Raw genomic sequence first — 142,136 nt, 5'->3', positions numbered from 1 at the left:
ATTTCACTAAGAAAACATGCTGTTTAAAAATGGATGTACCGTGCTATATTAGAAGCAAAAAAAAAGTTGTTTTGATGAATTGGAAGAGCTGCAAAAAGATTCCATGGAGCACATGGATTGATAATATGGACAGATTAGCTACATACGAACAAATTGCATGTCGACACAAATTAAGAATGGATAAATATGAGGAAATCTGGAAGGAATATTTAAGCGATAAGGCGGATAGTGGTGGGAAGTAGGGGGAAGAGAGAGAGGTGGGGAAATATTGTTAAAAAGGTGTAGTCATAGGTATATCAGTGTATTCAAATCTGAATTGTCAAATTGTGTTATTAGTGTCATTATGGTTTTTGTTGTATGTGTCTTTTGCGGTTGTTGTTTGTATTGAAAAAATGATTAAATAAATTGGAAAAGAAAGAAAAGAAAACATGCTGTTTTGCGAATACAAAAGTAGTCCCCTCTTTTCTGTGCCCTCCCCCTTAGAGCTGATGAGGGGGCTGGATGCTCTGGTACGGAAGCCCTCCCCCAACCTCCGGCCCAAATGTTTTCTAGGCACCATTGTGCTGCTGAAAGGACAGGCTCTGGGCATCCGTGAGCCACGGGTGTTTTTCTCTGAAGGGTCTGACATCAGCGGCTACGTCTTGGTTTCTCCTGATTTGGAAGATGCGATCTCACATTCTAACTACTCCCAGACCCAAACAATGCCACTTTTAGCGTATCAATGGCTGTGTGATCCATTGCTTGGCGTCCTGAACCTCCACTTCCCTCCACAAGACGTGGCAAGGAAACACCTAGAGGCAGACTTCTTTGGGAGCCAGAGGGGGCTGCAGTCAGCTTCTCCCTCCCAGCAGGCTGAACCACCTTAGGCACCTTCCTCTGTGTTGCAAAAACCAGAAGTATTCATCATTTATGCCTATTAGAATGAATTCACCAGGCTTAATTTGCTTTTGTACTCGTTGCTTGTCCATTTCTCAAGGGCAGTCAGAGAGGGTCTGCAATGCAGGCTCTGTGTAAGCCCCCAAAATCAAGGATGGAGCTCGCAGAACAGGGTTTGGCAGGCAGAGATGGCATTGCAGAAACGATAACGTGGCAAATTCTCCTTTGTTCAACACTGTATCTCTGGAATGAATGCACTCTGACGTATAAAATACTGTGATTTCCTTCTGTACCTTCAGAGACTACCGACTTGGAAGTCAGGAGTCTGTTTCTCTCTCTTTTATTCAGCTGAATAAACCTGAGTTCTCCCTCTCAGAAGTTCTGACTCCCTTTCCTTTGGCTGGGGGGTGGGATCTGGAAGGAAGGGGGTGGGATCTGGAACCCAGGGGAAGAGCAGCATAGATTTATGCAATATGTGCTCCGACATGGCCTAGATCTAGCACAAACAAACCTCAGGAAGGTGGCTGACTCCCCTTGCTTGGAGGTCTTTAAACAGGGGTGGGGGCATATGTTGGAGATTCCTGCATTGCAGGGGGTGAGACTAGACCCTGGGGGTGCCTCCAAGCCCTACAATTCTATGCTTCTAAGGTACTACTTAGTGAATACACATTCAGCTCAAGATTCTGCCCGCAACCCTCCTTCACAAATACCTATTCCTGCTTCCCAACCCCTTTCCCCAAATTTCTCTTAGGGTGTACCCACACTTTGCCCCACACTTTATAGGCACAGGTCTGTATTATAAGAGTCAGTGTCTGAATGCTTCGCCCCTCTTGAGCTGCTTTCCTTGCTTAAAACCCGCTCTTTAATGCTGAATTGTAATAAACAGCAATTTGGGTTTCCCGTGGATTGCTGTTTGCTCTGATACAGCGGTAAAGAGCGGGTTTTTGGAAGAAAAGTTACAGGGTGAGGTGGGTGGGTGGGGAAAGAAGGGCTTGGACCCAGCACTTTAAAACATGGTCCTGTGCCCAGACACATAGCACAAAAGGTAGTCTGGATGAGCCCTTAGTTTAAGGAACCTTAGCAGAGGGGCTGGAAGCTTCTCTGATGTCCCCATCTGTGTGTTTTTTTTTAAGGGGGTCCTCAGAAACCATTGCCGTTTCCAGTCCAGTGAGCCAGATATCTTCCAGCAGGGCTTTTCTCAATATCACCCACCCTAAACAGACTCCCCAATGCCAGGCATTCCCAGTTCTTAAAACTGTCGAATGGGAAGGGACCCCAAGAGTCACTCTAGCCCTTCACCCCTCCAAGCAACCCCCAAACATACATAGCAGACCTGCCCGCTCACACTGGGCAGGCACAGTTGGCAGCAGTGCCCAGAGGATGAGCGAGGGACCCATCGCAAAGAAGAAGCAGAACCTGGTGGACCTCAGGCTGGGAGGCAGCCATATATACTCCTCCTTCCTCCTTCCTCCTCCCTCCCTCTCCCCCTCCTCTCCTGGGTTGGGCTGGGACAGAAGCCAAGCGGATTTGAGTGTGTGGGTCCAGCTGGCTCCTGGTTCAGATAATTTCCCCATGACAGCCAATCAAAAAGAATTTAAGAAGCACCTGCTGGATCTAGCCAATGGCCGTCCAGTCCAGCGTCCTCTTCTCAAAGTGGCCAACCGGGATCTGGGCAGAAGAGCAATACTCTCCATTCTGAAGGAAATCAGCCCTGAGTGCTCACTGGAAGGACAGATCCTGAAGCTGAGGCTCCAATATTTTGGCCACCTCATGAGAAGAGAAGACTCCCTGGAAAAGACCCTGATGTTGGGAAAAAGGGAGAACACAAGGAGAAGGGGACGACAGAGGACGAGGTGGTGGGACAGTGTTCTCGAAGCTACCAGCATGAGTTTGACCAAACTGCGGGAGGCAGTGGAAGACAGGAGGGCCTGGCATGCTCTGGTCCAGGGGGTCACGAAGAGGCGGACATGACTAAATGACTAAACAACAACAACAAGTACTGTAGTAGAAACTTTTCTAATAGTAGGGCTCTGTAACTTGCGATTGGGTCAGTCTATGAATATGTAGTGCCTTAAAGGTAAAGGGACCCCTGACCGTTAGGTCCAGTTGCAGACAACTCTGGGGTTGTGGCGTTCATCTCGCTCTATAGGCTGAGGGAGCTGGCATTTGACAGCTTCTGGGTCATGTGGCCAGCATGACTAAGCCGCTTCTGGCAAACCAGAGCAGCGCACCGAAACGCCGTTTACCTTCCCGCTGGTACCTATTTATCTACTTGCACTGATGTGCTTCCGAACTGCTAGGTGGGCAGGAGCTGGGACTGAGCAAAGGTAGCTTCGAACCGCCGACCTTCCTATCAGCAAGCCCTAGGCTCTGTGGTGTAGACCACATTGCCACTCACGTTCCCCAATGTAGTGCCTTAAGAGATAACAATTATGTATATTCCTCTGTGCCTGTTTGGCTGGCTTGCAAAATAAAACCCTTTGTTTTCCTCATTTGCTGCATGAGTTTTCATTCAGCCCCAAATGTTGATTTTTGCAACACTACGCTCTGGAGCAGGAGAAAACAAGCTTGCTCCATTCTCCATCTGATAGCTCTTGAGATATTTGAAGATGGGCGTCATATCTCCTTTCAGTCTCCTCTTCTCCATATCCAAGTGTCCAGAACTTGACACTGGACTCCAGGTGGTCTGACCAAAGCAGAGTAGAGCAGCACAATTACTTCTCTTCATCTGTTGATGCAGCCCAGAATATCATTAGTTTGTTTTGCTGATGTATCACACTGTTGACCCAGGCTAAGAACTGTACGTACTTTTCAAATGTCAGGTCGGATTATTAATATTATTTTTAGAAAAACCTGTTTAGTCTTAAAGTAAGCATCTTGGAATTGTTTTAACTTTTAGCATCCTGTTTGCATCTTGATTTAGTTATGCAATTCATCAGTCAGATTGTGTTTTATGTGGGTTATTATTTGGGCCTATAATTATGTATCCAGAAGGTGTTTCAGTTGCAGTGAATGGTTTATCATTGCGGTGTATTGTGATGTCATTGTTGCAGAGCAGAGTTTTAAAAAACGAACCATAAATCCATCCATATTGTTTTTCAGGGTGGTGATGGTATCTTTTGCTTCCTCTTCTTATCTTCCTCTTCTTATGCCTTAAGGAGTTGCAAATTCTTACTTTTGTCACGGATGTATTTGCAAATATTTGATCTGCCTCTGTGACAGCTGGATGTTGTGATGAATGTTGAAATTGTCTTGCAGTTTCAGATTCAGACATTGCTGTTTTATCAGTATATTTGATGGATGTCTTTTAGCTAAACTAGCAATAATATGGATGGTTTGTTGGCAGAGTCAAACCATCATTGTCTAGCTTTTTTTTTTGTATAAGAACTAGTATGAAAGAGGCCTCCCAGCCCATATTAGATCAGCATAAACAGTTGGGCCTGATGAACATTTACTGTTCCCAAGCCTAATCCTGCGGAAAGCCATCTAATTAGATTTTAATTTGACCCTGACCTGGTTTTAGGAGGTCATTTAATTATTGTTTGATTTTATACCAACGTTATATATTTGATGTTAGCCACCCTGAGCTTGGCTTTGGCCGGGGAGGGCGGAATATGAATAAAAGTTGTTTTATTATTATTATTATTATTATTATTAGTTAAGGCATGACTGCAGGGAGGGAGGGGTGAGGGAGGATTGTGACATCATGGGGTGTGCCGTGTGCTGATTGGCTGAGGGTGGGGTGTGGCACCTAGAACACCCAAACCTCTTCACACACCTTGTGCCCGTAATCTTGGCCATAGGGGTGGGACACCTGCAGCCCACCTAATGCTGCCCCTCCCTCATGTTGACTGGGTCCTGCCTGGCAGTTTTTCTAAGATAGAACCAGAGAGGAAGAGAGCAGCTGAACAAATTTGCTCTTCTAACACAGTACGCTGTGTGGGCTACTTATTTAGACATTCATCAAAGTGCCCTTACCGAAACGTCCGTGTGTGTCAACTTTGCATTTAAAAATCTTGCTCAAGCATTCTCTGTGTGCTAAGCTCAACTTCTGCTTTTGTCGCAAATTCCTAACTGCTATTCGCCACGATTATGTATTAATCTTGCGGTTCTGTGTCCGCATAGTCTTGCGTTCCTCCTTGATTTCCTCTATATTTAATCAGAAAATGCTTTATATGCTATGTAAATACGTGCAGGGACACGGGTGGCGCTGTGGTTAAATCCTCAGTGCCTAGGACTTGCCAGTCGCATGGTCGGCGGTTCGAATCCCTGTGACGGGGTGAGCTCCCGTTGCTCGGTCCCAGCTCCTGCCCACCTAGCAGTTCAAAAGCGCCCCTAAGTGCAAGTAGATAAATAGGTACCGCTTTATAGCGGGAAGGTAAATGGTGTTTCTGTTTGCTGCGCTGGTGCCGGCTCGCCAGAGCAGCTTTGTCACGCTGGCCACGTGATCTGGAAGTGTCGCCGGACAGCGCTGGCCCCCGGCCTCTTAAGTGAGATGGGTGCACAACCCTAGAGTCGGACACGACTGGCCCGTACGGGCAGGGGTACCTTTACCTTTAAATATGTGCATATTATTCTGGTCCTACAATAACTGCCGCAGATTGGGTCAATATCTTCATCAAACCAAGGTCTAGTTCCTGATCCTCCACCACCAGTCCAGACCCCATGAATTCCTGTATGACTCCTGGTCCTCTGAAGGTCAGGGAGACGGGATTGGGGGCAGCATCTGCATGGGTGACAAAGCCCATCTAAGGGGCTGGGCTTGTTTTGCAGTCTCCCCTCTTTTCCCCACACCAGTTAGGCATTTAAAAGAAACATGTTGATAACAACAACGACAACAACAACAACAACAACAATTTATTTATTTATACCCCACCCATCTGGCTGGGTTTCCCCAGCCACTCTGGGCAGCTTCCAACAAAATATTAAAATATAATAATCCATCAAATATTAAAAGCTTCCCTAAACAGGGCTGCCTTCAGATGTCTTCTAAAAGTCTGGTAGTTATTCTTCTCTTTAACATCTGGTGGGAGGGTGTTCCACAGGGCAGGCGCCACCACCGAGAAGGCCCTCTGCCTGGTTCCCTGTAACTTGGCTTCTCGCAGGGAGGGAACCGCCAGAAGGCCCTTGGTGCTGGACCTCAGTGTCCGGGCAGAACGATGGGGGTGGAGACGTTCCTTCAGGTATACTGGACTGAGGCCGTTTAGGGCTTTAAAGGCCAGCACCAACACTTTGAATTGTGCTCGGAAATGTACTGGGAGCCAATGAAGGTCTTTCAGAACCGGTGTTATATGGTCTCGGCGGCTGCTCCCAGTCACCAGTCTAGCTGCCGCATTCTGGATTAGTTGTAGTTTCCGGATCACTTTCAAAGGTAGCCCCACGTAGAGCACATTGCAGTAGTCCAAGCGGGAGATAACCAGAGCATGCACCACTCTGGCCAGACAGTCCATGGGCAGGGAGGATCTCAGCCTGCGTACCAGATGGAGCTGGTAAACAGCTGCCCTGGACACAGAATGGACCTGCGTCTCCATGGACGGTTGTGAGTCCAAAATGACTGCCAGGCTGCACATCTGGTCCTTCAGGGGCACAGTTGCCCCATTCAGGACCTGGAAGTCCTCCATATCTGCCCACCTCCTGTCCCCACAAAACAGTACTTCTGTCTTGTCAGGATTCAACCTCAGTCTGTTAGCTGCCATTCATCCTCCAGACACTCACAGGACCTTCGCCGCCTTCACTGGTTCTGATTTAAAAAAGAGGTAGAGCTGTTGCAACCCACTTTGGAGGCCACTCACCTACAAAAGGACAGAGTTCCTGCTCAGCAAGGAGCCTTTGGGTGCAATGAAGGAGAAGTGACTCATTTATCCTTGCAGTTTATTAGCTTAACATCGGGTTTTAGGAAAAACTCTTTATCCTTGCAAGAGGAGATGCTCACTTGCTGCTACTCTGAGAATTGCATCCTGCACACCTCTGGGCAAATTTGGGGAGGGCGTGGGGTGCACACATAGGGGGAAGCAGTTCTCTTGCACAAGTGTAACTCTTATGCCATCCCGGTGATGAAAGCCAACTGTCACCTTTGTTGCTGAAGTTCCTCTTGCCCAACCAAGGGCTGTGCTCACCTCTCTCTCTAACCGAGGGTTTAAATCTTGGCCCAGACCAGCCACAGCATCCAGACTCTTCTGCTAGCTGCATCAGGAACAGCACCATGAAAGCCAGGCTCTTCCTCGTCTTCTTCCTCATGGGCCTCCTCACCATCTGTGTTGAGCTGCTGTCTGCAGCTGGACAACAAGGTAAGGGCAGAATCCCAGGCCAGCCAGGCTTCCTTCTCCTCTGGTGGTGTTGACCATCTGCACAGCCTTCCTCTGAACCTGCTCCAACCTGTCTCCACCCTTCTTCGAGTCCACCACCTTCTGGGGAAGTCTTTTCCATTGTTGAATAACTCTTAACATCAGAAAGCTCTTCCTATGCCTTGGCCAAAGTCCTGGTGGAACAGCTCTGTCTTGCAGGCCCTGCGGAAAGATGTCAAGTCCCGCAGGGCCCTAGTCTCTTGTGACAGAGCGTTCCACCAGATCGGGGCCACAGCTGAAAAAGCCCTGGCTCTGTTTGAGGCCACCCTAACCTCCCTGTGGCCCGGGACCTCCTAGATGTTTTTGTTTGAAGACTGTAAGGTCCTCTGTGGGACATACTAGGAAAGGTGGTCCCGTAGGTATGAGGGTCCTAGGCCGTATAGGGCTTTAAAGGTTAAAACCAGCACCTTAAACCTGACCCTGTACTCCACTGGGAGCTAGTGCAGCTGGTAGAGCACCGGGTGAATGTGATCCCATGGCGAGGACCCCGTAAGGAGTGAGAATCTCATTTCTTGTCATTTGAATCTGGAGCAGCAGCAGCAGCAAACCAGCTTCCTTCAACTTCCATGTGACGGCCCTCCAGATATTTGAGAATGGTCCACATGTCACCCCTCAGTCTTCTCTTCTCCAGGCGAAACCTACCCAGCTCCCTCAACGGTTTCTCACAAGGCTTGGTTTCCAGCCCCTGGGTATGTTTAGCCTGGGGAAGAGAAGCCCCACAGTTGACCTGATAGCCATCTTCTGATATCCAAAGAAGATGGAGCAAGCTTGTTTGCTGCTGCTCCAGAGGTGGAGACCTGAAGCAATGGATTCAAATGGCCAGAAAGGAGATTCCGACTCAATATTAGGGAGAACTTTTTGGTGGTCAGAGCTGTTTGACATTTTAGGGGTGCCAGGACATCTCTTAGGCTGGCCACTGAGGACTGTGTTGGTGTCTTTGTGATAGATAGTTTCATCTTCCCATAGGAGCTGGTTGAGCAGAAGGTGGAAGGGCTCACAGCATTAGCCTTCCAGTAGATACTGAACCGGGGAATGCGGGTGGCTCTGTGGTCTAAACCACAGAGCCTTGGGCTTGCTGATCAAAAGGTCGGTGGTTTGAATCCCCACAACGGGGTGAGCTCCCGTTACTCGGTCCCAGCTCCTGCCAACCTAGCAGTTCAAAAGCACGTCAAAGTGCAATTAGATAAATAGGTACCGCTCCAGCGGGAAGGTAAATGGTGTTTCCTTGCGCTGCTCTGGTTTGCCAGAAGCGGCTTAGTCATGCTGGCCACATGACCCAGAAGCTGTACGCCAGCTCCCTCGGTCAGTAAAGCAAGATGAGCTCCGCAACCCCAGAGTTGTTCGCGACTTGACATGACTGTCAGGGGTCCTTTCTCTCTAGATACTGAACCCCCATGAGGTCTTGGGATGGGGGCTGAGTGGGGCTGTCCTGGATTCTCACAGAGGCTTGTGCTTGTTCTGGCCTGAGATCTGTATTCCGGTGGATGGACGCTCAGCTCACGGGCTTCATTGCTTGTGGAAAAGAAAACTTCCACAGCATTGTGGTGTGGGAGTCATCTTTCTCTCCTGCAGTGCGTCCTGGACAGTGTCCTCTGATTAAAGGCCCTGGCACATGTGCAATCTCCTGTCAGAGTGATGAGTCTTGCGGCCCTGGGAGCAAGTGTTGTAGTACTGGCTGTGGATTTGCATGCAAAAGAGTCGTTGAAGGTGAGAGAAGCCAGCAGGTGCCAAGCCCATCGCTCTCTCCAGGAGAGCAGTAGCAGGAAGACACTCAGGGCCAGCAGCTTGGCGTGTTGGAAGGGAGCAGTGAGTCCTCTCATTGGCCATGGGTGATGGAAGGCGGGAGGTTTGTTTCTCACCAAATGATTGGCTGGTATAGCAGCGGCGTATTTGGCCTCCTATCACGGGTTCTCCATGGTCTAGAAAGTTCCTTTTCAAAAAAAGGTCAGAGAACCTTTTGGCCACAGGGCCAGGTATTTCTGTCTCCATGATCCCAAGGGCCAACGGTGACTTGTGTGTGGAAGAAACCGCCTGCTCAATCATCCCACTGTCATAGTGACCTCAGGCAGATTGGGGCCTCGTGTCAATCATGCAGCACGTCCACGGCAACCGGCTGGGAAAGGTCTGCTTCCACCTGCCCTGCACCTCCCGTTAGATTTGGCATCAAGGGCAGGGCAGGTGGGCAGGAAAAATGGGGAGGCCGAGGTGCCTGGAGGCCCCCCACTCCTGTTTTAAATGAGAGCCAGGGTTACAGGAGAACGTAGGCCCCAGTGGGCATTCTTAGAACCAGGATAGAATCCGGCCCACCGGGGAACAGAGCCCCCTGAGCAAAATGCAGGCCAGGCTTGTATTTCTGTCCACAACCACTTGCGTCGAGGCCCCCACCCCCATACCACTCAATCTTCTTGCGGTTCCTGCATTGCTCACTTTTGGATTAGATGACCTTTGGAGTCCCTTCTAACTCTACAATTTTATCGTACCTTATTACACCAATAAATTATAGAAACATTCCATTTCTCCACAAAGATTATCCCTTGTCTGCCCTCTTTATTTATTTTAAGATATTTATTGCAATTTTTAAACACAAAATCACCAAACATATAAAATACCATCACCACAATATAACAAACAAAAGAAAGCAAAGAAAAACAAGAAAATAGACATAAAATAGAAAAAGGAAAAATACAACAAAAACAGCAATCCATAAATCGTATTTCCATAAACCTTTGGACTTCCTCGCATCTCCCTTTCCTGCGTTCTCAGTAATAAAATTATAAGCAGCAATTTATTACCTTATTTCAATTCTTATTTTGTAATTCTCAAATATTATGTCCCAAACTTTAAATGTTTTTATCAGAATACTGAACTGCTTAGTTTAAACATAATATTACTTCAAATTTCAACATTTTCTTAAACATCACTTATTCTCATATATCTTTCAACTAGATTACTGATGCCATGGTTTTCTGTCGTGCATTTTCTCAACATTCATACAGCTTATAATGCTTTTGTAAGTAGTCTTTAAACTTTTTCCAGTCCTCTTCCACTGTCTCTTCTCCCAGGTCTCGGATTCTGCCAGTCATTTCAGCCAACTCCATGTAGTCTATCAGTTGCGTCTGCCATTCTTCCAGTGTGGGCAAATCTTGGGTCTTCCAATGTTTTGCGATGAGTATTCTTGCTGCTGTTGTTGCATACATAAAAAAGGTTCGATCCTTCTTTAACACCTTCTGGCCAACGATGCCTAAAAGGAAGGCCTCTGGTTTCTTAGGGAAAAAATACCTTTTTTAACTCATTATAGATCATTTCTCAAAAGGCCTTAACCCTTGGGCAAGTCCACCAAAGGTGAAAGAATGTTCCTTCAGTCTCCTTACATTTCCAACATTTATTGTCATGCAAATGGTATATTTTTGCAAGCTTGACTGGGGTCATGTACCACCTGTATATCATTTTCATAATATTTTCTTTCAGGGCATTACATGCCATGAACCTCATGTCCATAACCTTTCCCAGTCAGCAAACATAATATTATACCCAATGTCCTGTGCCCATTTTATCATAGCTGATTTAACCGTTTCATCTTGAGTGTTCCATTTTAACAGCAAGTTGTACACTTTTGAGAGTACCTTAGTCTTAGATTCTAACAATTCTGTTTCTAGTTTCGATTTTTCCACCTGGAAACCTGTTTTTTTATCCAACTTAAAGATCTCCCTAATCTGAGCGTAGTGTAACCAATCTCGCACTTTGTCCTTTAACTTCTCAAAACTCTGCAATCTCCAAGTATCTCCAACCTTTTCTAATATTTCCCAATATTTCGGCTATTTGGCCTCCATATTGAGTCTTTTCCGAGCCTTAGCTTCCATTGGTGACAACCACCTTGGGGTCTTGTTTTCTAATAAGTCTTTGTATTTTATCCAGACATTAAATATTGCTTTCCTGACAATATGGCTCTTGAAAGCCTTATGGATTTTTACCTTGTCGTACCACAAATAAGCATGCCATCCAAAAGCATTGTTGAACCCTTCCAGATCCAGGACATCAGTGTTCTGAAGAAGAAACCAATCTTTCAGCCAGCAGAAAGCTGCAGATTCATAATACAGCCTTAAATCTGGCAGGGCAAACCCCCCTCTCTCCTTAGCATTGGTTAAAATTTTAAATTTTATTCTGGGCTTTTTGCCCTGCCACACAAATTTAGAAATGTCTCTCTGCCACTTTCTAAAACATTCCACCTTGTCCACAATCTGTAGGGTCTGAAACAAAAACAGCATTTTTGGCAATACATTCATCTTTATAGCAGCGATTCGGCCCAACAAGGAAAGTTTCAATCTTGACCAACTTTCTAAATCCTTTTTGATTTCTGACCAGCATTTTTCATAATTGTCCTTAAATAAATTCAGGTTTTTGGCAGTCATATTAACCCCTAGGTATTTCACCTTTTTAACCACATTTAAATCTGTCTCTTTCTGAAACCTTTCTGATTCCAAAGATGTCAATTTTTTTCCCAAAACCTTAGTTTTTTGCTTGTTTAATTTGTTAGGATATTTCCGTTCCACCTTAAAAGGGAGCAGGCTTTGTGAGTAACAGAGTCTGCGCATGTCCTGTTCACAGGATGTTTATGTTCTGATGTTTCCGTTCGTTTTCTCAGTTGGCCGAAGATGCTGACACAGAACGGTCATGTTTTTCTTTGTTCTGTTCCACGCTAAATAAAGTCTGTAAATAATGCTCTTCTGCGGTGCGAGCTTTTGGCTGTGTTTCTGCTGATAAACAGTGTACACAAGCCTGGAATGTGGCAATCTATTTCTAAGGCTTCGTGTTGCTAACTGCTGGATCTGCCTGTCTCCGGGAGATTGATGGACGTCCGGCAGCTGGCTTGGGGCCATGATGGACAATATCTCCCTGGCAGTTTCCCAACAACAAGGTTATGGGCCCAGATACACAGCACCTACAGAAGAGTAAAAGCTGCAACAGACTGCGTCAGAGAGGTATGTTGTGGGGAAAGCGAAAGGAAGGGACGCTTTTCTGTTTTACCTCAGCAAGCAGCCTTTGATCTCCGGCAAGGCTTAATTGGCCTGGGAGCTGCGCCAAAGAGGCTTCGTGATTAATGGCTGCCAAGATAACGAGTCTCTGAAGTTTAAAAAAAGACTCACGGCTAAAGCAAAAGCTGGAAATGGAGTTTTTCCAAGCTTATGGAGATACTCAGTGTCCTAAGTTGGATGGGCAGAATTATAAAACCTGGGCAAAATGGTGTGAGAGTTTGCTGCGTCAGTTTGGGGTATGGCATACTGTATTTGAGCCCCCCCCCCCGTTCCTCTGACAGAGAGATGGAAAGCCCATGATTCGAAAGCGATAGACGTAATAGTCTTATCCGTATCTCTTGAGGAAATTAAGACGCTGGCTGGCAACACCACTGGACGTGGAATGTGGAATGCTTTGAAAAAAGCTCATTTGCCAATAATCCCAGCCCAGAGTTTGACTGCATCGGAGGTCCTAGCTGTTTCCCAGAATGCGAGTGAATGCAGGGATGCTGAGGGCACCGGTTGCAAGCTGCAGGGGGAGCTGACTGTCACGTCATCCCAGGCAGCATTCCAGCCTCCAGGGGGAGCCAAGGAGTCGGCAGCTGAGAGCTCTGGTTCTCGTGAGAACCAAGGTCATCGCCTTTGCAGAGGCCGGAAAGGCAAAGGTAAACAGACGCAGCCGCCTGCAGATGGCCAGGAGCAGAGGGAGGGTGAAGAGCCCACACCAGTGGAAAGCAAGGTTTTGCTTGCTGGCACAGCTTCACCAACGGCTAAAGACACGTCTGCTGGCCAGGAGCAGGGGGGCAAGCTGCAAAAGCCCACACCGCTGGAAAAAAAGGGTTTGCTTGCTGTAAGGACTGCTCCAACAGCCAAAGGCAGCTTTGTTGTTGATTCAGGCTGTACGCGCCACATTTCGAAGGATCGCCATCTCTTTATCTCCTTCAAGCCTCAGGAAGGTGAGATCCACCTGGCTGATGGGAGGACGTTGCAAATTGCAGGAGAAGGGACTGTGAAACTTGCAAGTTTGCACACAACCATCAGCGGTGTACTTTATGTTCCAGGGGCTGCAAGCAATTTGCTGAGCGTCCCACAGCTTACTGGGCGTGGTTTTCAGATTTCCTTCAAGAGTAGCGTCTGTGTCATCAGTAAAGGCAAAGAGGACTATTTGCATGCAAAGTTTATGGATGGTTTGTTCCATATAACTTATGAGGACACTGCTGTTGTGTCAAATGCTGATTCTTGTTGTGTTGCACAAACTAACAAAGTTCTTCATGCAGGTTGCATTCACGATGCGCATCGAAGGTTTTGTCACCTCTCTTGGAAGGCACTGGCCAAGATGCCAGAGGTGGTTGAGGGTTTGAACATCAAACCCTGTAAATTTCACATGAAATGTGTATCTTGTGCAGAGAACAAGGTGAAGGTTGCTCCAAAAGGCAAAGAGTCTAGCAGGCAGGCTTCCAAACCCTACCAGCTAGTGCATGCGGACCTGGTTGGTCCACTTGCGCCCTCTTTAGGGGGAGCAAGGTACTTCATGATTCTGATTGATTCTTTTTCCAGGTACATTCATGTGTATTTGCTCGAACAGAAATCGCAAGCGTTTCCGAAGTTTAAGGCATTCTGTGCTTGGTTGGAGAATGTGCACGGTAAACGTATTTCCTGTTTGTTTACCGATCGGGGTGGGGAGTTTACTTCTCAGCAGTTTGAAGCTTTCCTGACTGAGAAGGGAATCCAGCATGACATGTCAACGCCCAGATCGCCATGGATGAATGGACTTGCGGAGAGAGCAAATCAAACATTGCTGCAAGGAATCAAAACCTTGTTGCATGATGCCAATCTCCCTGATAAGTTTTGGGGGGAAGCTTTGGGGAATTTGGTTTACAGTTTTAATTGCAGATTGTCATCACCCATTGGCTGTACCCCCTATGAGAAGATGTTTGGCAAGAAACCCAACACCAAACACATGAAAATCTTTGGTTCGGACATGTGGGTACGCACACAACAAACCAACAAGCTTGGGAAGCGTGGGGCACATGGTTTGTTCATGGGGTATGAAAAAGGTGCATACAGGGTATGGATGACTAACTCTAAGTCCATTAAGTTCACAAGGAGTGTTGAGTACAATCCTAAGTGGGGGGGAAATGTGGGAATTTTCCAGAGTTACCCAGAGGAGGATGAAGGTGATGTCAAGCAAGCAGCTAAAGCTGAGGAAGCTGCTGAGGATGATGATGAGGATGAGGATGATGATGATGATGATGATGATGATGATCAGAGTTCGGATTCCAGTTCAGTGGGCGGCGCTGCTGCTGCTGCTGCTGCTGCTGATGTCAGTGACAGTGATGACACAGCAGACTACGAGAGCGCAAAGGCCTCGGTCAGACCATCTGATGCGTCTGACAATGAACTGGAAAAACCACTGTTCACCATTGGTCATTTTTCTCCTAAGAAAGAGGAGATGAGTCCAGAAGACTTGCGTCTAGTACGCAGATCTGAAAGGGCGACCAAAGGCAGACCTCCAAAGAGGTATGCTGATGAGTTTGCTAAGACAGCAACTGCTGTTCTTAGTAGCTCAAAGAAGGTATGGGAACCTTCAAGCTTCAAAGAGGTTCAGGAGTTAACCTCTAAAGATGCTGAGCCTTGGCTTAATGCCATGAAGGCTGAAGTTGATTCCTTGAACAGGAACCAAACTTGGGAACTGGTACCGGTAGTCCCAGGAATGAGACTGGTTGGCAGCAAATGGGTCTTCAAGGCCAAGACAGACCAGAATGTCAAGGTAGTCAGACACAAAGCCAGATTGGTTGCCAGAGGTTTTTCACAGGTACCAGGACAGGATTACCCCGAGACCTACTCATCCACAGTCAAATATGAGAGCATTCGGCTGATGCTCAAGATCGCTGCGGAGGAGAAACTGCATGTTTCCCACCATGACATTAATACAGCTTTTTTGTACGGGATTTTGACTGAGGAGCTGTTCATGCTTCCACCTGATGGGATGGAGATACAGAAGGGAATGGTCTGTAAACTGCGGAAATCCTTATATGGTCTCAAGCAGAGTGCCAGGTGTTGGAACACAAAACTCACTGAGACATTGCTTTCTCTAGGTTTTCACCAGGGCAAAGCTGATCCATGTGTGTTTGTCAAGGAGGAGGGGCAAAACAAACTGTATTGTATATGTTTGGTTGATGATCTTCTGATGTTTTGGAAGAATCAGGCTTTTTACCAAAGCACCCTAGCTCAGCTGAAGGAGCACTTTGACATGAAGGATCTTGGTGAGGTATCCAACTATCTTTCTCTGCAGGTGGAGAAGGACCAAGCAGGTAATTTTCTGGTACACCAAACACAGAAAATTGCTGATGTGTTAACCAGGTTGAATTTGGTTGATGCAAACCCAGCAGACACACCGATGGTGACAGGTTACCAGGTAGACAGTACTGCTGAAGCGTTTTCTGACACAGCGCTGTACAGATGCATTCTAGGCAAACTGAATTTCATTGCCAGATGTTCAAGACCTGACATAGCTGTAAGCTGTAATCTGCTTAGCAGACATGCCAACAATCCTACGGTTCAGGATTGGAAAGCTCTGAAGCGCATAGCCCGCTATTTGAAAGGGACTATGCACTACAGGCTAAGGTTCACCAGTCAGAAGACTGGAGGTCTTGAAATCTTTGCAGATGCAAGTTTTGGAAGTGACACCACGGATGGTACAAGCACTTCTGGAGTATGCTACATGTACAACCACTGCCTGTTTGACTGGTTGTGCAAGAAGCAGACGACAGTGAGCCTAAGTTCCTGTGAAGCAGAACTCAATGCTCTGTCATTTTCACTCATGGATTGTGAATGGTTGATGCAACTGTTTAAGGACATCAGGGTGTCTGTGAAATGTCCTGTACAAGTGTATCAAGACAATAGATCGTGTTTGGCTTTGCTGAACTCCGAGAGTTGCAAGCAGAGAACCAAGTACTTGCAGATTAAGTTACATCGTGCAAGAGAGTGTATCCACAAAGGACTGATTCAGGTGTCCTACATGGCAGGAAATGAAATTCCTGCTGATCTGTTGTCTAAGGTTGTTAACAGAGAACAACTTAAGGTTTACACACAAAGGTTGCAATTGGGTTGAACCACAGGTACTACAGGTTACACGGAAAGGGGGAGGATGTTAGGATATTTCCGTTCCACCTTAAAGGGAGCAGGCTTTGGGAGTTACAGAGTCTGCGCATGTCCTATTCACAGGATGTTTATGTTCTGATATTCCTTTCGTTTTCAGATGGTCAGAGACGCTGACTGAGAATGGACGTGTTTTCTTTTGTTCTGTTCATGTTCTAAATAAAGTCTGTAAATATGCTCTTCTGCTCTTCTGCGGTGCAAGCTTTTGACTGTGCTTTCTGCTGAAAGAGGGTGCACCAGCCTAGGAATGTGGCTAGGAATTTCCAAAGGCTTTGTGCCCCTAACTGTTGGATCTGCGTGACTACGGGAGGCCGATGGACGTCCAGAACTCCGGCTTGGGGGCTCAGATGGGCGTTATCTCCCTGGCAGTTTCCCAACATTGCTGGAGGTCGGATTAGATGAGCCTTGGGGTTACCTTCAAGCTCTACTTTTCTATGATGCTATCCTATTGTCAAGGAGTTGTCAGGTGAGCTCAGGTCATCCACAGGGCCGGAAAGAACATGAGGCATGAAATGCAATTAGCTTTTATTCACAGAAAGCAACAACACAACCGAGTCACACTGGCTCGACTTAGCTTGAGCATAGCTGTCAACGTTTCCCCTTTTTAAAGGAAAATTCCTGTTTTCCGAATAGGATTCTTTGCAAGAAAAGGGAAAAGTTGACAGCTATGAGCTTGAGACGTTGCTGGAAATGTTTTCTTCTAGCCTCTCACACTGGATCCCTCCTATTCCATGGAGGAGGAGAGCCAGTAGCAGAGGCAACCTCTGATTCCTCTCTGTCCAGGTCCTCTTCTTCCATGTCCTCCTGGACTGGTAGCAGCACCACTCTTCCTCATCCAGCCAGTCCCTGACACCTACCACGCAGCTCCGCTGAAGGTCCTATGTTTGCAGTATGCATTTTCCCCTATGGACATGAACATGAGAATCTTTCTTTCCTGCTGAAAAGGACTCTGTGTAGAGAGTAGGAGCCGCGGCTGCAGCCCAGCACCAGAGCAGAAGGGGTAACATGCAGGGGGAGGAGGAGGTCTCTGAAGGACAGGCCTCAGTTGGGAAAAGCCCAGCATCAAGCCAAAGGCGGGGGCCTTGCAGAAAAAAGGAGCCAGCCTCAGCCTTCTCCCCTTCCACCCCTTTCCCTTGAAATGCCATTCCTCTGCAAAAGGATAAAACAGAAAATACTTACAGATATAAAAGACAGAGGCAATTTTGCCCTCCCAGACCTAAAATTATATTATGAAGCCGCATGTCTGGTATGGATTGGGGACTGGATAAAGTTGGAAAAGCAAGAAGCATTAGAATTGGAAGGACATGACAATAGATTTGGATGGCACACATATCTATGGGATGGGAAAAGGAAAGTACACAAAAGTTTCTATAACCACATAATTAGGAAATCATTAATGAGAGTATGGGAGAGATATAAAGATTTACTAGAACAGAAGACTCCTTGGTGGCTTTCACCACATGAAGCTTTACGGCTCAAACCACTTGGAAAGAAAGGAAAGTGGCTAACGTAGACTGACTTGTTAAAGGACCAAGAAGTAAAATGGAAATTAAGAGATTATGAGGAAATAAAAGACCATTTGCAGAGTTGGTTACCGGCAATTACACGAGATACATAAAGAAGACAATAAGAAAGGATTCAGTTATACGACATCTAGATTTCAAAAGGAAGTTGTGGAAGGGAAAGTAAAGTTGCTGAAAGGTGCATATAGTATCCTGCTAGAATGGAAAACAAAAGATGAGGAGGTGAAATCAGTCATGATTAAATGGGCACAAGACATAGGACGTGACTAGAGGTGGCCGTGGCCTCACCTGCGAGGGAACGACAAAAAGCACAGGGCAGGGCAGCCATCTCTCTCTGTGTGACTACTTTCATCGAAGAAGCAACATCTGCTTAGCCAAAGATGCTCTCTTGGCCTCCAATCAATAATAGCCTCATTATAACAATACCAATTTATAATACAATTATTAATACCAATCGTTCAAATACCAAATTATATAATTTAGATAAAGTGGCCTCCCACGTGCTAGATTTAATGAATTGATTATTTGCTTTATTTCTGCTTCCCAAAATCTTATTAATGTCCATTACATTGACATCATAATAATAATCCCTTATACAATAACTGCAATATTAACAACTTCTATCTGTGTTTGACACATTAAATGATTTATAAAGCTACAAGTGAGGATCTCAAACTATATCCTTGTTCTTCCTGTGTGTGGCCTTTATTCCGTCCATGGCCCTGTCCTTGTAAGTTATTTAGTCTTTCTTTCCCCTGGTTGTTGCTGTTGTCCGTCATGCCTTGGGCAGAGCTAATATCCCATTGTGGTTCCAGAAATTTGTTTTGCAACTCTAACAACAGCTGCAAAAGTCGCTCAGTCCCAATAAATAACCTGTTTTCACCATTTTCCCTCTCAGCCTGGGAGGAAGAACGGTCTGTCAAACTGCAGATAACTCAATAATGAACCTTATCTGTTCCTTGACAGTTCACAGATTCCTTTCATCCTTCCTTCCAGCTGAAGATAAATGAGCAATTATACTTCCAATTAAATAAAATTTCAAGTCCTCTTAGCATTTTTCAGTGCACTCCATATATAATAAAGGATGGGGAAGAGTCTTAGAGCTGACTCTAAAGTTCCATCGTAAACCTTTTGCAAAATAGAGCTTACCTCTCTTTTTCTTTTTCTTTTTACACACATATTCCATATTTATAATCCATTTTTTTAAAATAAAATTTTTATTAGATTTTAACAATAAGAAGATGTAGGAAAGGAAAATCCAAAAACAAAAACACATAAAATACAAAGTCACAAAATACATGCAAAAAAGACCAACATTAAACACACAAAATACAAAAATACATACATTACAAGTTAAAGATAAAAAAGAAAAAGCACATATAGGAAAAACACAAAAATTCCCTCTTTCTTAATTTTATATCTTAAAATCACATATTTTCTTGACTTCCTCACATCTCCCGTTCTTGTATCCCTTTTAGAAATTAATTCAGCAAATTCATATCCCCTTAGTTTATCTGTTGTTGGTCTAATCTTACATTTTACCTTGTTGCTAGAGCCCCAGCAATTCATTTCAGATGTCATCAACATTCAAAAATTTTACAATATTTCTGTAGATAGGTTTTAAATTTCCCCCAATCTTCTTCCACCGACTCTTCTCCCTGGTCTCGGATTCTGCCAGTCATTTCCGCCATCTCCATATAGTCTATTAGTTGCATCTGCCAGTCTTCCAAGGTGGGTAGATCTTGGGTCTTCCAATGCTTTGCAATGAGGATTCTTGCTGCTGCTGTAGCATACATATTTATAATCCAATTTATTCCACCCTCACTTCTACAAATATACTTTGAACTAATATTCAGAGGAGGGTGTCCGAATCATAAATGTAGTCTTATCTCAAGTTCAAACCTTAAAGTCTTGACAGTTGGTTTTGTTCCACAGTTTGTGATCTCATCTCTTCTAGCACGTGCCTGTACTTTAGTCCAATTTAGCTCTAATTAACAAGAGAACCTCTGCTTCTTAATGGCGGCGTTGGAGGGCTTTCAACAGGCAAAGTGCTTTTGCAATCAGTGCCTCTCTGCCCCCCAAATTTCATTCTCTGGGGGGAATTTGGAAGGACTGATGCCCAAACCAGATAAAATGACAATAGTAATTTTAACAATCACTGTTTTTGCAATGTACCGCAGCAAGAAAGAGCATTATAGGGGCTAAAACGTAAGCACTGATGCACTTAAGGCTCTGTTTGTACAAAGACAAAATCTCTCCGGCACAATTCCTTATTGTTCCTTTATTCCTTTGTTCCAGATGCTCAGACTGGCAGCCGCCCCAATAAAAAATGACTTCCAAGAATCCTGAATGTGCCTATCCGCCAAAGGTGTGCACAGACCCTGGGGGTCTCTGGCGGAGCTAGCTGCTCGGGGGCCGGAGCGTTGGGGGTGGAGTGAGCCGCCCATGGCGGACATTTGGTGTGCCCCCCAACTCCCAAGCCTCCCCCGAGCTGTCAAAATGAAGGGGAAAGTTTAGTGACTGGATGAGCAGTAGGAAAACGGCATCTAGAGCAGTGGTTCCCAACCTCTTTTTTGGCCATGCCCCACCTAAGCATCTTTAAAATCTTGATGCCCCCACCCCCGACATATACCGGTAATTCTTATTATTCAAAAAGTGAACTCTATTCAAGTGGAGGAAGCCTAAAAGGCCATTAACTTGGTCTAACTCATCTTCGAATTGCGCCCCCCCCAAAAAAAATTCAAATTACCCCTCATTGGGAACCACAGATCCAGAATAACATTGTGAGGAAGCAATTAGCTGGGACATGAAAAGATATGGAAGGGACTAGCTTTCGCAGATTGCATTGCAAGAAAAACACAATGGGCAACATATTCCATTCTACTCCTCCTCCCCCTCCCCCAATTCACCAATACACACAAAGATGGAGTATCCCTTGAGGACTTCCTTCCTAGGCAGCCTTGCCTTTGGGCTCAATCTGGGTCCTGTTTGACTCCACTTTGAACGTGTCCTGCTCACCTTCCTCTCTGTCAGACACTTCTGACTCTTTAATAAGCTTCTCTGTCACTGTTATGGCTGACATCATCATGCTATTGGGCTGCTTGGCTTAACTGGAAAGGGGGTGGGGGCTGGAAGATGGAAGGCCATGACAGGATCCCTGGCCAGCCAACTTTGGCTTAAAAACCTCCAGTGAAGGAGAGTCTACCATATTCGGAGAGAGTCTGTTCTATTGTCAAACAACTCTTACTATCAGAAAGTCCTTCCTAATGCTTAGTTGAAACCCCCTTTCTTTTGACTTCATCCCATTGGTGTGGGTCCTCCCCTCTCCTTTTTCGTGACGCAGAAAGAGGGTTTGGGATGACTTTGTATATTTGACTTGGCTGGGAATCTGAGTCTCTGTGAAATGGGTGTCTTTGCTCTGGGGTGGCATGAAGAGGACGCCTCGCTACCCTATGGAAATGGGGTCCAGCCCAGGATGCTGCCTCCAAGGAACAGGACTCCCAGTCTGAAAGGCCAGGCTCCATGTGGTTAAAAAGGTAAAGGGACCTCTGACCATTAGGTCCAGTCGTGACTGACTCTGGGGTTGCGGCGCTCATCTCGCTTTATTGGCCGAGGGAGCCGGCGTTCAGCTTCTGGGTCATGTTGCCAGCATGACTAAGCCGCTTCTGGTGAACCAGAGCAGTGCATGGAAATGCCGTTTACTTTCCTGCCGGAGCGGTACCTATTTATTTACTTGCACTGCGTGCTTTCGAACTGCTAGGTGGGCAGAAGGTGGGACCAAGCAACAGGAGCTCACCCCATGGCGGGAATTCGAACCTTCTGATCGGCAAGTCCTGGGCTCTGTGGTTTAACCCACAGCGCCACCCGCGTCCGTCCATGTGGTTAGGACTCCTCATATTCACACTGCTCCCACCTGAGTCTTCCACCTGAGGGCCCCACAATGCTGCCACGTTGGACTCTGTGTGGAACAGGAATCAGCTCTTGGCTGCTGAATAATCAGAGGAAGAGGCCCCAGGAGTTCTGGTCGCCCTCCCTGCCCATCACTGCAGGAGGGTCCTGTGCACACAGCTACTGCAGTCCTGTATCCAGTTGATTTCAGATGAGGAAGGTGGGCACAAAAGCAGCAATGCACTCCAGGAGAGAGACCACAAAGGACCTGGGTCCCAGAGGCAAGACACAGCAAGCCCTGCTTCGTTAGTCAAATGTTTGGGAACTAGGGATGGAAGTCAAGAGAGGGGTGCATTATTCGACTTACAAGATCACATCACACCCAGCCTGCTTTAAATCAATGGCCTTAGTTCTCCTGCTTCTACCCCCCAACGGACAGTGACCCTTCGCCCTTCACCCAGTGCATTTCCCCTCCTAACTCTGCCCCATTGCGAAGCTGCCCTTCCCTGGCTGTATGTGTGATCCGTTGGGTCTCAGCCAAGGGCTCTTCCTCCCTCCCTCCTGCCAACACCCTTTTGGAAAGATATAAGCAAGCAAGACTCAAGAACAAGACACTCTGGTATGCAGGCACAGGGATCATTTTATTGCAGGCAGGGAAGGAAGCTGGATCGGGCCCATTGGGTCAAGAGGGAGTTGGGTTTATCGTTGCCTTCACTCCTTGGGTGCTGGGTTCACCTCTCCAAAACTGTAGAAGTTGCAGGGATTTCAGGCTGTGCATCACTGTCATCACTTTGCTGCGGGAATAAAAGAGTGTTCAGGCACCCATGGAAATGTGGGATGTGAAACACAAGAGCAGTCAAGTTCAACATTCCTAGAGTGAACATGTTTACACATGGGGATGAATGTTTGTCCAGCTAGCAGGTAAACTTCCTGTTTCCTTCTGGGCTGGGACAGACTTCCTTTGCATGTGACTAGAGGTGGGCGTGGCCTCACCTGTGCAGGTAACAACAAAAGCACAGGGCAGGGCAGCCATCTCTCTCTTTTTGACTACATGCATCGAAGAAGCAACATCTGCTTAGCCAAAGATGCTCTCTGGGCTTCCAGAGAGGACAAAGGGACTGTCCCCTTATGAGATAGTTTCCAGGTATATATTACTTTTCTAAGCTAAGTCTGCCTTCTGGGATCCTATTGTGAACAGAATGATGTGTGAGTAAACCTTTTTATACTTTTATAGAAGACTGTGTCTTATCTTTTATGGGGAATAAGGGGGAAATAGTTATTATAGAGGCTTTAGCAAGCCTTAGCAACGCATCCGCTGTGAGTTTAAAAAGGGGAATGTTACTCTGCTAAATTGTGAACTTGTTAAGACAAGTTGGAAAGGCTATAATCAGACAATATATCCTCTCCTGCATCCCTGAACATTCCCACAGCACACACTTCCAGCAGGCAGATTTTTTGTGATTGGTGCAGTCGTTGTCATGAAAATATGCCCGCTGATCATGCAACATTCCCACAAGAATCAGAGAACTGCTAAGTGGGAAGGGCCCCCCACAAGGTCATCTAGGCCACTCTTTGCAATGCAGATTCCCACACCTCGATTCGGGGGGCATCGTCCAGGCTTCCCTGCAAAAGAACAAAGCCCTCACTGACTCTTGGGCTCCCTTTCCAACCTGAAAGTTCTAGTCAACTGATGGTCTGGGCAGCAGACAAAGCCTGTCCATCATGCGTTGTGGTGGCCTTCTCCTCCTTGTGGGGCTCCTTGCCTCAACTGCCTCCTGCCTCCAGCCATAATACAGGTAAGCACTTCTGAGTATAGAGATTCTTCAATTCTTCATAAGTCACAATGGCTTTGGTTCATGAAGAAGAGGAGCTTCCTATCCCACCCCACCCTCCACAGAATAAATGGTCTCACCTCTGACAGGATTGACACAAGCTCGTCGGCAACTCCCGCAGCACTTCTGAGCTCTAGGGCATGACCAGTCATCCTCACATTTCACCACGCAGGGTCTGGCCATACCTCGCTGAGCCCCAGGACATTGCCCAGGCTTCTCTGCAACAGAGCAGAATTCCAAGGTTGAGAGATGTCTTTGGCCAGAGAGGCTCTCTTTCTTCATGTGGGATGGGGCTCCTTTGCACCCAGTAGCCAGAGGAGCCCAGGATTCCTAAGGTGGCCTCTGTTCTGCTCAGGGGTCTGAGGTGTCACATAAAACTAGACTTCCCAGTGGCACCCCACCCCTGCTGTAGGGTGGTCCCTGCACTCTCAGCAGCTCAGGAGCAGAACAAGTCCTGTCTTTCGGAGCAGCAGGAAAGAAAATTGCTCCATCTTCCATGTGGTGGCCCTTCAAGTATTCAAACATAGCTCTTCTACTTACTCGTAGTCGTCTCTTGTCCAGGCTAAGCAGACTCAATAAAAAACAATAAATCAGCAGCAGCAGCAGCAGCTTCCGGGTCATGTGGCCAGCAGGACTAATCCGCTTCTGGCGAACCTGAGCAGCACACGGAAACGCCGTTTACCTTCCCACCGGAGCGGTACCTATTGATCTACTTGCACTTTGACGTGCTTTTGAACTACTAGGTGGGCAGGAGCAGGGACCGAGCAACGGGAGCTCACCCCATCGTGGGGATTTGAACCACCGACCTTCTGATCGGCAAGTCCTAGACTCTGTGGTTTAACCCACAGTGCCACCCGTGTCTCATGGATGGGGTAGCTGCTTGCTGAAGGGGACACAGGTGTTGGAAGCCTCCATCCAACCTTGATGCCTGTTTCCTCTCATTTCAAGAGAGTTCTATGGTTTGTTGCAGCTGATGTCAATCAAAACAAGAGCCATAAAGTGTGGGGGGTCCATGGTAGAGCCCCCTTAAACGGTCCCAGACAGATGGCCCTCCATGGCTCAGAAATTCCTGCTCCTCTGGAGGATCTGAACTCTGCACACAGAGCAGCAGCAGAAGAAGAAAAGACGTGTAGAGAGAGCATTGCTCAGGTAGAAAGGGCTCCATTTTTCAGGCAGGGTCCAAAAGGGGTCACATACCTTGGCCAGAGGCAGAGGGCACCACGGCACAGAGAGAGAGGAGCCCCGCGAGGAGGAAGATGAGAGCACCAGGCCTCATGGCTAGGCAGGTCACTGTGCCCTCCAGCCTCCAGCCAATTGGTTTTTATAATTCCCCAATGCAGCAGGAGCCCCACCCAGACCAGAGAGGAGACAATGAGGAAAGGTGGTGCTGGCAAATGTTCCCGCATTGCACAAGAAACTATGAGGAGAATGTAAAGGTCGCTGTCCCTTGGCAAGCTAAGATCAAAGGGGCCACTTCACATTGCGTTCTCCATTTGCAATCCAATTTCCAAGAAAGTGTCTCAGGGGTCAATGCTCCTTTTACAAAACAAATGTCATTGTGCAGAAGAAGTGGGAAGATGTTGGGGAAATGGGAGAGGGCTTTTGCACGCCCTGGGTATGGCTCCATCTGGGCTCTGTTATTATAAACCAGCGGCTGAGAGGCTGGGGGGCGCTCCATCCTGCCTAACCATGAAGTCTGGTGGCCTCCTCATTTCCCTCCTCCTTGGGCTCTTCACTCTCTGTGCCTTGATTCCCTCTGCCAAGATAGGTCATCCCTTTTGCACCCTTCCCTTTCCTCCAAGGGCAAGACTATCTGGACAGTTCTAGTTGCCACATGGATGCTGGTTCTTCTGGACCTTTTCGTGCTCCAACGCCTCTGAGATGTTCAGGAGAGAGAAGAACAGAGGGTTTCTGTCATGGAGGTCTGGCAAGTGACTTTCCCAAGAGTGTTTAAACAATGGCTTTAGCGGTGATTCCTGCATTGCTGTAGGTCGGATTAGATGAGCCTTGGGGTTACCTTCAAGCTCTACTTTTCTATGATGCTATCCTATTGTCAAGGAGTTGTCAGGCGAGTTCAGGTCATCCACAGGGCCGGAAAGAACGTGAGGCATGAAATGCAATTAGCTTTTATTCACAGAAAGCAACAACACAACCGAGTCACACTGGCTCGACTTAGCTTGAGCATAGCTGTCAACGTTTCCCTTTTTTAAAGGGAAATTCCTGTTTTCTGAATAGGATTCTTTGCAAGAAAAGGGAAAAGTTGACAGCTATGAGCTTGAGACGTTGCTGGAAATGTTTTCTTCTAGCCTCTCACACTGGATCCCTCCTATTCCATGGAGGAGGAGAGCCAGTAGCAGAGGCAACCTCTGATTCCTCTCTGTCCAGGTCTTCTTCTTCCATGTCCTCCTGGACTGGTAGCAGCACCACTCTTCCTCATCCAGGGGAAGAGTGATACTTAAATGACGAAGAGAGAGCGCAGTTAAATAAGAGGATTACAACGGCCGAGATAAAAGAAGCTATCAAGAGGATGAAACCTGGCAAAGCTCCCGGTCCAAACGGACTATCCTCAAAGTATTATAAAATCTTGGGGGACTGTCTTGCTCCGGTACTCAGTGAGGTTATCAATGATATTTGGCAAGGAGGGAAGATCCCTGAGTCATGGCAAGAGGCACACATTACTTTAATACCAAAAGCAGATACTGACAAAATGGATATAAGAAATTATAGGCCGATATCATTGCTTAATAGTGACTACAAAATATTCGCAGACATTCTGGCGAATAGACTCAGGAAGTACTTAGCGAAATTAATTCATAAAGATCAAGCGGGATTCCTCCCTAATAGGCGATTAAATGATAATGTTTGGCATTTACTAAACATCATTGAGTACCTAGACCTTAAGATAGACATCCCTTCGGTGCTTATTTTTATAGACGCCGAAAAGGCTTTTGATAATGTCTCTTGGAAGTTTTTATTACAATGTATGAAAACAGTAGGAATGGAAGGACCCTTCTGGGAAGGTATCAAAGCAATATATTCAGACCAAAAGGCTAGGTTGATTATTAATAATAACCTCTCCAGCTCTTTCTCAATTGCGAAAGGCACAAGACAGGGATGTCCATTATCTCCCCTTCTGTTTATTATGGTTTTGGAAACAATTGCTAACAAAATAAGAGAAACATCCAAAATAAGAGGTATACGAATTGGAGTAAAAGAATTTAAACTAAAGGCCTATGCCGATGACTTGGTACTGTCATTAGAGGATCCAATAGAAAGCACCAATAATGCCTTAGAGTTGTTAGAGGAATTCGGTAAATTGTCAGGGTTCAAGCTAAACAAACAAAAAACAAAAATTTTAACAAAAAATCTGACCGAAGATGTTAAAAATCAGTTAGAATTAAAAACCGGTATTAAAGTGGTGAAAAGGGTAAAATACCTGGGAATATTGATCTCCCCGAAAAACATAAACTTAGTAGAAGACAACTATACTAAGGTCTGGAAAGAAATTAAGAAAGACCTGGACACGTGGAATAGGCTGAAATTATCTTGGACTGGAAGGATGGCCGCGATTAAGATGAGTATCCTTCCAAGACTGCTATTTCTTTTCCAGAACATCCCGGTAATCAGAGGCACAGCGTGTTTTAAGAACTGGCAAAAAATCCTGGCTAAATTTATATGGCAAGGGAAAAGGGCAAGGATTAAATTTAAACTTCTTACGGATTTAAGAGAAAGAGGACGATTTGCAGTTCCGAACCTAAAGCTCTATTATGAAGCTGCCTGCCTTTGTTGGATAAAGGAATGGGCTATTTTAAAAAATACAGATCTGTTAGACTTAGAGGGTTTCAACATCAGATTCGGTTGGCATGCCTATTTGTGGCATGATAAAGGAAAAATCCACAAAGGCTTTTCTAATCATATTATTAGAGGTTCGCTACTGGAAGTCTGGAATAGGAATAAAAAGTGTATTGAAAAAGATACCCCCTGGTGGCTATCACCAATAGATATCTTAGTAATTAAAAAATTAAATTTGGAAGGTGAAAGATGGACATATGAGGATCTCCTAGTTAAATCAGAAAGGGGGTGGAAAATTAGACCTTACAAAGAGCTGAAGGACAAACTAACCAGTTGGATACAATATCATCAAATCAATGCGCTGTGGAATGATCATAAAAAGACAGGGATGAGTGAAAAAAAGTCTAGATACCAGGTGGAAATCTTAGACAGTAATAACAAACTTCTATCTAAAATGTATAACCAATTGCTGGATTGGGAAACTAAAGATGAAGAGGTGAAGGGAGTTATGATTAAATGGGCCAAAGACCTTGGATATAACCTGGAATATGATAGATGGGTACAACTTTGGAAGAGAGGTATGAGGTTCACAGCATGCGCTGTTCTCCGAGAAAACATGGAGAAGATGATGTATCATTGGTACATCACCCCGGCAAGACTGGGGAAGATGTACAAAACCGGAGACAGCTCATGCTGGAAATGTAAAGCCAAAGAGGGTAATTTCCTCCACATGTGGTGGACCTGTGGCGAGGTGAAAAGATTTTGGGGACAAATTTATGATGAATTAAAAAAAATACTGAAATACACATTCCCGAAAAACCCCGAAGCGTTCCTCTTAGGCATGATTGGAGAGGAGATTAAAAATGAAGACAAAACCTTTTTTCAATACGCGACGGTGGCGGCTAGAATTCTATTAGCGCAAAACTGGAAAACATCTTATATCCCCACCGTGAGAGAATGGCAAATGAAACTATTCGAGTACATTGAGTTAGCGAGAATGACACAAAGAATCAGGCATCAAAAAAACACAAAGCTAAAGAATGACTGGAATAAATTCCTTACCTATATTGAAGTTAATTTAGGAACGATCAAAATCACAGTGGATGATATTTAAAACCTACAATGTATAGAATGTATAGAGCTGTTACATAACAACTGCAGAAAGGTTACAAATTATCTAAGGGAGCTGGGCATGTTTAGCCTGGAGAAGAGGAGGTTAAGGGGTGATATGATAGCCATGTTCAAATATATCAAAGGATGTCAGATAGAGGAGGGAGAAAGGTTGTTTTCTGATGCTCCAGAGAAGCGGACACGGAGCAATGGATCCAAACTACAAGAAAGAAGATTCCACCTAAACATTAGGAAGAACTTCCTGACAGTAAGAGCTGTTCGACAGTGGAATTTGCTGCCAAGGAGTGTGGTGGAGTCTCCTACTTTGGAGGTCTTTAAGCAGAGGCTTGACAACCATATGTCAGGAGTGCTCTGATGGTGTTTCCATATGTCAGGAGTGCTCTGATGGTGCTTCCAACTCTATGATTCTATGATTCTATCTAAGCCAAACCGTGATGGATGGAAGCCAATTGTTTGTAATTTAGTCAATTTTATGTTGATATGTGTTAAATATGTGACTTTTTTCTCCACTTTTCCTTCCCCCCCCTCTTTTTTTCTTGTTTTTCCCCTCTCTCTCTTTTATTCTTGTCGTGTTATTATTACCTTGTTAATGTTTGTATGTAATGTTTGTATGTATTTTTCAAGAATTCAATAAAAATTTATAAAATAAATAAATAAATAAATTTCTGTGATGTAGGGGGATGTATCTGAGGGGTGGTCTTAGGTTACACCCCTTCTGTGATGTATGCATAATGTTTCTGGGGGTGGTCTTGATCTAGAGGATGGGAATTTCAAAAGTCTTTATAAGCCATTGCACAGCAATTTTGTGGGTCCTCTTCCTCTCCTGCGTGTGAGGGGAGTACCCTGTTGCAACAGATCAATAAAGATCAAGCTTACTAGCTGCTTTGCTTCTCAATATTCTCTGGTTGGCCTCTGTTATTTTCTCCTACCAATAGGGAACCTATGTAAGGACTCTATATGGGCTCTTGGATACCCCATAAGGGAAAAGGGCATATTTTTATTTACAACAGCCCAAACCAGATAAAATGACGATAATAATTTTAACAATCACTGTTTTTGCAAAGTACCGCAGCAAGAAAGAGCATTATTAGGGCTAAAACGTAAGCGCTGAGGCACTTAAGGCTCTGTTTGTACAAAGACAAAATCTCTCTGGCACAATTCCTTATTGTTCCTTTATTCCTTTGTTCCAGATGCTCAGACTGGCAGCCGCCCCAATAACAAATGACTTCCAAGAATCCTGAATGTGCCCATCCGCCAAAGGTGTGCACAGACCCTGGGGGTCTCTGGCGGAGCTAGCTGCTCGGGGGCGGAGCGAGCCACCCATGGCGGACATTTGGTGCGCCCCCCAACTCCCAAGCCTCCCCCGAGCTGTCAAAATGAAGGGGAAAGTTTAGTGACCTTATGCTGCTTTCAACCTACTCTTATCCTATGAGCATTTGTCAGTAGATGTCTTTATTTGCTTACTGGATCTAAAATTAATTGGGGGGGGGGTGATATTGGATGAGCAGTAGGAAAACGGCATCTAGAGCAGTGGTTCCCAACCTTTTTTTTGGCCATGCCCCACCTAAGCATCTTTAAAATCTTGATGCCCCCACCCCTGACATATACCAGTAATTCTTATTATTCAAAAAGTGAACTCTATTCAAGTGGAGGAAGCCTAAAAGGCCATTAACTTCGTCTAACTGATCATCGAATTGCGCCCCCCCCCCAAAAAAAATAAATTACCCCACATTGGGAACCACAGATCCAGAATAACGAACGTTGTGAGGAAGCAATTAGCTGGGACATGAAAAGATATGGAAGGGACTAGCTTTCGCAGATTGCATTGCAAGAAAAACACAATGGGCAACATATTCCATTCTACTCCTCTTCCCCCCCCCCCCCATTCACCAATACACACAAAGATGGAGTATCCCTTGAGGACTTCCTTCCTAGGCATCCTTGCCTTTGGGCTCAATCTGGGTCCTGTTTGACTCCAATTTGAACGTGTCCTGCTCACCTTCCTCTCTGTCAGACACTTCTGACTCTTTAATAAGCTGGGATGTTTCTCTGTCACTGTTATGTACTGAGTTGAATAGGATCCAAACTGCAGCAGTCTGATTGGTCCTAGAACAATAGGATCCAAAATGCAGCAGTCTGATTGGTCCTAGAACAATGCAGCAGTATGATTGGTTGGCAGGAACCACCCAATCCTGCTCCAGATAGAAGTGAATCCACAACCTGATTGGCTTACAGTAGAATTCCGGAATTAGCCAATCATGTGCAGCCCATTGTGTAAATAATGTATATAAAGCAGATACTGTGAGGGGACTTTCATTCATTCCTCCTCACCACTATGAGCTGAATAAAGAGCATGAAATCACTTTGCGACTCTGAGTATATTTCACTGGCAACGAAGGTGGGATCCCGCTGAGCTGACTGCCACACACAGCATCGCAGCACCGCAACCTGCCACACCGCTGCCTCGCACCGTGTATCCAGGCTTCAGCTCCGGGACACAAGGAACTCAGAATGGCAGCCAACAGCAGCATCTCGCCATTCAACCCAGCATCTGGAGACTGGGAAGCGTACACCTCCCGTTTCACCTTCCTCCTAGAAGCCAAAGGGGTCACCGACGAAGAAGACGCCAAGAAGAGGACAATATTCTTCAGCATCTGCGGAGAGGAGACGTTTGAAATCGCCCGGGCTCTCCTTGCACCTGAAGACGTCGCTACTGTTCCATACAAAACAATAATGGAACAGCTGAAGGGGCGCTTTCCGCCGCAGCCCTCAGTGGTGGCTCGTCAAAATGCCTTCTACGCAAAGCGGCAAGCCCCTGGGGAAACCGTAACTGGGTTTGTGACCTATCTCCGCCAAGCCGCCCGGTTCTGCAACTTCTCAGAGCTGGAGAACATGCTTCGTGACCGCCTCGTCGGTGGCCTGAAGGATGAGAAGCTGCAACGACGCCTCTACGCCAAGAAGGACCTAACGTTCCAGGTCGCTCTGGAGGAGGCCCTGGCAACGGAAGCTGCCGAGAGGTCGACGCAAGAGGCACGGCCGAGCCTGCCATCCCAACCGAGGGTCCACCACGAAGACCTCACCGACGACTCAGGATCCGACAGGGAGGAGGTGCACCGAGTACAGCAGCGCACTCAAGCAGCCCACATACCACAGCTGCCTCGACGAGAAGGAGGAAACTGCGCAAACTGCGGGGAGAGTCACGAGAGGAGGAACTGCCGTTTCCGCAACGCAGAGTGCAGGCAGTGCAGAAAATCGGGACACATTGCCTGGGTGTGTCGGGCTCGGCCCACCCGACACCAGGCATCAGATGACCAATCCAAGAGCCCCAGGTCCCGGGGCCCAACGCACCAAGGCAACTCGACGGAGCTCACGGACTGCCAGGTATACCAGTTGCCCCACCCCAACATAGAGAAAATTTATGTAGAGGTACAGATAGAGGGGGCCCCATGCCGCATGGAGCTTGACACGGGTTCAACTCTATCCATAATCTCGGCAAGGACCTTAAGGAAACTGTGTCCTACTGGGGGTCCCAAACTCAGGCCGGCCCCATTCACCCTACGCGACTTCCAGAAACGTAAGGTCCCCACAATGGGGGTGGGGACCTTCAGGGTGCAATACCGAGGGCGGACGCGGCAACTGGACTTGCTTGTGGTCAAGGGCCCCTACACTAGCTTACTGGGATTGGCATGGTTTGGACCACTGGGGCGAGCTGTCACCGGGGTGAACCACACTAGCTTACAAGTGGACATGGACGCCATATGCAAGGAATTTCCAGGGGTTTTTGATGGGAAATTGGGACAGTATACGGCCCCCCCCCATTGCGCTACAGCTTGACTCCGCAGTATGACCAGTCAGGCTCAAGGCCCGCCGGGTCCCGTTCGCCTTGAAACCCCGTATAGACGAGGAATTGGACTCATGGAGCAAGGAGTGCTGGAGCCGGTGCCTAATGCCCCCTGGGAAACCCCAATCGTCACACCCGTCAAGCCTAATTGTTTGGTCCGCATCTGCGCAGACTACAAATGTACCATAAACAAGGACCTCACGGCCTACACATACCCAGTGCCAGTGGTCAGCCATGTCCTTGCCACTCTGGCTGGGTCAAATTTTTTTGGCAAGCTGGACTTGGCCCAAGCATATCAACAGCTGCCAGTAGATGAGGCCACAGCAGAGGCACAGACGATTGTGACGCACAGAGGAGCGTTCAGGGTAAAGCGGCTGCAATTCGGTGTCAGCGTGGCACCAGGCATATTCCAGAATCTAATGGACTCTCTCCTTAAAGGGATTCATGGCGTCACCCCCTTCTGCGATGATGTGTTGATTGCCGGGCCCACACCAGAGGAGTTTGAGGACTGCCTCCGCACCGTTCTGCACCATTTCCAGACGGCGGGTCTCAAGGTGAAGCGGGAAAAATGTCTACTAGGAGTGCCTCAGGTGGGCTTTCTGGGATTTATGGTGGATGCAGAAGGGGTCCACCCGACTGGGGACAAGGTACGGGCCATTTGTGATGTCCCAGCGCCCAAGAGCAAGACTGAACTTCAGGCCTTCTTGGGACTACTGAACTTTTACCATTCCTTCCTTCCCCACAAGGCGGCGGTAGCGGAGCCCCTACACAGACTCCTGAACAAGCGGGCCCCTTGGGTGTGGGGCCAGCGCCAGGAGGCCGCATTCCAGGCAGTCAAGGACTTGCTTGTCTCAAACTCGGTCTTGGCACACTTCGACGAGAGGCTGCCGGTGGTGCTAGCATGCAACGCCTCACCCTATGGCATTGCCACTGTCCTGGGGCACCAACTCCCAGATGGAAGAGAGGTACCGGTGGTGTACTTTTCCCAGACACTCAACGCAACCGAGCGGAACTACTCGCAAATCGACAAGGAGGATCTGGCAATCGTGAAGGGAGTAAAAAAAATCCATGATTTCTTGTATGGGCGGCCCTTCACCGTGGTGACTGACCACAAGCCGTTGCTTGGCTTGTTTGCCCCCGAAAAGCAGCCCCCCCCAAGTGCTGTCTCCTCGCGTCCTCAGGTGGTCAATTTTCCTTGCCAGCTGCCAGTATGCACTGATTCACCGACCTGGGAAGGCGATGGGCCATGCGGACGCCCTCAGCAGGCTACCACTACAGGAAACAGGCCCCGACCCAGCACCTGCACAAGAGGTTATGAGCCTGGAGCTGCTTCCCGACCGCCCCATTCAGGCACAAGAAGTTGCACACCATTCCAAGAAAGATAGGGTCATCTCCCGGGTCCTGGACTGGGTGTGGAGGGGATGGCCCAGCAGCAGCCCCGGGCCAGAATTCGCCGGCTACACAACCCGCAAACATGAACTGTCGGCCCACAAGGGGTGCCTGTTATGGGGAAGCAGAGTTGTTGTTCCCCAGCCCCTCCGCAAAAGGGTCCTCACAGCCCTACATGAGACACATCCAGGGGTAGTAAGAATGAAGGCCCTTGCCAGGAGTTATGTGTGGTGGCCGAGGATCGATGGAGAGATAGAGGCCTGGGTCAAACACTGCCAGGCCTGCCAAGAATCCCACCCAGATCCCCCAAGGGCCCCAGTCCAGTCCTGGGAGTCCGCCCGAGCACCATGGTCACACCTGCATGTGGACTTCGCTGGCCCCTTTCAGGGGAAAACATTCTTCATAGTGGTGGACTCCTACACCAAATGGCTGGAAGTCGCACTGGTACCGTCCACTTCCACGTCCGCAGCCATCCGGGTACTACGCAGGCTGTTTGCAACCCACAGGCTCCCTGACACTCTCGTCTCAGACAACGGGACTGCATTTACGTCAGGAGAATTCCAAACCTTCACAGCGCAGAACGCCATCCGCCACGTCCGTTCAGCGCCATTCCACCGTGCCACCAATGGCCAAGCAGAATGCATGGTGCAGCCCACCAAGGACACCCTTCGCCGCATGACGCAAGGGGACTGGGAGTACCGCCTTGCCACATTCCTTCTAGCACAACACAGCACCCCCAGTTCAACGACTGGCCGGAGCCCCGCTGAACTACTAATGGGTCGGCGCCTTGCAATCAGATTGGACCGCCTTCACCCCAATAGAGCTCAGGATGAGGTAGTGGTGGGGGAAGGCAGGAACCCCCGGACCTTCGAGGCCCAGGACCCAGTGTACGGAAAGAATTTTGGAGCAGGCCCAGCATGGGTACCCGCCACAGTCACCAGGGTCACTGGCCCCGTGTCGTACGAGGTGCTAACGGATGGAGGGCAATGCTGTTGCCACCACTGCAACCAGATACGACGATGAGAAAACCAGGAGGAGGACAGGTCAGAGGCGTCCCAAGGGAACAGCGGGGCAGTGAGGCCCATAGAGCAGGAGGGGCCAGCAGGAGAGGCAGAATCAGTAAATACAGAGAGGACCCGCGAGGCCGAAAAGACACTGGAACCAGAACCACGACTGAGCGAGCTGCTTGCGCCAGACCAAACAGCCCCATCACAGCCAGCATCCTTGGAACACGAGCCAGAACCTGGAGCCCGGACCAGGGAACACCCCAGGCCGCAACGCACACGTAGGCCGCCGGCATACCTTGAGGACTATGAATGCGACCTCCTGGGCAGGACTGGAACATAGAGGGGAGGGGTGTTATGTACTGAGTTGAATAGGATCCAAACTGTAGCAGTCTGATTGTTCCTAGAACAATAGGATCCAAAATGCAGCAGTCTGATTGGTCCTAGAACAATGCAGCAGTATGATTGGTTGGCAGGAACCACCCAATCCTGCTCCAGATAGAAGTGAATCCACAACCTGATTGGCTTACAGTAGAATTCCGGAATTAGGCAATCATGTACAGCCCACTGTGTAAATAATGTATATAAAGCAGATACTGTGAGGGGACTACTATTCATTCCTCCTCACCACTATGAGCTGAATAAAGAGCATGAAATCACTTTGCGACTCTGAGTATATTTCAGTCACTGTTATGGCTGACATCATCATGCTATTAGGCTGCTTCGCTTAACTGGAAAGGGGATGGGGGCTGGAAGATGGAAGGCAATGACAGCATCCCAGGCCAGCAAACTTTGGCTTAAAAACCTCCAGTGAAGGAGAGTCCACCATATTCCGAGAGAGTCTGTTCTACTGTCAAACAACTTTTACTGTCAGAAAGTCCTTCCTAATGCTTAGTTGAAACCCCCTTTCTTTTGACTTCATCCCATTGGTGTGGGTCCTCCCCTCTCCTTTTTTGTGACGCATAAAGAGGGCTTGGGATGACTTTGTATATTTGACTTGGCTGGGAATCTGACTCTCTGTGAAATGGGTGTCTTTGCTCTGGGGTGGCATGAAGAGGACGCCTCGCTACCCTATGGAAATGGGGTCCAGTCCAGGATGCTGCCTCCAAGGAACAGGACTCCCAGTCTGAAAGGCCAGGCTCCATGTGGTTAAAAAGGTAAAGGGACCTCTGACCATTAGGTCCAGTCGTGACTGACTCTGGGGTTGCGGCGCTCATCTTGCTTTATTGGCCGAGGCAGCCGGCGTACAGCTTCCGGGTCATGTTGCCAGCATGACTAAGCCGCTTCTGGTGAACCAGAGCAGTGCATGGAAACGATGTTTAATTTCCCGATGGAGGGGTACCTATTTATTTACTTGCACTGGTCACCCTCCCTGCCCATCACTGCAGGAGGGTCCTGCACATTCAGCTGTGTCCTGTTCCTTTCAAAAGAGGAAGGTGGGCACAAAAGCAGCAACGCACTCCAGGAGAGAGACCACAAAGGACCTGGGTCCCAGAGGCAACACTTAAGACACAGCAAGCCCTGCTTCGTTAATCAAATATTTGGGAACTAGGGATGGAAGACAAGAGAGGGGTGCATTATTCAACCTACAAGATCCTGTTACACCCAGCCTGCTTTAAATCAATGGCCTTAGTTCTCCTGCTTCTACCCCCAACGGACAGTGACCCTTTGCCCTTCACCCAGTGCACTTTCCCTCCTAACTCTGCCCCATTGCGAAGCTGTCCTTCCCTGGCTGTATGTGTGCTCTGTTGGGTTTCCACAGCCCTCAGCCAGAGGCTCTTCCTCCCTCCCTCCTGCCAACACCCTTTTGGAAAGATATAAGCAAGCAAGACTCAAGAACAAGACACTCTGGTATGCAGGCACAGGGATCATTTTATTGCAGGCAGGGAAGGATGCTGGATTGGGCCCATTGGGTCAAGAGGGAGCTGGGTTTATCGTTGCCTTCACTCCTTGGGTGCTGGGTTCACCTCTCCAAAACTGTAGAAGTTGCAGGGATTTCAGGCTGTGCATCACTGTCATCACTTTGCTGTGGGAGGAAGAGAGTGTTGAGGCATCCAAGAACCCTAGAGAGATGGTGCTCATCACCCTAGCTAAGCAGACGACAAGGGTTTCCCTTACCTGGAGATGCCCAGATGGAGCCTGGGACCAAGGTGCTCATTGACAGAGCCTTGGCCCCATCCCCCTCTTCCCATGTCATGATTATGGACCATCTCTTAGCTGTCAGTTCAGAGGCAACAGACAGACTTCCTCTGCATGCGACTTCAGGCAGTGCAGGGACACGCTCCAAGAGAGAGACTTCAAAGGACCTGGATCCGAAAAGTAACACATGAGACACACACATTTTGCCCACCAAACCCTGCTTGGTGAGGTGGTCAGATATTTGGGAAGTAGGGACCATAGAACTCAAGAGGGGTGGATTTGCCCTTCACCCAGTGCATTTCCCCTCCTAACTCTGCCCCATTGCGAAGCTGCCCTTCCCTGGCTGTATGTGTGATCCGTTGGGTCTCAGCCAGAGGCTCTTCCTCCCTCCCTCCTGCCAACACCCTTTTGGAAAGATATAAGCAAGCAAGACTCAAGAACAAGACACTCTGGTATGCAGGCACAGGAATCATTTTATTGCAGGCAGGGAAGGAAGCTGGATCAGGCCCATTGGGTCAAGAGGGAGCTGGGTTTATCGTTGCCTTCACTCCTTGGGTGCTGGGTTCACCTCTTCAAAACTGTAGAAGTTGCAGGGATTTCAGGCTGTGCATCACTGCCATCACTTTGCTGCAGGAGTAAAAGAGTGTTCAGGCACCCATGGAAATGTGGGATGTGAAACACAAGAGCAGTCAAGTACAACATTCCTAGAGTGAACATGTTTACACATGGGGAGGAATGTTTGTCCAGCTAGCAGGTAAACTTCATGCTTCCTTCTGGGTTGGGACAGACTTCCTCTGCATGTGACTAGAGGTGGGCGTGGCCTCACCTGTGCAGGTAACAACAAAAGCACAGGGCAGGGCTGCCATCTCTCTCTTTTTGACTACATGCATCGAAGAAGCAACATCTGCTTAGCCAAAGATGCTCTCGTCCAGCCAAGAGAGGGCAAAGGGACTGTCTTCTTATGAGATAGTTTCCAGGTATAGGTTACTTTTCTAAGCTAAGTCTGCCTTCTGGGATCCGATTGTGAACAGAATGATGTGTGAGTAAACCTTTTTATAATTTTATAGAAGACTGTGTCTTATCTTTTATGGGGAATAAGGGGGAAATACCAGAACAGTTATTATAGAGGCTTTAGTGAGCCTGAGCAAACGCATCCGCTGCAAGTTTAAAAAGGGGAATGTTACTCTGCTAAATTGTGAACTTGTTAACACAAGTTGGAAAGGCTATAATCAGACAATATATCCTCTCCTGCATCCCTGAACATTCCCACAGGAAATGCAGGACAAAGAACCCTAGAGAGATCGGTGCTCATCACCCTAGCTAAGGAGACGACAAGGGTTTCCCTTACCTGGAGATGCCCCAGATGGAGCCTGGGACCAAGGTGCTCATTGACAGAGCCTTGGCCCTATCTCCCTGTTCCCATGTCATGATTACGGAACATCTCTTAGCTGTCAGTTCAGAGGCAACAGGCATCCCTCCTCGAGCAAAACTGCACTTGAGCAATGTAAGTAAATCCCGTTTTTCATTCATCTTGCTAAAAATGCTTGGTTCATTCTCACAACAGGGATGAAGAGGTATTTCTGCTTCTCTTTCTCTTTCTCTTTCTCTTTCTTTCTCCTTCTTTCTCTCCAGATACATAAAGGCTACCAGATATTTTGATCTATGAGACTCCAAAATCTTCCACAAACCACAGTCAGTCAGTCTCTATCCCACTGCACCCCACCCTCCACCAAATTCAAAATCATCTCACCTTAGACAGGATTACGGCAATCTCGTGGGCATCCACCACAGCACTTCTGAATACCGGGGCAGGACCAGTCATCTCTACACTTTGCAATGCAGATTCCCACACCTGGATCCCGGGGGCATCGTCCAGGCTTCTCTGCAAAAGAGCAAAGCCCTCAGTGACCCTTGGGCTCCTTTCCAACCTGACAGTTCTAGGGATCTGTGGCTGAGAGATGCCTTTTGGCCAGAGAGATCCTCCCTGTGCAGCTGCAATGGAGTTCACTTTTGTCTGGAACCCAGAGGATCCCAGAAATCCTCAAGTGGGCTCCAGAAATCCACACTTTGCAATGCAGATTCCCACACCTCGATTCGGAGGGCATGGTTCAGGCTTCTCTTCAAAAGAGCAAAGCCCTCAGTGACTCTTGGGCTCCCTTTCCAACCTGAAAGTTCTAGTCAACTGATGGTCTAGGCAGCAGACAAAGCCTGTCCATCATGTGTTGTGGTGGCCTTCTCCTCCTTGTGGGGCTCCTTGCCTCAACTGCCTCCTGCCTCCAGCCAGAATCCAGGTAGGCACTTCTGAGTATAGAGATTCTGCAATTCTTCATAAGTCACAATGGCCTTGATTCACGAAGAAGAGGAGCTTCCTATCCCACCCCACCCTCCACAGAATAAATGGTCTCACCTCTGACAGGATTAGCACAAGCTCGTGGGCAACTCCCGCAGCACTTCTGAGCTCCAGGGCATGACCAGTCATTCTCACACCAAACCACGCAGGGTCCGGCCATACCTGGCTGTTCCCTAGGACATTGCCCAGGTTTCTCTGCAACAGAGCAGAATTCCAAGGTTGAGAGATGTCTTTGGCCAGAGAGGCTCTCTTTCTTCATGTGGGATAGGGCTCCTTTGCAACCAGTATTCAGAGGAGCCCAGGATTCCTAAGGTGGCCTCTGTTCTGCTCAGGGGTCCGAGGAGTCACACTAAACTAGACTTCCCAATGACACCCCAACCCTGCTGTAGGGTGGTCCCTGCACTCTCAGCAGCTCAGGAGCAGAACAAGTCCTGTCTTTCGGAGCAGCAGGAAAGAAAATTGCTCCATCTTCTATGTGGTGGCCCTTCAAGTATTCAAAGATAGCTCTCCTACTTACTCTTAGTCGTTTCTTGTCCAGGCTAAGCAGACCCAATAAAAAAACAATAAATCATCATCAGCAGCAGCAGCAGCAGCAGCATCTGCCTAATCGTGCTGTGTCCTCACACCAGGGGCTCAGCCTCTTACCTGGATCTATGCAGACCATGGAGCACATGCTTGAGCAGCATTTCTTGGGAAAAGGACAATTATAATCTTTAAGACATTCCTTTATGCAAGGTGGCTTCACTACTGCGGGAAAGAAAGGGCAGCTTCCAGGCCTTTCTGCAAGACAGAACAATATTATGGCTCAGAGACATCTTTTCACAGGAGGGCAACAGTGGTGTAGAATTAGTTGTGGCTTTTCGCATCCCAGCAACCAAAGATTGTGTATTTCTAGGAGGAGCAAAGCTCAGATGAAGAGTCTCCAGGTTTTACCCTCCCTCCCTCCCAGCAGAGGGATGGACATCTGGGCTGAAGCTGGAACAGCCTTTGCTGGGGCTGGCCAAGTTTCCCCACTGTGGCCACTCCTATCCCTTGGTGTTCTTTCCAGCTATGAAGTGGGCATCAGAGATTTCCTTCCTGCATCTGCTTCACCTTTAAAGCCCTATGCAGACTAGAACCCACGTACCTACGGGATCGCCTCTCCTGGTCTGCCCCGCAGAGGACCTTAAGGTCCACAAATAAGAACACTTTGGAGGTCCCAAGCCTCAAGGAGGTTAGATTGGTTTCAACTAGGGCCAGGGCCTTTTCAGTACTGGCCCCGACATGGTGGAACGCTCTGTCACAAGAGACCAGGGCCCTGCAGGACTTGACATCTTTCCGCAGGGCCTGCAAGACAGAGCTGTTCCGCCTGGCCTTTGGTTTGGACTCAGTCTGACCCTTATGTTTCCCTCACCTTATGGCCTTGATTTATCAGCTACTTTAAAATGAGGCTGCATTTTAAATTGCATTTTAACCTGTATTTTAAATTGGGTCCCCCCCCCCTCTATTCCCCCTATTATGTTTTTATTGTGATTTTACTGGTGTTAGCCGCCCTGAGCCTGGCTCTGGCCAGGGAGGGAGGGGTATAAATAAAATTTATTATTATTATTATTATTTATTACTCTGCTTCTGAGGGGAAAGGACTTCCTCCCGTTGTTTGGTGGGGAGTTTTCTCAGAGATGAGGGCTACACTTGTCCCTTTGGGTATTTCTCAGGAGCGCTTGAAAGCCTTTGTGCCAGAAGCACAGTGAAGTCCTGGGGAACTGATAAAGCTAAGAATCTTAACAGCTGCTGAAAGGCTGGATTCTGACCTCTCAGTTCTTGCTGAGCTCCTTGGTAAAGAGCGGACAAACTCACAGGTCCCAGCTCTTTCCCATACACCCCACCACCCTCTGATATAGGTGACATCCTACTGAAGGTTGCACCCCAAGACCCTAGTCTGCTTCTGAGGGGAAATGACTTCTTACCTTTTAGTGGAGTTTGGCAAGTGTGGCCACAGTTGTTGATGCAGCACTTCTTGTCCCCAGGACATGAATCATCTCCAGAACATTCCTCCACACATATTCCATCGCCTTCTTGTGGGAGGCAGTATCCTGGCTTCCCTGGAACAGAACAACCACATGACTGCCCGGCAGTGGAGTGGGGGGTCTTTTAAGTCAGCCCACTCTGGGCTCCAGGCTCCCTTATAGATTGGAATTGGAAGACATCCCCAAGTCCAAGCCTTGGCAATGTAGGAACCACACCTCAAGAACCTCTTGGAGACATCTGCTTTACTCTTGGGCTGCAGCTTAAGGGCTGTGGGTGGGTATTGGAGAGGCATCTCCATCCCTTCCCCCTCCTCCCCAGCTGTCATTCACAGAATCCTAGAACTGTAGATGTGATGGCCTGGGATTCAGACTCGGGTGCTGAACCTGAGGGATCCCAGCCTGCACAGGATTCCCCGCCTCCAGAACCAGCTGAGCAGGGGCTGGGCCATTTGCCTGAAGGGTCCTCACCTGTGCTGGATCCTCAAGTGCAGGCGTCAGCTGAATCTGCTCTGGCTCCTGAGGTGATGGAGGACCCATTGCTCCACTCTCAGCCCCGTCAGAGGAAGCCGAGGTTGCCTCTGGGTCTGGTAACCCTCCAGCCTCTCCTGAGCTGCAGAGGCTCAAGGCAGAGAGGCGGAGGGAACTAAGTTCCCACAGGAGGAGTGCTCACCTCCAGGTCAGGAGAGGTGAGTCACCAGAGGATCGGGGCTGCCCTATGCCTTGGGACAGATAAAAGCTGGCCAGCCCCAGTCCCAGGTTGTGGGAGCAACATTGTTGGTTGCTAGTTCCTGCCTGAACCCTGTCCTGCTTTCCTGTCTGAGCGCCTGACCCGCCCTGGCTCCCTGCTTGCATGCCTGTTCCTGACTTCCCCCGACTCCCTGCCCTGCACCCAACTTCAGCTACTACGGACTGCCTCCACGTTGCACCTTTGACCACGGACTGGAATTGGACCTCGCCTCTTGGGTAACCCATGGGACCAGCACAGTAGAGTTGGAAGGGACCCCCAAGGGGCATCTAGTCCAACTGCCTCCAGTGCAGAAATCAGAACTAACGTATCCCTGAAAGATGTCTTCTGCTAAAAAGCCTCCAATTTCGAAGATAAATTTTGGAAGAGTTCCCTGCACAATTTAGTGCTAGCCTACAAAAGCAAGCCCAGCTGTGGGATTGTAAAGCCACTGGTGAAGGAGAAGGCAGAGGATTGAGAAAGGACTTTGAGTGGAAAGTGTCCTTTCCCCAACATGGGCACCCCTTGAGGAGCTTGCCAAAGCTGCCACACCAGAAATTGGGTGTGGAGGGGGTAAAAGGTACAGGTAAAGGGGGCCCCTGACTATTAGGTCCAGTTGTGGCCGACTCTGGGGTTGCGGTGCTCATCTCGCTTTCTTGGCCAAGGGAGCCGGCGTACAGCTTCCGGGTCATGTGGCCAGCAGGACTAAGCTGCTTCTGGCGAACCAGAGCAGCACACGGAAACGCCGTTTACCTTCCTACCTCTTTATCTATTTGCACTTTGACGTGCTTTCAAACTGCTAGGTTGGCAGGAGTAGGGACCGAGCAATGGGAGCTCACCCTGTTGCGAGGATTTGAACTGCCGACCTTCTGATCGGCAAGTCCTAGGCTCTGTGGTTTAACCCACAGCGCCACCCATGTCTCATGGAGGGGGTAGCTGCCTTCTGAATGGGACACAGGTGTTGGAAGCCTCTGTCCAACCCTGATGCCTGCTTCCTCTCATTTCAAGAGAGCTCTATGGTTTGTTGCAGCTGATGTCAATCAAAACAAGAGCCATAAAGTGGGGGGTCCATGATAGAGCACCCTTAAACGGTCCCAGACAGATGGCCCTCCATGGCTCAGAAATGCCTGCTCCTCTGGAGGATCTGAACTCTGCACACAGAGGAGCAGCAGCAGCAGAAGAGCAGATGTGTAGAGAGAGCCTTGCTCAGGTAGAAAGGGCTCCATCTTTCAGGCAGGGTCCAAAGGGGGTCACATACCTTGGCCAAAGGCAGAGGACACCACGGCACAGAGAGAGAGGAGCCCCGCGAGGAGGGAGATGAGAGCACCAGGCCTCATGGCTAGGCAGGTCACTGTGCCCTCCAGCCTCCAGCCAGGTGGCTTTTATAATTCCCCAATGCAGCAGGAGCCCCACCCAGACCAGAGAGGAGACAATGAGGAAAGGTGGTGCTGGCAAATGTTCCCGCATTGCACAAGAAACTATGAGGAGAATGTAAAGGTCACTGTCCCTTGGCAAGCTAAGATCAAAGGGGCCACTTCACATTGCGTTTTCCATTTGCAATCCAATTTCCAAGAAAGTGTCTCAGGGGTCAATGCTCCTTTTGCAAAACAAATGTCTTCCTTCTTGTTGGGCTCTTCTCTCTCTGTGCCTTGATTCCCTCTGCCAAGATAGGTCATCCCTTTTGCACCCTTCCCTTTCCTCCAAGGGCAAGACTATCTGGACAGTTCTAGTTGCCACATGGGCGGTGGTTCTTCTGGACCTTTTCGTGCTCCAACGCCTCTGAGATGTTCAGGAGAGAGAAGAACAGAGGGTTTCTGTCATGGAGGTCTGGCAAGTGACTTTCCCAAGAGTGTTTAAACAATGGCTTTAGCGGTGATTCCAGCATTGGTGGAGGTTGGATTAGATGAGCCTTGGGGTTACCTTCAAGCTCTACTTTTCTATGATGCTATCCTATTGTCAAGGAGTTGTCAGGCGAGTTCAGGTCATCCACAGGGCCGGAAAGAACGTGAGGCATGAAATGCAATTAGCTTTTATTCACAGAAAGCAACAACACAACCAAGTCACACTGGCTCAACTAAGCTTGAGACGTTGCTGGAAACCTTGCCTTTTAGCCTCTCACACTGGATCCCTCCCATTCCATGGAGAAGGAGAGCCAGTAGCAGAGGCAACCTCTGATTCCTCTCTGTCCAGGTCCTCTTCTTCCATGTCCTCCTGGACTGGTAGCAGCACCACTCTTCCTCATTCAGCCAGTCCCTGACACCTACCACGCAGCTCCGCTGAAGGTCCTATGTTTGCAGCATGCATTTTCCCCTATAGACATGAACATGAGAATCTCTCTTTCCTGCTGAAGCAATCTAGAGGACTCTGTGTTGAGTGTGATGGCCTGGGATTCCAATTCTGAGAGTGAACCGGAGGAATCCCAGCCGGCACAGGAGTCCCCGCCTCCAGGGCCGGCTGAACTGGGGCAAGGCCTGGATTCTGAGGAGCCTGCACCTGTGCCAGATCCTCAGGAGCAGGCACCAGGTGAATCCATTCTGGCCCCAGAGGTGGTTGAGGACTCAGTGTCTACAGGTGAGTCTCCCCCGGGGCCCAGTAACCCTTCAGCCTCTCCTGAACTGCAGAGGCTTAGGGCAGAGAGGCGAAGGGAACTGGTTTCTCCCAGGAGGAGTGCTCGCCTTAAGGCCAGGAGAGGCGGGGCTCCTGGGGGCCAGGACCGCCCCTGGCCTTAGAGAAGATAAAGGCCAGTCAGCCCGGTCCCAGGTTGCGGGAGCAACGTCGTCATTGAAGAGCTGTTTCGGCCAGCATCCAGTCCTGTTCCTCCAGTGTTCCTGTTCCCCGCCCGGCTTCCTGCTTCTGATCTTCGAGTGCTCCTGTCCCCGCCCGGCTCCCTGTTTCGGACCTCACCTCGCAATTTGTGGACTATCTCCAGGCTAGTGACTCAGGCTGAACTTTGACTACTGTATCAGTAACCTTTCCCCCGGGACCAGCACAGTTGAGAGTAGGAGCTGTGGCTGCAGCCCAGCACCAGGGCAGAAGGGGTAACATGCAGGGGGAGGAGGTCTCTGAGGGACAGGCCTCAGTTGGGGAAAGCCCAGCATCAAGCCAAAGGCGGGGGCCTTGTAGAAAAAAGGAGCCAGCCTCAGCCTTCTCCCATTCCACCCCTTTCCCCTTGAAATGTCATTCCTTTGCAAAAGGATAAAACATAAAATACTTACAGATATAAAAGACAGAGGCAATTTTGCCCTCCCAGACCTTAAATTATATTATGAAGCCGCATTTCTGGTATGGATTAGGGACTGGATAAAGTTGGAAAAGCAAGAAGCATTAGAATTGGAAGGACATGACAATAGATTTGGATGGCACACATATCTATGGTATGGGAAAGGAAAAGTACACAAAAGTTTCTATAACCACATAATTAGGAAATCATTAATGAGAGTATGGGAGAGATATAAAGATTTACTAGAACAGAAGACTTCTTGGTGGCTTTCACCACATGAAGCTTTACAGCTCAAACCACTTGGAAAGAAAGGAAAGTGGCTCACGTAGACTGACTTGTTAAAGGACCAAGTAGTAAAATGGAAATTAAGAGATTATGAGGAAATAAAAGACCATTTGCAGAGTTGGTTACCGGCAATTACACGAGAGATATAAAGAAGACAATAAGAAAGGATTCAGTTATACGACATCTAGATTTCAAAAGGAAGTTGTGGAAGGGAAAGTAAAGTTGCTGAAAGGTGCGTGTAGTATTCTGCTAGAATGGGAAACAAAAGATGAGGAGGTGAAATCAGTCATGATTAAATGGGCACAAGACATAGGTCATAATATAATGTTTGAAGATTGGGAAAGATTGTGGAAAACTGATTTAAAATTCACAGACTGTTCTTTACTGAAAGAAAACGACATGAAAATGATGTATAGATGGTACATAACACCAGTACAGATAACCCATTCCTCTGGAAAGGGAAAGGGGGAAAACAAGGCTTCTACCACTCTTCCCCATCCAGCTACAGGGTGCCAACTTGAATAAAATATTGGAGGAGCCTAGGTAAGCCCCACCCTGCATAATCAATCACAAGACATGGTGCGCCAACACACCATTTGAATGGCAATCCCCATCAACTGGGTGGGGGGCTGGTCCACTGATATATTTTTTTGGGGGGGGGCGAAGGGACCTTGGCCCCTAGGAGTTGGCTCCTATGCCTCCATCTCACACATTGTGTCCACCCCACGAATGAAGATTCACAGAATTGTGGGATGTGAAACACAAGAGCAGTCAAGTACAACTTTCCTAGAGTGAACATGTTTACACATGGGGAGGAATGTTTGTCCAGCCAGCAGGTAAGCTTCCTGTTTCCTTCTGGGCTGGGACAGACTTCCTCTGCATGTGACTAGAGGTGGGCGTGGCCTCACCTGTGCAGGTAACAACAAAAGCACAGGGCAGGGCAGCCATCTCTCTCTCTTTGACTACATGCATCGAAGAAGCAACATCTGCTCAGCCAAAGATGCTCTCTTGGCCTCCAGCCAAGAGAGGACAAGGGGACTGTCTTCTTATGAGATAGTTTCTAGGTATATGTTACTTTTCTAAGCTAAGTCTGCCTTCTGGCATCCTATTGTGAACAGAATGATGTGTGAGTAAACCTTTTTATACTTTTATAGAAGACTGTGTCGTGTCTTATCTTTTATGAGGGAAAAAGGGGAAAATACCAGAACAGTTATTATAGAGGCTTTAGTGAGCCTGAGCAAATGAATCCGCTGAGTTTTTAAAAAGGGGAATGTTACTCTGCTAAATTGTGAACTTGTTAACACAAGTTGGAAAGGCTATAATCAGACAATATATCCTCTCCTGCATCCTTGAACATTCCCACAGCACACACCTCCAGCAGGCAGATTTTTTGTGATTGGTGCGGTCGTTGTCATGAAAATATGCCCGCTGATCACGCAACATTCCCACAAGAATCAGAGAACTGCTGAGTGGGAAGGGCCCCCCCCCCAGGTCATCTAGGCCACTCCCCTACGATGCAGGGATTGCTGCTGAAGAATCCCTGGCAGGAGGCCATCCAACCCCTGTTTAAAAGCCTTCCATGAAGGAGACACCACCATCTTCCAAGTGAGTCCGCTCCGCTGTTCAAGAGCTCTTACTGCCGGAAAGACGTTTTGGTTCTCTGGCTTCTGGAACACGCCAGAGATGTGCCCCACTATCTTGGGAGGGAGTCAGAGCCTTGGGGTTGTCTTGGGTTGCAGAGAGACCTCAAAGACGCTCCATCCTTCCTTCCAGGTATCATCACAACCATTACTTCATTCATTGGTTTCCAGCCAATTTTCCTTGGGATTTCTTTAACTATACAAAGACACAGAATTCTTTTTGAAATTTTGTAACTTGGTGATGCAAGATTACATACAGGTATAAATTCAAAAATAAATCCAAGGCAGGGAACACAATGAAATGCAAAATGAATTTATTTTTAATAATATTTTTTATTAGTTTTCAATTACAATCCAGTAATAGCCTCATTGTAACAATATCAGTTTATAATACAATTATTAATACCAATCGTTCAAATACCTAATTATATAATTTGATGAATTGGTTATTTGCTTTATTTCTGCGTTCCAAAATCTTATTAATTTCCATTACATTGATTTCATAATAATAATCCTATATACAGCAACTGCAATATTAATAACTTCTGTGTTGACACATTAAATGATTTATAAATCTACAAGTGAGGAACTCAAACTATATCCTTGTTCTTCCTGTGTGTGGCATTTATTCCATCCATGGTGTTTCTTCCTGTCCTTGTAAGATATTTTGTCTTTCTTTCCCCTGGTTGTTGCTGTTATCCATCATGCCTTGGGCAGAGCTGATATCCCATTGTGGCTCCAGAAATTTCTCCCTCACTCTGTCCCATGCTTCGTTGTTTTGCAACTCTAACAACAGCTGCAAAAGTCGCTCTGTCCCAATAAATAACCTGTTTTCACCATTTTTCCTCTCAGCCTGGGAGGAAGAGCTGTCTGTCAAACTGCAGATAACTCAATAATGAACCTTATCAGTTTCTTGGCAGTTCACAAATTCCCTTAATCCTTCCTTCCAGCTGAAGACAAACGAGCAATTATACTTCCAATTAAATTAAATTTCAAGTCCTCTTAGCATTTTTCAGTTCACTCCATATATAATAAAGGATGGGGAAGAGTCAGCTCTAAGTTTCCATCGTAAACCTTTTGCAAAACAGAGCTTACCTCTCTTTTTCTTTTTCTTTTTACACACAGAGTTCTGTTTGATGTTCTATCCCATATTTATAATCCCATTTATTCCACCCTCACTTGTACAAATATACTTTGAACTAATATTCAGGAGGGTGGCCGAATCATAAATGTAGAGAAGAAAACTTTTAATATAGAAACTTTAGGCTCCTCCCCCTTCTTTTGCAACGAATGAGGTCTATCTCAAGTTCAAACCTTAAAGTCTTGACAGTTGGTTTTGTTCCACAGTTTGTGATCTCATCTCTTCTAGCACGTGCCTGTACTTTAGCCCAATTAAGCTCTAATTAAGAAGAGAACCTCTGCTTCTTAATGGCGGCGTTGGATGGCTTTCAACAGGCAAAGTGCTTTTGCACTCAGTGCCTCTCTGCCCCCCAAATTCCATTCTCTGGGGGGAATTTGGAAGGACTGATGCCCAAACCAGATAAAATGACGACAGTAATTTTAACAATCACTGTTTTTGCAATGTACTGCAGCGAGAAAGAGCATTATAGGGGCTAAAACGTAAGCGCTGATGCACTTAAGGCTCTGTTTGTACAAAGAAAAAATCTCTCCGGCACAATTCCTTATTGTTCCTTTATTCCTTTGTTCCAGATGCTCAGACTGGCAGCCGCCCCAATAACAAATGACTTCCAAGAATCCTGAATGTGCCTATCAGCCAAAGGTGTGCACAGACCCTGGGGGTCTCTGGCGGAGCTAGCTGCTCGGGGGCGGAGCGAGCCGCCCATGGCGGACATTTGGTGCGCCCCCCAACTCCCAAGCCTCCCCCGAGCTGTCAAAATGAAGGGGAAAGTTTAGTGACTGGATGAGCAGTAGGAAAACGGCATCTAGAGCAGTGGTTCCCAACCTCTTTTTTGGCCATGCCCCACCTAAGCATCTTTAAAATCTTGATGCCCCCACCCCCGACATATACCGGTAATTCTTATTATTCAAAAAGTGAACTCTATTCAAGTGGAGGAAGCTTAAAAGGCCATTAACTTGGTCTAACTCATCTTCGAATTGCGCCCCCCCCAAAAAATTCAAATTACCCCACATTGGGAACCACAGATCCAGAATAACGTTGTGAGGAAGCAATTAGCTGGGACATGAAAAGATATGGAAGGGACTAGCTTTCGCAGATTGCATTGCAAGAAGAACACAATGGGCAACATATTCCATTCTACTCCTCCTCCCCCCCCCCATTCACCAATACACACAAAGATGGAGTATCCCTTGAGGGCTTCCTTCCTAGGCAGCCTTGCCTTTGGGCTCAATCTGGGTCCTGTTTGACTCCACTTTCAACATGTCCTGCTCACCTTCCTCTCTGCCAGGCACTTCTGACTCTTTAATAAGCTTCTCTGTCACTGTTATGGCTGACATCATCATGCTATTGGGCTGCTTGGCTTAACTGGAAAGGGGATGGGGGCTGGAAGATGGAAGGCAATGACAGGATCCCTGGCCAGCCAACTTTGGCTTAAAAACCTCCAGTGAAGGAGAGTCTACCATATTCGGAGAGAATCTGTTCTACTGTCAAACAACTCTTACTATCAGAAAGTCCTTCCTAATGTTTAGTTGAAACCCCCTTTCTTTTGATTTCATCCCATTGGTGTGGGTCCTCCCCTCTCCTTTTTCTTGACGCAGGAAGAGGGCTTGGGATGGCTGAGTATATTTGACTTGGTTGGGAATCTGACTCTCTGTGAAATGGGTGTCTTTGATCTGGGGTGGCATGAAGAGGACGTCTCGCTACCCTATGGAAATGGGGTCTCAGCCCAGGATGCTGCCTCCAAGGAACAGGACTCCCAGCCAGGCTCCATGTGGTTAAAAAGGTAAAGGGACCCCTGAGCATTAGGTCCAGTCATGGCCAACTCTGGGGTTGCGGCGCTCATCTCGCTTTACTGGCCGAGGGAGCCAGCGTACAGCTTCCGGGTCCTGTGGCCACCATGACTAAGCCACTTCTGGCGAACCAGAGCAGCGCACGGAAACACCGTTAACCTTCCCGCCGGAGTGGTACCTATTTATCTACTTGCACTTTGACGTGCTTTCGAACTGCTAGGTTGGCAGGAGCAGGGACCGAGCAATGGGAGCTCACCCCATCGTGGGGATTCGAACGGCCGACCTTCTGATTGGCAAGCCCTAGGCTCTGTGGTTTAACCCACAGCGCCACCTGCGTCCCTCCATGTGGTTAGGACTCCTCATATTCACACTGCTCCCACCTGAGTCTTCCACCTGAGGGTCACACAATGCTGCCACTTTGGACTCTGTGTGGAACAGGAATCAGCTCTTGGCTGCTGAATAACCAGAGGAAGAGGTCCCAGGAGTTCTGGTCACCCTCCCTGCCCATCACTGCAGGAGGGTCCTGTGCACACAGCTACTGCTCTCCTGTATCCCAGTGTTTCCCAACCTTTTTTGGGCAAAGGCACACTTGTTTCATGAAAAAAATCTCGAGGCACACCACCATGCCGGATGGTAATGGTTAGAAGGTAATGGTTAGGCTAGCATCCCTCTTCTAAATATGCTAGGTTTTTATTTGCAGGGACTGTTCTACATGGGAAAGCATTCAGCACTGTCATTCTCCCATCTGCCATCTGAATTGGTACTATTCTGGGTCAACTTACTCTGCTGCATGTGTAGATGAAAATGGCACCAAGTGTGGGGGAGGGGGCAGAACAGGTTTCAGATACAGGATATTAAGCATACACGTACTTCAGATTGAACTGGTTGCTTGCTTTGCAAGTTTTCATGTCCCAAATGGCTGCCTTGGCAAGAGCAATACCTACCAGGCTCAACGCCGGTCTCGCGCTGCCGCTTCCCGCGCTCTCAAGGACCCGGGAGGAGGAAGGCGTGAAGGGAATCCCGAAGGCGCGAAAACCTCGCGCATGCGCAGGCCTTCCGCCTGCGACAGCCCAGTAGGCCGGCCGAAGCGAGCAGCGATGGGATGTGGGAGGGAGCTCGCTTGCCGCCCCGCGTGTGCCTATGTGGGGCACGTTACAGCCCCGTGACGTCAGCGCCACGCAGGCAGCCAGGCAGGCAGACGGCGAGAGCCCCGCGCTGGGCGGCCTCTCCTCGCCGTCGCCGCCCCGCCTCTCGCCGCCCGACTCGCCCGCCTCCCTCCCACGGCACACCTGGCAACGTCTCGCGGCACACTAGTGTGCTGCGGAACACCGGTTGGGAAACACTGCTGTATCCAGTTGATTTCAGATGAGGAAGGTGGGAACAAAAGCAGCAACACACTCCAGGAGAGAGACCACAAAGGACCTGGGTTCCAGAGGCAAGACACAGCGAGCCCTGCTTCGTTAGTCAAATATTTGGGAACTAGGGATGGAAGTCAAGAGAGGGGTGCATGATTCGACCTACAAGATCCCGTTACACCCAGCCTGCTTTAAATCAATGGCCTTAGTTCTCCTGCTTCCAATCCCCAACGGACAGTGACCCTTCGCCCTTCACCCAGTGCATTTCCCCTCCTAACTCTGCCCCATTGCGAAGCTGCCCTTCCCTGGCTGTATGTGTGATCTGTTGGGTTTCCACAGCCCTCAGCCAGAGGCTCTTCCTCCCTCCCTCCTGTCAACACCCTTTTGGAAAGATATAAGCAAGCAAGACTCAAGAACAAGACACTCTGGTATGCAGGCACAGGGATCATTTTATTGCAGGCAGGGAAGGAAGCTGGATCAGGCCCACTGGGTCAAGAGGGAGCTGGGTTTATTGTTGCCTTCACTCCTTGGGTGCTGGGTTCACCTCTCCAAAACTGTAGAAGTTGCAGGGATTTCAGGCTGTGCATCACTGCCATCACTTTGCTGCATGAGTAAAAGGGTGTTCAAGCATTCAAGAACCCTAGAGAGATTGGTGCTCATCACCCTAACTAAGCAGACGACAAGGGTTTCCCTTACCTGGAGATGGAGCCTTGGACCAAGGTGCTCATTGACAGAGCTATGGCCCCATCCCCCTGTTCCCATGTCATGATTATGGACCATCTCTTAGCTGTCAATTCAGAGGCAACAGGCAAAACTCCTAGAGCAAAACTTGGACAATTTGTGAAGAACTGCTGTCTTCAGCCCACCTAGTTCCTTTGCTGACTCCATTCAAGGTGCCTACATTAATGTCTAAAGCCCTAAATAAAATCATCATCATCATCATCATCATCATCATCATCATCATCATCTATTATTTATACCTACCCATCTGGCTGGGCTTCCCCAGCCACTCTGGGCGGCTTCCAAAAAAATATTAAAATACTGTAATACATCAAACATTAAAAGCTTCCCTAAACAGAGCTGCCTTCAGATGTCTTCTAAAAGTCTGGTAGGTGTTATTCTGTTTGACATCTGGTGGGAGGTGTTCCACAGGGAGGGCGCCACTACCGAGAAGGCCCTTTGCACCAACTTTGCAGTTCCTCCACCCTGACAAAGTCATCTCTGGGGCAGCCCCTAAGTTGGGGGAACTCCCTTCCCACAGAGGTGTGTCTGGCACCCTCATTGTGTTGTTCCCACCTGATAGATATCTACATTTTGGGGGGACCAACACTATTCCTGAGACTGCAATTTGTTTTAACTGCAGTTTCAAACTGCAACACACACTGGGAGCCCATAGTGAAGGGAAAGGGGGGGCAATAAATAACAATAAATCATCCACAAGGGGCTCAGCATCTTACTTGGGTTTGTGCAGACCATGGAGCAAAAGCTTCGGCAGCATTTCTGGATGGAAGGACAATCATTATCTGTAGTACACCACTTAATGCAAGGTGGCTTCTCTGTTGGAGGAGTCATAGGGCAATTTCCAGGCTTCCCTGAAACAAAGAACATCATTATGGCTCAGAGACAACATTTGAAAAGCCTTTATTTACCCCAGCCTTTATAGGATGAGCACAGCCCAGATGAATAAGTTTCCTCCTGTTTTTCTCCTCCCTCTGAGCACAGAGTTGAACATCTGGGTTGCAACTGGATCAGTCTTTGCTGGGGCTGGCTAATTTTTCCCACAGTGGCCACCCCAAAACCTTGATGGGGATGTGTAGTGTGGTGGAGTGGTTCAGAGCAGTAGTCTCGTAATCTGGGGAACCGGGTTCGCGTCTCCTCTCTTCCACATGCAGCTGCTGGGTGACCTTGGGCTAGTCACACTTCTCTGAAGTCTCTCAGCCCCACTCACCTCACAGAGTGTTTGTTGTGGGGGCGGGAGGGAAAGGAGAATGTTAGCCACTTTGAGACTCCTTTGGGTAGTGATAAAGCAGGATATCAAATCCAAACTCTTCTTCTTCCTCTGCTTCTTCTTGATGCCAAGTTCTTTCCAGCTATGGACTGGGCACCAGGGACCTCCTTTCTGCACCTGCTTCACTCCTGGGCTGCAGCTTTAGGGGCCACCTTTACTTGCTTGTGTGTGTTGGGGAGGTGCCTCCATCTCCATCCTCCCCTCCCCTCCTCAGCTATCACCCCACTTCTCTTCCTTCCTCCCATCCATAAGAACTCTCTGGTTTCCTACAGGAGATGGCAACACATTGAAGGATTCACTGTGGAGCCACCTACAACATTCCTAGGTATAGCGGTGCCTCTGCTCCTCTGAAGAGTCTGGACTCTACACTTGGAAGGGTTTGGGGGTGTGGGATGAAGGGGGTCCCACTTGGAGGCCCACACAAAGCAGCATCAGAAGAATTGGCCCCAATGGGGTCACATACCTTTGGCTGAGGCAGAGGGCATCATGGCACAGAGAGCGAAGAGCCCCACGAGGAAGAAGACGAGGCCACCAGACTTCATGGTGAGGCAGAGCAGAGTGCTCTCTAGCCTGTAGCCAGGTGCTTTATAAGGCCCATCCTCAGGGGAGTCCTGCCCAGATTTAATTGGCTGTAGGAAGGTGAGGCCATCATTGCCCAAGAAATGATGAGAAGCATGTATTGCACAGGTTGTGGTCCCTGTACAAGGGAAAATCAATGAGGTTGTTTTGCAATATATTCCCCATTTCCCCATTCAGAGACACAACAGCACATGTCCCACTCAGAGGCTCCCCTGATGCTTCTGGTTGGCCACAGTGAGGATGGAATGATGGCGCAGCAGCAGGGTCTTTGGCCTGATCCAGCGCAGGGGGCTCCTCTTGCCTCCTCATGCTCTCTTCCAAGCGCAATCAGCAGACCACTCCACTGTGCAGCCTTTCTGGGCCCACCAAGCACCTTCTGCCATGTTCAAACAACCACGGGCTTGCAAAAAACCAACCAACCACCAACCCCTTAACCATTTGAACTGGAGAAAGTATTTGGAATACCATGTGAAGTTCTGACCACCTTCCCTCGATAGTATATTTTTTCTGAAAAGGTTCGGAAAAGGGCAACCAAAACTAGGAAAGGGATGGAGCCCAAGCCCTACAAAGAAAAGTTAATAATAATATAATAATAATAATAAATTAAGGTCTGTATAGTTAAAACTATGGTTTCCCCAGTAGTGATGTATGGAAGTTAGAGCTGGACCATAAAGAAGGTTGATCGCTGAAGAATTGATGCTTTTGAATTCTGGTGACCAAACTGCGGGAGGCAGTGGAAGACAGGAGTGCCTGGCGTGCTCTGGTCCAGGGGGTCACGAAGAGGCGGACACGACTAAATGACTAAATGACTAAACAACAATAACAACAACAATAATGAATTGTTATTTGTATCCCACCCTCCCCGGCCAAGGCTGGGCTCAGAGCGGCTAACATCATAAAAGCAATGCAATAAACATAAAAACAGACATCAGTTAATTAAAATACATCTTAAAATTAATTCAGACAAGTTAAAATCTCTGCAGGTGGCAATTATCAGGGTGGAACTGAGAGTGGTTAATAATTGCCAGGACCAATTGTTTCTAGTGATCATACAAGGACCTGTGAGCAGGTTGGGGGCCTCCTTCGGGCTTGTTTTATACATTGGAAAGTAAGTCAAACTGCATCCTGCCCAAAGGCATGGCAGAAGAGCTCCGTCTTGCAGGCCCTGTGGAAAGATGTCAAATCCCGCAGTGCCCGGGTCTCTTGCGGGAGAGCGTTCCACCAGGCCGGGACCACGGCCGAAAAGGCCCTGGCTCTAGACGAGGCCAGTCTAATTTCCCTAGGGCCTGAGATCTTCAAGGTGGTGTTGTCAGCAGACCATAAGCACTGGCGGATTAAGGGGGGGGGCAAGGGGAGTGCACCGCTTCTGGCAGCGTGATCCTGGGGGGTGCCATCAGGGCCGTTCCCCTGCCTGCACTGGGCACCAGGCCCCTGCAGGCAGCGCATCACAGCCCCAGGACGCGTGCGACACACCCCAGGATGCACACAAGCTCCGCCACTGACCATAAGGTCTTCTGTGGGGCATACCAGAAGAGGCGGTCCCGTAGATACGAGGGTCCTGGGCTGTAAAAGGCTTTAAAGGTTAAAACCAGCACCTTAAACCTGACCCTGTGCTCCAATGGGAGCCAGTGCAGCTGGCAACCAAAACTAGGAAAGGGATGGAGCCCAAGCCCTACAAAGAAAAGTTGCAACATCTGGGATTTCTTTAGCTTAGAGAAAATACAAGTAAGGTTAACAGGATAGTTCATAAAATGATGTGTGGCATGGAGAAATACAATAAACATCATGGACATCCATGGACATCCAATTAAACTGGAAATGGTTGGATTCAAGATGGAAGGAAGTCCTTCTTGATGCAGCTTTATAAACTGTGGAATTTGCTGCTTCAGGAGGCAGTTGGTGCCACTAACTTGGCTGGTTTTAAAAGAGGGCTAGACCAATTCATGGAGGGCCACTGACGGCTTCTAGGCAGGATGGCTATGCTTTGCCTGCATAGTTGGGCACAGGAATGCTTCTGAATCCCAGTTCCTGGAAACCAGGGGCAGGCAGAGGACTCCTGTGCTTCTATTCTGCTTGAGGGATTCCCACTGTGCTTGGAATGCATGTCATTGTTTTGGCCACCGCTCTAACAAGAGAGTTTTGCATATATGGGCCAGTAAAAAGGTGCAGCTAGTTAAGTCAAAAATGCTGCTCTCTTTGCCAGTAACTTGCTTCCCCTCCTCTGGCTTCTTACCACATCCTGGAGCTTCCCTCTGCTTGCTTAAGCACGGTCAAGGTTTGGTAGAACAGCTTAGTCAGGATATGGTTGTTTGAAGGTGGGACTCTTCCTTACAGCTGTCCTTTGTGCCTTACAACAGCTGCCCAGACGGCTGGGATGGGGATGAAATGCCTTTGGGTCTATGTGTCTAAGGGTAGCATTGCTGCAGAAATAGTAATTTATTATGGGCAGTGGCAACCCATGCTAGAAAGGCGAGAGTAAGTGTATTTAGGGAGCAATTGGGCAAACATCTATCTGAGTGCTTCCCAGGAAAGAGAGCTAGAGGCTCTGCTTGAAGAGGAGGCAAAGAATATGTTTGAGGAGTCACATCATCCAATGACTCATATTAAGGCTGTGGTCTACTAAGATGCCTGGATCCTTTTCACATATCTCTATTTATGTTGTTGTTGTCGTTGTTTAGTCGTTTAGTTGTGTCCGACTCTTCGTGACCCCCTGGACCAGAGCACGCCAGGCACTCCTGTCTTCCACTGCCTCCCGCAGTTTGGTCAAACTCATGCTGGTAGCTTCGAGAACACTGTCCCACCATCTCGTCCTCTGGTGTCCCCTTCTCCTTGTGCCCTCCATCTTTCCCAACATCAGGGTCTTTTCCAGGGAGTCTTCTCTTCTCATGAGATGGCCAAAGAATTGGAGCCTCAGCTTCACAATCTGTCCTTCCAGTGAGCACTCAGGGCTGATTTCCTTCAGAATGGAAAGGTTGGATCTTCTTGCAGTCCATGGGACTCTCAAGAGTCTCCTCCAGCACCAGAATTCAAAGGCATCAATTCTTCGGCGATCAGCCTTTTTTATGGTCCAGCTCTCACTTCCATACATCACTACTGGGAAAACCAGAGCTTTAACTATACGGACCTTTGTTGGCAAGGTGAAGTCTCTGCTTTTTAAGATGCTGTCTAGGTTTGTCACTGCTTTTCTCCCAAGGAGCAGGCATCTTTTAATTTCGTGACTGCTGTCACCATCTGCAGTGATCATGGCACCCAAGAAAGTAAAATTTCTCACTGCCTCCATTTCCCCCCCTTCTATTTGCCAGGAGGTTTTGGGACCAGTGGCCATGATCTTCGTTTTTTTGATGTTGAGCTTCAGACCATATTTTGCGCTCTCCTCTTTCACTCTCATTAAAAGGTTCTTTAATTCTTCCACTTTCTGCCATTAAGGTTGTGTCATCTGCATATCTGAGGTTGTTGATATTTCTTCTGGCAATCTTAATTCTGGTTTGGGATTCATCCAGTCCAGCCTTTCACATGATGAATTCTGCATATAAGTTAAATAAGCAAAGAGACAAAATACAGCCTTGTCGTACTCCTTTCCCAATTTTGAACCAATCAGTTGTTCCATATCCAGTTCTAACTGTAGCTTCTTGTCCCGCATAGAGATTTCTCAGGAGACAGATGAGGTGATCAGGCACTCCCATTTCTTTAAGAACTTGCCATAGTTTGCTGTGGTCAACACAGTCAAAGGCTTTTGCATTTTTAGTATGTTTTTATTGCGTTTTTATCATTGATGTTCTGCAATGTGGTTTTTTTAGAGACTCCTGTCCACATGTTTACAAAGCTGATGTGAGTTTTAATCTGTTTCCAGCCTATTATTATTTTAACTTTTTGAAAGTCCTCATATTTCTTATGGATTATTGTATCATTCTCTCTCCTTTGTAAACGGCTGTCAGAGCTGCTCCCAGATCCTAGCTCACAGAGGATCGCGCTAGCCAGCGTTCACTTTATAAAAGTCTTTATTGAGTTACAGTTTCCATTTCCAAGCTGCCGCGTGCAGCTCTACGTCTTATAAGCTAGACCGGCGAAGCTCCGTCTGAGTCTCCGCCCCTTGTACACCAACTTAATATCCTAGCCTTACTCCACCTTTTCCGCCTGACCGTTCTTCTCTGGGTCCCTCTGCCCCCCGTGGTCTCTTCCTTCCTGGACTCTTCTGACGCTGACCCCCCGGACCCTCCTGTCTCCTTGCGTCGGGCTTTAGGACCTGGCTCCCTTTCTGGGCTGCTTACTGCGCCGCCTTCCTATGCATTTGAACTTGGCGCGCGCGCCCAACCTTCCACTTTCCGCTTGACCATTTCTTCGCTCTCCGATGGAGGTGTGGCCACTCCTGACTCATGCCCTCCCCCCTGCTGCGAGCTGCCAGAGCTCGATACCTGGCGCCTTTCCTCCCCACTGCGCTCTGTTGGTGACGCTGGCCCCGATTTCCAACTGCTGCCCTCTGAACCCTCTCTGGACCCTTCTTCCTGGGGTGTCCCCCTAAGCTCCCCCCTTGCTCTGGCCACTGGCGCTCCTTTCTGTGAATCTTCTGATTCACTGGACAGACTCTCGGGTCGTCGTCGTCACTCATCTTTTCTTCGGCTTCCTCCCCCTCGCTCTCTGTTTCCTCCCTTGCCCTCGCCTCTGCTCCTGAACCCCTGACAACGGCTTTGAGCTTCTTCTTTTTACAATCAAGCAGTGTATAAATTCCATGCATTAAATACAACTTTGATGGCTGTGCTACTGGGAAGCATAGCTGAAAATGCTTCTCCATCCAACAGCATTTGGGGTGACCCAGATGGGGACTGCTTTCACAAGAGCATGAAGAGGAGGAAGATAATGATGCTACCGGGAAGGATATTGTGCTGGGAGCAGCAGCCAAGCGTTGTTTGTCCAGGACAATGTCCTCTCCCAGTCTGCCTAGGCGCTGTTTCCCCGAAGTAGCAGGAAGGACAGGTTTGGGCTGGCAGATTTAATGTATTTTTCATCTCTTGTTGACAGCCGCCCAGATTGGCTGAGGAAACCCAGCCAGATGAATGGGGGTATAAGTAATAAATTATTATTATTATTAAAAACAACAGAGTTCCCAATCCAGTGAGCCTGCCTTTTTGTCATCCACCAGACTCCCATGTCATGAAACACATCCCAGAAGCAGGAGAAGTTAGGTGATGCTTGAAGTCCAAGTTCTCTGGGGTATTACTCAACTTGTATTAGCCCCATCCTAAGGTCAGCTTAAAGGGACGCGGGTGGCACTGTGGGTTAAACCACAGAGCCTAGGGCTTGCCAATCAGAAGGTCAGCCAGTAAAGTGAGATGAGCGCTGCAACCCCAGAATCCTCCATGACTGGACCTTACGGTCAGGGGGTCCCTTTACCTTTACCTTAGGATCAGCTTACTTACTAATTAAAAGAGAAAGCAGGAGACACTCTTGTCCCACCTGCAATCTCATACCCTCCAACATTTCTCCAATGAAAATAGAGATGTCCCATTCCATAACGATAATTTTTCTATTTATACCCCACACAGCTGACTGGGTTGCCCCAGCCGCTCTGGGAGGCTTCCAACATATATCAATACACAATAAAACATTAAACTTTTTTTTGTAAAAAAAAACCCCACTTCCCTGTATAGGATTGCCTTCAGACGGCTTGGGGGGTCAGATGACTCCATACCCTCCAACATTTCTCCAATGAAAAGAGGGACATTTTGGTATCAGATCAGAAATGGGACAGCTTCTCTAACTCAGGGACGTCCCTGCAGAATAGACTCAGTATATTATAAAATGATACTTTGTAATGGGTATGTATTTTTGTACATCTTTGAATAAATAGCAATATATTTTTTAAGGCATCGATTAACATTGTGGAAGGATTTATTTTTAACTGCCTGCATAGGCCTGGTGGAATAGCAAAGTTTTCAGCAGGCGTTTGATCAGCACTCCTTCAGTCTCTCTGTAGCCTTCTTGGGATATGTGGAGGCAGAGAGGAAAGAGACCGCTCTCGCTCTCAGGCTGCCCATACCAATCCCCAGCAGTCTGAAGCAGCTGTTCAACAGCTGGAGAAGGAGCAGTGGGGAACCTGTCAATGGGAAACCCCTTCCTTGCATTGCAGGGCATTGTACTAGATGACTCTGGAGGTCACTTCCAACTCTACAAATCTATTATTCTATGTAAATGCATGCAGAAGACCTGTCTTCCTCATTCATTCTGATCACAGCTCCTCCATAGCCCTCCAAGGGAAATGCCCAAAGTGAACGGTTTGGCTTTAAAAGTAGTATGTTCTATAATTCTGCTGTGTTGGAAATAATATACAGTTGTACCTCGGGTTACAGACGCTTGAGGTTGCGTTTGTTCTGGTTACAGATGCGCCGAAACCTGGAAGTACAGTGGTACCTCGGGTTAAGTACTTAATTCGTTCAGGAGGTCCGTACTTAACCTGAAACTGTTCTTAACCTGAAGCACCACTTTAGCTAATGGGGCCTCCTGCTGCTGCCGCGCTGCCGGAGCACGATTTCTGTTCTCATCCTGAAGCAAAGTTCTTAACCCGAGGTACTATTTCTGGGTTAGCGGAGTCTGTAACCTGAAGCATATTTAACCTGAAGCGTATGTAGCCCGAGGTACCACTGTACCAGAACGGGTTTCTTCCGGGTTTCGGCAGTCGTGCATGAGCAGAAGCGCTAAATTGTGCTTTGCGCTTGCGCAGAAGCGCTGAATGCGCAGAAGCGCTGAATCGCAACCCGTGTGTGCAGGTTGCGAACACTGTGGGTTGCGAACGTGCTTCCCGCACAGATCACATTCGCAACCCGCATGTCCACTATATATGCAGCATCAACAGATGTTGTCCAGATCAAGGGAAGTCATAGTCCCTCTCTATTCTGCCTTGGTCAGACCACACCTGGAATACCATGTCCAGTTCTGGGCACCGCAGTTTCCGAAGCATGTTGACAAGCTAGAAGGTGTGCAGAGGAGGGCGACCAAGATGATCCAGGCTCATCTTGCCTTGTGAGGAACAGTTGAAGGAGCTGGTTATGTTTAGCCTGGAAAAGAGGAGACTGAGAGCCATCTTCAAATATTTCAAGGGCCGTCAAATGTGAGAATGAACAAGCTTGTTTTCTCCTTCTCTGGGGGGTAGGACTGGCTTCAAGTTACAAAAACGGAGATTCCAATTGTACATCAAGAAAAACCTTCTGACCGTAAGAGCTGTTCAAGAGCGGAACAGTCTCCCTCAGGATGTTGTGGAGACTTTTAACCAGAGGTTGGATGGCCGGCCATCATGGCTGATTTAGTTGAGATTCCTGCACTGCAGAGGGTTGGACTAGATGACATTTGGGGTCCTTTCCAACTCTACAATTCTATGATTCTCTTCAGCGTCTGACACCTCCTCTTCCCTGTCTTCTCCCTCTGACTACTCATCATCGTTCTACCACCAATCCCTGGGCCCTTGGCCTACCTTCCTTGGGGGGGGGGGGTTCTCCAGTTGATAATTCCCACCATTCCTCTGTCTCCAACCAGTCTGTGGCAGTGGGGGTAGAAGGTATAAGAGCAAGCTTGCCAAATCAGTCCCTTTTTCTAGGTCAGAGCTTTCCAAACTCTGTTGAGACACATCAGTGTGCCGGCCGCAGTGTAGGTGTGTCGCATGAATGCTCCCTGCTCTCCTCCTGGGGCACTGCAGTCCTGAAAGGATGCCCCCTGCCCAGTCAGGCTGGCCAACCCAAGAACAGCTGAGACCACAGCCTTTGAGAAAAGAAACTTAGACGAAATGATTAAATCTCAGAATGATCTTTGAGAGTAGCAGCGCCTACCCTGGCCTTTGGCTTGGAATCAACTTGATCCCTTTCCCCTCTTTCCTCTTTCCTTTCTCCTTTCTCCTTCTGTGATGGAATTCCTATTTGGGGACTTCCCTGGCTTTTTTCTGGCCCATGTAGGACCAGTCTGGATAGTTAGCCTTGGTGAGGATTTGACGTTTTCATCCCCAAAAAGTTTTTGATTTGATTCTATTGAAATGAGCTTGCATTTTAATGCTGCATTTTAATCTTGTTTTTAAGTTGTATCTTAATCAATTGTTTTATATCTGGTGTTAGCTGCCCTGAGCCCGCTCTTGGCTACAGGGGCGGGGTATAAAAATATTATTATTATTATTATTATTATTATTATTATTATTATTATTATTATTATTACCCGTTGGAACTCACCACCTATTGATCCAAGGCAGGCGCCTTCATGGTACACTTTTCAGCACCTAAAAACATCGCATTGTAGAGTTGGAAGTTACTCCTGTGGCTCACCTAGTACAACCCCCTTCAGTGCTGGAATCTTCACTAAAAACAGATGCCCCCCCCCAACCTTCAAGAAAGGAGAGTCCACCACCTTCCAAGGGAGACCGTTCCACTGTCAAAACAGCTCTTACTGTCAGAATCTCCTTTCTCGTAACTTGAAGCCATTGGTTCAAGTCCTACCCTCCAGAGTTCTACTCGCTAGAAACAATACCTTATAGACAAGTCTGCCCACATGTTTAGAAAGCTGCTGCAAGTTTTAATCCGCTTTTGTTTTTGTCATTTCTTCCTTTTGTTGTGTCCGACTCCTCGGGACCCCCTTGACCAGAGCACGCCAGGAACTCCTGTCTTCCACTGCCTCCCACAGCTTGGTCAAACTCATGTTAGTCGCTTTGAGAACAAAGAAGCAATATCTTATAGACAAGTCTGCCCAGATATTTAGAAAGCTGGTGCAGGTTTTAATCCGCTTTTAGCCTATTGTTATTTTACTTTTCTGAAAGTCCTTATATTTCTTATCAATAATTTTATTGCTTTATAAACCACTTTGTTAAAGCAATGACAAACCTAGAAAGCATCTTAAAAAGCAGAGACGTCACCTTGCCAACAATGATCCGTATACTGGTTTTCCCAGTACGTAGTGATGTATGGAAGTGAGAGCTGGAACATAAAGAAAGGCTGATAGCCGAAGAATTGATGCCTTTGAATTTTGGTGCTGGAGGAGACTCTTGAGAGTCCCATGGACTGCAAGAAGATCCAACCTTTCCATTCTGAAGGAAATCAGCCCTGAGTGCTCACTGGAAGGATAGATTGTGAAGCTGAGGCTCCAATTCTTTGGCCATCTCATGAGAAGAGAAGACTCCCTGGAAAAGACCCTGATGCTGGGAAAGATGGAGGGCACAAGGAGAAGGGGACGACAGAGAACGAGATGGTTGGACAGTGTTCTTGAAGCTACCAGCATGAGTTTGACCAAACTGCAGGAGGCAGTGGAAGACAAAAGTGCCTGGCGTGCTCTGGTCCAGGGGGTCATGGAGAGTCGGACACAACTAAACGACAACAACAACATAAATAGAGATATGTGAAAAGGATCCAGGCATCTTAGTAGACCACAGCCTTAATATGAGTCATTGGATGATGTGACTCCTCAAACATATTCTTTGCCTCCTCTTCAAGCAGAGCCTCTAGCTCTCTTTCCTGGGAAGCACTCAGATAGATGTTTGCCCAATTGCTCCCTAAATACACTTACTCTCGCCTTTCTAGCATAGGTTGCCACTGCCCATAATAAATTACTATTTCTGCAGCAATGCTACCCTTAGACACATAGACCCAAAAGCATTTCATCCCCATCCCAGCTGGTTGGGCAGCTGTCGTAAGGCACAAAGGACAGCTGTAAGGAAGAGTCTCACCTTCAAACAACCATATCCTGACTAAGCTGTTATACCAAACCTTGACCGTGCTTAAGCAAGCAGAGGGAAGCTCCAGGATGTGGTAAGAAGCCAGAGGAGGGGAAGCAAGTTACTGGCAAAGTGAGCAGCATTTTTGACTTAACTAGCTGCACCTTTTTACTGGCCCATATATGCAAAACTCTCTTGTTAGAGCGGTGGCCAAAACAATGGCATGCATTCCAAGCACGGTGGGAAGCCCTCAAGCAGAATAGAAGCACAGGAGTCCTCTGCCTGCCCCTGGTTTCCAGGAACTGGGATTCAGAAGCATTCCTGTGCCCAACTATGCAGGCAAAGCATAGCCATCCTGGCTAGAAGCCGTCAGTGGCCCTCCATGAATTGGTCTAGCCCTATTTTAAAACCAGCCAAGTTAGTGGCACCAACTGCCTCCTGAAGCAGCAAATTCCACAGTTTATAAAGCTGCATCAAGAAGGACTTCCTTCCATCTTGAATCCAACCATTTCCAGTTAGACATTGGATGTCCATGGAGGTCCATGATGTTATGAGAGCTGCCAGAAAAACTTTACCGTATTTCTCCATGCCACACATCATTTTACGAACTATCCTGTTAACCTTACTTGTATTTTCTCTAAGCTAAAGAAATCCCAAATGTTGCAACTTTTCTTTGTAGGGCTTGGGCTCCATCCCTTTCCTAGTTTTGGTTGCCCTTTTCCGAACCTTTTCAGAAAAAACATCCTATCGAGGGAAGGTGGTCAGAACTGCACATGGTATTCCAAATACTTTCTCCAACTTCCAGTTCAAACGGTTCAGGGGTTGGTGGTTGGTTTGTTTTCTGCAAGCCCGTGGTTCTTAGAACATGGCAGAAGGTGCTTGGTGGCCCCAGAAAGACTGCACAGTGGAGTGGTCTGCTAGTTGCGCTTGGAAGAGAGCATGAGGAGGCAAGAGGAGCCCCCAAAGACTCTGCTGCTGCGCCATCATTTCATCCTCACTGTGGCCAACCAGAAGCATCAGGGAAGCCTCTGAGTGGGACATGTGCTGTTGTGTCTCTGAATGGGGAAATGGGGAATATATTGCAAAACAACCTCATTGATCTTCCCTTGTACAGGGACCACAACCTGTGCAATACATGCTTCTCATCATTTCTTGGGCAATGATTGCCTCACCTTCCTACAGCCAATTAAATCTGGGCAGGGCTCCCCTGAGGATGGGCCTTATAAAGCACCTGGCTACAGGCTAGAGAGCACTCTGCTCTGCCTCACCATGAAGTCTGGTGGCCTCGTCTTCTTCCTTGTGGGGCTCTTCGCTCTCTGTGCCATGATGCCCTCTGCCTCAGCCAAAGGTATGTGACCCCATTGGGGCCAATCCTTCTGATGCTGCTTTGTGTGGGCCTCCAAGTGGGACCCCCTTCATCCCACACTCCCAAACCCTTCCAGGTGTAGAGTACAGACTCTTCAGAGGAGCAGAGGCACCGCTATACCTGGGAATGTTGTAGGTCGCTCCACAGCGAATCCTTCAATGTGTTGCCATCTCCTGTAGGAAACCAGAGAGTTCTTATGGATGGGAGGAAGGAAGAGAAGTGGGGTGATAGCTGAGGAGGGGAGGGGAGGATGGAGATGGAGGCACCTCCCCAACACACACAAGCAAGTAAAGGTGGCCCTTAAAGCTGCAGCCCAGGAGTTAAGCAGGTGCAGAAAGGAGGTCTCTGGTGCCCAGTCCACAGCTGGTAAGAACCTGGCATCAAGAAGAAGAAGAAGAAGAGTTTGGATTTGATATCCTGCTTTATCACTACCCAAAGGAGTCTCAAAGTGGCTAACGTTCTCCTTTCCCTTCCTCCCCCACAACAAACACTCTGTGAGATGAGTGGGGCTGAGAGACTTCAGAGAAGTGTGACTAGCCCAAGGTCACCCAGCAGCTGCATGTGGAAGAGAGGAGACGCGAACCCGGATCCCCAGATTACGAGACTACTGCTCTGAACCACTCCACCACACTACACATCCCCATCAAGGTTTGGGGGTGGCCACTGTGGGATAAGTTAGTCAGCCCCAGCAAAGACTGATCCAGTTGCAACCCAGATGTTCAACTCTGTGCTTTGAGGGAGGAGAAAAACAGGAGGAAACTTATTCATCTGGGCTGTGCTCATCCTATAAAGGCTGGGGTAAATAAAGGCTTTTCAAATGTTGTCTCTGAGCCATAATGATGTTCTTTGTTTCAGGGAAGCCTGGAAATTGCCCTATGAGTCCTCCAGCAGAGAAGCCACCTTGCATTAAGTGGTGTACTACAGATTATGATTGTCCTTCCATCCAGAAATGCTGCCCAAGCTTTTGCTCCATGGTCTGCACAAACCCAAGTAAGATGCTGAGCCCCTTGTGGATAATTTATTGTTATTTATTGCCCCCCCCCTTTCCCTTCACTATGGGCTCCCAGTGTGTGTTGCAAATTGAAACTGGAGTTAAAACAAATTGCAGTCTCAGGAATAGTGTTGGTCCCCCCAAAATGTAGATATCTATCAGGTGGGAACAACACAATGAGGGTGCCAGACACACCTCTGTGGGAAGGGAGTTCCCCCAACTTAGGGGCTGCCCCAGAGATGACTTTGTCAGGGTGGAGGAACTGCCAAGAGAGCCCGCCTGCTGATGTTTACTCCCGAGAGAGTCCGCAAGTATGGAGAAGCTCTCTCAGATAGTTGGTGCCTCACATAGTTGGTGCAAAGGGCCTTCTCGGTAGTGGCGCCCTCCCTGTGGAACGCCTCCCACCAGATGTCAAACAGAATAACACCTACCAGACTTTTAGAAGACATCTGAAGGCAGCCCTGTTTAGGGAAGCTTTTAATGTTTGATGTATTACAGTATTTTAATATTTTTTTTGGAAGCCGCCCAGAGTGGCTGGGGAAGCCCAGCCAGATGGGTGGGGTATAAATAATAGATTATTATTATTATTATTATTATTATTATTATTATTATTATTATTTTATTTAGGGCTTTAGACATTAATGTAGGCACCATGAATGGAGTCAGCAAAGGAACTAGGTGGGCTGAAGACAGCAGTTCTTCACAAATTGTCCAAGTTTTGCTCAAGGAGTTTTGCCTGTTGCCTCTGAATTGACAGCTAAGAGATGGTCCATAATCATGACATGGGAACAGGGGGATGGGGCCATAGCTCTGTCAATGAGCACCTTGGTCCAAGGCTCCATCTCCAGGTAAGGGAAACCCTTGTTGTCTACTTAGTTAGGGTGATGAGCACCAATCTCTCTAGGGTTCTTGAATGCTTGAACACTCTTTTACTCCTGCAGCAAAGTGATGACAGTGATGCACAGCCTGAAATCCCTGCAACTTCTACAGTTTTGAAGAGGTGAACCCAGCACCCAAGGAGTGAAGGCAATGATAAACCCAGTTCCCTCTTGACCCAGTGGGCCCGATCCAGCTTCCTTCCCTCCCTGCAATAAAATGATCCCTGTGCCTGCATACCAGAGTGTCTTGTTCTTGAGTCTTGCTTGCTTATATCTTTCCAAAAGGGTGTTGGCAGGAGGGAGGGAGGAAGAGCCTCTGGCTGAGGGCTGTGGAAACCCAACAGATCACACATACAGCCAGGGAAGGGCAGCTTCACAGTGTGGCAGAGTTAGGAGGGGAAATACACTGGGTGAAGGGCGAAGGGTCACTGTCCGTTGGGGGGTAGAAGCAGGAGAACTAAGGCCATTGATTTAAAGCAGGCTGGGTGTAACGGGATCTTGTAGGTCGAATAATGCACCCCTCTCTTGACTTCCATCCCTAGTTCCCAAATATTTGACTAACAAAGCAGGGCTTCCTGTGTCTTGCCTCTGGGACCCAGGTCCTTTGTGGGCTCTCTCCTGGAGTGTGTTGCTGCTTTTGTGCCCACCTTCCTCATCTGAAATCAACTGGATACAGGACAGCAGCAGCTGTGTGTGCAGGACCTCCCTGCAGTGATGGGCAGGGAGGGTGACCAGAACTCCTGGGGCCTCTTCCTCTGGTTGTTCAGTAGCCAAGAGCTGATTCCTGTTCCACACAGAGTCCAAAGTGGCAGCATTGTGGGGCCCTCAGGTGGAAGACTCAGGTTGGAGCAGTGTGAATATGAGGAGTCCTAACCACATGGACGGATGCGGGTGGTGCTGTGGGTAAACCACAGAGCCTAGGACTTGACGATCAGAAGGTCCGCCATGTGGTTAGCTCCCGTTGCTCGGTCCCTGCTCCTTTCAACCTAGCAGTTCAAAAGCACGTCAAAAGTGCAAGTAGATAAATAGGTACCGCTCCGGCGGGAAGGTAAACGGCGTTTCCGTGCACTGCTCTGGTTCACCAGAAGTGGCTTAGTCATGGTGGCCACAGGACCCGGAAGCTGTACGCCGGCTCCCTCGGCCAGTAAAGCGAGATGAGCGCCGCAACCCCAGAGTCATCCATGACTGGACCTAATGGTCAGGGGTCCCTTTACCTTTTTAACCACATGGAGCCTGGCTGGGAGTCCTGTTCCTTGGAGGCAGCATCCTGGGCTGGACCCCATTTCCATAGGGTAGCGAGGCGTCCTCTTCATGCCACCCCAGATCAAAGACACCCATTTCACAGAGTCAGATTCCCAACCAAGTCAAATATACTCAGTCATCCCAAGCCCTCTTCCTGCGTCAAGAAAAAGGAGAGGGGAGGACCCACACTAATGGGATGAAGTCAAAAGAAAGGGGGTTTCAACTAAGCTTTAGGAAGGACTTTCTGACAGTAAGAGTTGTTTGACAGTAGATCAGACTATGTATGGAAGTGAGAGCTGGACCATAAAGAAGGCTGATCGCCGAAGAATTGATGCTTTTGAATTATGGTGCTGGAGGAGACTCTTGAGAGTCCCATGGACTGCAAGAAGATCAAACTTATCCATTCTTAAGGAAATCAGCCCTGAGTGCTCACTGGAAGGACAGATCGTGAAGCTGAGGCTCCAATACTTTGGCCACCTCATGAGAAGAGAAGACTCCCTGGAAAAGACCCTGATGTTGGGAAAGATGGAGGGCAGAAGGAGAAGGGGACTACAGAGGATGAGATGGTTGGATGGTGTTCTTGAAGCTACCAGCATGAATTTGATCAAACTGCGGGAGGCAGTGGAGGACAGAAGTGCCTGGCATGCTCTGGTCCAGGGGGTCACGAAGAGTCGGACACGACTAAACGACTAAACAACAACATGTGGGAATGTTCTGGGGTGCAGGAGAGGATATATTGACTAATTATACCCTTGTCCAACTTGTGCTAACAAGTTCCCAAAATATCAGCAGAGTTTATAAACATTCCCCTTTAAGTTCGCAACGGTAACGTGTGCACAGGTTCGCTAGAACCTCTATAATAATTACTCTGGTAATTTCCCCTTTGTTCCCTCTTAAAATACAAGACACAACACAGTCTTTATAAAAGTATAAAAGAGTTTACTCACGATCTGTTCACAATATGATCCCAGGCGGCAGACAGGCTTAAAAAGGTAAAATACACTTAGAATCTATATTATAGGAAGATAGCCCTCTCCTCTCTTGGCTGAGAGCCAAGAGGGCTTCCTGCTTCTTCGAAAGGTGATGGCAGAGAGAGAGATGGCTGCCTGCCCTGTGCTTTTGTCATTACCTGCACAGGTGAGGCCACACCCACCTCTGGTCACATGTGGAGGAAGTCCGTTCCCTGGAAGTTTACCTGCTTGCTGGACAGACATCCCTCCCCATCTTGTAACATGTACACTCTAGGAATGTTGTCATTGACTGCTCCTGTGTTTACATCCCACATACCCCTTCTCAGGCAATACAACATATACAAAACATAAACAACTTTATTCAACCACCCAGAGTCCCAGCTTGACACGTAGATTCTGGAAACTCTCTCTTGGTAGGGGTTTCGTCAGGATGTCCGCAGTCATCTCTTGGGTGCTGCAGTAGGATAGCTCCACAAGTCCATCCTGGATCATCTGGCGTATGTAGTGGTATTTAACCCCAATGTGTTTTGTTCTGGCCAGGAACTTCTCACTCTGCGTCAGCTTCAGGCAACTTTGATTGTCCTCTAGCAAGCTGACAGGCCCTTTTCTCACCAACCCAAAGTCCTTCATGAGTTGATCAAGCCAGGCGATCTCTCTGCAGGCTTCTGTTGCTGCAACGTATTCTGACTCTGTGGAAGATAATGCTACACAGCTCTGTTTATAACTGCCCCATGCAACAGGTCCATCACCAAACATAAAAACATGACCACTTGTTGATTTATAATCAGCATTATCCCCAGCCCAATTAGCATCTGTATACCCAACCAACTTAGGGTCTCTGACGGCTGGTAACCTTAATTTACAATTCATGGTACCCTTCAAATATCGCACCACCCTCTTTACACCTGCCCAATCATGCTCAGTGGGAGAATTCACTTTTCTACTAAGAATCCCCACAGCATTAGCTAAGTCAGGTCTACATGTGGTAACTAAATACAAAAGTTTACCAATCGCCGACCTGTAGTCATTGTTGTCTGGCAACTGCTTCGAATCCTGCTGATTCTTCAGGAAGTCAGTAGCCATCGGTGTAGCAACTGGATGTGCGTCTTGCATCTGCATGTGCTCAATTAGCTCGTGGATCTTCTGTCTTTGGCTGAGAAGAAATGAGCCGTCCTCTTCTCTTTCCACCTGGATCCCGAGGTAGTACTGGACATCTCCTAGCTCCTTGACCTCCACCTCCTTGCTAAGGTGTTTTACTATTTGTGTATAGTCTTTCTCACTTGCTGTGGCAATAATCAGGTCATCAACAAAAGCTAAGATATATGAGAATTGTCCATTATTTGACTTACTGTACAAGCACTTGTCAGCGTCGCCTTGCTTGTACCCAAGTTGCGTCAGCATTTTATGCAACTTCTGGTTCCAGGCTCTGGCAGCCTGTTTAAGTCCATAAAGTCCTTTCTGGAGTTTGCACACTAAATGTGCTTCATGTGGTTTTACAAAACCTTTAGGCTGTTTCATATAAATTTCCTCAGAAATCTGCCCATGTAGAAAAGCGGTAGCAATGTCAATGTGTTTCACCCTCATTTTCTTGGAGGCTGCAATGCTTAAAAGCATTCTTACGCTGCTGTACCTCACAGTTGGTGCAAAAACTTCATCATAGTCTTCACCAAAACGCTGTGAAAATCCCTGTGCCACAAGTCTAGCTTTGTAGCGCTGCACTTCTCCTTCTGACCCCTTCTTAAGCTTGAAAACCCATTTACTGCCAATGGCCTTCTTACCGGGAGGCAGCTCAGTGAGTGTCCAGGTCTTGTTCTGATGCAGTGCATCCATCTCCTCCTGCGCGGCCTTCCTCCAGAGACTGGCTTCTGCAGCTGGCATCTCCTGTATCTCTTCCCAAGTGGAAGGTTCCTGTGGAAACACCGAACCTGCAAAGTAGGACAACCGTACTGGTGGGACACCTTTGTTGGTTCTGGATGAGCGTCTGACTTCTGGTTCTGCGACCGCATCAGCTTCCTCGTCCTCCTCCAACGCAGGCATGTCCCCATCTGAGTCCTCATCTTCGTCTCTGGTGCCGTCAGGGTTCTGGTCCTCTGCATCTTCTGGTGCGTCGCCTGTAGGGGGCGCTGTAACACTCGAAGGCAGATAATTACTTTGTGGGGTCTCAAAAGGAAATATACAAACTCTTGAGTCCTTTCTGACTCATCTGAAGAATCCACAACAGTGTTCTTAGTGTCTACTTTTCCATATTCATCAAAATAAACCGCATGGTATGCATTTGTCTTACCAGTTTGTAAGTCCATAATTCTGTATCCTTTGCCTCCAGAGGCGTATCCCACAAGGATACCTGCTTTTGCCCTGGAGTCAAGCTTGTGTCTGTGTTCCTTGGGCACGTGGAAGTAACACGAACTTCCAAACACACGTATGTGCGACAGATTGGGAGCTTTCCCATGCCAAAGTTCAAATGGTGTGCACTCTGCACCTTTAGTTGGCAGTCTATTCTGCAAATAGACTGACGTGTACACTCCTTCGGCCCACAGCTTTTGTGGCAAACGTGCATCCTTTAGCATGCACCTTGTCATGTCCATAATGAACCTAAACTTTCTCTCAGCTATGGCATTCTGCTGTGGTGTGTAAGGAATTGTGGTTACGTGTGCAATTCCTTCCTTGGCCAGGAGAGCCTGCATTTCATTTGAGCAGTACTCACCTCCATTGTCGCTCATTAACACAGCTGGAGCTCTCTGGAATTTGTTCTTGACCATGGCAATGTATTCCTGGAGCTTCTCCACTGTTTCACTCTTCTCTTTGAGGAAATATACAACACAAAATCTTGAAAAATCATCCAGAAATATTAAAATATATCTATTCTTTCCCAGTGAGGGAACATTCATGGGTCCACATATGTCAGTGTGCACTATGTCAAGCACTTTGTTGCTTCTTTGTTCTGCACAACGTGGAAATGAAGGTTTTACAGCCTTCTCAGTAATACAGCTTATGCACTTTGCTGGAGCTTTGTTGCTCTGCTTTACCTGCAAACCTCTTACAAGATTTCTTTTCTGTAGATCCAGAATGAGGCTGGCGTCCCTGTGTCCTAGCCTTCTGTGCCATAAGTCCAGATCTGCTTCATCCTTCTGGCTGGAATGTGCCGCTTTTGCAGACTGGTTCTCTGAAAGATCAAGCTCATATACACCATTTATTAGCTTTGCTTGAGCTAACACTTTGCCATTTCTAGTCACTTTACATTCTCCATTTCCAAATGTGACCTGGAAACCTTTCTTATCCAAAGTGGACACGCTGATTAAATTGCAACTCAGCTCTGGAACGTACAAAACTCTAGAGATTGTGTTCTCAATGCATTCATTGTTTATATTGCATTTCAGGCTCATGGAACCTGCACCTTTTGCTTTAACAATGTTGCCATCTGCAATCTCAATTTCAGATCCTTCTTCATCATTTATTTCATTAATCTCATTAAAATAGTCCTTTTTATATGAAAAATGCGAACTGGCACCTGAATCTAAAATCCATTTGTTACGTTTATTTTCACGATTCTGGACAGCTAAGTTCCTTTCTTGCAATAACCATGTGCATTCACATTTCCCCTTCTTTTCCCCTTTTGGCTGAAAGGGGTGGGGTTTCTTGGCTTTAGGAGCTCTGCAGTTCTTTGCAATGTGTCCTTCTTTGTTACAATTGAAACAAATCACCTTCTTAGGCATCTCTTTGGACTTTGTAAATTGCCTAGATGCATAACTGTTGTCCTTGCTTCTAGCATTTCTCACTGGAGATTCAGCTCTATCTCTGCATTCTTCTTTTAAATAACCAATCAAGTCTTTAAAAGTCAGACCTTGTCTATGAGCCATCAAACTTACAAATGCGCTAAAGCGTGGTCCAAGTGATGATAACAAAAATGCTATCTTTGTATCCTCATCAAAAGCTTTGGGAGTCAGATCAATTCTTTGAATAATCTCAGTAAACTTGTTGATGTGCTCTGTGAATTCCTCTTTTGAATTCATCCTCAATCTGGTTAATTTACACACCAAGTTTCTGAAGCTGTTTATGCTAGATTCTCCATACACGCGCTCAATATCTCTTAAGATTTGAGATGCATCATCTGTACTATTTATTAATGATAGCTGCTCATCACGAAGTCCACTCAAAATTATGTGTCTAGCTTCGCTGTTCATGTGTTTCCAAGCACTTATCTTGGCTAAATCCTCCTCAGTTGTTTCTGTAGGCTGAGGCTTTAAAGCTTCCAAAATATGCTTATAATCTAAACATGCTATCAAGCGCTGCTTCCAGTGCATGAAATTGTACTCATTCAGCACAGGCATTCCTAGCTTTGCATCACTATCAAAAGCTGCTCTAGCCATCTTAAAATCCAAAATTTGAAAATTCTTCAAAATTTCAAAATTTCTCAAAATTTGTGTTATGTACTGAGTTGAATAGGATCCAAACTGCAGCAGTCTGATTGGTCCTAGAACAATGCAGCAGTATGATTGGTTGGCAGGAACCACCCAATCATGCTCCAGATATAAGTGAATCCACAACCTGATTGGCTTACAGTAGAATTCCAGAATTAACCAATCATGTGCAGCCCATTGTGTAAATAATGTATATAAAGCAGATACTGTGAGGGGACTTTCATTCATTCCTCCTCACCACTATGAGCTGAATAAAGAGCATGAAATCACTTTGCGACTCTGAGTATATTTCACTGGCGACGAAGGTGGGATCCCGCTGAGCTGACTGCCACACACAGCACCGCAGCACCGCCACCTGCCGCACCGCTGCCTCGCACCGTGTATCCAGGCTTCAGCTCCGGGACACAAGGAACTCAGAATGGCAGCCAACAGCAGCTTCTCGCCATTCAACCCAGCATCTGGAGACTAGGAAGCGTAAGCCTCCCATTTCACCTTCCTCCTAGAAGCCAAAGGGGTCACCCACGAAGAAGACGCCAAGAAGAGGGCGATATTCTTCAGCGTCTGCGGAGAGGAGACGTTTGAAATCGCCCGGGCTCTCCTTGCGCCTGAAGACGTCGCTACTGTTCCATACAAAACAATAATGGAACAGCTGAAGGGGCACTTTTCGCCGCAGCCCTCAGTGGTGGCTCGTCGAAATGCCTTCTACGCAAAGCGACAAGCCCCTGGGGAAACCATAACTGGGTTTGTGACCTCACTCCGCCAAGCCGCCCGGTTCTGCAACTTCTCAGAGCTGGAGAACATGCTTCGTGACCGCCTTGTCGGTGGACTGAAGGATGAGAAGCTGCAACGACGCCTCTACGCCAAGAAGGACCTAACGTTCCAGGTCGCTCTGGAGGAGGCCCTGGCAACGGAAGCTGCCGAGAGGTCGACGCAAGAGGCACGGCTGAGCCCGCCACCCCAACCGAGGGTCCACCATGAAGACCTCACCGACAACTCAGGATCTGACAGGGAGGAGGTGCACCGAGTACAGCAGCGCACTCAAGCAGCCCACATACCACAGCTGCCTCGACGAGAAGGAGGGAACTGCGCAAGCTGCGGGGAAGGTCACGAGAGGAGGACCTGCCGTTTCCGCAACGCAGAGTGCAGGCAGTGCAGAAAATTGGGACACATCGCCCGGGTGTGTCGAGCTCGGCCCACCCGACACCAGGCATCAGATGACCAATCCAAGAGCCCCAGGTCCCGGGGCCCAACGCACCAAGGCAACACTACGGAGCTCACGGACTTCCAGGTATACCAGTTGCCCCACCCAAACGTAGAGAAAATTTATGTAGAGGTACAGATAGAGGGGGCCCCATGCCGCATGCAGCTTGACACGGGTTCAACTCTATCCATAATCTCGGCAAGGACCTTAAGGAAACTGTGTCCTACTGGGGGTCCCAAACTCAGGCCGGCCCCATTCACCCTCCGGGACTTCCAGAAACGTAAGGTCCCCACAATGGGGGTGGGGACCTTCAGGGTGCAATACCAAGGGCGGACGCGGCAACTGGACTTGCTCGTGGTCAAGGGCCCCTACATTAGCTTACTGGGATTGGCATGGTTTGGACCACTGGGGCTAGCCATCACCGGGGTGAACCACACTACCTTACAAGTGGACGTGGACGCCATCTGCAAGGAATTTCCAGGGGTTTTCGATGGGAAATTGGGACAGTATACGGGCCCCCCCCATTGCTCTACAGCTTGACCCCGCAGTACGACCGGTCAGGCTCAAGGCCCGCCGGGTCCCGTTCGCCCTGAAACCCCGTATAGACGAGGAATTGGACCGGCTCGTGGAGCAAGGCGTACTGGAGCCGGTGCCTAATGCCCCCTGGGAAACCCCAATCGTCACACCTGTCAAGCCTAATGGTTCGGTCCGCATCTGCGCAGACTACAAATGTACCATAAACAAGGCCCTCACGGCCCATGCATACCCAGTGCCAGTGGTCAGCCATGTCCTTGCCACCCTGGCTGGGTCGAAAATTTTTGGCAAACTGGACTTGGCCCAAGCATATCAACAGCTGCCAGTAGATGAGGCCACAGCAGAGGCACAGATGATTGTGACGCACAGAGGAGCGTTCAGGGTAAAGCGGCTGCAATTCGGGGTCAGTGTGGCACCAGGCATATTCCAGAATCTAATGGACTCGCTCCTTAAAGGGATTCCTGGCGTCACCCCCTTCTTCGATGATGTGTTGATTGCCGGGCCCACACCAGAGGAGTTTGAGGACCGCCTCCGCACCGTTCTGCACCGTTTCCAGACGGCGGGTCTCAAGGTGAAGCGGGAAAAATGTCTACTAGGAGTGCCTCAGGTGGACTTTCTGGGATTTATGGTGGACGCAGAAGGGGTCCACCCGACTGGGGACAAGGTACGGGCCATTTGTGATGCCCCAGCGCCCAAGAGCAAGACTGAACTTCAGGCCTTCTTGGGACTATTGAACTTTTACCATTCCTTCCTTCCCCACAAGGCGGCGGTAGCGGAGCCCCTACACAGACTCCTGGACAAGTGGGCCCCTTGGGTGTGGGGCCAGCGCCAGGAGGCTGCATTCCAGGCAGTCAAGGACTTGCTTGTCTCAAACTCGGTCTTGGCACACTTCGACGAGAGGCTGCCGGTGGTGCTAGCATGTGACGCCTCGCCCTATGGCATTGGCGCTGTCCTGGGACACCAACTCCCGGATGGAAGAGAGGTACCGGTGGCATACTTTTCCCAGACACTCAACGCAACCGAGCAGAACTACTCGCAAATCGACAAGGAGGGTCTGGCAATCGTGAAGGGAGTAAAAAAATTCCATGATTTCTTATACGGGCGGCCCTTCACAGTGGTGACTGACCACAAGCCGTTGCTTGGCTTGTTTGCCCCCGAAAAGCAGACCCCCCAAGTGCTGTCTCCTCGCGTCCTCAGGTGGTCAATTTTCCTTGCCAGCTACCAGTATGCACTGATTCACCGCCCGGGGAAGGCGATGGGCCATGCGGACGCCCTCAGCAGGCTACCACTACCGGAAACAGGCCCCGACCCAGCACCTGCACAAGAGGTTATGAGCCTGGAGCTGCTTCCCGACCGCCCCATTCAGGCACAAGAAGTTGCACACCATTCCAAGAAAGATAGGGTCATCTCCCGGGTCCTGGACTGGGTGTGGAGGGGATGGCCCAGCAGCAGCCCTGGGCCAGAATTCGCTGGCTACACAACCCGCAAACATGAACTGTCAGCCCACAAGGGGTGCCTGTTATGGGGAAGCAGGGTCGTTGTTCCCCAGCCCCTCCGCAAAAGGGTCCTCACAGCCCCACACGAGACACATCCAGGGGTAGTAAGAATGAAGGCCCTTGCCAGGAGTTATGTGTGGTGGCCAGGGATCGACGGAGAGATAGAGGCCTGGGTCAAACACTGCCAGGCCTGCCAAGAATCCCGCCCAGATCCCCCAAGGGCCCCAGTCCAGTCCTGGGAGTCGGCCCGAGCACCATGGTCACGCCTGCATGTGGACTTCGCTGGCCCCTTTCAGGGGAAAACATTCTTCATAGTGGTGGACTCCTACACCAAATGGCTGGAAGTCACACTGGTACCGTCCACTTCTACATCCGCAGCCATCCGGGTACTACGCAGGCTGTTTGCAACCCACGGGCTCCCTGACACTCTTGTCTCAGACAACGGGACTGCATTTACGTCAGGAGAATTCCAAACCTTCACAGCACAGAACGCCATCCGCCACATCCGTTCGGCGCCATTCCACCCTGCCACCAATGGCCAAGCAGAACGCATGGTGCGGACCACCAAGGACACTCTTCGCCGCATGACGCAAGGGGATTGGGAGTACCGCCTTGCCACATTCCTCCTAGCACAGCACAGCACCCCCAGCTCAACGACTGGCCGGAGCCCCGCTGAACTACTAATGGGTCGGCGCCTTGCAATCAGATTGGACCGCCTTCACCCCGATAGAGCTCAGGATGAGGTAGGGGTGGGGGAAGGCAGGAACCCCCGGACCTTTGAGGCCCAGGACCCAGTGTACGGAAAGAATTTTGGGGCAGGCCCAGCATGGGTACCCGCCACAGTCACCAGGGTCACTGGCCCCGTGTCGTACGAGGTGCTAACGGATGGGGGGCAATGCTGGCGCCGCCACTGCGACCAGATACGGCGACGATTCCCAGGAGAAAACCAGGAGGAGGACAGGTCAGAGGAGTCCCAAGGGAACAGAGGGGCAGTGAGGCCCATAGAGCAGGAGGGGCCAGCAGGAGAGGCAGAATCAGTAAATACAGAGAGGACCTGCGAGGCCGAAAGGACACCAGAACCAGAACCACGACTGAGCGAGCCGGTTGCGCCAGACCAAACAGGCCCATCACAGCCAGCATCCTTGGAACATGAGCCAGAACCTGAACCCCGGATCAGGGAACACCACAGGCCGCAACGCACACGTAGGCCGCCGGCGTACCTCAAGGACTATGAATGCGACCTCCCGGGCAGGACTGGAACTTAGAGGGGAGGGGTGTTATGTACTGAGTTGAATAGGATCCAAACTGCAGCAGTCTGATTGGTCCTAGAACAATAGGATCCAAATTGCAGCAGTCTGATTGGTCCTAGAACAATAGGATTCAGAATGCAGCAGTCTGATTGGTCCTAGAATAATGCAGCAGTATGATTGGTTGGCAGGAACCACCCAATCATGCTCCAGATATAAGTGAATCCACAACCTGATTGGCTTACAGTAGAATTCCAGAATTAACCAATCATGTGCAGCCCATTGTGTAAATAATGTATATAAAGCAGATACTGTGAGGGGACTTTCATTCATTCCTCCTCACCACTATGAGCTGAATAAAGAGCATGAAATCACTTTGCGACTCTGAGTATATTTCAATTTTAAAATCAAAATCTCAAAAATCTCAAAATAAAAAACAATTCTTCACTGCCTTGGGTCACTGTGAACTCTGAGGGAAGGGGGGGGGGGTTGCTTAATCCCCACTGCACAATGGAACAAAGGACCATGTGCTTACCAGGAAGTTAACTCAGAAAAATACTACTCAACTCAAAATCACAATCCAATGCAATCCTTCAAAAATACACAGAAATATGCAATACTGGGGCCACTAACCCTTTGTGGGAATGTTCTGGGGTGCAGGAGAGGATATATAGACTAATTATACCCTTGTCCAACTTGTGCTAACAAGTTCCCAAAATATCAGCAGAGTTTATAAACATTCCCCTTTAAGTTCGCAACGGTAACGTGTGCACAGGTTCGCTAGAACCTCTATAATAATTACTCTGGTAATTTCCCCTTTGTTCCCTCTTAAAATACAAGACACAACACAGTCTTTATAAAAGTATAAAAGAGTTTACTCACGATCTGTTCACAATATGATCCCAGGCGGCAGACAGGCTTAAAAAGGTAAAATACACTTAGAATCTATATTATAGGAAGATAGCCCTCTCCTCTCTTGGCTGAGAGCCAAGAGGGCTTCCTGCTTCTTCGAAAGGTGATGGCAGAGAGAGAGATGGCTGCCTGCCCTGTGCTTTTGTCATTACCTGCACAGGTGAGGCCACACCCACCTCTGGTCACATGTGGAGGAAGTCCGTCCCCTGGAAGTTTACCTGCTTGCTGGACAGACATCCCTCCCCATGTTGTAACATGTACACTCTAGGAATGTTGTCATTGACTGCTCCTGTGTTTACATCCCACACAACAAGATCAGACTCTCTCCTTCATTGGAGGTTTTTAAGCCGAAGTTGGCTGGCCTGGGATGCTGTCATTGCCTTCCATCTTCCAGCCCCCATCCCCTTTCCAGTTAAGCGAAGCAGCCCAATAGCATGATAATGTCAGCCATAACAGTGACAGAGAAGCTTATTAAAGAGTCAGAAGTGCTTGGCAAAGTGGAAGGTGAGCAGGACATGTTGAAAGTGGAGTCAAACAGGACCCAGATTGAGCCCAAAGGCAAGGCTGCCTAGGAAGGAAGCCCTCAAGGGATACTCCATCTTTGTGTGTATTGGTGAATGGGGGGGGGGGAGGAGGAGTAGAATGGAATATGTTGCCCATTGTGTTCTTCTTGCAATGCAATCTGCGAAAGATAGTACCTAGCTAGTCCCTAGTCCCATATCTTTTCATGTCCCAGCTAATTGCTTCCTCACAACGTTCTTCTGGATCTGTGGTTCCCAATGTGGGGTAATTTGAATTTTTTTTTTGGGGGGGGCGCAATTCGAAGATGAGTTAGACGAAGTTAAGGGCCTTTTAGGCTTCCTCCACTTGAATAGAGTTCACTTTTTGAATAATAAGAATTACTGGTATATGTCGGGGGTGGGGGCATCAAGATTTTAGAGATGCTTAGGTGGGGCATGGCTCCCCAAAAAAGGTTGGGAACCACTGCTCTAGATGCCGTTTTCCTACTGCTCATCCAATATCACCCCCCCCAAATTAATTTTAGATCCAGTAAGCAAATAAAGACATCTACTGACTAATGCTCATAGGATAAGAGCAGGTTGAAAGCAGCATAAGGTCACTAAACTTCCCCCTTCATTTTTGACAGCTCAGGGGAGGCTTGGGAGTTGGGGGGCGCACCAAATGTCCGCCATGGGCGGCTCACTCCACCCCCAACGCTCCGGCCCCCGAGCAGCTAGCTCCGCCAGAGACCCCCAGGGTCTGTGCACACCTTTGGCTGATAGGCACATTCAGGATTCTTGGAAGTCATTTGTTATTGGGGTGGCTGCCAGTCTGAGCATCTGGAACAAAGGAATAAAGGAACAATAAGGAATTGTGCCAGAGAGATTTTGTCTTTGTACAAACAGAGCCTTAAGTGCCTCGGTGCTTACATTTTGGCCCCTGCAGTACATTGCAAAAACAGTGGTTGTTAAAATTACTATTGTCATTTTATCTGGTTTGGGCATCAATCCTTGCAAATTCCCCCCAGAGAATGGAATGTGGGGGGCAGAGAGGCACTGAGTGCAAAAGCACTTTGCCTGTTGAAAGCCCTCCATTAGGAAGCAGAGGTTCTCTTGTTAATTAGAGCTTAATTGGGCTAAAGTACAGGCACGTGCTAGAAGAGATGAGATCACAAACTGTGGAGCAAAACAACTGTCAAGACTTTAAGGTTTGAACTTGAGATGAGACTTCATTCGTTGCAAAAGAAGGGGGGAGGAGCCTAAAGTTTCTATATTAAAAGTTTTCTTCTCTACATTTATGATTCGGCCACCCTCCTCTGAATCTTAGTTCAAAGTATATTTGTACAAGTGAGGGTGGAATAAATGGGATTATAAATATGGGATAGAACATCAAACAGAACTCTGTGTGTAAAAAGGAAAAGGAAAAGGAAAAGAGAGGTAAGCTCTGTTTTGCAAAAGGTTTACGATGGAAACTTAGAGCTGACTCTTCCCCATCCTTTATTATATATGGAGTGAACTGAAAAATGCTAAGAGGACTTGAAATTTAATTTAATTGGAAGTATAATTGCTCGTTTGTCTTCAGCTGGAAGGAAGGATTAAGGGAATTTGTGAACTGCCAAGAAACTGATAAGGTTCATTATTGAGTTATCTGCAGTTTGACAGACAGCTCTTCCTCTCAGGCTGAGAGGAAAAATGGTGAAAAAAGGTTATTTATTGGGACAGAGCGACTTTTGCAGCTGTTGTTAGAGTTGCAAAACAACGAAGCATGGGACAGAGTGAGGGAGAAATTTCTGGAACCACAATGGGTTCTGCCCAAGGCATGACAGCTCTGCCCAAGGCATGACGGATAACAGCAACAACCAGGGGAAAGAAAGACAAAATATCTTACAAGGACAGGAAGAAACACCATGGACAGAATAAATGCCACACACAGGAAGAACAAGGATATAGTTTGAGTTCCTCACTTGTAGATTTATAAATCATTTAATGTGTCAACACAGACGTTATTAATATTGCAGTTGCTGTATAAGGGATTATTATTATGAAATCAAAGTAATGGAAATTAATAAGATTTTGGAATGCAGAAATAAAGCAAATAACCAATTCATCAAGTTATATGATTAGGTATTTGAACGATTGGTATTAATAATTGTATTATAAATTGATATTGTTATGATGAGGCTATTACTGGATTGTAATTGAAAACTAATAAAAATTATTATTAAAAATAAATTCATTTTACATTTCATTGTGTTCCCTACCTTGGATTTATTTTTGAATTCATACCTGTATGTAATCTTGCATCACCGAGTTACAAAATTTCAAAAAGAGTACAGAGGCTGTCCCTGATCGATATGATTTTTGGAAGAGTACAAAATCCACATAGAATGCCAGCTTGTGAAAATCATCAGAGATCGCAAAGAAAGGAATTTATGATAACAACAAGAAGAGAAAGGAAGTAATAAAGGACTATCCGGATCAAACTGGACAGAACTGTCTAATTAAAGCAGTAAGATGTGATGCTGTTTTGGACTCGAGCGGAGCTTGATGTATGGGTACCCCCAACAAAATTTAAAATTTGGCTGTATAATTTGGAATTAATGTCATATGGATAATGTGATGTAATTGGCCTGTTAATAAAAATTATTTAAAAAACAACAACAAAATTTCAAAAAGAATTCTGCGTCTTTGTATAGTTAAAGAAATCCTAAGGAAAATTGGCTGGAAACCAATGAATGAAGTAATGGTTGTGATGATACCTGGAAGGAAGGATGGAGCGTCTTTGAGGTCTCTCTGCAACCCAAGACAACCCCAAGGCTCTGACTCCCTCCCAAGATAGTGGGGCACAGCTCTGGCGTGTTCCAGAAGCCAGAGAACCAAAACGTCTTTCCGGCAGTAAGAGCTCTTGAACAGCGGAGCGGACTCACTTGGAAGATGGTGGTGTCTCCTTCATGGAAGGCTTTTCAACAGGGGTTGGATGGCCTCCTGCCAGGGATTCTTCAGCGGCAATCCCTGCATCGTAGGGGAGTGGCCTAGATGACCTGGGGGGGGCCCTTCCCACTCAGCAGTTCTCTGATTCTTGTGGGAATGTTGCGTGATCAGCAGGCATATTTTCATGACAACGACCGCACCAATCACAAAAAATCTGCCTGCTGGAGGTGTGTGCTGTGGGAATGAGAGGATATATTGTCTGATTATAGCGTTTCCAACTTGTGTTAACAAGTTCACAATTTAGCAGAGTAACATCCCCCTTTTTAAACTTGCAGCGGATGCGTTTGTTCAGGCTCGCTAAAGCCTCTATAATAACTGTTCTGGTATTTCCCCCTTATTCCCTCATAAAAGATAAGACACGACACAGCCTTTTACAAAAGCATAATAAAGTTTACTCACATATCATTCTGTTCACAATAGGATCCCAGAAGGCAGACTTAGCTTAGAAAAGTAACATATACCTAGAAACTATCTCATAAGAAGACAGTCCCTTTGTCCTTTCTGGTCTGGAAGCCAAAAGAGCATCTTTGGCTAATCAGATGTTGCTTCTTCGATGCATGTAGTCAAAAGGACAGAGATGGCTGCCCTGCCCTGTGCTTCTATCGTTACCTGCACAGGTGAGGCCACGCCCCCTCTAGTCACATGCAGAGGAAGTCTGCCCCAGCCCAGAAGGTAACAGGAAGTTTACCTGCTGGCTGGACAAACATTCCTCCCCATGTGTAAACATGTTCACTCTAGGAATGTTGTACTTGACTGCTCTTGTGTTTCACATCCCACAATTCTGTGAATCTTCATTCCTGGGGTGGACACAATGTGTGAGATGGAGGCATAGGAGCCAACTCCTAGGGGCCAAGGTCCCTTCGCCCCCCCCCAAAAAAATATATCAGTGGACCAGCCCCCCACCCAGTTGATGGGGATTGCCATTCAAATGGTGTGTTGGCGCACCATGTCTTGTGATTGATTATGCAGGGTGGGGCTTACCTAGGCTCCTCCAATATTTTATTCAAGTTGACACCCTGTAGCTGGATGGGGAAGAGTGGTAGAAGCCTTGTTTTCTCCCTCTCCCTTTCCAGAGGAATGGGTTATCTGTACTGGTGTTATGTACCATCTATACATCATTTTCATGTCGTTTTCTTTCAGTAAAGAACAGTCTGTGAATTTTAAATCTTTTTTCCACAATCTTTCCCAATCTTCAAACATTATATTATGACCTATGTCTTGTGCCCATTTAATCATGACTGATTTCACCTCCTCATCTTTTGTTTCCCATTCTAGCAGAATACTACACGCACCTTTCAGCAACTTTACTTTCCCTTCCACAACTTCCTTTTGAAATCTAGATGTCGTATAACTGAATCCTTTCTTATTGTCTTCTTTATATCTCTTGTGTAATTGCCGGTAACCAACTCTGCAAATGGTCTTTTATTTCCTCATAATCTCTTAATTTACATTTTACTTCTTGGTCCTTTAACAAGTCAGTCTACGTTAGCCACTTTCCTTTCTTTCCAAGTGGTTTGAGCCGTAAAGCTTCATGTGGTGAAAGCCACCAAGGAGTCTTCTGTTCTAGTAAATCTTTATATCTCTCCCATACTCTCATTAGTGATTTCCTAATTATGTGATTATAGAAACTTTTGTGTACTTTCCCTTTCCCATACCATAGATATGTGTGCCATCCAAATCTATTGTCATGTCCTTCCAATTCTAATGCTTCTTGCTTTTCCAACATTATCCAGTCCCTAATCCATATGAGACATGCGGCTTCATAATATAATTTAAGGTCTGGGAGGGCAAAATTGCCTCTGTCATTTATATCTGTAAGTACCGTATTTTTCGCTCTATAAGACGCACCAGACCACAAGACGCACCTAGTTTTTGGAGGAGGAAAACAAGAAAAAAAATATTCTGAATCTCAGAAGCCAGAACAGCAAGAGGGATCGCTGCGCAGTGAAAGCAGCAATCCCTCTTGCTGTTCTGGCTTCTGGGATAGCTGCACAGCCTGCATTCACTCCATAAGACGCGCACACATTTCCCCTTACTTTTTAGGAGGGAAAAAGTGAGTCTTATAGAGCAAAAAATACGGTGTTTTATGTTTTATCCTTTTGCAGAGGAATGGCATGTCAAGGGGAAAGGGGTGGAAGGGGAGAAGGCTGAGGCTGGCTCCTTTTTTCTGCAAGGCCCCCGCCTTTGGCTTGATGCTGGGCTTTCCCCAACTGAGGCCTGTCCTTCAGAGATGTCCTCCCCCCCCCCGAATGTTACCCCTTCTGCCCTGGTGCTGGGCTGCAGCCGCGGCTCCTACTCTCAACACAGAGTCCTCTAGATTGCTTCAGCAGGAAAGAAAGATTCTCATGTTCATGTCCATAGGGGAAAATGCATGCTGCAAACATAGGACCTTCAGCGGAGCTGCGTGGTAGGTGTCAGGGACTGGCTGGATGAGGAAGAGTGGTGCTGCTACCAGTCCAGGAGGACATGGAATAAGAGGACCTGGACAGAGAGGAATCAGAGGTTGCCTCTGCTACTGGCTCTCCTCCTCCATGGAATGGGAGGGATCCAGTGTGAGAGGCTAAAAGGCAAGGTTTCCAGCAACATCTCAAGCTTAGTTGAGCCAGTGTGACTCGGTTGTGTTGTTGCTTTCTGTGAATAAAAGCTAATTGCATTTCATGCCTCACGTTCTTTCCGGCCCTGTGGATGACCTGAGCTCGCCTGACAACTCCTTGACAATAGGATAGCATCATAGAAAAGTAGAGCTTGAAGGTAACCCCAAGGCTCATCTAATCCAATGTCCAGCAATGCAGGAATCACCGCTAAGGCCATTGTTTATTTATTTATTTTTATATAAGATATTTATTAAGGTTTTCACAATATTACAAAATGAAAAAAGAAAAAAAAGAAAAAAACACAAAATAAAAACAGTTAAAAACAATTCAATCTTTCCATTACTTATTTTTCATTTGCTTGTTTCCCGGACCTCCTCACGCCTCCCTTTTTTGTATTCCAATTCAATTCATTGGTTCAGCAAATCCTTTCCCTCTTTATTTTACCGTGGTCTTTAATCTTAATATATTATAGCATTAAATTTTTACCTGTTAATAATCCATTTTTTCATATTCCTTTATAACATTGCAGCATAAAACCACTTTAGTTCAATCCAACATCATTCTAACATTCATTGATTTTGCAGTATTTCTGTAGATAGTCTTTAAATTTCTTCCAATCTTCTTCCACTGACTCTTCTCCCTGGTCTCGGATTCTGCCTGTCATTTCCGCCAATTCCATGTAGTCCATCACCTTCATCTGCCATTCTTCCAGGGTGGGTAGATCTTGTGTCTTCCAATACTTTGCAATAAGTATTCTTGCTGCTGTTGTAGCATACAAAAAGAGAGTTCTGCCCTTCTTTAGCACCAATTGGCCGACTATGCCCAGGAGAAAGGCCTCTGGTTTCTTCAGGAACGTATATTTAAATACCTTTTTCATTTCATTATATATCATCTCCCAGAAAGCCTTAATCCTTGGGCACGTCCACCAAAGGTGAAAGAATGTACCTTCAGTTTCTTTGCATTTCCAACATTTATTATCGGGCAAATGATAGATTTTTGCAAGCTTGACTGGTGTCATGTAACACCTGTATATCATTTTCATAATATTCTCTCTTAAGGCATTGCATGCCGTAAACTTCATACCTGTGGTCCATAACTGTTCCCAGTCAGCCATCATAATGTTATGTCCAACATCTTGTGCCCATTTAATCATAGCAGATCTCACCGTTTCATCCTGAGTATTCCATTTCAACAGCAAGTTATACATCTTTGACAAAGTCTTAGTTTTGGGATCTAACAGTTCTGTTTCCAATTTTGATTTTTCCACCTGGAATCCAATTTTTTGTCCAAATTGTACGCCTCCATTATTTGATAATAATGAAGCCAATCTCGCACTTTGTTTTTTAGTTTTTCAAAACTCTGCAATTTCAATTTATCTCCCTCTTGTTCCAAAATTTCCCAATATTTCGGCCATTTAGCCTCCATATTGAGCTTTTTCTGAGCCTTCGCTTCCATTGGTGACAACCACCTTGGGGTTTTATTTTCAAGTAGGTCCTTATATCTTATCCAGACATTAAACAATGCTTTCCTGACAATATGGTTTTTAAATGCTTTATGTGCTTTGACCTTATCATACCATAAATATGCATGCCATCCAAATACATTATTAAAACCTTCTAAATCCAAAATGTCTGTGTTTTCAAGAAGCAGCCATTCTTTCAACCAGCAGAAATAAAGCCATTGTTTAAACACTCTTGGGAAAGTCACTTGCCAGACCTCCATGACAGAAACCCTCTGTTCTTCTCTCTCCTGAACATCTCAGTGGCGTTGGAGCACGAAAAGGTCCAGAAGAACCATCGCCCATGTGGCAACTAGAACTGTCCAGATAGTCTTGCCCTTGGATGAAAGGGAAGGGTGCAAAAGGGATGACCTATCTTGGCAGAGGGAATCAAGGCACACAGAGAGAAGAGCCCAACGAGAAGGAAGGCATTTGTTACACAAAAGGAGCATTGACCCCTGAGACACTTTCTTGGAAATTGGATTGCAAATGGAGAGCGCAATGTGAAGTGGCCCCTTTGATCTTAGCTTGCCGAGGGACCGCGACCTTTACATTCTCCTCATAGTTTCTTGTGCAATGCGGGAACATTTGCCAGCACCACCTTTCCTCATTGTCTCCTCTCTGGTCTGGGTGGGGCTCCTGCTGCATTGGGGAATTATAAAAACCACCTGGCTGGAGGCTGGAGGGCACAGTGACCTGCCTAGCCATGAGGCCTGGTCCTCTCATCTTCCTCCTCGCAGGGCTCCTCTCTCTCTGTGCTGTGGTGTCCTCTGCCTTTGGCCAAGGTATGTGACCCCCTTTGGACCCTGCCAGAAAGATGGAGCCCTTTCTACCTGAGCAAGGCTCTCTCTACACATCTGCTCTTCTGCTGCTGCTGCTCTGTGTGCAGAGTTCAGATCCTCCAGAGGAGTAGGCATTTCTGAGCCATGGAGGGCCATATGTCTGGGACCGTTTAAGGGGTCTCTACCATGGACCCCCCCACACACACTTTATGGCTCTTGTTTTGATTGACATCAGCTGCAACAAACCACAGAGCTCTCTTGAAATGAGAGGAAGCAGGCATCAGGGTTGGACACCTGTGTCCCATTCAGAAGGCAGCTACCCCCTCCATGAGATGCGGGTGGTGCTGTGGGTTAAACCACAGAGCCTAGGACTTGCCGATCAGAAGGTCGGCGGTTCGAATCTCCGCGACGGGGTGAGCTCCCGTTGCTCAGTCCCTGCTCCTGCCAACCTAGCAGTTTGAAAGCACGTAAAAGTGCAAGTAGATAAATAGGTACCGCTCCGGCGGGAAGGTAAACGGCATTTCCGTGCGTTGCTCTGGTTCACCAGAAGCGGCTTAGTCCTGCTGGCCACATGACCCGGAAGCTGTACGCCGGCTCCCTCGGCCAATAAAGCGAGATGAGCGCCACAACCCCAGAGTCAGCCACGACTGGACCTAATAGTCAGGGGTCCCTTTACCTGTACCTTTTACCCCCTCCACACCCAATTTCTGGTGTGGCAGCTTTGGCAAGCTCCTCAAGGGGTGCCCAAGTTGGGGAAAGGACACTTTCCACTCAAAGTCCTTTCTCCAGCCTCTGCCTTCTCCTCCACCAGTGGCTTTACAATCCCTCAGCTGGGCTTGCTTTTGTAGGCTAGCACTAAATTGTGCAGGGAACTCTTCCAAAATTTATCATTGAAACTGGAGGCTTTTTAGCAGAGGACATCTTTCAGGGATTCGTTAGTTCTGATTTCTGCACTGGAGGCAGTTGGACTAGATGCCCCTTGGGGGTCCCTTCCAACTCTACTCTGCTGGTCCCATGCGTTACCCAAGAGGCGAGGTCCAATTCCAGTCCGTGGTCAAAGGTGCAACGTGGAGGCAGTCCGTAGTAGCTGAAGCTGGGTGCAGGGCAGGGAGTCGGGTGAAGTCAGGAACAGGCTTGCAAGCAGGGAGCCAGGGTGGGTCAGGAGCTCAGGCAGGAAAGCAGGACAGGGTTCAGGCAGGAACTAGCAACCAACAATGTTGCTCCTGCAACTTGGGACTGGGGCTGGCCGGCTTTTATCTGTCCTGAGGCATAGGGCGGCCCTGATCCGCTGGTGACTCGCCTCTCCTGGCCTGGAGGCTAGCACTCCTCCTGCAGGAACCCAGTTCCCTCCGCCTCTCTGCCCTGACCCTCTGCAGCTCAGGAGAGGCTGGAGGGTTCCCAGACCCAGAGGCAACCTCAGCTTCCCCTGACAGGGCTGAGAGTGGAGCAATGGGTCCTCCATCACCTCAGGAGCCAGAGCAGACTCAGCTGATGCCTGCACCTGAGGATTCAGCACAGGTGAGGACCCTTCAGGCTCAAGCCCCAGCCCCGGCTCAGTTGGATCTGGAGGCGGGGAATCCTGTGCAGGCTGGGATCCCTCAGGTTCAGCCTCCGAGTCTGAATCCCAGGCCATCACATCTACAGTTCTAGGTTTCTGTGAATGACAGCTGGGGAGGAGGGGGAAGGGATGGAGATCCCTCTCCAATACCCACCCACAGCCCTTAAGCTGCAGCCCAAGAGTAAAGCAGATGTCTCCAAGAGGTTCTTGAGGTGTGGTTCCTACATTGCCAAGGCTTGGACTTGGGGATGTCTTCCAATTCCAATCTATAAGGGAGCCTGGAGCCCAGAGTGGGCTGACTTAAAAGACCCCCCACTCCACTGTCGGGCAGTCATGTGGTTGTTCTGTTCTAGGGAAGCCAGGATACTGCCCCCCACAAGAAGGCGTTGGAATATGTGTGGAGGAATGTTCTGGAGATGATTCATGTCCTGGAAAGAAGAAGTGCTGCAGCAACAACTGTGGCCACACTTGCCAAACTCCACTAAACGGTAAGAAGTCATTTCCCCTCAGAAGCAGACTAGAGTCTTGGGGTTCACCAGTCTCGCCTTCAGTAGGATGTCACCTATATCAGAGGGAGGTGGGGTGTATGGGAAAGAGCTGGGACCTGTGAGCTTGTCCACTTTTTACTGAGGAGCTCAGCAAGAACTGAGAGGTCAGAATCCAGCCATTCAGCAGCTGTTAAGATTCTTAGCTTTATCAATTCCCCAGGACTTCAATATGCTTCTGGCACAAAGGCTTTCAAGCGCTCCTGAGAAATCCCCAAAGGGAGAAGTGTAGCCCTCATCTCTGAGAAAACTCCCCACCAAACAACGGGAGGAAGTCCTTTCCACTCAGAAGCAGACTAATAAATAATAAATTTTATTTATACCCCGCCCTCCCCAGCCAGAGCCAGGCTCAAGGCGGCTAACACCAATCACAGTAAAAGCATAATAGGGGAAAAAGAGGGGGGGGGAATCAATTGAAAATACAGTTTAAAATGCAATTTAAAATGCAGTCTCATTTTCAAAGTAGCCCATAGATCAAGACCATAAGGGGAGGGAAGCATAAGGGTCAGACTGAGTCCAAACCAAAGGCCAGGCGGAACAGCTCTGTCTTGCAGGCCCTGCGGAAAAATGTCAAGTCCCGCAGGGCCCTGGTCTCTTGTGACAGAGCATTCCACCACATCGGGGCCAGTACTGAAAAGGCCCTGGCCCTAGCTGAGACCAATCTAACCTCCTTGAGGCTTGGGACCTCCAAAGTGTTCTTATTTGTGGACCTTAAGGTCCTCCGCGGGGCAGACCAGGAGAGGCGGTCCCGTAGGTACGTGGGTCCTAGGCCGCATAGGGCTTTAAAGGTAAAGCAGATGCAGGAAGGAAATCTCTGATGCCCACTTCATAGCTGGAAAGAACACCAAGGGATAGGAGTGGCCACAGTAGGGAAACTTGGCCAGCCCCAGCAAAGGCTGATCCAGCTTCAGCCCAGATGTCCATCCCTCTGCTGGGAGGGAGGGAGGGTAAAACCTGGAGCCTCTTCATCTGGCCTGTGCTCCTCCTAGAAATACACAATCTTTGGTTGCCACAACTAATTCTACACCACTGTTGCCCTCCTTTGAAAAGATGTCTCTGAGCCATAATATTGTTCTGTCTTGCAGAAAGGCCTGGAAGCTGCCCTTTCTTTCCCGCAGTAGTGAAGCCACCGTGCATAAAGCAATGTCTTAAAGATTATAATTGTCCTTTTCCCAAGAAATGCTGCTCAAGCATGTGCTCCATGGTCTGCATAGATCCAGGTAAGAGGCTGAGCCCCTGGTGTGAGGACACAGCACAATTAGGCAGATGCTGCTGCTGCTGCTGCTGATGATTTATTGTTTTTGATTGGGTCCCCCATAAGAGCAGCCAGAGAACCAAAACATCTTTCTGGCAGTAAGAGCCCTTTGACAGTGGGAAAGATTCCCTTTGAAGGTGGTGGACTTTCATAGAATCATAGAATCATAGAGTTGGAAGAGACCACAAGGGCCATCGAGTCCAACCCCCTGCCAAGCAGGAAACACCATCAGAGCACTCCTGACATATGGTTGTCAAGCCTCTGCTTAAAGACCTCCAAAGAAGGAGACTCCACCACACTTTCCTTCCTTGGAAGTTTTTAAGCAGAGGTTGGATGGCCATCTGCCATGGATTCTTTAGCTATAATCCCTGCATTGCAGGGGGTTGGTCTAGATGATCCTTGGGGATCTCTTCCCACTGTAGGACAGGGATTAAGGATCAAATCTGTAGTTGTGGATCTAAGCCTTCTATCCCATGTGTATGAGAGAAATACAAAAGGAAAAATGGTCTGTGAAGCCTTTTTAAAGAGTGAAACACATTTAAGTTGTGCACCTTATTAAAGCTTAGGCAATTATACATTTTTATCCCTTCTATTTGTGGTCTGATGACCTTCCCCTCTTCATCCCTGTTGTGGAGAATGAACCAAGCATTTTTAGTAAGATGAATGAAAAAGGGGATTTACTTACATTTCAATGCAGACAGCATTACAATAAAAGTAGTTGGCAGAAAAGTACTAAGTTACAGTAAAATAAAAGTTGGTAGTCTTAGCTAACGTGACTGAAAGCAGGAGCCTCAGCCATGCATGCCTGGTAAGCTTGGAGGCTTGGTGGAAAGAGGGAGTCTCATCACGAGCACAAGGAAGTTCTTGTTTCTCGATAATGGCTAGGAACTGTGTTATGCGATTGCTACAGTCCTCCCTGGATTCAGACTTAAGTTTAATCAGATTTCTCATCCATGCCCTAGGAGAGAATTTACTGGGATACCAATACACCTTCTCCAAATTAAAACTTGGAGCCTCTTCATCCTGGATGTACTCATCCTAGAAATGTATAATCTTTGGTTGTTGGGATGTGCAAAAGCCACAACTAAGGCGTGGAATGTTCTTGGGGGTGGGGTGCACAATTTTATTCTTATTTATTTATGATTATTACATTGTCAATTATTTTTTTAAATAATAATAATAAAAGGGTTCTTGTGGGGGAGGGAGGACCAGAAGGTAAAGGGTCTGGAAACAGAATGTTATGAGGAATGGTGGAGGGAGTTGGGTCCATTTATCCTGGAGAAGAGACGACTGAGAGTAAGTAGGAGAGCTATCTTCAAATACCTGAAGGGCCACCACATGGAAGATGGAGCAATCTTCTTTCCTGCTGCTCCGAAAGGCAGGACTTGTTCTGCTCCTGAGCTGCTGAGAGTGCAGGGACCACCCTACAGCAGGGGTGTGGTGTCATTGGGAAGTCTAGTTTGTGTGACACCTCAGACCCCTGAGCAGAACAGAGGCCACCTTAGGAATCCTGGGCTCCTCTGAATACTGGATGCAAAGGAGCCCCATCCCACATGAAGAGAGAGAGCCTCTCTGGCCAAAGACATCTCTCAACCTTGGAATTCTGCTCTGTTGCAGGGAAGCCTGGGCAATGTCCTGGGGGTCAGCCAGGTATGGTTGGACCCTGCGTGGTTTGGTGTAAGAATGACTGGTCATGCCCTGGAGCTCAGAAGTGCTGTAGGAGTTGCCCACGAGCTTGTGCTAATCCTGTCAGAGGTGAGACCATTTATTCTGTGGAGGGTGGGGTGGGATAGGAAGCTCCTCTTCTTCATGAACCAAAGCCATTGTGACTTATGAAGAATTGCAGAATCTCTATACTCAGAAGTGCTTACCTGGATTCTGGCTGGAGGCAGGAGGCATTTGAGGCAAGGAGCACCACAAGGAGGAGAAGGCCACCACAACGCATGATGGACAGGCTTTGTCTGCTGCCTAGACCATCAGTTGACTAGAACTTTCAGGTTGGAAAGGGAGCCCAAGAGTCAGTGAGGGCTTTGCTCTTTTGCAGGGAAGCCTGAACAATGCCCTCCGAATCGAGGTGTGGGAATCTGCATTGCAAAGTGTGGATTTCTGGAACCCACTTGAGGATTTCTGGGGTCCTCTGGGTTCCAGACAAAAGTGAACTCCATTGCAGCTGCACAGGGAGGGTCTCTCTGGCCAAAAGGCATCTCTCAGCCACAGAACCCTAGAACTGTCAGGTTGGAAAGGAGCCCAAGAGTCACTGAGGGCTTTGCTCTTTTGCAGGGAAGCCTGGACGATGCCCCCAGGATCCAGGTGTGGGAATCTGCATTGCACGGTGTAGAGATGACTGGTCCTGCCCCGGTATTCAGAAGTGCTGTGGTGGATGCCCACGAGATTGCCGTAATCCTGTCTAAGGCAAGATGATTTTGAATTTGGTGGAGGGTGGGGTACAGTGGGATAGAGACTGACTGTCTGTGGTTTGTGGAAGATTTTGGAGTCTCATAGATCAAAATATCATAGATCAAATGGGCCTCAGAAAGCACTGCAAATAACAAGGCCAGTGGAAGTGATGGTATTCCAACTGAACTATTTAAAATTTTAAAAGATGATTCCGTTAAGGTGCTACACTCAATATGCCAGCAAGTTTGGAAAACTCAGCAGTGGCCAGAAGATTGGAGAAGATCAGTCTACATCCCAATCCCAAAGAAGGACAGTGCCAAAGAATGCTCCAACTACTGCACAATTGCACTCGTTTCACACGCTAGCAAGGTTATGCTTAAAATTCTACAAGGCAGGCTCAAGCAGTATGTGGACCGAGAACTCCCAGTAGTGCAAGCTGGATTTCGAAGAGGCAGAGGAACCAGAGACCAAATTGCAAACATGCGCTGGATTATGGAGAAAGCTAGAGAGTTCCAGAAAGACATCTACTTCTGCTTCATTGACTATGCAAAAGCCTTTGACTGTGTCGACCACAGCAAACTATGGCAAGTTCTTAAAGAAATGGGAGTGCCTGATCACCTCATCTGTCTCCTGAGAAATCTCTATGTGGGACAAGAAGCTACAGTTAGAACTGGATATGGAACAACTGATTGGTTCAAAATTGGGAAAGGAGTACAGCAAGGCTGTATATTGTCTCCCTGCTTATTTAACTTATATGCAGAATTCATTCTGCGAAAGGCTGGGCTGGATGAATCCCAAGCCGGAATTAAGATTGCCGGAAGAAATATCAACAACCTCAGATATGCAGATGACACAACCTTGATGGCAGAAAGTGAGGAAGAATTAAAGAACCTTTTAATGAGGGTGAAAGAGGAGAGCGCAAAATATGGTCTGAAGCTCAACATCAAAAAAACAAAGATCATGGCAACTGGTCCCATCACCTCCTGGCAAATAGAAGGGGTAGAAATGAAGAAACAGTGGGGTCACTCAGAGGAGAAGATGGTGAAATGCAAACAGGGGACACAGAAAGGGCTGAACTCCTCAATGCCTTCTTTGCCTCAGTCTTCTCCGATAAAGAAAACAATGCCCGACCTGAAGAATTTGGAGCAAATGATTCAGCTGAGGAAACACAGCCCAGAATAACTAAGGAGATAGTACAAGAATACTTGGCTAGTTTAGATGTATTCAAGTCTCCAGGGCCAGATGAACTGCATCCAAGAGTATTAAAAGAACTGGCAGATGTGATCTCAGAACCACTGGCAGTCATCTTTGAGAATTCCTGGAGAACAGGTGAAGTCCTGGCAGACTGGAGGAGGGCAAATGTTGTCCCTATTTTCAAAAAGGGGAAAAGAGAGGACCCAAATAATTACCGCCCAGTCAGTCTGACATCAATACCAGGGAAGATTCTGGAGCAGATCATTAAACAAACAGTCTGTGAGCACCTAGAAAGGAATGCTGTGATCACCAATAGTCAGCATGGATTTTTGAAAAATAAGTCATGTCAGACTAACCTGATCTCGTTTTTTGACAGAATTACAAGCCTGGTAGATGAAGGGAACGCAGTGGATGTAGCCTACCTTGATTTCAGCAAGGCATTTGACAAGGTGCCCCATGATATTCTTGTAAAGAAGCTGGTAAAATGCGGTCTTGACTATGCTACCACTCAGTGGATTTGTAACTGGCTGACGGACCGAACCCAAAGGGTGCTCATCAATGGTTCCTCTTCATCCTGGAGAAGAGTGACTAGTGGGGTGCCACAGGGTTCTGTCTTGGGCCCGGTCTTATTCAACATCTTTATCAATGACTTGGATGATGGACTCAAGGGCATCCTGATCAAATTTGCAGATGACACCAAACTGGGAGGGGTGGCTAACACCCCAGAGGACAGGATCACACTTCAAAACAACCTTGACAGATTAGAGAACTGGGCCAAAACAAACAAGATGAACTTTAACAGGGAGAAATGTAAAGTATTGGACTTGGGCAAAAAAAATGAGAGGCACAAATACAAGATGGGTGACACCTGGCTTGAGAGCAGTACATGTGAAAAGGATCTAGGAGTCTTGGTTGACCACAAACTTGACATGAGCCAACAGTGTGAAGCAGCAGCTAAAAAAGCCAATGCAATTCTGGGCTGCATCAATAGGAGTATAGCATCTAGATCAAGGGAAGTAATAGTGCCACTGTATTCTGCTCTGGTCAGACCTCACCTGGAGTACTGTGTCCAGTTCTGGGCACCACAATTCAAGAAGGACACTGACAAACTGGAACGTGTCCAGAGGAGGGCAACCAAAATGGTCAAAGGCCTGGAAACGATGCCTTATGAGGAACGGCTAAGGGAGCTGGGCATGTTTAGCCTGGAGAAGAGGAGGTTAAGGGGTGATATGATAGCCATGTTCAAATATATAAAAGGATGTCACATAGAGGAGGGAGAAAGGTTGTTTTCTGCTGCTCCAGAGAAGTGGACACGGAGCAATGGATGCAAACTACAAGAAAGAAGATTCCACCTAAACATTAGGAAGAACTTCCTGACAGTAAGAGCTGTTTGACAGTGGAATTTGCTGCCAAGGAGTGTGGTGGAGTCTCCTGCTTTGGAGGTCTTTAAGCAGAGGCTTGACAACCATATGTCAGGAGTGCTCTGATGGTGTTTCCTGCTTGGCAGGGGGTTGGACTCGATGGCCCTTGTGGTCTCTTCCAACTCTATGACTCTATGATTCTACGATGGCTTGATGTATATTTTATAATTCCTCATGGTAATACCATCTGACCCCTACACTTAACTCCTGGGCTGCAGCTTTAAGGGCCACCTTTAGTTGCTTGTGTGTGTTGGGGAGGGGCCTCCATCTCCATCCTCCTCTCCCCTCCTCAGCTATCACCCCACTTCTCTTCCTTCCTCCCATCCATAAGAACTCTCTGGTTTCCTACAGGAGATGGCAACACATTGAAGGATTCACTGTGGAGCCACCTACAACATTCCCAGGTATAGCTGTGCCTCTGCTCCTCTGAAGAGTCTGTACTCTACACCTGGAAGGGTTTGGGGGTTTGGGATGAAGGGGGTCCCACTTGGAGGCCCACACAAAGCAGCATCAGAAGGACTGGCCCCAATGGGGTCACATACCTTGGGCTGAGGCAGAGGGCATCATGGCACAGAGAGCGAAGAGCCCCACGAGGAGGAAGACGAGGCCACCAGACTTCATGGTTAGGCAGAGCAGAGTGGTGTCTAGCCTGTAGCCAGGTGCTTTATAAGGCCCATCCTCAGGCGATCCTGCCCAGATTTAATTGTCTGTAGGAAGGTGAGGCCATCATTGCACAAGAAATGATGAGAAGCATGTATTGCACAGGTTGTGGTCCCTGTACAAGGGAAGATCAAAGAGGTTGTTTTGCAATATATTCCCCATTTCCCCATTCAGAGACACAACAGCACATGTCCCACTCAGAGGCTCCCCTGATGCTTCTGGTTGGCCACAGTGAGGATGGAATGATGGCGCAGCAGCAGGGTTTTTAGGTCATCTAGTACAATGCCCTGCAATTCAAGGAAGGGGTTTCCCATTGACAGGTTCCCCACTGCTCCTTCTCCAGCTGTTGAACAGCTGCTTCAGACTGCTGGGGATTGGTATGGGCAGCCTGAGAGCGAGAGCGGTCTCTTTCCTCTATCCCAAGAAGGCTACAGAGAGACTGAAGGAGTGCTGATCAAACGCCTGCTGAAAACTTTGCTATTCCACCAGGCCTATGCAGGCAGTTAAAAATAAATCCTTCCACAATGTTAATCGATGCCTTAAAAAAATACTCCTATTTATTCAAAGATGTACATACCCCTTACAAAGTATCGTTTTATAATATACTGAGTCTATTCTCCAGGGACGTCCCTGAGTTAGAGAAGCTGTCCCATTTCTGATCTGATACCAAAATGTCCCTCTTTTCATTGGAGAAATGTTGGAGGGTATGGAGTCATCTGACCCCCAAGCCGTCTGAAGGCAATCCTGTACAGGGAAGTGGGTTTTTTTTACAAAAAAAAAGTTTAATGATTTATTGTGTATTGATATATGTTGGAAGCCTCCCAGAGCGGCTGGGGCAACCCAGTCAGATGTGTGGGGTTTAAATAGAAAAATTATGGTTATGGAATGGGACATCTCTATTTTCATTGGAGAAATGTTGGAGGGTATGAGATTGCAGGTGGGACAAGAGTGTCTCCTGCTTTCTCTTTTAATTGGTAAGTAAGCTGATCCTAAGGTAAAGGTAAAGGGACCCCTGACCGTAAGGTCCAGTCATGGAGGATTCTGGGGTTGCAGCGCTCATCTCACTTTACTGGCTGACCTTCTGATTGGCAAGCCCTAGGCTCTGTGGTTTAACCCACAGCGCCACCCGCGTCCCTTTAAGCTGACCTTAGGATGGGGCCAATTCAAGTGGAGTAATACCCCAGAGACCTTGGACTTCAAGCATCACCTAACTTCTCCTGCTTCTGGGATGGAGTCTGGTGGATGACAGAAAGGCAGGCTCACTGGATTGGGAACTGTGTTGTTTTTAATAATAGTAGTAGTAGTAGTAGTAGTAATTATAATTATAATTATAATTATTTATTACTTACACCCCCATTCATCTGGCTGGGTTTCCTCAGCCAATCTGGGCGGCTGTCAACAAGAGATGAAAAATACATTAAATCTGCCAGCCCAAACCTGTCCTTCCTGCTACTTCAGGGAAACAGCGCCTAGGCAGACTGGGAGAGGACATTGTCCTGGACAAACAACGCTTGGCTGCTGCTCCCAGCACAATATCCTTCCCGGTAGCATCATTATCTTCCTCCTCTTCATGCTCTTGTGAAAACAGACCCCATCTGGGTCACTCCAAATGCTGTTGGATGGAGAAGCATCTTCAGCTATGCTTCCCAGTGGCACAACCATCAAAGTTGTATTTAATGCATGGAATTCATACACTGCTTGATTGTAAAAAGAGGAAGCTCAAAGCTGTTTCCAAAGGAGAAAGAATGATACAATCATCCATAAGAAATATAAGGACTTTCAAAAAGTTAAAATAATAATAGGCTGGAAACAGATTAAAACTCACATCAGCTTTGTAAACAATGTGGACAAGAGTGTCTAAACAATAATGTTTTTAGCAGTCACCGAAAAGCGTACAGTGAAGGCGCCAGCTTTGAATCAATAGGTGGGAGTTACAACGTGTAGGCACTGCTAAAAGATCCTTCTGAGATTTAATTGTTTTGTCTACATTGTTTGTTTCAAAGGCTGTGGTCTCAGCTGTTTCTTCAGTTGGCCAGCAAGACTTGGCAGAAGGCACCTTTTCAGGGCTGCACTGCATATCTTAGGGTCAAAAAAGGAGATTTATCTATTTTGCCCCAGCACAAAATGTGAGAACACATGAAGAGTCCTATGGCTGGATCAGACCCAAGGCTTGGCCCATCTAGTCCAGCAGCCTGTTCTCACAGTGGCCAAGCAGAAGTCCCAATGGGAAGCCCAAAGCGTCACCTGATGGGGTGGCCAAGAGCCTAGTTCTACTTGGGCTCCTGTGCCTTTGCAGTTCCATGACAGCTAGGCCAGCAGCTGTGCTGTTCCTCATAGTTGCATCTTGACACTTCACTGTTGACATAACACTCAGTCATATAGGGCTTTCAAAGTGATGGGAGGGAGCCTGTCTGGACCAGGAAACATGGTGGCTTCACAGAGGAGGAACTGCAATTGTACCAGTCAGAGTTGATGGTTGTGGTCACCCTGAGCCTATGAGATAGCTGCTGCTGATGATGATTATAGCATACTTTATCAGAGATCCCAGGGCGGTGTACATTAAAAACACATTGCAGAACATCAATGATAAAAACACAATAAAAACTTACTAAAAATGCAAAAACAATGTGGCTGTGGCCAAAACAATGACATGCATTCCAAGCACGGTGGGAAGCCCTCAAGCAGAATAGAAGCACAGGAGTCCTCTGCCTGCTCATGGTTTCCAGGAACTGGGATTCAGAAGCATTCCTGTGCCCAACTATGCAGGCAAAGCATAGCCATCCTGGCTAGAAGCCGTCAGTGGCCCTCCATGAATTGGTCTAGCCCTCTTTTAAAACCAGCCAAGTTAGTGGCACCAACTGCCTCCTGAAACAGCAAATTCCACAGTTTATAAAGCTGCATCAAGAAGGACTTCCTTCCATCTTGAATCCAACCATTTCCAGTTAGACATTGGATGTCCATGGAGGTTCATGATGTTATGAGAGCTGCCAGAAAAACTTTATCGTATTTCTCCATGCCACACATCATTTTATGAACCTCTATCCTGTTACCTTACTTGTATTTCCTCTAAGCTAAAGAAATCCCAAATGTTGCAACTTTTCTTTGTAGGGCTTGGGCTCCATCCCTTTCCTAGTTTTGGTTGCCAGCTGCACTGGCTCCCGGTGGAGTACAGGGTCAGGTTTAAGGTGGTGGTTTTGACCTTTAAAGCCCTATACAGCCTAGGACCCTTGTACCTTCGGGATCGCCTCTTCTGGTATGCCCCACAGAAGACCTTATGGTCAGTGGCTGAGCTTGTGCGCGTCCTGGGGCGTGTGGCACGCGTCCTGGGGCTGTGATGCGCTGTCTGCGGGGGCGTGGCACCCAGTTCAGGCGGGGGAACAGCCCTGATGGCACCCCCCAGGATCACGCTGCCAGAAGCGGTGCACTCCCCTTGCCCCCCCTTAATCCGCCAGTGCTTATGGTCTGCTGACAACAACACCTTGAAGATCTCAGGCCCTAGGGAAATTAGACTGGCCTCGTCTAGAGCCAGGGCCTTTTCGGCCGTGGTCCCGGCCTGGAGGAACGCTCTCCCGCAAGAGACCCGGGCACTGCGGGATTTGACCTCTTTCTGCAGGGCCTGCAAGATGGAGCTCTTCCACCATGCCTTTGGGCAGGATGCAGTTTGACTTACTTTCCATTGTATAAAACAAGCCCGAAGGAGGCCCCCAACCCGCTCACAGGTCCTTGTATGATCGGTGGAAACAGTTGGTCCTGGCGGGTATTAACCACTCCCAGTTCCACCCTGATAATTGCCACCTGCCCAGATTTTAAATTGTCTGAATTAATTTTAAGATGTATTTTAATTAATTGGTGTCTGTTTTTATGCTTCTTGCGTTGTTTTTATGATGTTAGCTGCTCTGAGCCCAGCCTCAGCCGGGGAGGGTGGGATACAAATAACAATTCATTATTGTTGTTGTTCTTTAGTCATTTAGTCGTTTAGTCGTGTCCGCCTCTTTGTGACCCCCTGGACCAGAGCATGCCAGGCACTTCTGTCTTCCACTGCCTCCCGCAGTTTGGTCAAACTCATGGTGGTAGCTTCGAGAACACTGTCCCACCATCTCGTCCTCTGTCTTCCCCTTCTCCTTGGGCCCTCCATTTTCCCAGCATCAGGGTCTTTTCCAGGAAGTCTTCTCTTCTCATGAGGTGGCCAAAGTCTTGGAGCCTCAGCTTCAGGATCTGTCCTTCCAGTGAGCACTCAGGGCTGATTTCCTTCAGAACGGAGAGGTTTGATCTTCTTGCAGTCCATGGGACTCTCCAGAGTCTCCTCCAGCACCAGAATTCAAAAGCATCCATTCTTCAGCGATCAGCCTTCTTTATGGTCCAGTTCTCACTTCCATACATCACTACTGGGAAAACCATAGTTTTAACTATACAGACCTTAATTTATTATTATTATTATATTAATATTAACTTTTTTTGTAGGGCTTGGGCTCCATCCCTTTCCTAGTTTTGGTTGCCCTTTTCTGAACCTTTTCAGAAAAAATATCCTATCGAGGGAAGGTGTTCAGAACTGTACATGGTATTCCAAATGCTTTCTCCATCTTCCAGTTCAAACAGTTAAGGGGTTGGTGGTTGGTTTGTTTTTTGCAAGCCCGTGGTTCTTAGAACATGGCAGAAGGTGCTTGATGAGCCCAGAAAGACTGCACAGTGGAGTGGTCTGCTAGTTGCGCTTGGAAGAGAGCATGAGGAGCCAAGAGGAGCCCCCAAAGACCCTGCTGCTGTGCCATCATAGAATCATAGAGTTGGAAGAGACCCCAAGGGCCATCGAGTCCAACCCCCTGTCAAGCAGGAAACACCATCAGAGCACTCCTGACATATGGTTGTCAAGCCTCTGCTTAAAGACCTCCAAAGAAGGAGACTCCACCACACTCCTTGGCAGCAAATTCCACTGTCGAACAGCTCTTACTGTCAGGAAGTTCTTCCTAATGTTTAGGTGGGATCTTCTTTATTGTAGTTTGGATCCATTGCTCCGTGTCCGCTTCTCTGAAGCAGCAGAAAACAACCTTTCTCCCTCCTCTATGTGACATCCTTTTATATATTTGAACATGGCTATCATATCACCCTTTAACCTCCTCTTCTCCAGCCTAACATGCCCAGCTCCCTTAGCTGTTCCTCATAAGGCATCGTTTCCAGGCCTTTGACCATTTTGGTTGCCCTCCTCTGGACACGTTCCAGTTTGTCAGTGTCCTTCTTGAACTGTGGTGCCCAGAACTGGACACAGTACTCCAGGTGAGGTCTGACCAGAGCAAAATACAGTGGCACTATTACTTCCCTTGATCTAGATGCTATACTCCTATTGATGCAGCCCAGAATTGCATTGGCTTTTTTAGCTGCCGCGTCACACTGTTGGCTCATGTCAAGTTTGTGGTCAACCAAGACTCCTAGATCCTTTTCACATGTACTGCTCTCAAGCCAGGTGTCACCCATCTTGTATTTGTGCCTCTCATTTTTTTGCCCAAGTGCAATACTTTACATTTCTCCCTGTTAAAATTCATCTTGTTTGTTTTTGCCCAGTTCTCTAATCTGTCAAGGTCAATTTGAAGTGTGATCCTGTCCTCTGGGGTGTTAGCCACCCCTCCCAGTTTGGTGTCATCTGCAAATTTGATCAGGATGCCCTTGAGTCCATCATCCAAGTCATTGATAAAGATGTTGAATAAGACCGGGCCCAAGACAGAACCCTGTGGCACCCCACTAGTCACTCTTCTCCAGGATGAAGAGGAACCATTGATGAGCACCCTTTGGGTTTGGTCAGTCAGCCAATTACAATCATTCCATCCTTACTGTGGCCAACCAGAAGATTCAGGGGAGCCTCTGAGTGGGACATGTGCTGTTGTGTCTCTGAATGGGGAAATGGGGAATATATTGCAAAACAACCTCTTTGATCTTCCCTTGTACAGGGATCACAACCTGTGCAATACATGCTTCTCATCATTTCTTGTGCAATGATGGCCTCACCTTCCTAAAGCAATTAAATCTGGGCAGGACTCCCCTGAGGATGGGCCTTATAAAGCACCTGGCTACAGGCTAGAGAGCACTCTGCTCTGCCTCACCATGAAGTCTGGTGGCCTCGTCTTCTTCCTCGTGGGGCTCTTCGCTCTCTGTGCCATGATGCCCTCTGCCTCAGCCCAAGGTATGTGACCCCACTGGGGCCAATCCTTCTGATGCTGCTTTGTGTGGGCCTCCAAGTGGGACCCCCTTCATCCCACACCCCCAAACCCTTCCAAGTGTAGAGTCCAGACTCTTCAGAGGAGCAGAGGCACTGCTATACCTGGGAATGTTGTAGGTGGCTCAACAGTGAATCCTTCGATGTGTTGCCATCTCCTGGAGGATACCAGAGAGTTCTTATGGATGGGAGGAAGGAAGAGAAGTGGGGTGATAGCTGAGGAGGGGAGGGGAGGATGGAGATGGAGGCACCTCCCCAACACACACAAGCAACTAAAGGTGGCCCTTAAAGCTACAGCCCAGGAGTTAAGCAGGTGCAGAAAGGAGGTCTCTGGTGCCCAGTCCATAGCTGGAAAGAACTTGGTATCAAGAAGAAGAAGAAGAGTTTGGATTTGATATCCCGCTTTATCACTACCTGAAGGAGTCTCAAAGCGGCTCACAATCTCCTTTCCCTTCCTCCCCCGCAACAAACACTCTGTGAGGTGAGTGGGGCTGAGAGACTTCACAGAAGTGTGACTGGCCCAAGGTCACCCAGCAGCTGCATGTGGAGGAGCGGAGATGCGAACCCGGTTCCCCAGATTACGAGTCTACCGCTCTTAACCACTCCACCACACTACACATCCCCATCAAGGGATGGGGGTGGCCATTGTGGGAGACGTTAGCCAGCCCCAGCAAAGACTGATCCAGTTGCAACCCAGATGTTCAACTCTGTGCTTAGAGGGAGGAGAAAAACAGGAGGAAACTAATCCATCTGGGCTGTGCTCATCCTATACAGGCTGGGGTAAATAAAGGCTTTTCAAATGTTGTCTCTGAGCCATAATGATGTTCTTTGTTTCAGGGAAGCCTGGAAATTGCCCTTTCTATGCTGCAGTAGTGAAGCCACCTTGCATTGCGTGGTGTAATACAGATTATGATTGTCCTTCCGTCATGAAATGCTGCCCAAAATTTTGCTCCAAGGTCTGCGAAAACCCAAGTAAGATGCTGAGCCCCTTGTGGATAATTTATTGTTATTTATTGCCCCCCCCCTTTCCCTTCACTATGGGCTCCCAGTGTGTGTTGCAGTTTGAAACTGCAGTTAAAACAAATTGCAGGAATAGAGTTGGTCCGCCAAAGATGTAGATATCTATCAGGTGGGAACAACATAATGAGGGTGCCAGACACACCTCTGTGGGAAGGGAGTTCCCCCAACTTAGGGGCTGCCCCAGAGATGACTTTGTCAGGGTGGAGGAACTGCCTTCTGATGTTTACTCCCATGAGAGTCTGCAAGTATGGAGAAGCTCTCTCAGATAGTTGGTGCCTACGTTATTTAGGGCGTTAGACATTAATGTAGGCACCTTGAATGGAGTCAGGAAAGGAACTAGGTGGGCTGAAGACAGCAGTTCTGCACAAATTGTCCAAGTTTTGCTCGAGGAGTTTTGCCTGTTGCCTCTGAACTGACAGCTAAGAGATGGTCCATAATCATGACATGGGAACAGGGGGATGGGGCCATAGCTCTGTCAATGAGCACCTTGGTCCCAGGCTCCATCTGGGCATCTCCAGGTAAGGGAAACCCTTGTTGTCTGCTTAGCTAGGGTGATGAGCACCAATCTCTCTAGGGTTCTTGGATGCCTGAACACTCTTTTACTCCTGCAGCAAACTGATGGCAGTGATGCACAGCCTGAAATCCCTGCAACTCCTACAGTTTTGGAGAGGTGAACCCAGCACCCAAGGAGTGAAGGCAACAATAAACCCAGCTCCCTCTTGACCCAATGGGCCCGATCCAGCATCCTTCCCTGCCTGCAATAAAATGATCCCTGTGCCTGCATACCAGAGTGTCTTGTTCTTGAGTCTTGCTTGCTTATATCTTTCCAAAAGGGTGTTGGCAGGAGGAAGGGAGGAAGAGCCCTTGGCTGAGGGCTGTGGAAACCCAAGGGATCACACATACAGCCAGGGAAGGGCAGCTTCGCAATGGGGCAGAGTTAGGAGGGGAAATGCACTGGGTGAAGGGCGAAGGGTCGCTGTCTGTTGGGGGGTAGAAGCAGGGGAACTAAGGCCATTGATTTAAAGCAGGCTGGGTGTAATGGGATCTTGTAAGTCAAATAATGCACCCCTCTCTTGACTTCCATCCCTAGTTCCCAAATATTTGACTAACAAAGCAGGGCTTCCTGTGTCTTGCCTCTGGGACCCAGGTCCTTTGTGGTCTCTCTCCTGGAGTGTGTTGCTGCTTTTGTGCCAACCTTCCTCATCTGAAATCAACTGGATACAGGACAGCAGCAGCTGTGTGCGCAGGACCCCCCTGCAGTGATGGGCAGGGAGGGTGACCAGAACTCCTGGGACCTCTTCCTCTGGTTATTCAGCAGCCAAGAGCTGATTCCTGTTCCACACAGAGTCCAAAGTGGCAGCATTGTGGGGCCCTCAGGTGGAAGACTCAGGTGGGAACAGTGTGAATATGAGGAGTCCTAACCACATGGAGGGACGCAGGTGGCGCTGTGGGTTAAACCACAGAGCCTAGGGCTTGCCAATCAGAAGGTCGGCGGTTCGTATCCCCGCGACGGGGTGAGCTCCCATTGCTCGGTCCCTGCTCCTGCCAACCTAGCAGTTCGAAAGCACGTCAGAGTGCAAGGAGATAAATAGGTACCGCTCTGGCGGGAAGGTAAACGGCATTTCTGTGCGCTGCTCTGGTTCGCCAGAAGCAGCTTAGTCATGCTGGCCACATGACCCAGAAAAGCAGTCTGTGGACAAACGTCGGCTCCCTCGGCCAACAAAGCAAAATGAGTGCCACAACCCCAGAGTCATCCTCAACTGGACCTAATGGTCAGGGGTACCTTTACCTTTACTACTACTACTACTACTACTACTACTACTACTACTACTATTTTTACCTTACCACGTCTTTCTCCCTAATGGGACTCAAGGCAGCTTAAAGATAATAATAACAACCACTAAAAGCATAGAATAAAACACAAATTTAAAACAACAATTAAACTGTGTGTGTGTGTGTGTGTGTGTGTGTGTCATTTATTAAGGTCAAACAAATAATTACAATAAAAACAGCACCACACCAGCTCTTTCATTAAAACAGCACTTCCCAAAAGCCGGTTGGAAAGTCTTCACCTGCCGGAAGGACAAGGAGGCAGCCAGTTCAATGGATGCAAAGCGCAGCAGCCCAAGTCCTGACGGAGCGTGTTCCAGTGGTCACATTGATGGAACCAGAACTGCAGGTTCTCTTGCTTTCTGTTTTAATTGGTAAGCTGAGCTTGGCGTGGGGCTAATTCAAAAGGAATATAGATACCCCAGAGACCCAGGGCTCTGAGCATCAACTAATGTCTGCTTCTGGGATGAGCTTGCATGACATGGTCTTTCCAAGAATGAAAGAAAGAAATACTTGCAGGGCTATCATTTCACCCCTTAACCTCCTCTTCTCCAGGCTAAACATGCCCAGCTCCTTTAGGCGTTCCTCATAAGGACTTGGGCTGCTGCACTTCCGGGGTGGCGCCCTCTGAACAGGAGGGACTAGCTCCGCAGGAAACTGGTCTTCTCCGCTACGGCGAAGCGGGAACCCTTTTAAAAATCACAGGCGGATGACTCCTGTGACCATGGGACTCGGCAGGCACCTTTAGCGCCCCCCCAACTCGCTAAGGAACCCACTAACAGGCTCCGAAGTGAAGAGGGGGAAGTGGCGCAGTGCTGTGAGTCAACTGCTATTTCCGCGGAGCGAAGCCGCATAGCCGTTGCCGGAGAGCGCTGCCTTTTTCCTGGGACAATTTGGACTCTAAAATAAGCACCCGTGAGTACTTAGACTTTGAACAACTGGACATTAAATAAAGACTTGCGAGCAGAAAGGAATTGGATTTTAAAAACCTATTTTAATTTGGTACGGAACGGGAAGGTCTAAACAGGAAGTCAGCCTTCCGTTCTTCTGTAGACAGAATAAAGCAAAGACAATGTAAACTAGAGCTTAGAAAATCGCCTTTAAAGGATCGGATTTCATCATTTAAAATTGTGGAACCCCCCTTCGATAGCAGGAGGAGGAGGGGGATTTTTTTCGGACTGTTTAAAGTGAGTTTAAAGAAAAGTAAATTTCCTCCGTCCTGATCCTGGAGCAGGGTGTCAGGACTGACGTTTGAAGTTCATTGACCAGAGACAAGTGATTTTGACAGATAGCTAAAAGAAGAGAAACATAGCGATTCCATTGCTTCCCTTCGCATCGTTAAGTAACAAATATTGACAAAGTATTTAAAAAAGGGAAACTTTGTTGCAAGAACAAATAGAAGTTTTCCCCCTAGAGGGAGACTGTGTAAGTGTAACCAACTCCAGGGAGCCGGCAGCTGTTACAGATTACAATCATGGGAACAGGCATTTGACCTTGCAGGACAATGTACTCGGAAGCTTTGTTGTGTGCTTTCTATAAAACAAATGCCCTGCTGGAACAGTTACATGAGAAGGTGAATTTGATGGCGACTTCAACTAGAAGTTTTGAACAGGCAATGGGAAATTTTGAACAGACAGTGGGAAAATATGTGGAGCCCACTCAGGAATTAAATCAGGAGTGTGCCCTGACAGAACAGGCCCAACAGGAATATGAGTTTTTGGATTTGACAAATGAACTTGGAAAAAGCCAGATTTGGAAAGGAAAAGTTTGGTTTGGCTTGGAAATGGGGGGCTGGATTGACTCCCCTATGCTGGGATGTTTGGACTTTTCAAATCTAGCAATGGGCCGTGAGATGTTTGGGATTGTGGGGGCTCTTAATTTTGGAGGGTCTTTGAAACATGTTTTTAAATACCATATGGAATTCAGTGTTGAATATGGAAAAGGGGCTGATCTGTCGAGAAGGGTTAAAAATATTGCCAAGCTGGAATTACCACGAGCTGGAGACAAGGGAAAATACAGTTACAAATATGAAGAAGAGCTGCGGAAGGGACATGGAAGAGACTTGAGGGCCTCGGATATAAGGCTGCCAGGTTAATGGGCTAGACTGACGGGAATAAGGACTGACAAAACCCGGAACCAGGAGGAAGGGACGTTGGACGAAGATTGGATCTGCTTGCATTTTTTTTTCTACCATTAGAATTGTTTTATAAAATTGATGAATGTTAGAAAAATGTTGGAATGAAATAACTTGGCTTTAGTAAAGATGTTTAAAGAATTATGAAAGAATATTATGGTTATGAGAAGTTGGTAAGGATAAGATTTAAGTTTTAAGCCTTAAGGTTTATTTTATTATAGAAAGATAAGATTAAAACAGTTTAGGGTAATGTAATGACAGAATATTATGAAATATGGAAAGGATTTGCTGGGATAATTAATAACTAGGATACAAAGAAAGGGAGGAGGAGGAGGTCAAAGAAAGAAGGTAATGACAGTTGAGGATTTGAGAATAATGAATTTGTTTTTAAAGGTTTTTAATTGTTTGTGATGTATTTTTGTATTTTTTTCCTGTCACTTTTTCTTATTTTTGATGGTTGGAAGGGGTTTTTTTCTTTTTTTTCTTTTTCTACTTTGTTAACTATTTTTACTTTGTATTTGCTACTGCTTTTATTTTATTTGGTAACATTTTGAAAATTTCAATAAATATCTTATTAAAAAAAAAGGACTTGGGCTGCTGCGCTTTGCATCCATTGAACTGGCTACCTTCTTGTCCTTCCGGCAGGTGAAGACTTTCCAAGCGGCTTTTGGGAAGTGCTGTTTTAATGAAAGGGCCGGCGTGGTGCTGTTTTTATTGTAATTATTTGTTTGGCTTGAATAAATGAGATACACACATGCACACATGCACACAATGTTTAATTGTTGTTTTTAATTTGTGTTTTATTCTATGCTTTTAGTGGTTATTATTATTATCTTTAAGCTGCCTTGAGTCCCATCAGGGAGAAAGTCAGGGTAAGGTAATAATAATAATAATAATAATAATAATAATAATAATAATAATAGTAAAGGAAAAGGTACCCCTGACCGTTCGGTCCAGTCGTGACCGACTCTGGCGTTGTGGTGCTCATCTTGCTTTACTGGACGAGGGAGCTGGCGTACAGCTTCCGGGTCATGTGGCCAGCATGACTAAGCCGCTTCTGGCAGACCAGAGCAGCGCACGGAAATGGCGTTTACCTTCCCGCCGGAGCGGTACCTATTTATCTACTTGCACTTTGACGTGCTTTTGAACTGCTAGGTGGGCAGGAGCAGGGACTGAGCAATGGGAGCTCACCCCGTCGCGGGGATTCAAACCGCCAACCTTCTGATTGGCAATTCCTAGGCTCTGTGGTTTAACCCATAGCACCACCTGCGTCCTAATAATTATAGTAGTAGCCAGAACCTCCTCTGGATGTGGCTGAGGCATGTGCCAGCTTGCCAGCTTGCCTTTTCCAGGAACAGCTTACAGCAGCTGACACAGCAGATGTTCTGTGATAAGACTTCTGGCCGCAGTTCCCAGCTGAGCACCCACATCCAGCAGCACTTTCAAGGCTCAGGTGGGACTCAGATGACAAAATGCAGCTCCACCCAAGACCGGTTGTAAATTTAGCCACAGATTAGCTAATTCTCTGGCAAAGTGTCCGCCTTGTTGCCTAGATGCTTTCCAGTTTGGTAGCTTCTGTAATCTGGTCCTTGGCTGCTTTCAAGCAACGGTTATTCATTCATTCATTTAGATATTTGTACACCACAGGTGTGGGTGTGGGTGTGGGTGTGGTTTACAGCAATAAAAACACAAACCCATACAATAAAAAGTTAAAAGCAGACATTGATTAACATTGTGGAACAATTTATTCTTAATTGCTTGCATAGGCCTGGTGGAATAGCAAAATTTTCAGCAGGCAAACTGGCACAGAAGGCGCCTGTTGAATCTCTAGTGGCAGAGAGTTCCACAGGACTTGGCCAATAACCCTAAAGCTTGGTCTACTTGTTGTTGTCAAATGAACCTCATCAACTTGGGGAATGACCAGTGATGCTTCTGCATGTGATCTCAGTTATCTCAGCACACCTTCTGTCTCTCTGTGGCCTTCTTGGGATATGTGAAGGAGGAGGGGGGAAAGACCGCTCTCCTTCTCAGGCTGCCAATACCATGTTCCAGATCTCCCCACAGTTTCATGCAGCTATTCAACAGAGCCACTTCCGCCCTGCAGAGGAGGTGGGGTTGCAGGAATCCCCAGCTGCGTCACCCCCTGGCCAGCCAATCAGCTGGCTCTGAGGGTGTGGCCTGCCCTATTTAACACAGGCGCAGCAGGGGATCACCCTCTTTACCGGTCTGCCAGCTGTTCCTGTTTCCCACCCTCCCACTCTATAAGGCTTTTGTTCCTGGACCTTGCTATGGACCTTCGTTGGTTGCCGTTGAATTTTTCCACTTGGCAAATTGGAACCGGCCACTTGGTTTTCGCCTACCTCGTAGCAAATCGTCACAACTGTCTGGGTATTGGCGGTTAGGCCAATATTGTTCAGTATTGTTCTGTAGATGGAATAGGGGAGGTAGCGCCATCACTTGCCCCACTTACTGAAGGGTAGTCCAGTAAAGGATTCCAGGGGCCCTGTCCAAAGCCTAAGGAGGTTAGGGCCCAAGGCACGCCCCCTAGTGGTGACCCCAGGGGAGTTCCTAGTTGATGTGCATCTGCAGGACTCCCCCTACTGGTGGTTAACCCTTCCCGGACTTCAAGCAGACGGGCTGGAGTCGGATATTGATATTGATTGTAATAATATTTTCATGCTCTCAGCTACACTTTTGCTAGCGGTAACATTTTTGCTGTTTTATTTTTTTTTACTCAGGGGACAAAGAGCTGCCCATTGAGAATCACCAGCAATGTTGCCCTCCACCTCGCAGGCAACCCCCCTTCTGCCAAGCCAGGTCAGGGCTGTGGGGTTTCCCCATGTCCTGGGGTTTACTCCTGCCAGAAGCCAGCAGAACCAGGAAGCTCCAGTTTTGACTGGAAAAAGTTGCCAACAATGGCCCCAAACAGGTATGAACCAATCTCCGGAGGCAATGTCTTCATTTCCTGCCAAAACCCATTTTTTTGTGTGAAAAGGTCACCCAAACTGTCGTCTCATCATTGCATCACCTGCTAATTTTTGGCTCTGGTTCCAAAGCCAACCTCTTCTTCAAGGAGGGCTTATATATCCCCGAGGGGCTGGGTCTTGGCACTCACGCCTCTCTTCAAGCTGCACCATGAAGTCTGCCCTCGTGGTCCTTGGGGGTCTCCTCATCCTTTGTGCTGAGCTGACAACGGCAGGTTCTCAGACGCCAGACTGCGAGTCAGAAGGTAAGCAGCACTGCCAGGAAGGGGCCTTCAAACTGCTGGTTAATCAAAGGCAGAGGCTCCCTTGGAAGGTAGTGGACTCTCCTTCACTTGAGGTTTATACGTAATAATGGATGGCCACCTGTCAGGGATTCTTTAGCTGGGATTCCTGTGTCGCAGGGGGTTGGACTAGATGAACCTTTGAGGTTCCAATTCTGGAATGCTGTGATCTTGGTGTGCTGCTAAAAGACAGCTGCATTCCCCACCTGCCCAGCCCAGCCCTTTGTGTTATATTATTATATAACCACACATACAGTCCCATGTCCAGTCCTGGGTGCCACAGTTTAAGAAGGATATTAACGAGCTGGAAGGTGTGCAGAGGAGGGCAACAGAGGTGGTCAAGGGTCTGGGAGCCAAGCCTTGTGAGGAACAGTTGAGGGAGTTGGGTATATTTTGTCTGGAGAAGAGAAGACTTAGAGCCCTCTTCAAATGCCTCAACGGCTGTCACATGGAAGATGGAGCAAGCTGTTTTTCTGCTGCTCCGAAGAGTAGGACCCAAGCCAATGGATTACAATTACAAGAAGATGATGACTCAACATCAGGAAGACCTTTCTGATGATAAGAGCTGTTTGACAGTAGAACAGGCTCCCTCGTGAGGTGGTGGACTCTCATTCCTTGGAGGGCTTTAGGCAGAGGTTGGATGGTCACCTGCAGGGATTCTTGAGCTGAGGCTTGGACTTGATGACCCTGGGAGATCCCTTCCAACTCTACAAATCTATAAGAGAGCCTGGAGCCCAGAGTAAGCTGACTTAAAAGACCCCCACTCCACTGCTGGGAAGTCATGTGGTTGTTCTGTTCCAGGGAAGCCAGGATACTGCCCCCCACCGGATGGTGCTGGAACATGTGTGGAGGAATGTTCTGGAGATGATTCATGTCCTGGGGACAAGAAGTGCTGCAGCAACAACTGTGGCCACACTTGCCAACCTCCACTAAACGGTAAGAAGTCATTTCCCCTCAGAAGCAGACTAGAGTCTTGGGGTTCACCAGTCTCACCTTCAGTAGGATGTCACCTATATCAGAGGGAGGTGGGGTGTATGGGACAGAGCTGGGACCTGTGAGCTTGTCCACTTTTTACTGAGGAGCTCAGCAAGAACTGAGAGGTCAGAATCCAGCCATTCAGCAGCTGTTAAGATTCTTAGCTTTATAAATTCCCCAGGACTTCAATGTGCTTCTGGCACAAAGGCTTTCAAGCGCTCCTGAGAAATACTCAAAGGTACAAGTGTAGCCCTCGTCTCTGAGAAAACCTCCCACTAATGATCTTTTTTAATCACCATGTGTTTTACCAGTAATATTTCTATTCCAACAACAGTGCTGAGGTCATACAAGCTCACAGTAGTTAACAATGGCAATTAACAAATTATACAATCATTACAATCGTATTGGAAGGTCAAGTGTATCTAAAAAAAAGGCACAAAACAATTGCATACGTCAAACAATTGTTCAAGTGAGACAGCCCTTCAAATATCTGAAGGGCTGTCACATGGACAATTTGGCCCTTGTTTTCTGCTGCTCCCAAGGGGAGGACCCAAATCCATGGATTCAAATGACAAGAAAAGAGATCCTGACTAAACATTAAGAATCACTTTCTGACAGTGAGTTAGTTGTTCCACAGTGGAATGGACACCCTTGGGAAGTGATGGACACTCTCTCGTTGGAGGTCTTTAAGCAGAGGCTGGATGGCCATCTGTCAGGGATTCTTGAGCTGGAATTCCTGCATTGCAGGGGGTTGGACTGGATGACCCTCGGGCAGTGCTTTTTCCCTTAAAAAATTTTTTAGGGGTACTCTCATTTTCCTAGGTAAAGAGACCCCTGACCATTAGGTCCAGTCATGACTGACTCTGGGGTTGCGGTGCTCATCTCTCTTTATTGGCTGAGGGAGCGTACAGCTTCTGGGTCATGTGGCCAGCATGACTAAGCCGCTTCTGGTGAACCAGAGCAGCGCATGGAAACGCCGTTTACCTTCCCACCAGAGTGGTACCTATTTATCTACTTGTACTTTGACGTGCTTTTGAACTGCTGGGTTGGCAGGAGCAGGGACCGAGCAACGGGAGCTCACCCCGTCGTGGGGATTCGAACCGCCAACCTTCTGATTGGCAAGTCCTAAGCTCTGTGGTTTAACCCACAGAGCCATCTGTGTCCCTCTCATTTTCCTACTCATATTGAAATACTGACTCTCAATGAAGCCAAACTTAAGATTCACAAAATGTTTAAGGGTATGCGCACCCCCACGTCCCCCCAGAAAAAGCACTGCCCTCAGGTCATCTACGATTCTGAGTTATTCAGAGCCAGCCCTGTGCCAGCTGGCTGACTCTCTCTGTGCTGGGAAAGGAGGGGGAACACTGCCTTTCGAGAGTGCCAGAGTCTGTGGGGTTAGGGTACTGACCCCAACACCAACATCAGAATAAAGGAACAGAGGTGTGACTTCCCAGACCCTCTCAAAGCCAACGAAGTGGGGAAAGCTGAAAGAGGACACCGCAGACCATCCCCTGCTTCCCAAATAACGCTATGAGGACCCTGGGGAGGATGCAGTCACACACCCCCCCCCCCCCCCAGAAACCCAGTGCGGATCAGAAGGGTCCTTGGTCTTGGCTCATTGTGGGAGGGAGAGATGATGAAGGCATCTCCTGCCACGGAATCCAGAGGAACTTCACGTCCTCTTCCAGGATCCATCATGTGGGATGTGAAACACAAGAGCAGTCAAGTACAAAATTCCTAGACTGAACATGTTTACAGATGGGGAGGAATGTTTGTCCAGCCAGCAGCTAAACTTCCTGTTTCCTTCTGGGCTGGGACAGACTTCCTCTGCATGTGACTAGAGGTGGGCGTGGCCTCACCTGTGCAGGTAATGACAAAAGCACAGGGCAGGGCAGCCATCTTTCTCTCTTTTTGACTACATGCATCGAAGAAGCAACATCTGCTTAGCCAAAGATGCTCTCTTGGCCTCCAGCCAAGAGAGGACAAAGGGACTGTCTCCTTATGAGAGTTTCCAGGTGTATATAACTTTTCTAAGCTAAATCTGCCTTCTGGGATCTGGTTGTGAACAGAATGTGAGTAAACTCTTTTTATACTTTTATACTGTGTCGTGCCTTATCTTTTATGAGGGAATAAGGGGGAAATACCAGAACAGTTATTACAGAGGCTTTAGCGAGCCTCAGCAAACACATCCGCTGCAAGTTTAAAAAGGGGAATGTTACTCTGCTAAATTGTGAACTTGTTTACACAAGTTGGAAAGGCTATAATCAAACAACATATCCTCTCCTGCATCCCTGAACATTCCCACACATCACACCCACCCACCCCCAATTTGAAAATCTGCTGTTATAACCTTTATTCCCAAGGTGGGTGACTCTCCTAAATCCCAACCTGGGGAAAGCGCCCACACCCCAGACCCAGACCATTGGACTCCTCCACCTGGGGAGAGTCCGTTCTGCAGTACGCCTGTTGTGCTGCCCATCACCTAGCCTTTGGGCTCTGGGTGGCTTATAAGTTCAAGAGGACAGGACTGGATCCATGGGAAATTGTGCAAATGTGAGTTCCATGGTTTTACAGTCTCTCTTTTGTGTGTGTGTTTCCCCACAGTAAAACCCGGCGAGTGCCCCAAGTTCAAAATCCCTCCTGGGCTGCCATGCAAAACGGATTGCTGCGAGGACAACCACTGCAAAGGGACTGACAAATGCTGCCCAATGGGATGCAGCAAGATTTGCGCCCCGGCAGGTGAGGCCAGGTGGTGCAGCGGCTGAAGCACACGACTAGAGTCGGGTCCTCTCCTTTTTAAAATATATTATTTTTTATTGGATTTCCAAATCATTACAAATCAGTCCAAATTACTTTGATTTAATACAATTTCCTTTTTAAAAATCAGGTTTTCTGCTACTGTTGCAAACATGTCCATCTATTCCTCCTGTTGATATTTAATCTCTTCTTTAATATTCATTTCATCCTTTACTAGTTGTTGTTCATTCTTACAGCAAGCCATTATTTCCTCCTCTTGGGCAGCACCTCTTATGAATATAAAATCCATTTCACGTTTGTAGTCCTTCGTAATCTTCTTGTTGTCTCAGACCTGGTGTGCTGGGAGAGTCGATTATCATCTTCCTTTGTTCAGTCTTTGCAGTGTTTGCAAGATCACATCCCAACTTCCGCTATTCATCACTCGCATACAGGCTGCAGCTACAAATAAGTCCCAGAGAACATAAACAAACTCTACCATTAAAACTCCGCTCCGAGTTCTTCCTCGGCACACGGTTGCAGTCTGTAACTGAGTCTGGCCCTCTCTCTGGCCCAGGAGCCAGTGTGGTGTAGTGGTTAAGAGCGGTAGTCTCCTAATCTGGGGAACCGGGTTCGCGTCTCCGCTCCTCCACCTGCAGCTGCTGGGTGACCTTGGGCCAGTCACACTTCTCTGAAGTCTCTCAGCCCCACTCACCTCACAGAGTGTTTGTTGTGGGGAAGAAGGGAAAGGAGAATGTTAGCCGCTTTGAGACTCCTTAAAGGGAGTGAAAGGCGGGATATCAAATCCAAATTCTTCTTCTTCTTCTTCTCATGACCATTGCTATGTCCCTCTCTTCTCCCCACAAGATGCAAGCGCACCTCATTTCAGGAGGCAGTGATGACTACCAGCTTGGATGGTTTTAAAAGAGGATTAGAAAAATTAATAGAGGAGAAGTCTGTTGGTGCCTGGCGTGCTCTGGTCCATGGGGTCACAAAGAGTTGGAGACGACTAAACGACTAAACAGCAACAGCCAGGATGACCATGCGCTGCCTCCATCGTGTTTCTGAATACCACTTGTAGGATAACATGGTAGAGGAGAGCGGGCTCTTGAGCTTGGATCCTGCTAGCTGATTTCCCACACTGAGAACAGAGTGCTGGCCTGATCCAGCAGGCTCTTCTGGTGTTCCCGTGTTCTGATAGAGCCCTTGGTGCAGCGCATAAATGAGCAGGAAAAGCAACCATCTTTTTTCTTTCTTAACAGTGACCGATGGTGGGGAAACCAGCCTTGTTCCCAAATATTCCTCTTGTAGTCACAAAAGAGGGGGTGGGTCCATCAGGCAGAGAAGCTCCTGGCCTGAACAGATGTAACTGTCTTCCACCAAGGTTTCCCTGGATCTTGCCCAATTGCCCACAGCTTTGCATAAACCATTGCTTCATTCTACTGAAAACTGGCCCCGCCTGAGCCCACTCCTCAGATCTCTCTCTAGTTCCTGACTGTCCCTTCATTTGCATTTATTTATTTTTTACAAGCGAGCCTTTCATTTGGTCCCTCATCCAAAGGCCAGGGGTTGAATAGGCATTGCTCAGTGGTGGCAAGGATGGCTGACTGGCATGCAGAAGGTCTGAGGTTCAATGTCTACCACCCCCAGAAAACAAGACACTACAAATGGAGCAGCTCACCCAGGGCACGACTCCTTCACCTCCCTCTAACTGTTCCCTTCTGCTCTTCCCAGGTTTTGATAAGGCCTAAAGGGCAGCAGGGCCCAGAGGAGTCCAGCTGAAGGACACAGCTTCACTGCTCGCCAAAGGTGGGCTCCCAACTCATGAGCCCAGGCAGTTCTCCCATCAACCACCTGGAATTTCTGCTTCTTCAATGCTTCTGGAACAGATGCGCCTTGAGAACACTCACACAATAATAATAATAATAATAATAAATTTTATTTATATCCCGCCCTCCCCAGCCGAAGCCGGGCTCAGGGCGGCTAACAACAATAAAACAGTATAAAAGTATAACATAAACAACACTCTAAAATCATTCATTATAAAATTAATTAATTCAGGCCACTGGCAACCATTGGGCCAGAGCTCCGCGAAGATTGCCGAGGGAGGGAGTCAGGCTGTGCCCTGGCCAAAGGCCTGGCGGAACAACTCTGTCTTGCAGGCCCTGCGGAAAGATGTCAAGTCCCGCAGGGCCCTGGTCTCTTGTGACAGAGTGTTCCACCAGATCGGAGCCACAGCCGAAAAAGCCCTGGCTCTAGTTGAGGCCAGCCTAACTTCTCTGTGGCCTGGGACCTTCAAGATGTTTTTATTTGAAGACCGTAAGTTTCTCTGTGGGGCATACCAGGAGAGGCGGTCCCGTAGGTACGAGGGTCCTAGGCCGTATAGGGCTTTAAAGGTTAAAACCAGCACCTTAAATCTGATCCTGTACTCCACCGGGAGCCAGTGCAGCTGGTATAGCACCGGATGAATGTGATCTCGCAGCGAAGACCCCATAAGGAGTCTCGCCGCGGCATTCTGCACCCGCTGGAGTTTCTGGGTCAGTCTCAAGGGCAGCCCCACGTAGAGCGAGTTACAATAATCCAATCTGGAGGTGACCGTCGCGTGGATCACAGTGGCTAGGTCAGGGCGAGAGAGGTAAGGAGCCAACTGCTTAGCTTGGCGGAGATGGAAAAATGCCGCCTTTGTTATAGCTGCAATCTGCGCCTCCATGGAAAGGGAGGCGTCGAAGATTACACCCAAACTCTTAACAGACGGTGCTGGCACTAATTGCGCCCCCGCAAGAGATGGGAGTTGCCCCCCCAATCCCATATCGCCCCGCCCTAGCCACAGGACCTCTGTCTTCGAAGGATTTAGCTTCAACCGGCTCCCACGTAACCATCCAGCCACAGCTTCCAAACATCTGGTCAGTGTGTCTGGGGCCGAGTCAGGATGGCCATCCATCAACAGATAGAGTTGGGTGTCATCGGCATACTGATGGCAACCCAGCCCAAAACTCCGAACAAGCTGGGCGAGGGGGCGCATAAAGATGTTGAAAAGCATCGGGGAGAGTATCGCACCCTGAGGTACTCCACACACCAAGGAGTGGCGCGATGACAATTCCCCCCCAAGCGCCACCCTCTGTCCCCGACCAGAGAGAAACGAGCGCAGCCATTGAAGGACTGTGCCCTGGATCCCCACGTCGGCAAGGCGGTGGTCCAGAAGTTCGTGATCGACCATGTCGAAAGCTGCTGATAGATCTAGAAGAATCAGCAGCCCCGACCCGCCTCGATCCAGCTGTCTACGAAGATCATCTGTTAGGGCGACCAGAGCCGTCTCGGTCCCATGACCAGTGCGGAAGCCGGACTGGAATGGATCCAAAGCCGATGTTTCATCCAGAAACCCACCAAGCTGTTCGGCAACCGCTCTCTCAATCACCTTACCCAGGAACGGAAGATTCGAAACCGGGCGGTAATTGGATAGATCTAAAGGATCTAATGATGTTTTCTTTAAGAGCGGGCGCACCACTGCCTCCTTCAGTTCCCCTGGGAATGTCCCCGTGCCAAGGGACAAATTGATGATATCCCCCAGGAGGGCTCGCACCTCGTCTGGACACGCTCTAATCAGCCAAGACGGGCACGGGTCGAGAGGACAGGTGGTGGGCTTTCCAGCTCGGAGGAGTCTGTCCACATCGGCTGGGGATATCCGGTCGAAGTGGTCCAATACCGGACCCGAGGACAGTCGAGGGGCCTCCAGTTCCTTTATTGTATCCAAATTGGCAGGGAGGTCATGGCGGAGCAACAAGACCTTCTCCGCAAAAAAGCTCGCAAATGCCTCACAGCTAAGTGTCAAATTGTTATTTAAATTTGGCTGTCCCACAAGGGACGTTAAAGACCTGATTATACTAAATAATTGCGCTGGGCGAGAGCTAGCGGATGCAATGGAGGCCGAGAAGTATGACTTCTTAGCAGCCTTCACCGCCATCTCGTAGGTTTTCATAAAAGCCCTATAAGATGTTCTTGAGGCTCCGTCACGGGCACCCCGCCATACTCGCTCTAGCCGTCTGAGGTCCCGCTTCATTTTCCGGAGCTCCTCGGTAAACCAGGGAGCCCGGTTTTTGCGGGGTCGCAGAGGGCGCTTAGGTGCGATCTCATCGATGGCTGCCAGGAGCTGGATATTCCAGCCCTCAACAAGCTCAGTCAATGAGTCGCCAGGGGGAGCAAGGTCCCGCAAGGCCTGACGGAATCTATCAGGGTCCATCAGCCTCCGCGGGCGAGCCCAAATTGGCTTGCCACCTAAGCAGGGTGGGGGCGGAAAGTCAATCCTGGCTTTCAGAGCGTAGTGATCAGACCATGGCACCTTCATCGAAGGAGACATGATCACATCTATACCTACGCCAAAGATCAAATCCAGCGTGTGGCCTGCTTGATGCGTGGGGCCCGAAACAAACTGGGAGAGCCCTAGTGTCGCCATGGAAGACACCAGGTCCAGAGCCTGTGAGGAGGGAGTGGCATCAGCATGGATGTTGAAGTCCCCCAGTACCAATAGGTTAGGGAACTCCAAGGCCCAGCCGGCCACCGCCTCCAATAGGCCTGACAGGGTGGCTGCTGGTGCGCTAGGTGGCCGGTACACCAGCCAGACAGCCAAGCTCTCCTCGGAGCCCCACACTAGGCCAACACATTCAATGCCGGGGACCGATGGCGATGGTAGAGCCCTGAAAGGACAATCTTCCCGGATTAATAATGCCACCCCTCCCCCCCGGCCCACAGTCCGCGACTGGTGGAGGACGGAGAAACCCGGGGGCGCCATCTCTCGTAAGGTAACTGTTGCCCCTTCGCGCACCCAGGTCTCCGTCACACAAGCCAGGTCGACCCCCTGCGAGATAAAGAAATCTCGCAGGGTGGCGGTTTTATTGCCTATAGACCTGGCATTGCACAGCACCAGTGACGGAGGTGAGTAATCCTTGCTCACCCTACCCTCGTCCCTCGGGATGGGGCGCAGATTGGAAGGGGTACGAGCGTATCCATATCTCGATCCCCTTCGCCTATAACATCTGCCCCCACCGCCATACCTCCCTCGCCCCTCCACGGTAGCAATCCCAGGCCTCATAGTGGCCTCCATTGATGGCAATTAATGTTATTCTTTCGCAGCCTAAAACAATAAAACCTTAAAACAATAAAACAAAAACAACCCAGAAAGCAATAAAACAATACAAATAAAACTGCAAAAATTACAAATTCATCAAAATCTAACAAATTCCCAAGCCCACCCAAACATCCATCCCACCTCCATATATAAAAAATCTAAAAGGAAAGGAAAATATTTTTTAAAAATGTTAAAAAGAACTCTGCACCCCTACGGGTCCTCCTGGGCAGTAGCAGCATCAGTGGCAACAACCATCCTTGTGATGCCCCACCCTGGGCCAGATAGTAGGTGGCAGGAGCAGTCCTTGTGAGGCCTGTCAGGCCCTCCCTGGGCCAGGTGGTAAGTGGCAAGAAGGAGCAGGGCCCTCAGGCACTCACACAGGGGAGTCCTCCTGGGCAGCAGGCAGCAGGCAGTCCTTGTGAGGCCCCAGGCCCCGCCCCAGGCCAGATGGTAAGTGGCAAGAGCAGGGCCCTCAAGCACTCGCTCAGGGGAGTCCTCCTGGGCAGCAGGCCGCAAGCAGCAGGCAGTCCTTGTGAGGCCCCAGGCCCCGTCCCAGGCCAGATGGTAAGTGGCAAGAGCAGGGCCCTCAAGCACTCACTCAGGGGAGTCCTCCTGGGCAGCAGGCCGCAAGCAGCAGGCAGTCCTTGTGAGGCCCCAGGCCCCGCCCCAGGCCAGATGGTAAGTGGCAAGAGCAAGGCCCTCAAGCACTCACTCAGGGGAGTCCTCCAGGGCAGCAGGCAGCAAGCAGCAGGCAGTCCTTGTGAGGCCCCAGGCCCCGTCCCAGGCCAGATGGTAAGTGGCAAGAGCAGGGCCCTCAAGCACTCGCTCAGGGGAGTCCTCCTGGGCAGCAGGCCGCAAGCAGCAGGCAGTCCTTGTGAGGCCCCAGGCCCCGCCCCAGGCCAGATGGTAAGTGGCAAGAGCAGGGCCCTCAAGCACTCGCTCAGGGGAGTCCTCCTGGGCAGCAGGCCGCAAGCAGCAGGCAGTCCTTGTGAGGCCCCAGGCCCCGCCCCAGGCCAGATGGTAAGTGGCAAGAGCAGGGCCCTCAAGCACTCACTCAGGGGAGTCCTCCTGGGCAGCAGGCCGCAAGCAGCAGGCAGTCCTTGTGAGGCCCCAGGCCCCGCCCCAGGCCAGATGGTAAGTGGCAAGAGCAGGGCCCTCAAGCACTCACTCAGGGGAGTCCTCCAGGGCAGCAGGCAGCAAGCAGCAGGCAGTCCTTGTGAGGCCCCAGGCCCCGTCCCAGGCCAGATGGTAAGTGGCAAGAGCAGGGCCCTCAAGCACTCACTCAGGGGAGTCCTCCTGGGCAGCAGGCCGCAAGCAGCAGGCAGTCCTTGTGAGGCCCCAGGCCCCGCCCCAAGCCAGATGGTAAGTGGCAAGAGCAGGGCCCTCAAGCACTCACTCAGGGGAGTCCTCCTGGGCAGCAGGCCGCAAGCAGCAGGCAGTCCTTGTGAGGCCCCAGGCCCCGCCCCAGGCCAGATGGTAAGTGGCAAGAGCAGGGCCCTCAAGCACTCGCTCAGGGGAGTCCTCCTGGGCAGCAGGCCGCAAGCAGCAGGCAGTCCTTGTGAGGCCCCAGGCCCCGTCCCAGGCCAGATGGTAAGTGGCAAGAGCAGGGCCCTCAAGCACTCACTCAGGGGAGTCCTCCAGGGCAGCAGGCAGCAAGCAGCAGGCAGTCCTTGTGAGGCCCCAGGCCCCGTCCCAGGCCAGATGGTAAGTGGCAAGAGCAGGGCCCTCAAGCACTCGCTCAGGGGAGTCCTCCTGGGCAGCAGGCCGCAAGCAGCAGGCAGTCCTTGTGAGGCCCCAGGCCCCGCCCCAGGCCAGATGGTAAGTGGCAAGAGCAGGGCCCTCAAGCACTCACTCAGGGGAGTCCTCCTGGGCAGCAGGCCGCAAGCAGCAGGCAGTCCTTGTGAGGCCCCAGGCCCCGCCCCAGGCCAGATGGTAAGTGGCAAGAGCAGGGCCCTCAAGCACTCACTCAGGGGAGTCCTCCAGGGCAGCAGGCAGCAAGCAGCAGGCAGTCCTTGTGAGGCCCCAGGCCCCGTCCCAGGCCAGATGGTAAGTGGCAAGAGCAGGGCCCTCAAGCACTCGCTCAGGGGAGTCCTCCTGGGCAGCAGGCCGCAAGCAGCAGGCAGTCCTTGTGAGGCCCCAGGCCCCGCCCCAGGCCAGATGGTAAGTGGCAAGAGCAGGGCCCTCAAGCACTCACTCAGGGGAGTCCTCCTGGGCAGCAGGCCGCAAGCAGCAGGCAGTCCTTGTGAGGCCCCAGGCCCCGCCCCAAGCCAGATGGTAAGTGGCAAGAGCAGGGCCCTCAAGCACTCACTCAGGGAGTCTTCCAGGGGAAGACAACTGTCTTACAGGGGAAGACTCTTGCTTTCTCTAGTAAACGTGCATGGAACAAGCAACCAGAACTCTCCCCACAACTCCCATTTACACTTGCAAAGTAGAATTATAAATAATTGTACCATATAAGGTTTCGACTGACAGAGCATGCTCGGAAGGAATGTGGTTGGTAACTGGAGGTAAAATCTAATCCTGCCAATAAAATTCTAGCAGACCTTTGTCTGAAGGCGCATCTAGTATGCATGCTTCTCACTGTAGTAACTTTAGAGCAATTACAGGGTTAAGTGCCTTATAAGGAAATGGGGTAAGAGGAACTGAGTACTTTGATTGGATAGGAAATTTAAACTTAATGGAAGGTGTGGAATTTTTGCCAAATGTATAAAAGTGTTTGGAACGCTGTATCTGGCGGCCAGTTGATTTGGGACAACGAAAGCCCTGCTGGTCCTTTCTGTACAGAAATAAAAGACAACAGGACTCCTTCTCCACTCGCTGACTCATGTGATTTTGGTTATATCCATGAGACAGGGCAAGCTTTGATTGCAGCTTGTCAGAGTTGCTTGAAGATCCTAGCTCACAGAGGATCACGCTAGCCAGCGATCATTAAGTAAAAGTCTTTATTGAATTACAGTTTCCATTCTCACGCTGCTGCGCTCAACTCTACGTCTAGTAGCTAGATCGGCGAAGCTCCGTCTGAGTCTCCGCCCCGTGTGCACCAACTTAATATCCTAGCCTTGCTCCACCTTTTCCGCCTGACTGTCCTCCTCTGGGTCCCTCTACCCCCCGGGGTTTCTTCCTTCCGGGATTCTTCTGACGCTGACCCGGACCCTCCTGCCTCCTTGCGCCGGGCTTTAGGACCTGGCTCCCTTTCGGGGCTGCTTACTGCGCCGCCTTCCTCTGCATTTGAACTTGGCGCGCGCGCCCAACCTTCCACTTTCCTCTTAACCGTTTCTTCGCTCCCCGATGGAGGTGTGGCCACTCCTGACTCATGCCCTCCCTCCTGTGGTGAGCTGCCAGCGCTTCCCCCCTGGCTCCCTTCCTCTTCCCTGCTCCCTGGCGGTGACGCTGGTCCCGATTTCCAGCTGCTCCCCCCTGAGTCCCCTCTGGCTCTATCTTCCTGGGGTGCCCCCCTAGACTCCCCCCTTGCCCTGGCCACTGGTGCTCCTTTCTGTGAATCCTCTGATTCACTGGAAAGACTAGGAGATCTCGGGTCGTCGTCATCACTCATCTTTTCTTCTGCCTCCTCCCCTTCGCTCTCTGTTTCCTCCCTTGCCCGTGCCTCTGCTCCTAAACCCCTGACATCCATCCCCCCCTCGAAGCCCCCCATTCCCCCCTCCCCTCCTTCCGGTGCTGGAGCTGGGGGCTGCTGTTGCAAAGGGACGAATGTCGGATATCGGTCGCTTCCCGTGGCGGGCCTCCATCTGAAGTCTCGCGGGTCTTCCTCCCTGCTCTCGTCGACAACGGTCACCTCCGCTTCCATCTCTGTGCCGCCGTGCTCGAAACCAGGGTCGTCCCCGAAAACGTCCATGTCCGTCTCTCCCTCACTTCCTCCTGGCGGCGTTGCTCGTCCTGGGCCTTCCAGCCACCTTCTGCGGAACTGCTCCTCTGGTCTATCGTCCCACCAATACGAGGGTTCTGATGCAGATCCCGAGGGTGACCCCTCCGGGGAACGGACGTCTTGTGTCGGGTCCTCGTCCGAGTCGAACCCCCGGAAAGTGCTGGCCGAAAGCGTGGGCGTGAAAAGCCAGTCGTCGAAAAAGTCTGCTGGCATAGGTCTATGGGGGAAGAGGGCATGAAACTCGTCTTTGAGGAGAGGTTCGTCCAAGGCGTAGCCCGGCACCCAGCTGTTCGCACTGGCCGGGGTGCCCTCCTTGGCGAGAAAGTATTCTACCCCCTCTTCCCCCCATCTGGAGTCCAAAATCTCCGTGACTTCGTTGATGCGCTCCTTCTGTGCCACTCCCGCGTGCCCTGTTCTGTCTCTGACCGGACTCGGCGCCGTTCCGGGTTCCTGGAACCTGTGCGGTGCCTTGTAGGGAGTGAGCACCGATCTGTGGAATACCGGATGCATTCTGGAACCCTCCGGAAGTGCCAGTCTGAAAGCTACCGGGTTGACCTGCTCTTCGACTTGGTAGGGCCCCAGTTGTTTATGCCCTAGTTTCTTCTTGGCCAACGACCTGGCCGGCACTGCGTGGGCTGCTAACCAGACCCAGTCTCCCACGTGGAGCTCTTTGCCAACCCTTCTGTGCTTGTCCGCTTGTACCTTGTATGCGTGCTTGGCCAGCTCCAGGTGGCGCCTCAGCTGATCGTGGACTTCCTGCAGCTCCGACGCGAACGCATCTGCTGTCTGCGGCTCCCCCTCCCCCATTCTTTCCAGTCCCGGGAAGGTTCTGGGGTGCCTCCCGTTGTTGGCGAAGAACGGCGTGACCCCCGTGGACACGTGCTTCGTGTTGTTGTAGGCGAACTCGGCAAGCGGCAGGCAATCCACCCACGTCGCAGGCTATTGATTTGCATAACATCTCAGGTACTGCTGCATGATGGCATTGACCCGCTCCGCTTGCCCGTTGGTCTGCGGGTGTCTCGCCGACGCCAGGTTGATCTTGACGTTCAGGAAGCCCATCAGCTTCTGCCAGAAATTCGAGATGAACTGCCGCCCCCGGTCGGACAGAATAGACCGTGGCAGACCGTGAACCTTGAACACGTGGTCTATGAACAGTTTGGCGGTTTGCTCCGCCGTGGCCACCTTAGCACACGGAATGAAATGCGCCATCTTGGAAAACAGGTCCACCACCACCAGCACTGCCGTCTTGCCCCTCGAGCTGGGCAGATCCGTGACAAAGTCCAGGGCCACCCTTTCCCAAGGTTCGACCGGAGTTTGCAGCGGTTCCAACAGTCCGGCCGGCGGTTTGTGCACTGGTTTGGCCCTCTGGCAGGTGTCACACCTCGCCACGTAGTCTGCGACCTCCCCTCTCATTCCAGGCCACCAGAAATCCCTGGCTACTAATTCCACCGTCTTCTCCTTGCCAAAGTGCCCGGCCGTGGGCGCGTCGTGCAGCTGCTGCAGCACCTTGGCGCGAAGGTCGTCTCCCGGCACGTAGATGGCCCCTTTACGGATGAGCAATCCATCTCTTAGCTGGAAACCGTCGGCCGCAGCCGTGCCCCTTTGCACCTCTGCCATCTTTGCTTGCGCGATGGAGTCATCCTGCAACGCCCGTCGCACCGCCTCCAGGTCCACGGTGGCCGCGGCGCACGCCCATACTGTTGGTGCGAAGATGTGCATGGCGGCCGCTGGCGTTGCGTCCTCCAGATACTGTGGCTTACGGGAGAGGGCGTCCGCCATGATGTTAGTGTCCCCCGGGACATACTCTATGCGGAAGTCGAAGTTCGCAAAAAACTCAGCCCAACGTATCTGCCTCTGGTTTAGGAACTGTGCCGTGCGCCAGTGCTCCAGATTCTTGTGGTCCGTGCAAACCTGCACCGTGTGCTTGGCGCCGATCAGGAAGTGCCTCCACGCTTTGAACGCTGCATGAATGGCCAGCAACTCCCTGTCCCAGATGGTGTAGTTCTGCTCGGACTTGCTGAGCTTCCTGGAGTAAAACGCTGCCGGTCGCCACACCCCCTGCTGGTCCTTTTGCAGCAGGACCGCCCCCACGGCTCTGTCCGAGGCGTCTGTCTCCACCCTCATCGGCCTGCTGGGGTTGACGTGAAGCAGCTGCTCTTCCGACGCGAAGAGACGCTTGAGTGCCTGAAAGGACTGCTCCGCCTCCTCTGTCCAAACGAACTTCTTTTTCTTGGAGCTAAGCGTGTCTGTGATGGCCGCTGTCTGCATAGCGAAGCCCTTGATAAACTTGTGATAGAACTTCGCAAAGCCGACAAACCTCTGGACCTCCTTCCGGTTGCGTGGACTCTTCCAATCCAATACCGCGCGAACCTTGGCGCTGTCCATGGCGAGCCCCTTGTCAGACAACTTGTAGCCCAGAAAATCCACCTCCGTCACGTCAAATTGGCACTTCTCCAGCTTGGCGTAGAGCCTATGTTGCTTTAGTCTGGTCAGCACTTCCCTGACGTGTCTGTCATGCTCCTGCTGCGATTCCGAAAAGATCAGGATGTCATCTAGGAAACAGACGCACGTCTTGTAGAGAAGTCCCGCCAACACGTGATGCATGAAAGCTTGAAAAACGTGGGAGCCATTTTGCAATCCAAAGGGCATAACTCTGTATTCGTAGGTACCCAGTGGCGTGAACATGGCCGTCTTCCACTCATCTCCCTCCCGCATACGAATGAGGTTGTACGCCCCTCGCAGGTCTAACTTGGTGAACACTTTTCCCTTCCGCACCTTCGCCAGGAGGTCGTCGATTCGGGGCATGGGGAAGTCCGACGGCTTGGTCCCATTGTTTAAAATGCGATAGTCCACGACCAGTCTTTTTTGGGGCGTGTCTCGCTTTTTAACAAAGAATACTGGACTGCCCCCCGCTGCCTTGGACTCTCGGATGAAACCGCGCTCCAAATTATGATCTATGAACTGTTTGAGTTCCTGCAGCTCGTCCTCTGACATGGAAAACAGTTTCCCCTTAGGCAGCGCCACCCCCGGCAGCAGGTCAATCTTGCAGTCATATGGTCTGTGAGGGGGCAGCCTGTCCGCCTCCTTCTCGCAGAAAACTTCCAAAAATTCTGCGTACTTGTGGGGAATCGCTTGCAGCGTGCCTAGCAGCAGCTGTGACTCCTCTTCCTCTCCTTCCTGCCGGGGCACGATGCAGTGTTCAGCACAAAAGGAAGAGCCGAAGATCAGCTGCCTCTGGTACCAAGCCAGCGTTGGGCTGTGCTTGTCCAGCCAACTCATTCCCAATACAATGGGCGTATCCGATAGTTGAGTGACATTGAAGCTGATGATTTCTATGTGATTTCCAAGTCGCATCGCCATGGGCGGCGTCTGCTTCACCACTTGCCCCCCTAGCAACTCCCTGCCATCCACCGTGACAACCTGCAGGGGCAGTGTGGCCGGCAGCAACTGTATAGCGTGCTTGTCGACAAAGTCCTGCCCTATAAAGTCCGCGTTGCTGCCCGAGTCAACTGTGATGGGCACGTCAATGGTGATTCCATTGGGCAGCTGGAGAGATGCGGTGAGCCTCACCACTGGTTTGGGCGGGAGGGGGTTCACGGGCTGTAAAACCTCTGGGGACTGCGTCACTAACACGTCTGGCTGGGCCCCAGGGCCTCTTCCTCCAGCCAGACTGCGTCGTTTCCCTGCTGTGGTTCTCCTTGCTGCGTTGCTGCAGTCACCATTGCCGAGGCTGCAGTAAGCTTGTGGAGCCTCTGGGGACACTCTTTTGCCATATGCCCTGGCTCCTCACAGACGTAACACTTCCTGTTCCCTCTAGGAGGCTTCGCTTTCACTGCTGCCGGTGCTAGGGCTCTGGTTGCTGACTGAGCCCTTGCACCTCCAACCTCCATAGGTTCGGCTCCTCCTCCTGGCGGAGGCGTGGATTGCGCCCGCGCTGCTTCTCTGGGAAGGAAGGAGGGGGCCCTGGCTGGTTCGCGCCCTCCACGCCCTTCGTCCCTGCTCCACGGACGTTCTTCCAGCCTCACCCCCACTGCCAGTGCCCTCTGAACGACCTCCTGGGTGGTTCGGGGTCTCTCCCCCCTCGCGATCTCATCTTTAATCGAGTTGTGCAGCCCCTCCCAAAAGAGGTCTCTTACAGGAGCCGAATCTCTGTCCCATTCCAGGGCACTGACCAAGGCGAAAAAGCGGGCATGATACTGCCTGACGCTGGCCCTCCCTTGTCTCAGCCCATGCACCTCCTTCCGTGCAAGATCCACGTCAATACTTGATAAAAAACACCCATCCATCGCTTTAATAAAGGCATCTGCATTCTGGAGCGCCGGATCCTTATCTCTCCATAAATTGCGTAGCCATGCTTTAGCATCCCCATGCAAATGGGACATGATGAATCCCACTCTCTCTTGCTCATCTCTAAAGTCTTTATGCAGCAGTTGCAGTGCGCACAGTACGTCGGCTCTAAAGTTGGGATACTGTTGCAGGTTCCCATCGAAGTGAGAGACCAGCCCGCCTGTCCGTCTCGCCAACCCAATTCCCTCCTGCCGGGGTGTCTGCTTTGTCAGCACGTCTAACCTGACCTGGAGATCCCTGCATGCGGCAGCTGCCTCCTCCTCTCTCTTCCTGGATGCGAGAGCCTCGGCATTCAGTTGTGCCACTGCTTTTCTGAGTTCCTCTATCTGCTGCTCAGCCGTCATGTCGTCTGCCGTTCGTGAGCTCGCTAGTAGGCACCTGTTTCTCTGCCCTCCTCGAGGCTGTAGATGCCCACAATCGTGAGACGGAGCTTACTGTCAGAGCTGCTTGAAGATCCTAGCTCACAGAGGATCACGCTAGCCAGCGATCATTAAGTAAAAGTCTTTATTGAATTACAGTTTCCATTCTCACGCTGCTGCGCTCAACTCTACGTCTAGTAGCTAGATCGGCGAAGCTCCGTCTGAGTCTACGCCCCGTGTGCACCAACTTAATATCCTAGCCTTGCTCCACCTTTTCCGCCTGACTGTCCTCCTCTGGGTCCCTCTACCCCCCGGGGTTTCTTCCTTCCGGGATTCTTCTGACGCTGACCCGGACCCTCCTGCCTCCTTGCGCCGGGCTTTAGGACCTGGCTCCCTTTCGGGGCTGCTTACTGCGCCGCCTTCCTCTGCATTTGAACTTGGCGCGCGCGCCCAACCTTCCACTTTCCTCTTAACCGTTTCTTCGCTCCCCGATGGAGGTGTGGCCACTCCTGACTCATGCCCTCCCTCCTGTGGTGAGCTGCCAGCGCTTCCCCCCTGGCTCCCTTCCTCTTCCCTGCTCCCTGGCGGTGACGCTGGTCCCGATTTCCAGCTGCTCCCCCCTGAGTCCCCTCTGGCTCTATCTTCCTGGGGTGCCCCCCTAGACTCCCCCCTTGCCCTGGCCACTGGTGCTCCTTTCTGTGAATCCTCTGATTCACTGGAAAGACTAGGAGATCTCGGGTCGTCGTCATCACTCATCTTTTCTTCTGCCTCCTCCCCTTCGCTCTCTGTTTCCTCCCTTGCCCTTGCCTCTGCTCCTGAACCCCTGACACAGCTATTTCATCAATACTACCCACAACAAATAGAACTACTTCCCAGGCCTGGCCTCCCTTGGAAACAAGGAGAAATGTTCCGGTTGGAGCCCAAATGAAGCTTTGACCCCATTCAGCTGAATCTTCTGAGTCCTAACCTTCCTTTTCTATTTTAAAGTGTTGGGGCAGCTCCACATTTACAAATGGAAAATGCCCTTTTATTTCCCCACCTGCAAATATGCCAACCTCAGTGGCAGGTTGGACTAGATGGGGGTTGGACTAGATGTTCCTTGGAGTCCCTTCCAGCGCTACAATTCTATGATCCTATGACTATGCATTTATCATTTCGAGCATAAGTAGGTGGGCAGGTCACGTGGGAGGAGAGGCCAGGAATGAGCTCAAATTTACACATTGCAGAGAGATTGTGAAAAATGAAGTGAGAGGGAAATGATTAACACATCATTCAGAGGCGCATCGTGGAATTGGGTTGTATTTAGCTATGCGTCTTGCATCTCAGAGGGTTGTCTCAGACAATTCTAAGATGCGATTTGCTGCAGTTGGTCAAGCATGAGGCTCTTAATTTCAGGGTCGTGGGTTCAAGCCCCTTGTTGGGCAAAAGGATTCCTGCATTGCAGGGGGGTTGGACTAGAGGACCCTCGTGGTCCCTTCCAACTCTGCAATGCCATGGATTCTAAGCTAGTCCTCTGGAAACCTTCAGAACTCCAGATAAGGGCAGAGAAAGGAATGGGCAAAAGACAGCCCAAACAGCCCTCCTCTTCTGCCTCCTTTGCCTGCCCCTGGGAAGCCACCTTTGAGACGCAGGCAATATCTTTCTAAAAGGCAAAGTATCCCCAGTGCTTCTGTGGTGGAGGCCCACAGGGCCGTAATGAATGTCATAATGTGAACCCCTATAAATCCTTGAGTGTGCTTCGAATAGAGAAGTTATGGTAACCTGTTGCTTTATGAAACTGATGATTTTGCAAGTGGCTGCCCCCATTAGGGAAGAAGTACACCCACGGGTGGCGCTGTGGGTTAAACCACAGAGCCTAGGACTTGCCGACCAGAAGGTCGGGCAGTTTGAATCCCCGCAACAGGTGAGCTCCTGTTGCTCGGTCCCTGCTCCTGCCAACCTAGCAGTTTGAAAGCACGTCATAGTGCAAGTAGATAAATAGGTACCGCTCCAGCGGGAAGGTAAACGGCATTTTCATGCACTGCTCTGGTTCGCCAGAAGCGGCTTAGTCATGCTGGCCACATGACCCGGAAGCTGTACGCTGTACCTTTGGTCAAGAAAGCGAGATGAGCACCGCAACCCCAGAGTCGTCCATGACTGGACCTAATGGTCAGGGGTCCCCTTACCTTTACAGCTACATAATATGTGAATGACAAAGATACAGCTCATAAACTAGGACGTAAGTTAATAAATGGTGCAAATGGCTACACGTAACACAGGTTCCCAACGTGCACACTAACACAATGTAACAGATCACAGTGAGAATCAAAGCTTAGTTAGCAATGCTTATTGCGCATGTGTATTAAACATGAAATGAGGTAATGATGTACATGATTGGTGAAAAATGAAATCCTTTGTTTGAAATGTTATAAATACCACCGCCTGGGCCCTTGGGCGGGGTTGCAGCTTTGCAAAACAAGTCGACTATAACCTGTTGCCTAGCAATAAACAACAATGGACCTTAACTCCTCCTTTCTGAGTTTTATTGGCGTAAACTCAGAAGATAAGCCCTTTTTGGCTTGCAACACTTCGGCTTCTGTTCTCGTCATCTTCAAGGCACCTCCATCCAAACTGCAGCTCCCCAATTCCACCCTCCAGCCCCGCCAGGTGGCAACAATCATTCGCTTTCTCTCCCTCTCCCTCCACATAGAAACTACAACTCCCAGAATTCCTTGTTTTAACACACCACCGAACAGAAACCAGCCGCGGAGTGGATGCCTCCTCGTGGTCAGAAGGCGCAACTGTCCGCGGGTACCCGGGCCGTGGGTGCCGTGCAGAGTGCATGGCCCCGGCACCGAAATGTGTGGGTTCCTGGCCGCTTCAGGGGGAATTTTGTGGGTGCTTGGGCACCCCAGGAGTTGCCACCTACGGAATGAAATTGGGGAGTAGAAGTTTGCATCCCCGCCCCGGGCAGCTTGCAGTCGGTGACACCTTTGGAGCTTCCCTCGCGGGCAAGCACATACGCACGACCAGTGGCGTAGCGTGGGGGGGGGTGCAGGGGGGGCCGGCTGCACCGGGCGCAATATCTGGGGGTTAGGGTTAGGGGGCGCAAATTACTTGCCTTGCCCCGGGTGCTGACAACCCACGCTACGCCACTGCACACGACTGACTCGCCCCGGGTTAGCATCTCGACCCTCCAACTGTCAGGAGTTTGCGACATTTTGGGTTGGCCTCCCGAAGCGGGTTTCTCCGCGGTGCGCTTGGCTGCGAAGTTGGGGAAGGGAGAATCGAGGCCCAGCGGGGTGAGCACCTGCTTTGCAGGCGGCAGCTAGCAGGATCCGTCCCCTCCAGCATCTCCAAGGACCGTGGGATGAGGGGGGGGGGGAGTCATCGATCCGCCTCTGCTTCCTTGATTCCGCCTCTCCCGGCAAAGGGGCGGAGGGCTGCAGGACCCGGGCTTAGGACCCTCCCTGTGGCCGCCAGCCGAGAGCCCAGTCCAGGCCGAGCGCCAAGAAGACTGCATTGCAGGGGGTTGCGCTAGATGACCTTTGGGTGACTTCCAACTCTACAGTTTAAGGATTCTATAGGATTCTCAAGGGGCACCTGGGAAGCAAAGGGAACCAAGACGCAGCTCCAGCTCCGCGGAGTTCCGCTTGCGCCTATCAGCCCCCGCCTGCCTGTTGCAGAGAAACTTCTTGTTGTTGTTTAGTCGTTTAGTCATGTCCACCTCTTTGTGACCCCCTGGACCAGAGCACTCCAGGCTCTCCTGTCTTCCACTGCCTCCCACAGTTTGGTCAAACTCATGCTGGTAGCTTCGAGAACACTGTCCCACCATCTCGTCCTCTGTCGTCCCCTTCTCCTTGTGCCCTCCATCTTTCCCAACATCAGGGTCTTTTCCAGGGAGTCTTCTCTTCTCATGAGGTGGCCAAAGTCTTGGAGCCTCAGTTTCACGATCTGTCCTTCCAGTGAGCACTCAGGCCTGATTTCCTTCAGAATGGATACATTTGATCTTCTTGCAGTCCATGGGACTCTCAAGAGTCTCCTCCAGCACCAGAATTCAAAAGCATCCATTCTTCGGCGATCAGTCTTCTTTATGGTCCAGCTCTCACTTCCATACATCACTACTGGGAAAACCATAATTTTAACTAGACGGACCTTTGTTGGCAAGGTGATGTCTCTGCTTTTTAAGATGCTGTCTAGGTTTGTCATTGCTTTTCTCCCAAGAAGCAGGCGTCTTTTAATTACATGACCATCTGCAGTGATCATGGAGCCCAAGAAAGTGCCTCCATTCCTTCCCCTTCTATTTGCCAGGCGGTGAGGGGACCAGTGGCCATGATCTTTGTTTTTTTGATGTTGCAGAGAAACTACAATTCCTCAAAGGGCTGTACAATCTGCAGTCACCAATGTACCCAGAAATTGGCACCAGCTTGGCCTCTAGCTCCCTCACAAAGAATTACAGCTCACCCGAAGAAGAGCATAGGAAGAGGCTGCAGGATCAGGCCAAATATGGCCCATTTCATGCTCTACTGACTGAGTTATCCCAGCAGTCCAGTCCAGCATCCTCTTCTCACAGTGGCCAAATGCCCCAAGCATCCCAGGAATCTAGGTAGACTGCCTCTGATAGTCCAGCATCCTAATCTCACCGGCGCAAACCAGATGCCTGTGGGGAACCCACAAGCAAGACCTGGGCACAAGAGCAGGCACTTCTCTCCTGAGGTTTCTAGAAACTGGCATTCAAAAACATAGCTGCCTCCAGCTGTGGAGGCTTAGCCATCCTAAACAGGAACCATGGAGAGCCCTCTCCTCCCATGAAATTGTCCAATTTTTTTAATTTTTTTTTTTTGAGACACCCAAATTGGTGGCCCTCAATGCCTCTTTTTTTAGTTTTTTTATTCAAAATTAAAACAAGACATATTATCCAAAAACATATCATCCTTATCCCCCCCATTTTTCCTCCCTCCCACACAACCCCCCCACCCCACCCCCCAACTTCCTTCAGTTCCAGTCTTTGGTTTCTCCAATAATGCTGTTTTCTGCATGTTACAAAGTTGTATAGATCCTCAAACTATTTAGCAGATTATTATCAATAAAAAGTTTGTGAATGTTTATTCAAAACCTGCCAAGGAGTCCAGTTCACTTTGTTGCATCTTCAAATACTTTGTAAAGGGTTCCCATTCATCCTTAAAGTCACAATTATCCTTGTCCCGTAGCTTATATGTCAGTTTTGCCAGTTCTGCATAGTCCGTCAATTTTTCTTGCCATGATTCTTTAGTTGGGGTTTCTTCAGTCTTCCATCCTTGTGCTATTAAAACTTTCATGGCCGTTGTCGCATACATGAAGATGTTTTTCAGCTTTTTTGGCAGGTCTTTCCCTACAATCCCCAACAAAAATGCCTCGGGTTTTTTTAACAAATGTTAAATGGAACAATGCGTCTTGTAGGAGCAAAGTTCCAGAGTTTAACTCAGCCCCATACGCTCCAGCTGAGCTCCTAATATTGCGTTTAAGGCCTTTATCATAGAACCACTTGTGGGCTTCCTTTCTCTCCAGCTGCTTTTGCCATTTGCGTTTTGAACTGTGATGCTTTGGCCGCTCTGAATTCCTCTCTTGTGCCCTTGCACTAACGATGCCTCCTTCTCTGCCACCCCAGTTTAAATTTTATTTGGTTTTTATCATCTACATCCCGGGGGGAGATTTCTTCTAAACCAGAGCCTCCTCAGCTCTCACTCCACCAACAATTAAGTCTGCCCTGTAAACTTTTATATTTTAAGTGCCAACAGTCTGGTTCTATCCTGGTTCAGGTGGAGCTCTGCTTGCCCCAGAATTAGGGACGGATTTAGATGAAGAGAGGCCCTTGGCTACTCCACTTGTGAGGCCCCTCCCAACCCCCCCCCCAGCCTCACGACTAGAAGAAAATGCAAGAGCGCTATAAACAATACTGAATGAAGCCACGGATGATGATGGGTATTTAAAATTCTGCAATTCACAATTTCTCCTCTAAAGGACATCAGAAAACTTCATCAAAATTTGTTTGTCTAAGTTTGTCACTTTCAATGTACAGAATGCTCAGTGCAGACAACCTCTCTTGAGACATCGTGGCCCTTAATGCATTTTTAATTCTTTTGGGTCTTGGAAAGACTCCTCTCTCCTGAGCAGTTAGTGACCATAAAGCTAAGAAATAGCTGCAAAACTGCTTCCACATTAGGAAAGGCCATCTGAATTTTTTCCTTGTTTATAATTCGATAAAGCTCTGTATGAGATGAAGAGTGTTCTTCTGTAAGCCTATGGCTTTGTCTCACATACAGGTGAAAGTGCAAAGTTAAATAAGTTTCAGGTCCATATCTTCTGGGGATGCTTCCATCAACAGTTCAACACCTTGCTGAATTTCTTGCTTAGATGCTATCAGAATAGCAAGAATGGAAAAACAATTGTGCAACATCACTGTACACAGTACTTTTTAAATTGGGTTCAGGTGCATCTAATATAGGAATATAAGATTTTATCCTAAACTTCTCTCTTGAAGAAAGCGCATCTGAGGCATCAGGGGCAATTCTGTCGTTTCTTTGTCGTTCCCTCACTCTTTGTCTCCTTGTTTTGTTGTTAACATTTGGCAAGGTGGCTTTTGCTTGTTTCTCAAGTTCATCAAAATCTTCTCTTTAAAAAATCCAGAAGTGAACTGTACAAACTTGCACAAGAACTCAGTAACAGGTCTGATTTCTTCAGGGCTTTGCTGACCTTGTGAAAATGACCTAGCACACAGATTTATATCTCTTAGGATTCTGCAGATTTTGGCTGTAAACTAGAGTCCCAGAAAAAAATTTCAAGTTGGGCCTTAGAGTTTCAAATTGGGCCCCACTGGCTGGCCCTGAGTCTCATAGTCGCTGGGCCCTGGTTGCCCTGCCCTCGCATGAAGTCTTGGGTTTGCAATTTTAGGAGAGGGGAGACTGCCTGCTGGGGGGTGGGAGGGCTGGGGAGGCCCCTTGGCTTCAGCCTACTTAAAGGTAAAGGGACCCCTGACCATTAGGTCCAGTCATGGCCGACTCTGGGGTTGCGGCACTCATCTCGCTTTACTGGCTGAGGGAGCCGGCGTACAGCTTCCAGGTCATGTGGCCAGCAGGACTAAGCCGCTTCTGGTGAACCAGAGCAGCGCACGGAAACGCCGTTTACCTTCCCGCCAGAGCGGTACCTATTGATCTACTTGCACTTTGACGTGCTTTTGAACTGCTAGGTTGGCAGGAGCAAGGACCGAGGAACGGGACCTCACCCCATCGAAGGGATTCGAACTGCCGACCTTCTGATCTGCAAGTCCTAGGCTCTGTGGTTTAACCCACAGCGCCACCCACGTCCCTTAGACTTAGTCTACTTAGCCTATACATAAATCTGGCACTGCCCAGAATGTTCCCCAACCCCCTCTTCCTGAAACCACTGCCTCTTCCATGCATTGAGACCGCAAAGCTGTGTCTACCTTTGTGACCCTGCACACGGAACAGGCAGCATTTCAGAGCAAGCTACCTCGGTGTTCCTGTCTCTTAGCATCCTACATTTGGCTTCCAGGACCTCACATTTCCCTATATCATTGGTGACAGCCTGCACCATGACCACTGACTCCTCCCCATCTCTATCTACCAGGCTACCAGTAGTGATGTATGGAAGTGAGAGCTGGACCATAAAGAAGGCTGATCGCCGAAGAATGGATGCTTTTGAATTCTGGTGCTGGAGGAGACTCTTGAGAGTCCCATGGACTGAAAGAAGATCAAACCTCTCCATTCTGAGGGAAATCAGCCCTGAGTGCTCACTGGAAGGACAGATCCTGAAGCTGAGGCTCCAAGACTTTGGCCACCTCATGAGAAGAGAAGACTCCCTGGAAAAGGGAAAGATGGAGGGAAAGATGGAGGGCACAAGGAGAAGGGGACGACAGAGGACGAGATGGTGGGACAGTGTTCTCGAAGCTGCCAGCATGAGTCTGACCAAACTGTGGGAGGCAGTGGAAGACAGGAGTGCCTGTTGTGCTCTGGTCCAGGGGGTCACAAAGAGGCGGACACGACTAAACGACTAAACAGCAACAACACCTCAGTGATGGGAAACATCCACAGCCCTTTCACCATGGCACACCCATGGCACACCCAGCTATGCTCCTCATGACTGAATCACCCTCTGTGAGGACCCCTCCACCCAAAGCTGTCAACATTTCCCCCTTTTTAAGGGAAAATCCCTCATTCTGAATAGGATTCCTCTCAAGAAAAGGGAAAAGTTGACAGCTATGCCTCCACCCCATGCAGGATACAGGAGGAAGAAGTTGCCCAACATTGCAGCTGCATTACTGGCTTTGTTGAGGTTGTGCAATACTGGGGGAGGGGTGGGCATAAATTTGAGAAGCCTCTGTGACATCCACACACACACCCGGCCCAGACACAGCAGCAGTGTTGTATGTAAGCACCTCTCATATTTTGCTGTTTTCATATTTACACCATCCACACTCCTGAAAAGGTAACTTTGCTACAGCTGCAGAGAGATGTTGCAACAATCCTAATTTTAGCACCTCTCTAGGGAAGGTCGAGTTGATTTGTTTGGTGGCAAATCCAGGTGGAGCTGACATTTGGCAAGGAAAGGTGTTCTGGGTCATCTCCAGCCTCTTTCAGTTTGACACCCCCAGTGGAATAGTTATTTTCTACCTTCACCTTCCCACTCTGAAAATTCTGGCACTGGGAACCTTGTGGCAGTCTTGCCACCTGTTAAGTTCGTGGCTCCTGGAGAAAGAACAGTTTTGGTGCCCCGCCACTGCCCAAAAAGAGAAAAAGTTTCACAAAAAATGTGGGCATAGATTTGCATCAAATTTGCATTTGCTAATTTATAGATAGAGATGCAAATGTAGAAGTAATCCCATCTTTAGACAGGTGAGCTGTGCTGTCTGATGTCCAGGTGCTGCTGTGTGCAACTGTGATGGGCAACTTCCAGGCCCCCTAACCTACTGGATACTAACGTAGACATACATCCTATTAACCAACCATTCATTTCAATGGGGAGGAAGGTACTCTTAAGCAAACGCTAATTGAACACAACCCTTCCACATGTTATCCTTCCAAGGGCCTGAGGGTGGCAGGTTGCCCACATCCTTTGATCCTCACAACAACCCTTTGAGGTAACAGGGATTGGCTTAAGGACAAGGCTAAGAAAGGACTGAAGCTGCATGTGGGAAGATTCAAGACACACAAAAGGAATTGCTTCTTTTTGCAGCACGTGGTCAATCTTTGGAACTGAGGGCCACTTCTCCACACAATGCGCAGATAAACTAGGGAACTCCCTGCCACAGGAGGCAGCGATGACCACCTACTTGGATGGCCTTAAAAGAGGATTGGACAAATGCATGGAGGAAGAGAGGGCTATCAATAGCCTCTAACCAGGAGGGCTCTGCTCTGCCTCCGAAGTTTGAGGCAGCAGTGCTTCTGAATCCCACTTGCTGGAACCCACAGGAGGGGGAAGCTGGTCCTGCACTCGGAAGCTGCTTGCAGGTTTCCCAGAAGAGGCATCTGGTCATTGTGAGAGCAGGATGCTAAACAAGATTGACCATTGGCCTGATCCTGGAGTCAGGCTCCGCTGGTGTTTTTAGAATTGGAAAATGGGGTTCCCTGGCCCTCATCCCTAGAACCAGAGTGGTTCAGAGTCTGAAAGTCTTACCAGGACCTGGGAGAGACCAGAGTTCAATTCCCTGCTTGTCCATAAAGCTCCCTTTGGACCAGTCACTGCCTCTCAGCCTAACCGACCTCCCAGGGTTCTTGTGGGGATTAACTAAGCAAGGAGGCAGAAGCATTATAGAATCATAGAATCCTAGAGTTGGAAGAGACCACAAGGGCCATCGAGTCCAACCCCCTGCCAAGCAGGAAACACCATCAGAGCACTCCTGACATATGGTTGTCAAGCCTCTGCTTAAAGACCTCCAAAGAAGGAGACTCCACCACACTCCTTGGCAGCAAATTCCACTGTCGAACAGCTCTTACTGTCAGGAAGCTCTTCCTAATGTTTAGGTGGAATCTTCTTTCTTGTAGTTTGGATCTTTGCTGCCTTGAGTTCCTTGTAGAGGAAAAGGTGGGATAGAAAAGGTGGGAATGAATAAATAAAATAGTCCAGCACTCTGCTACAAACACCAGATGTCCTGCCCGCTTGGTTTTACATCCTGTGACTATTATCCCCTTGTTACTATTTTGTTATGTTCCTGGTGATCTTGTATCTTGTGTCAAAGCGCATGATTAAATTGTTTGCTCAGGTGAAACTGGCAATAAAAACAGGATGATTGATGGGCTGCCAAGGTGACCATGTGCTTTTTATCTTTTAATCTCTCCCCCCCCCTTTCCTTTTAGAGTGCACTCTCCTCCTCTGGAATTTGTTACATTTACTTTCCCCCTTTGGGATCCTTTCACACTCTGCTTGTTCCTTAATCCCCGTCTTTGCAAAGGCACGCCCTTGTGCATCGCACACACGGAGACACGCAGCCTTGTTGACACACTTAGGCACCATGTTTCAAGCACACACATGCGCTCAGCCCAGCCGCCTCCCCGGGGTCTCCCTGCCCGGGCGACCTCTCTGACCTTGGACAGGCCTGGAACACAATGTGTTATGTAACCTGGACACACAACAGCAGCAGCAACACAACGCCATCAGCTCACAAAGACATGCCTTGGCTGGGAGGGCACTGGGCTTAGCTGCGCATGCAGCCTTGCAAAGGTGGGTCTTGCTGTTTGGAAGCAAAACGGGGCGTGGGGGTGCTTTCCACCTCCTCCTTTGTCCAGTGAGAATCAGTAAAGCCCAATGGTTAAAATGCCATCTTGCAAGCTGGCAGATCCAGGTTCGAATCCTGGAATGCCCAGGTGGCCCTTAGATGATGATGATGATAATAATAATAATAATAATAATAATAATAATAATAATAATAATTTATTATTTATACCCCGCCCATCTGGCTGGGCCTCCCCAGCCACTCTGGGCGGCTTCCATAGAAACCAAAAATACAGTAAAATATCACACGTCAAAAACTTCCCTGAACAGGGCTGCCTTAAGATGTCTTCTGAATGTCAGGTAGTTGTTTATTGCTTTGACATCTGCTGGAAGGGCGTTCCACAGGGCGGGCGCCACTACCGAGAAAGCCCTCTGCCTGGTTCCCTGTAGCTTTGCTTCTCGCAATGAGGGAACCGCCAGAAGGCCCTCGGCGCTGGACCTCAGCGTCCGGGCAGAATGATGGGGGTGGAGATGCTCCTTTAGGTATACTGGACCGAGGCTGTTTAGGGCTTTCAAGGTCAGCACCAACACTTTGAATTGTGCTCGGAAACGTACTGGGAGCCAATGTAGGTCTTTCAAGACCAGTGTTATATGGTCTCGGCGGCCGCCCCCAGTCACCAGTCTAGCTGCCGCATTCTGGATTAGTTGTAGTTTCTGAGTCACCTTCAAAGGTAGTCCCACATAGAGTGCATTGCAGTAGTCCAATGATGATGATGATATTTTTTTATTTATATTCCGCCTTCCCCAGACGAAGCTGGGCTCAGAGCGGCTAACAATAGTAAAAACAACACAGTTTACATAAAATCACAATCAATTCATTGAAATACATTCTAAAATCAGTTCATTCTAAAATCAATGCAGAGTCAAATTCATGGCAACCATTGGGCTGGAGGATTACCAAAGGAGGGGGTCAGACTGTGCCCTGGCCAAAGGCCTGGTGGAACAGCTCTGTCTTGCAGGCCCTGCGGAAAGATGTCAAGTCCCACAGTTCAACACCATTTACTGCCTGCAGCTTCCGGTTTATATATAAAAATATGGCAATTTTGTGGGTTTGGCTGCCTTATAGAACTGTAGGGACATCTGGTCCAATCACCTGCAAGGCAGGAATCACATTAAGGAGTCCCTGTCAGATGGAGATGTGTTGCTTGTAAGCCAACTTTTCCAATAAAGCAAGCTTTCACCCCCCCCCCCCCAATTGCTTAGAAATCAGTGGCTGTGTTTTTCTCTCCCCTCTTTGAATGAGTTTTAAATAAATGTAAAGCAAGAAAAGTGACTTAAAGAAAAAAACATCATTGGGCTAACAGAAGCAGCAGCAAAACAAAGACCCACTTCGAGCTGGTGGAATAAAAATAGAAGGCTGAGTATGATTTTCAACATAGAATGGAATAAAACCCATTAGTACTGCCATGGATGGGGCAAATCTTAGAGGAACAACATCACATATTATTGAATCAACCAAATCCACTGATAAGCAGAGGGAGGGGGCAGACCATGTTCGTCCATACTGACATCTGTCATGAAATCACACCAGACCTCTGCAAAATCTACCCTTCTGACATTGTCCCCTGGAAATGCATTGTTTGTTGCTCAGTTTTTCCAATAAAGCAAGTTCCTGGCTGCGTTCTGGGTCCGAGGAACGAGGCAGGTGACGAGGTGGCTTTGCATCGATCGCATGGCTGCACCCGCTGGGCAGTCACTCAGGCAACCCATCAAGTCTCAGGCACGTCTGGGGCCGGCTGCCAGTGCCTCGGGCAAGGAGAACCAGCCTCAAATGGAGGGGGGGGGACCTTGACTAGTCAACGTAGGTCACCTTGAAGCGGCCCCTCCCACCCCCAATTCCACCCACACCCACACAGCATGCCAGAGGGTTTATATCTTGGCTCGGCTCCACTTGGCTCCATGACCCTTCCCGCCGGCAGCACCATGAAGCTGGTCCTCACCCTCTTCGTCCTCCTGCTGGGGCTCAGCCTAGAGCTCTTTGGGCCCAATTCTCCATCAGCTGCAGCATCTCCTCTCCCAAAAACCATTTCCCAAGGTGAGTGCAGGTCTGTCATTTCCTCTTGAAGGGCTACAGGCTCTGGGTCTCTTGGGTGCCTGTCAGAGAGGCTGGACGAGGGAGACGTGGACCTGAACGAAACCAAGGCAGAGTCCTCTGACACCTTATAGAATCGTAGAGTTGGAAGGGACCCCAAGGTTCATCTAGTCCACCCCCTGAGATGCAGGAATCTCAGCTAAAGCATCCAAGACAGATGGCCATCCAACTTCTGCTTTAAAACCTTCAAGGAAGGAGAGTCCTGAGGGAGACCGTTGCACTATGGAACAGCTCTTACCTTCAGAAAGCTCCTCCTGATGTTTAGTCAGAATCTCCTTTCTTTTACCTTGAAACCTCTGGTTCAGGTCCTCCCCTCCAGAACAGGAGAAAAGCAAGCTTGCTCCATCTTCCAAGTGATATTCAGAGACGGCTGTCGTATCACCTTTCAGTCTTCGTTCCTCCATCCTTTGAAACAAGTCCTTATCCGCCTGCCACATTTGAACTGTTCCTAGTCATTGTTTTATTGGCTGGCTGCTTTAAAAAGGGTTTCAGGCTCTCAGCCACCCTAGAAGTTTGTTATTAAAAAAGGAAGCATGTTGTAAATGTAGACAGACAAATTAAGACGCAGCCCAGCAGGGGGTTGGACTTGATGACCCTTAGGGTCCCTCCCAGTGCCACAATTTTGTGATTCTCTGTGAGTTTGTAACTGGCAGCTTGTAACTTGTGACTCGGCTGGTGCTCAGCCAGCTGGCACCACCTGCCTCAGATCCCAGGTGAGTGTGCATTTCACCTGTGGGATGCTAGGGGGGAGGACCTGGCAGAGGCTGGGATGACCCTGAGGACTGAAGCAAACGTGAGGGGATTTTAAGATGGGGTTTGGAGGGAGGGGATGAGAGACGGAGGCAGAGAGAGGAGGAGAGAGAGAAGGAGAGCGTTTCTGGATTGCCAGAAAATCCATGGAGCCCCATATCCCTTGCTTTGCACTCTCAGACCCACACAGGCTCAGGAATGCTGTGGGACCAGAGCAGGGAGGTGGGCAGAGCTGGGGGGGAGTCTTGCAAACATTAACCACTGCAGAGGCAAAAGCAGGTTGACTCCTTCACTGCCAGAAGGAGGATTTCTGCCAGTTTAAAA

General features: G+C 48.7%; 3 protein-coding genes and 3 long non-coding RNA genes across 14 annotated transcripts in view; 4 read left to right on the top strand and 2 right to left on the bottom strand.

The window, feature by feature from the left end:
• Positions 1–21,045, bottom strand: part of LOC310708862 (uncharacterized protein) — a 191,084-nt gene extending 170,039 nt beyond the window's left edge. The window contains exon 1 of the mRNA XM_083507770.1: positions 20,881–21,045. Coding sequence (XP_083363896.1) covers positions 20,881–21,004 — 124 coding nt within the window. The 5' untranslated portion in view covers positions 21,005–21,045. The remainder of the gene's footprint in view (positions 1–20,880) is intronic.
• Positions 21,046–36,647: 15,602 nt separating this feature from the next.
• Positions 36,648–96,337, bottom strand: LOC310708861 (uncharacterized protein). 8 transcript variants are annotated; one of them, XM_083507766.1, is made up of 6 exons: positions 49,515–49,750; positions 41,229–41,363; positions 39,928–40,062; positions 39,340–39,477; positions 38,683–38,814; positions 36,648–36,819 (listed from the first exon to the last, which is right to left on the bottom strand). In XM_083507766.1, exons 1-5 carry the CDS (start codon positions 49,636–49,638, stop codon positions 38,684–38,686), a joined length of 663 nt encoding a protein of 220 aa, XP_083363892.1. In that variant the 5' UTR covers positions 49,639–49,750; the 3' UTR covers positions 36,648–36,819; position 38,683. The 8 variants fall into 8 exon arrangements, 4 of the variants coding, with proteins under 4 accessions (XP_083363892.1, XP_083363894.1, XP_083363893.1 ...); XM_083507768.1 differs by lacking the exon at positions 49,515–49,750 and adding an exon at positions 43,933–43,950; XM_083507767.1 differs by lacking the exon at positions 36,648–36,819 and adding an exon at positions 37,388–37,559 and having other exon boundaries at positions 49,515–49,968.
• LOC310708902 lies at positions 64,906–67,173 on the top strand. Its single transcript, XR_014527186.1, has 3 exons — positions 64,906–65,051; positions 65,925–66,059; positions 67,002–67,173. It is a non-coding gene; the product is annotated as an uncharacterized lncRNA (long non-coding RNA).
• Positions 84,509–94,408, top strand: LOC310708919. The gene is made up of 5 exons (XR_014527213.1): positions 84,509–85,201; positions 89,236–89,370; positions 90,513–90,647; positions 92,300–92,437; positions 92,963–94,408. It is a non-coding gene; the product is annotated as an uncharacterized lncRNA (long non-coding RNA).
• A 5,978-nt stretch (positions 96,338–102,315) lies between the features above and the next one.
• On the top strand, positions 102,316–103,528 carry LOC310709274. Its single transcript, XR_014527440.1, has 2 exons — positions 102,316–102,523; positions 103,394–103,528. It is a non-coding gene; the product is annotated as an uncharacterized lncRNA (long non-coding RNA).
• A 7,016-nt stretch (positions 103,529–110,544) lies between these two features.
• Positions 110,545–116,412, top strand: LOC310708887 (WAP four-disulfide core domain protein 18-like). 2 transcript variants are annotated; one of them, XM_083507805.1, is made up of 4 exons: positions 110,545–110,769; positions 111,607–111,741; positions 114,385–114,519; positions 116,248–116,412. In XM_083507805.1, exons 1-4 carry the CDS (start codon positions 110,676–110,678, stop codon positions 116,262–116,264), a joined length of 381 nt encoding a protein of 126 aa, XP_083363931.1. In that variant the 5' UTR covers positions 110,545–110,675; the 3' UTR covers positions 116,265–116,412. The 2 variants fall into 2 exon arrangements, with proteins under 2 accessions (XP_083363931.1, XP_083363932.1); XM_083507806.1 differs by having other exon boundaries at positions 114,385–114,529.
• Positions 116,413–142,136: the final 25,724 nt, after the last annotated feature.

This window comes from Podarcis liolepis (assembly GCF_965112155.1).
Source record: "Podarcis liolepis genome assembly, chromosome: 6".
Taxonomy (NCBI): domain Eukaryota; kingdom Metazoa; phylum Chordata; class Lepidosauria; order Squamata; family Lacertidae; genus Podarcis; species Podarcis liolepis.
Note: the sequence above shows the minus strand (reverse complement) of the source record. Positions and strands in the feature narration are given on the sequence as shown.

Bases quoted from the DNA above. Each gene is read 5' to 3' on its own strand.
- LOC310708887 (XM_083507805.1), top strand. From the start codon at position 110,676: ATGAAGTCTGCCCTCGTGGTCCTTGGGGGTCTCCTCATCCTTTGTGCT. The intron at 110,770-111,606 runs GTAAGCAGCACT...GTTCTGTTCCAG, and splicing joins GCCAGACTGCGAGTCAGAAG to GGAAGCCAGGATACTGCCCC. The intron at 111,742-114,384 runs GTAAGAAGTCAT...GTTTCCCCACAG, and splicing joins TTGCCAACCTCCACTAAACG to TAAAACCCGGCGAGTGCCCC.
- LOC310708861 (XM_083507767.1), bottom strand. From the start codon at position 49,638: ATGATGATGTCAGCCATAACAGTGACAGAGAAGCTTATTAAAGAGTCA. The intron at 41,364-49,514 runs GCAAGGCTGCCT...GTTCTGTTCCAG, and splicing joins GACCCAGATTGAGCCCAAAG to GGAAGCCAGGATACTGCCTC. The intron at 38,815-39,339 runs GTGAGACCATTT...GCTCTTTTGCAG, and splicing joins TTGTGCTAATCCTGTCAGAG to AGAAGCCTGGACGATGCCCC.